At 40.9% G+C, this 111209-nt stretch overlaps 1 protein-coding gene across 1 annotated transcript; it reads right to left on the reverse strand.

Annotated features, from left to right (window-relative positions):
• Positions 1-4656: 4656 nt before the first annotated feature.
• tmem163a (transmembrane protein 163a) lies at positions 4657-102408 on the reverse strand. The gene is made up of 8 exons (XM_075478960.1): positions 101848-102408; positions 93469-93588; positions 23898-23941; positions 17961-18052; positions 16719-16815; positions 8475-8586; positions 6715-6856; positions 4657-6318 (listed from the first exon to the last, which is right to left on the reverse strand). Exons 1-8 carry the CDS (start codon positions 102047-102049, stop codon positions 6258-6260), a joined length of 870 nt encoding a protein of 289 aa, XP_075335075.1. The 5' UTR covers positions 102050-102408; the 3' UTR covers positions 4657-6257.
• Between the last annotated feature and the right edge of the window lie 8801 nt (positions 102409-111209).

The following is a 111209-nucleotide window of genomic DNA, read 5'->3' on the forward strand; positions in this document are numbered from 1 at the left end:
ATATTAACTCTGACCTGTTTGAATTATAATGAAGAAAACATAAAATAAAAACATGTTGTGCGGGTCAGTTTCATTTATTCGCTGCTCAGGGGTTTCACCCCAATATGTACACCCTGAGTTTCAATTCAAAGCAAAATTCTCACTGTGAAAATAATTAATTAGCACATGTATGTAAAGTTCCTCACATAATGATGGAGACGGTCAACTGACTCCTGGGATAAGTGTTATGAAAATGGGAGCTTGTGGGTGGATTTGTTACTAGGCTGCAGCTTCCCTTTGCTTCTGGTCTTTGTGCTAAGCTAAGCTATGGTTAGCTGATTTGCCCTGCCCTTTATACACCCTGAGCATCTGAGAATGCAGTCAATTTAGTAGTTTAAAAGTAGTTTCTAGGATTTTAAGTTACATTAAAGCTGCAGTCGGCAGGTTTTCAAAATTGCGAGTCTAAAGTCGGAAAATTCGAACTGATACAACTTTCAGGTCCCTCCCCCAACCTCTAACAAGCTCCGAATCGCCCCCCAAACCCCTCCCCCTTTGTGGACGAGGTTGTGCACTTGAGTTCACACCAGTGTGAGCGCACACAAGCTGGGGCAGACTCACGCTCAGCAGCGTGTGCACAAGCTGTGATTGACAGGTAGGATTCCTCCACCCTAACTTGATTGGTTAAAAACAGCCGGGAGCGCTCGGTTTTTGCAAGCATGATTAGGGAGGGAGCTACAGATTTCGTTATTTTTTCTAAACAGCCTATTTAATATTCTACTTCCAGAATCCCATGACAGTTCAAGCTAATATGACTAAAAAAAAGTTGCCGACCGCAGCTTTAAATCATACCTCCGATGAGGAAACCAACATGAAAATAAGAGAAAAGACCAAATTGAAATGTGTTAAGAAGAGTGCATGTAGGTATAACAATATTAACTCTTGTTCTTTGTTTCTTCATCCTCAAGTTGACAGAAAGTATGTGATTGGACACATTTGAAACCCTTCTTGTTTTGATAAACTGTCTCCATGACTTGCCAATAGAGCTGGATCTGGTGCTGACACCGATATGGAGTGTTTTTACGATCGTTAAATTACATTTCCTACCCAGTTAGTATTTGTTTCCACAAGGGTTGTAAAGTCTGTTAAAAGAAGAATCTATGCCTCTCAATATTCTGATGATTAAGCAGGAAAAACCTTTATTCACTGAATCAATAAAACTCTTTTGTATTGTTCTTTTACATAAATAAATAGTGTTTACAACATTTGTAACACCACTGATGCTATCGTCATACAAACACATAATCGATTACAGAGTCATTCTTTAGAAAATTTAATTACATATTTCTGATGTGAGTGTGTGCTGCTACAATGTATTTGCAACCACTGACACTGTTAGGGTTTTTACCAGCCCATGCAAAGCCTGCAGCAAAAGAGAAGTGGTTAGTATTGCTATAATTTTTTTTTTTAAATGGGCTGAATGAATGAACTGATGCCTTTTCTGGTTCATTCATCATTACAAGCACACGTGAATGACACGTATGCAATCACTTCAGAATAGCTTGAACCTGTCTCAGTGATTTGACACGGTATATAAAGCTCCAGAATTTTACATATTTCTGAGCTGTTTCAATGAAATCATGAAAGGAGTTCAGATATCATATCACATCAAATGCTGAGATGTTTTGTGTATTTGAACCTTAACAAATGAAGAAATAGACTCCTTTTCCAAACTATTTCTTAAGCGATGGGACCAAAAGGAAGTGGCAAAGTAGCTTTTCAGATTAATTAAATGCAACTGTGCATGATGGCAGCCACATTTTCCATTTTTTGGCATTCATTTGTTGCAATGTACCTGTGATCTGCAGCAGTGAATGAAACACCCTTATTGTTGGCTGTAATTGTTTGCAACATGAATGTGTGAAAAAGAAGTGGCATGAAAGTAACAAAAAGCATAAAGAAGAGAAGTAGAAAGGATTTAGTTGTTAGGATGATAATAGTTTTCAGTTTATCCACCACAATCATTTGCCATATGAGCAGCTTAGCTACAGTAAGTTGGTTCTGTGCCTTATGTAGTGGTTTAAGCATGAGCAAACACTGTGCTTTGCTCCAAAAAGTCACTGCAAAGATTGTCTTCTATGCAGTAAAGAGGGGCGGGGGGAGGGGCCTTACAAATCATTGTGCTGTTGGTGAGTTGAAATGGTGTGAGCTCATTCACACCTTCACTTTACAGCTAACTCATATTCATCACACAACAGGGCTAAAGATAATACCAATATTTTTGCACTTTGTCCATTATATCAGCTCAGAGCTGATACGGTGTGAAGTGGATGCAGGCCTCTTCTTTGCCACTGCCCAAGGCTTTGTTACTTGTCTTCAGCTGGGAATACCTATAGACTCTGCTTGGGATCCACAATATTAATCAACACTGTTGTAGTAATGCTATCAACCACAAGGGGCTCACATGTTTTATGGGCTGACATTCACAGGAGAAACCAAGCCTTATACATTAGTTTTCTTTACTTGAAATAGTCTACATTTTTAGTCATACCCAGTAATATCATTATCAATTCATGCATAGCACAGCATCTATGCATTATTTACATGGATTATTTATAATTCTCCACAAACTGAATTTCTAAGTTGCTCATTTTGATGCTTCTGGAAAGCAAATGTATTCTCCGAAACTATGACAATGCTACTCCTCTCAGTCCTCAGTGTCTCCAGACACTTAATAATCTCGTGGTTAAGTCCCTGAATTTAATTGAATCACATGAAGGAGGGATTTTCTGCAAGAGTTATATAGGGGCGATTGGAAAACACAGCCAAGCCTTGAACAGTGCTGTCAGATCACACCTACATCCCAATCAGAAATGTTCACCTACAGTGCATAAAACTTACAGTAAGACTTGTCATTTTATTTAACCAATAATCTACAGTAAAACACTTACAGTATATGCACACTACAGAAAAATCATGTTTAACAATATGCACCACTAATCAATATGTACTTTAACTACATGTTTCTATTCCCAAACAGTGTAATAAATATATTTACAGAGCATGTGCTTTGTAATTACATTCTGTTCATTGCACATAGGAAGAATGATAAGAATGGGGGAACATGCAGAGGAGTGGGGTCATCAGCAGCGATGTCAGGAGGTGACACCTCAGAAAACACTGCGTCCATAAAAGATATTATATTTCTTATTGTGCCTAAATTCATTTCAAGTTTCTTCTTTAACATCAAAATGACTAAATGACTCAACTCTGACTAAAATAACAGGACTTCAAGCAATAAAAAAACCCTGCTGGATTCAGTGCAATATTCAAACAAGAGAAAAACCAGTATGAACAGAGCAAATGTTATAAGAATTTGTCCTTTTATGATTCTTGATTAATTTCTTATTGCCTGTTGATATTTCACCTTGTCATCATACGCTTCACGTTGAAAAAAAGTAAAAAAACATGTGCAACAAATGACAATTAAACAGAGTCCCTACATAACAGTTTATAACAGCTGTTTAGAATGGTTTTAAAAACATTACTCAGTTATTTTGAATGGCTTTTTCATGTTTAAATGACCTTAATGATTAGTTGTAAGCAACAAAGGCCAGTGTATGAGGAAAGATATGTTAATCTGTGCACAGACATGTCACATAAAAGACTATGGCAGAGTGTGCTGTGCAATACAAACAGGCCAAATCATTTCAGGCTTGTGCACAGGTTTTATCACCATTATATAACAAATGTTTGTCCTTGTGTATCATGTGCTCTTTTTTTCCTGATGATCTTTTAATGTAAAATTTCAACATCACAAAAGGCCATCAAAGGATGCAGTGTTTGCTGACTCAGCACTGCTTATATACATCCTGTGTCAGTCTTTCTCCACTATCTTCTTTTCCTCTCTCTTATATAAACACAAGATATACTGCACTGATGTTAAGAAGCAGGTAAAGTTCTCTTTTTATAGTTTTATTTTTCCATAAGGACCATCTGTGCTTACTTATGTAAATATTTAGCAGACAAGTTAATAAATAAGTGAATAAATTAGTGGTGTAGCCAACAGCTAAATGCTGGGACAAAGTAAAGTGTTAAAAAAATGGTTTAATATCTATCCATCCATCCATTTTCTATACCCGCTGAATCCGTAGGTCGGGTCGCGGGCGGGCTGGAGCCTATCCCAGTAGTTTGTTTAAAGCAATACAATGTAACTTCTCAAAAAGCCCACTATGGAGCTCCCCCTACAGGCTTGGAGGTAATTTACGGTTACACTGTTGTAAATACAACACCCTTTCGCTTTCACGTTTCACGTTTGTTGACGAACTGGCGAGGAGTCAGAAGGTGCAAGCTATGTCGACCGAGAAGGTAAGAGTAATCAAATGTACCTGGGAGCATGAGAGGGGTCTATTTGTTTTTGCGGTAGGTGTGCCAGAAAGCAAGTCGAAGTACTTCCGCTCAGCTCCCGGGCCGCTACCGGGCCGGTCCAGCAAAGTTACATAGCGCAGTTTTTCCAACTCAGACCCCCGAAGGGCATAGGAGACAGGCCAATCGTAATATTAAAACTCATTCTTGCCGCACAATTTTTTTCAAGCTGTTATTTTAAAGCGGAACTCACCCTTTAAACAACATCCTGCCCAATCACTATATTTGACCATAATATAATAGTGAATTGTGCTGCCACTGGGTATTATGGCTTCATATTAAATATAAAACCTTTGCATTTTTTAGAATGCATTTTTTTAGGTGATTTGACGCGTCATGAAATCACCGGAAGAAAAAATAACAAACTACAACAATTCTAATTAGTTATAGTTCTACTTCATGCACGTAGTTCTAGCTGCTATAACAACCAAGTAATATCCTGGAACTTGGCGTCGCTAGCCTAATGCAAAAGGCAGAGAGAGAGAGCGATTCTGTTGTCAAGAACTTGGGAGCTAATGTGCCCTGTTAGCACTTAAGCACTTCGTGGATACTACAGAAACGTGAAGATTGTGACGACGTGACAAATTTGTTTTGTTTAGATCAACCACTCTCAGAGATCGCATGAAACACAGATGGCGGTGTGTTAGCTCTGTGTTTTGGTAACCCAGCTTGACCGTCGGAGCCCAGTTCACTGACTCAGTAGCTAACAACGCGCTGGGGCAGCCTTCAAAACAAAGCCCAAACGTAGCCCGTATTACATTACTGTTGATTGGCATTTAGCAACATAATACTTTACTGCACTACTACAAAACAGTTAGATTTCGCGCATACCTTTGACGAAGTGGTCACCGCAGACACGAGCATTTGCAGATTGAGCTCCTCCAGTCTGTAAACGTAGGTTAACTATCCACTTTTTGCGCCGTTGTTCTGTGAGTTTTTTCCATTTCTCACCTCTATGGGCGATTACCTTCGGTACTCGATAGTAACCCTTTCCCTTCTCTCGGTTAGACCGATTGCTACATCCAAAAATGGCACAAAACTGAGGTATTTTGGGCAAAAAGTGGCAGACAAAACACAGTGTTTTCAATGGGATCCAGCTCCAGTTGCCCACCACCTGGGTTAGCGCGCTTAGAAAAATACGGAAGTGACGTCAAGTGAAACCCTCCTATTAGAATTGTTGTAGTTTGTTATTTTTTCTTCCGGTGATTTCATGACGCGTCAAATCACCATTTCTAAAAAATGCAAAGGTTTTATATTTAATATGAAGACATAATACCCAGTGGCAGCACAATTCACTATTATATTATGGTCAAATATAGTGATTGGGCACGATGTTGTTTAAAGGGTGAGTTCCGCTTTAAGGTAGAAATGTTACATAGTATTGCTTTAATATCTATTTTAGTAAATTACAAAAATTTGATTTTATTTTGTCCTATCAGCAGCATTATGTCTGTCCCCCTGCACAGTTCCAAAACAGTTCTTGAGCATTTCTAATTGGTTTTGTCTTCATACTCATCCAGGGTGTTGTATTTATTTTTTTAAAGAGAAGAATAAAAGCAAGAGAATGTTTTGAACTTGGGTGTTTTCTTTCCAGGAGATGGCCTCAAATCATGTTTTTCTCTTTCAAGGTATCTTAGACATATGTGTGTGTGTGTGTGTGTGTGTGTGTGTGTGTGAATGTATGAATGAATTATGGACAGTATGTAAAGCATATGTGCATGTATAAGAACATGAGTGTGAATGTGCCAATGAAATCTCTACGAGTGCATGAAAGACTTGAGAGAATAGGGCATAAAGTGCCCAGGTATGTAGATTGGTGTGTCTCAAACTGCTAATTTGGTCAGCATTCAGTTCTCTCATTCAAATCGTTCGTAATTCCTTGTCTGTCTGACACGGGGTACCATGTCCTTCAGGAGCCTGTGGGAACAGAAACAACCTATCATTAGAAAATTTGAAAATGTCCAGAAATCACAGGCCAGTTTTCATTCACTGGCGATGCAAATCTTAAGTGGTCTCTTAAAAGTAGGAAAAAAGAAGATTACAGTGAAGATACCAGTTAGAATATATAAATATTTTTCAGCACTGGTGAAAGTTCTCTGGATTTTTGCCATTTCCATTCACCTTTTCTTAGGCACAGCTTCTCAATACAAACCAAAAACAAGAATAGAAACCTGGCTTAAGCCTGTCCCGCACTTGTCATCCCTGCCTGTACTGGCCTGTCACTTCTACATGTGAAGCTAGCGATAGTAGAATCAGATATAGTCTACTGGAAAAGATGTATTTTCTTGACTTTGCTGTTGGGTTATCTCTTACTTGACCCCGTATCCCAAAATGATGAGTCCAATTAGGACTCCGATAGTGCCATCCAGATACCAGACGTCGGTGTGCTGCTTGAAGACTTCAGCACTGACAAGAATTGAAAATCCCATAACTGCACCAACCAGAGAGTTAAACCCTGAAAAATAAAAGGAGTTCAACACAAGTCAGTACAAAAAGATTTTTTTTCAGTTAGCTTTCTAAAACTGTGCTTCAATACCATTTCTTTTTAATCCTGAAAGAAATCTTTAAGAAAACCTTCACTGATACTATGAAACATAGCAAATGGATTTGAACATAAATGGTAGGTGATTATTTGAGTATGCAAACTTGATGAAATAATTTTGTGATGAGAATTTTTTCTTTTCTTTTCTGAAGCTCACAAATCAAGAGACGGAAGGAAACATCCCAACTCGTTCTCACTCCTAACTTTTGTTTTGTGGTTGTTTTGGGGTTCACTACGTCACTTTTGAATGCACAGGGTGCCCCAAAAACTGGCTCTTATGAATGTACATGCTTTCCAGAGCTGGTAATGTAAGAGTCGCTTTTCTCATTAGCATGTGCTATGTATTTTAATGCTTAATCAACATGTTTACCCAACCTTAACCAAGTACTTGGTATTGCCTAACTTTAATCACAAATTCCAATGCCTAAGAAAGATGTAGGCTACAGCAGCAGAGTGGAGGAATTTAAATTAAGTTAAAAAATAAGAAAAAAGTTAAAAGAAATTAGAAATAAAACCAAAACATTTTTAAAAGTTGCATGTTTCCTCCATTTTCCAGCGGTCCTTGTTGCTTACTACTGTGACAGCTTACTGGTGAAAAAAGATAACTTTCAAAATGAAACTGCAGAGCAGTTCTCAGAAAGTGATACTAAAGAGATACCCCATGCACTGAAAACTGATGCGAGGGGCTCTTGATGATGTCACAAATGTTAGAAAGTGGGAAGATGGTCATTAGAATGTTTTGGGCTTTCAACTTTGGAGGTGCTTGAAAATTAATACTGATATATTTGCAAAGAGACAGGTGGGCTGTCTTGGGTGGGAGTCTTCACATGAAGCTAAGCTAAAGTAAATGCAGACGTGATTGTAATATTTCATATATTCATAAAATATTCATTTAAGAAACAAAGAAAAACTTTTTGAAACACAAACTAAAAAAATTAAATGCTAAACTACGTACAATTCTGCTACATGGGGATGTTGAAGAATTGTACCTACATAGTCAAACATTTTTTTTTTAAAGAATCAGCTCCTAAACAGCTCACACTTGACCCAAGAGTAGCTGATTCCTTTTTTTTTTTCAATAGAATTTCTCCTGGTGTAAAAGTTGCTCACTGGGTTATTGTCTTGCCTGCAGTAAGTGTATAGTCTTGTGGGAAATAAATCCAGGCTCAGAGAACAGCAACCTCAGGTTTATTGGAGTGATGCCCTGTGTGTTGGAGAGCGAGACCTGAGGCCAGCCATGTAGTGTAGGTTTGTGCAGTGCTTTTGTTTGACTGTGCACGTTTCTATGAGCAGTAGATCGTCTGAATACCTTCTGCCTCTTCAGTTGTGAAACAGACACAGATTCATACATTATTATTTTATTATTTTGCTCTTTCCTGTTGGTTTACCCCTTTGTTCTGTTTGAAGTTAGCATTTTCTTAACCAAAAAAATGTTCTAGATCATCATGTTTGTCAAGTTCTTTGACTTAAGGTGAGGTATTCATTAGTTTCTATTTATGTGTTAATGTCCATGTGTCCGTATGTATCTTACCATCAGTGATAAGTGCCCGACTTGTCAGCTTTCTTCCCAGCATGAATTTGGCCACAGCCAGCACAGCGCATGAAAGCCCACTCACAACAGCCACACTGTAGAGGAAGTCATCCTGGGGGCAGCCACAGAAGAGAAAATATGTGGGAAGGAAACAGTATTTGTACAATGCAAGTGGGATGAAATGAACGATTGGCAGAAGGTTAAAGGAAAGCAAAAGAGAAATCATGATAAAGACATAGAGGAAGTCTCTATCTTTACAGATGTACTATGGGCAGCAATATTACCAGTCAGACAGACTGACCCACACAGGTAAGCTCAAGCATTATTAATACAAGTGGCACCACTTTACTTGGTCCTTCAGCTCAAGGTCATATAGATGATGCCTGAGTGATGTAAAGCTCTAGTGGTTTCAACACAAGTCTCCAACAAACTCAGCAAAAAAAACAGCTCACACTTTAATTGGCCCCCATTGGGGAACCACAGACAGAGGCCTGAAGGAGGGAGGGATAAACAGAGAAAGTGGGACAGTGAACTACACATTGAGTTGTCTTTGTCCATCTGTGACTTTGGGTCGAGCCTATTCATAACAAATTTGTATGAGACGAAATGTGCAGCCAGTGTCATGAAATCTGACAACAGTTGTATTTCTCTGTAGGATTTACATATATCAAAATAAAACCAGGAAGTAGCTAAATCACAGCCTTAGCACACAGCAAAACAAAAATTGTGTCCTGTGTCATGTCACACCATGTGTTTGTGAGTGTTTATCTGCAACATTGCCCTTGAAAAGGTCTGTTTTTTCTTTATCTGACCCACTCCTCTGATGTCCTCCTTGCAAAGATGAAAGTGCAAGAGTCTTTTCTGCTGCCATCTGCATAATAAACTGTTGGTTTATTTCTGTATTCTTTTCTGTTTTTTACTTCTTAAAGATGAACTTCAAGGACCACAATGGAAACAAGCTCCCCAAGCTTTTTTGTGTTATCCTTTTGACATGTTGTACAAGGTTTTCAAGACATATTTATTGACTTATTTATTTGTATACCTTTTTAATGCTTTGTACAATGTCAATAAACAAAATCAATCAATCAATCAATCAATCAACTCTATTTATCAACATCAGTGATTCAATTTCTAAAACTTAAATTTCAATCAGAATTTGGATGCCATAACAAAATGATTCAATGTAGATATAGTTACTATATGGTTTTGGGGGTGGGAGCTTTGGACACAGACATTTTTCTCTCCGACATACAAGTTTATGCTTTATATATATTATACACACTTAAGGAGATCATAACAAGTGTGAGCTCCCAGCCACTGGGGAGCACGAGCCAAAGTGTTTCTAGTGTCGGCGTAAAACGTGCCAAATCAATGATGCATCGATGATTTGAAGTAATGTCGTAAAGAAGACTGGGACAAAATTCCTTGACAAAGAACAGAAAAACTGATAACATCAAACAGAAAATAATCACATCAAGTTCTTGCTGTTAAAAGTGCTACTTGAATAATGAGGTGTACTTAGTTTTTCATACACTACCTGTGCATTTTGTCTTTGTTTTTGGTCAATAAATGAAGACACAGTCTGTCATGTGTTCTTTATCATTTGAGGTTAAATTAACCTAGTGGGAGTTCAGGTCCTGGTAATGACCAGATTATATTTTGTTATGTATCGATATGTAAATCCTTAGAACTGAACGAGGGTGTCCTTTCTTTTTTTCTATCTGTGAGAGCAATTCAATGCCTTGTTTGCTGATGAGCTAATCTCATGTTAACCAATCTTATCCCTGCTTTTTGAAGATAGAAGAAGGGAAGACTTTCCTAAAGTTGACAATGTTGAAGTTTGTAATTCTGCATTCTTTTACAGCTTCAAAATATACTTTATTGACATGTTGTCCAGCCTATTTTCAGAAAGATCACCAGCACACTGTTCAGAAAGAGTGAATCTAGCTAATTTAGATCAGATTAGATTTGATTAGATAGAACTTTATTGATCACTTTGGGAGGTTCCCACAGAGAAATTAAGATTCCAGCCGCACCATTTAAAAAAGAATAGTATAAAAATTATACATGCATATATATACATATAAGGATACGTTACGATAAAGATAGATAATAGAAAAATAACCCTAACCCCCCAAAGAGGAGTACAGTCTGATGGCATGAGGGACAAAGGAGTTTTCGAGTCTATTGGTCCTGCACTTGGGAAGGAGTAGTCTGTCACTGAACAGGCTCCTCTGTTCACTGAAGACGGTGTGCAGAGGGGGACTGGCATTGTCTATAATGTCCAATAGTTTGTCCATAGTCCTCTTCTCTGCCACCGTCACCAGAGAGTCTAACTTCAGGCCGACCACAGCGCCAGCCTCCCTGATCTGTTTGTCCAGCCTGGATGTGTCCTTCTTGGATATGCTGCCCCCCAGCACACCACAGTGTAAAACAGGACACTGGCGACCACTGACTGATAAAACATTCACAAGAGTGTCTTGCAGATGTTAAAGGACTGCAGCCTCCTCAGAAAGTACAGCCTTCTCTGTCCCTTCCTCTACAGGTGGTCAGTGTTACAGGTCCAGTCCAGCTTGCTATCCAGCCACAGTCCGAGGTACTTGCACGAGTCAACAGCCTCTACCTTGACTCGACTCGACTAATTTAATGCAAACCATGATGTTTTCCTAAGCCCAACCTATTTTCCAATGTCTAAACCATCCATCCATCCATTTTCTATATCACTTAATCCAATCCAATCCTATATCACTTAATCCAAAACAAATGGGCTAAAGCCTATTTCAGCTACCATCCTTTGAAAGGCTGGGTACACCTTGAACAAGTCGCCAGTCCAACACAGGGACTAAAGCTTAAACCTAGCTCTACAGGCCAATTTTTGACAGCTGAAACTAGGGATGCACTGATGTGATATTTGGATCGGATATCGATACCAATATCGAAGAAAATTTGAGATCGGGTATAGGTGACAATGGGCCGATCCATATCGGCTCATTTATTCTTTTTATTTTTTCCCTTGTGCTGTCCAGCATTGGCATTCATCCAAGGGCCTTCTGCCACCTCTAATGGTGAAAAAACTTGTTAAGTTGGGACTACCTCTGATTTTTTTAGTTTTTACCAAGCTAGAGAAGCTATTGTTTTGTTCAGATGCTTTTGTAATGGATGTTTAATTCCCATTTGCACTTAACTATATAAAGAGCTGATTGCTATATTTATTTTGAAAGTCTACCAACCAAGCGAGTGAAGCTTTTGTTTTGTTTCTCAATTTCAGCTCCTTTATTATTTAAAGGCACAATGTGCGATTTTTATGTCATTTTGAATTGTATTGCATACAAAAAACACCTATACATACCATAAGAGTGTGCAGAAATAATCCTACTGGCATGTCCTAACCAAAGTTTATACGCAGCATAGCTGAGTTTTACTGCAGAATTAGCAGGCTAAACTGATAGCGCCGGACCAGCAGTTTTTCTGGCCAGGAGGTGGCGATATAGAGTAAAATCAACCTCCGTTCAACCCCAGGCAGTAGAAGAAATCGCTGGTCTGGCGCTGGCCCCGCCCCCGCCGGCCCACCCCGCCCCCACCCCACTCACTCCTCCTCAGAGCAGGTGCTAGTGGCTTCAGAGAGGCTAACGGCAGATGCTAGCGGAAAATCCGAAAGAAGTTTGTCTAAAAGAATATCAGACAAAAAAAGGGGGCAAACCCGCGTTAATATAGGGAATGCTTTCATCAGATGGAGGCAACTAATGGAGACCATGGAAATGCGCGACATTTCTGCTCGACTGGTAAGTAAACATACATTATATTTTATTATATTTATTCGAAGTAAATTATGCATTAGAGACGTTCGACTACCATCAGAGGGGAAAAAGGTTCTGTCCTCCCTACTGGGCCTACTGTGCATCTTATTCAGAGGCCGCAGTAGGCCTTTGTGTTGACATCTGAATCTCCTAATTGTCTGAAATAGTTTGTCACTCTTTTCCCCTTTCACTTTTTAGAGGCTGGTCCAGAGCATGGACACACAAGATCTCCAGGACCTGGTCTTGACTGTTTTGGAGCGACAACCAGGGGTCATGTTTGACAGTTTAGCAGCTATTCAAAACAGGCAAGGACCCCCGCCATCAGCTGCCGTGCCAGACCTTCCCTGGTGCACCTGTGGGAATTGCAAACAAATGCCTACAGTGGCAGAAAAAAAATGTTGTGGGCAGACTCCCGAAAACTGTATCAGTAAAACCCCACATTTTAGGCATTACTGCTTGGATGAGGGATACCTGAGGATTCACAGGCTGTACAGGCAGGATGTAACGGCTCTTGGGCGGGCCCGTGACGCAGGGGAAGATAATCGGGAGTTCCGATATGCTGCTTACAGGCATTATATATTTTGGCAATTTGGGTCCCTAGGAGCAAGCAACAGGCGGGTGATTCCCAGTTGTTGTGTGTGGCGCATTCGGGACAAATTCCCGGATCCAAATGGACAGTACCGTGGCTTCCAGCCAGGGTTTTAGAGGCATCTTGATTTTAATAATTGTTGTAAATAGTTCTGAATATTTGTAGTATTTGTACAAAAGAATTTAAAGAAATTAAGCAATTTGTCCTCATGAGACTGTTTGGAATTTGTTAGTAGTGATTGTGTGCATTTGTATTAAAAGCAAAATGTAAATACATTACACCTACAGTTTATTCATTTTTTCTTTGGCCTTTGCCATCTGCAACTTCTGTAGAAAGACACATTCAGCGTTACCAAAATGAGAAGTCCAAGAATCTGTTTATTTACAAATAACATATGTACAAATAGAACATTAATATTAACAAATATGCTGTTGCGTAATTGTTGGGAAGTTGACCTTGTGCTCGTGTCACAAAGCATCCCATCTTCAGTCCTTTAGACGGAAGGACTGGGCTGGTATTCTGATTTTCCGCTAGCATCTGCCATCTCGTTAGCCTCTCTGAAGCCACTAGCACATGCTCTGAGGAGGAGGAGTGAGTGGGGTGGGGGCGGGGTGGGCCGGCGGGGGCGGGGCCAGCGCCAGACCAGTGATTTCTTCTACTGCCTGGTGTTGAACGGAGGTTGATTTTACTCTATATCGCCACCTCCTGGCCAGAAAAACTGCCGGTCCGGCGCTATCAGTTTAGCCTGCTAATTCTGCAGTAAAACTCAGCTATGCTGCGTATAAACTTTGGTTAGGACATGCCAGTAGGATTATTTCTGCACACTCTTATGGTATGTATAGGTGTTTTTTGTATGCAACACACTTCAAAATTACATAAAAATCGCACATTGTGCCTTTAATATTTTGTGTTGCATTGGATTTTGAATCCCTAATTGCACTGACTGAACCAGTTACACTTGTTATATTTTTATGGTTAAGATTGTTTTACTGGTGCACAATATTAAATAAATAAGTAATTCAGTACATTTATATTTGTTTATTTGATTTTAAAAAAATAGGAAAGAAATGTTCAAGTCAGACCTGATGTTGCCTTGCACAAAAGTCTTTTCCACACAATGAAACTTAACGTTTGTTACCATAATTCCGCGCTCTTTTTCAGTATCAGTATCGGATCGGTATCGGTCGATACTAAACCTCAGATATCGGTATCGTTATCGGAGATGAAAAAAAGCGGATCGGTGCATCCCTAGCTGAAACTGATCACTTTTTTGTGATGGTTTCATGTTATGACACAAGACTGCATTCCCAATGCAGTTGTTTCTATCTGCATGTTCAGGGGAGAAAAAAAAGAAAGGAGACACAAAGTGAAAGAAATCCCTGTCCCATTACACAAATCGGTGGAATGAATTTTAGGCGTTTCACAAACTTTCTTGACACTGTGTTGTGTAGTGACTATCTCCTCTGTCGACTATATATTTCTGTTTTACAGTAGTTTCTGTTACTCTCAACAGTGGATAATCAGTTTGCACCACTGTAATGTATGTGCAAATTGTGCCCATTGTGTGGCTCTGTGTTGTTCCCCTTTTCTTCCCAACAAAGAGGAAGCAGGAGTCACTTTTAGCTTTTAGCCTCAGCTCATCAGAGCTGCACCCCAGGATGTTATGTGAATCAGGATTTCTGATTTTCCCCACCTTCTGTCCACTCGATGTAATTTCACAGGCCAATATGTCAAGGCAGCAGCATTTTACAGCATTCCCACTGTACTGCTGTTTTCTAAGGCTGTTCAGTTTTCATGTGCACAATAAGATCGCTCAAAAAAGAAACCACAGCAGAGTTTTGACAATGACACCATTAACTGAGACACATCATAGTTCACATTCATTACTTGTCATTTCGGATGTCTTGCTCAGTCACAAACACAGGGCCCCGGAGATGCGACAGCAAAAACACACTCAAAAATACAAACATATGCAGGCAGAACACGTAAACATATCAATTCTTGTATGATAAATCACCTGTGACTGCGCTTTGATGAAGACTTTCATGAGCAAGTGCCTTTTCACCAAAGCCCAAAGGTGGAGACAGGAAGAAAACTATGCATGATTAAAAAACTGATTCTAGGAGACGGATAAGGTGAGCTTGAATTGGAAAAATAGAGAAAATGTGAGTATAATGTTCTACAGGGGAACAAAGAAATAGAGAAAGACTGACATGAGTTGAGGAATTAGGTAGTGAGAGACAGAAGTTTGAAAAAAGAGAAAAGATGGAACCGTTCTATCCCTCAAACACCTGCATCTACAAATTCAGCCAAAGCAAGGTGATTGTGACAATGCTTTACACAAAAAAGAGCAGGGATGACTAAACTCAATCTTAACCAGTCTGATAAGACCTAAGTTACATTCTGAGAATCATTCACCTCATTCTTTGAAGAGGCTGTAGTTGCCTGTGGCTCTCTCAATACACCACCACTGAGTATACCAAGGGCCATCAATTACCACAGCATATGCATACCTTGGTGTGCAAAATATCAAGACAAAAAATGCTGAAGAAGTCTTTTGTATTGTGTCTTGAAACAATACTCAGTATAAAAAAAAATAACAATTTGGGGATTTGACCCTAGAACTAAATCACTGGCAGTAGCCTAAAACTTTAAAGCTGCATTACAAGAATCTTAACCTAACTGTTCTCTATGTGTCTTGGCTTCATTTGTTAAAGGACAGACGGCATATTAAATGATTCACAATCCAAACAAGGTTCAAAGAAGAGAACTGGAAAGGATGCAATGAACACTTCCCAAATAGTTTGACAATAGATACCATTTGAAAGTGGACACATTATGAAAAAAATGCTTTTTCTGTTGGCGGATATATTTTGTGGATATATCTTTGTGGGAAGACATATTTGGATTTATGAAGTCACCCCTCCTCAACAAGTTAAGGAGCCCATTTGGTGCAGCATTTTAACAAGTTCACTGGTCAAGTTCAACACATGACTTGCAACAACATTGTATTCACTTTACATAGGTGTTCATGGTCAGACTTCAGAAGAGAAAATTGCCAGTCAAGTATTTTTTCAGTTTGGTGTGTGGTAGTCTGAGCTAGGCTTAATATGTGTGCTAGTGTGAGCTTATAAACAAAAAACTGTGATTGTGTACTGCAGACTTGTGTATTGTAGCCTTCATGTAAATAACCAAAGTCTTCATCTTAAATTAGGTTTACTTGTCCAAACGAGTATTATTCATTCCAGGAAAAGTTTAACAGAGTGTACATACACTATAATAGAGCGTAATACCCTTTATGGCTTTAGCTTTCCAAATTTCGCCAAAGTAACCCCAATGTCAACATTCTTGATCATCAGAGACAGTTGATGTGTCTTTCCATTACTTGAGCAGTTCATATCAACTGTTTCAGAGAGATAAGACCAGTGAAATAACTGGCTGAGAGGGGACCTATTAATCATTCAACCCAGTGGGACTCACCCAGTTTGTCGCAACCCTTTTGAACTGCATTGGTGCACCTGCATGAACCCACACAGCAGGTATGGTGAGAAACACCAACACAGACCATGCATCCATACCTAGCTTTTTTTTCTTAAATGTTACACTTTAGTTATTATTAAAATAGAGTCTTTTTTATCAGGCAGCTGTCTTCAATAGCATTAGAATAACCCTAAATCAGTCTACAATGTCATGCCCATTGACCTTATGGTTCCAATTTGGTAACACAAAATATCTGTTTATGGGAAGACTCAAATTACTGTAGATACAAATACATTCTGTAAATGCACAACCCTAAAGTGTAATGTCAAATCAAGTCCAGTGGGTGGATTATGTGTGTGTAGTTGTGTGTTGTCTTACCACTTCTGGAGGCACCTTGGTAGCAAGGTCGTGGATGGCCTTTCCGAGGATACACAATGAGGAGAGAACAAACACAACCCCCAGGATGACACATGCTCTGCACACACAAAGAGAAACAGAGAAAAGTATTTCTGGTTAGCTTCAAACAAGAGCATATACATATACAGTATATACATAGTATATGTATAGTTTATTTATAAGGAAGAAATCCAAGATGTATTTAAGTGGATGGTGTGACTCATGTGAGCCTTTTGAAACCAGGCGTCCATTTTAGGTGAGTTGGCCTGTATGGCTTTGTTTTTGCTGGCATTCTTAATGACTGTAGGACTGTTTAGGTGAGTTTGTCTGCTGAATCTGCTAGTGTGTCCTCCACCTCTGGCACCCTCTATACTTTCATTACCCCCTACCCGAACCCGGGTTTGTATCCCCACCCCGCTGTGACTGGTGTGCAGTTGGTGAGAGGCTGGGGTAGCTTGTGGTTGTGGAAAAGAAAGATGGTTGTTGTGGTGTGAGGAGCAGTGATGGTTGGCATTAAGGGAGTGACTCTGAGACGCCAGTGATCACTGTCTAGCCTCCTGGAGTTGTTGTGGGCCCAACTAGACAAAACACTGATGAAAGGAGGTTCCCACCTGATGACCCCAATGACATGTTGGTCAGCACTGCTCACTGGTCTATATAGGGATTATAGGAAATTATTCACTAAGTCTGGTCCATTTTTTTTTCTTTAGCACAAGTTTCTTGTGTTTAACTTAAATTTGTATGATATTTTATTTCACACTGTTTAAGATTATTTAATTTCTTTATTTAACACCTCAGCCAAGAGGAAATAATTTTTGTTCCTTGTTGAGTGATGGACTTTTGATGTAGCACTTATGGACATGGATCATGACAGTGTGAACACAATGCACATTGTTCACTGCTTCTCAGTTTGATCGTGGCCAACAAAAGCCCCCAAAGCTAAATTCAAATTAGTCATGTTAAAACTTTTACAACATTTATTTTTCAGTTAAAATATCAACCAGGTGACACGTAAAACAGGTGGAGTGTTTCCTAGAATAAATCTTTTATAGAGAGGAACTTAATAGACAAATTAATAAACTAATATACAATAAATAAATAAAATACAAACGATGAATATATAGTCAAATGCAGATGATCTTGCTTTCATGCATAGGTAGAAGAACGGTCCAGTTCATCCTAAAAAATAATTATTTAATGGGTATCACTGTGGTTTCTACTCACATATACTCCCTGTGTGCAGAGTGCACAGCTGCTGCATTGCTGTAGCGCCAGAGGACAATGGCTGATGACATGACGTCCAGCGTGGCATCAAACTAGCCAATCAGAGAAAGGCAGACAGAAAAGCAAAGTCAAAATATCAGAAAATTTGAGACACGACAAAATTATAAATCTTTCAACTAGCCAGCAAGAACAATAATTGAATTATCTAGAAGAAAGTAGAATAACTGATGTTACATTTTCTGGTTTCAGTGAACATGTCTCATTGTTTGCAATGCTGTAAAGATCTAATTGAGACAAACAAAGAAAACTCCTTTCGAATTACATTTTAATAAATGATAAACATTATCAACAAAATGGGACTATGTTTTTTATTTCGGAGTAAATCTTTAGCATAAAAAAGCAGAATCATAAAATATGGTAGGTATGGTATTCAAGAATACAAATTGCTATCACTTTAAGTAAATTACTGACTTTCAATATCATGGTAACATAAGCAACATATTAGCCACATTCGGACAGAGCAGTTCTAAGAACGGTCCACCTCAAATTTCGTTCTAATTCAAATTCAAATTCAAATTCAAAAATACTTTATTTATCCCAGAGGGAAATTAAATGTTGATGTAGCTCAATTAAATCAAGGAGTTATTATAGATGCTGATGGCTGTGGGCAGGAAAGATTTCCTGTAGCGGTCCGTTTTGCATCCAACTGAAGAAGCCTTTGACTGAAGAGACTCTGTTTTCCGATAACAGTCTCATGGAGAGGATGTTCAGGGTTGTCCATAATTCTCTTGATTTTATGCAAAATCCTTCTTTGCATTATTGTCTCCAGAGGTTCCACAGTCGTCCCCAGAACAGAACCAGCCTTCTTTATCAGGTTGTTGAGTCTTTTTAGGTCCCTGGTTCTGATGCTGCTGCCCCAACAGATGACGCAAGAGGAAATGACGCTCTCAACAACAGACTTGTAGAAGATCTGCAACATCTTGTTGCAAACCTTGAAGGACCTTAGCTTCCTCAAGAAGTACAGTCTGCTCTGTCCTTTCTTGTCTCCAGTCCAGTCTGTTGTCCACATGAACACCAAGGTATTTATATTCCTCAACCACCTCCACTTCTTCTTCCATGATGGAAACAGGGTTTGATCTGACCCTGTTTCTCCTGAAATCTACAATCATCTCCTTTGTTTTGTTAACATTCAAGATGAGATGATTGTTCCCACACCATGCCACAAAGCGGTCCACCAGCTCTCTGTACTCAGCTTCTTGTCCATCTCTGATACACCCGACAACTGCAGAGTCATCTGAATATTTCTGTAGATGACAGGAGTCTGACTTGTACTGGAAGTCTGAAGTGTACAGAGTGAAAAGGAATGGTGAGAGTACAGTCCCCTGTGGTGCTCCTGTGCTGCTGATCACCTGGTTAGACACACAATTCTTCAGTCTGACAAACTGTGGTCTGTTTGTCAGGTAGTCATTAATCCAGGTGATTGTGGAGGCCTCCACCTGAGTCTTCTGGAGTTTCAGACGAAGCAGATCAGGCTGGATTGTGTTAAATGCACTGGAGAAATCAAAGAACATGATCCTCACAGTGCTGCCTGCTTTGTCCAGATGACAGTGGGTTTGTTGAAGCAGGTGTATGATAGCGTCTTCAACTCCAACTCCATGGCGATAAGCAAACTGCAGGGGGTCCTGATATGTGCTGGTTTGCTTACACAGGTGGGTCAACAGGAGTCTCTCCAGGACCTTCATGATGTGGGATGTCAGGGCAACAGGTCTGTAGTCATTGATGTCTGAAGGGTGAGTTTTCTTTGGTACCGGAACCAGACAGGATGTCTTCCACAACAGTGGTACCTTCTCTTGGGTCAACCTAAGGTTGAAAAGGTGTTGCAGAATCCCACAGAGCTGCTCTGCACAGGCCTTCAGGACTCGGGGGCTGACACCATCTGGACCTGCAGCCTTGTTCCGGTTCAGTCTCTCCAACCTCTTCACCTGACTTCTAGAAACAGAAAAGTGGGAGGGGGAGGCAAAGGGGACAGCAGCATCTCCTGATTGGGTTGAAGACAAACTAGTGGAAGCAGAAGAATCCATGACTGAGGTGGAGGTGGAGATGTTACAGGAAATCTGTGAGTCAGAGGAGGGTGGGATGTCTCTTTGGCTGGGAACAGGAGGGGAGGATGGTGAGCTTGTTCCTGAACTGAACCTGTTGAAGAATGTGTTCAGCTCATTTGCTCTGTCCAGACTTCCATCCATCCGATCCTCCCTCTGCTTGAGGCCTGTGATCTTCTTCATTCCTGACCACACATCTCTGATATTGTTCCTCTGCAGTTTACTCTCAAGCTTCTTTCTATACACCTCCTTGCTCTCTCTGATCTTGACTTTGAGCTGCTTCTGTATACTCCTCAGTAACTCCCTGTCTCGCTCCCTAAAGGCTCTTTTTTTCTTGTTCAATAGTTCCTTTAGCTCACTGGTGATCCAGGGTTTGTTATTAGGGAAGCATCTCACTGTTCTGGTGGGGATGGTGTTGTCCACACAGAAGTTTATATAGTCAGTCACACACTCAGTCATGGCATTAATGTCCTCTCCATGTGGCTTACAAAGAGAAATCCAATCGGTTGCATCAAAACAACCCTGTAAGGCTTCTTCAGCTTCATGTGACCACTTTCTAACAGTCTTTTTTGTGACAGGTAGTCTCTGGACAAGGGGTTTATATGCTGAACAGAGAAAAACAAGGTTGTGATCTGATTTACCCAGGGGAGGTCTTGATTTCGAAATGTATGAATCCTTGACATTTGTGTAAAACAAATCCAATGTCTTGTTTTCTCTGGTAGAGCAGCTGACAAACTGTTGAAAAGTTGGCAGTGTAGCAGAGAGTGAGGCATGATTAAAATCACCAGATATTGCCACAAAAGAATTGGGGTGTTGTGTCTGTATCTTAGCAACAACGGAACTGATGACATCACATGCAGTGTCGGCAACAGCTGAGGGTGGAATGTAAACAGCCACCAAAACAACACTGGTGAACTCTCTTGGCAAATAATATGGACGAAAACTTACTGCCAATAGTTCAATGTCAGGACTGCAGAGACGACTCTTCACAGTAACATGTCCTGGGTGACACCATCTGTTGTTGACAAGCACTGCCAATCCACCCCCTTTCCTTTTCCTGCTACTCTTTAAATCTCGATCTGCTCGTACAGTCAGGAAGCCCGGCAGAGAGATGCTGGAGTCGGGGATATGATCCTGTAGCCATGTCTCAGTAAAACACATAATGCTACATTCCCGATATTCTTGCTGAGTCCTTGTCAAGGCTAGAAGTTCATCCAACTTGTTAGCTAATGATCTTACATTGCCCATGATGACGGATGGCAGAGATGGTTTGAACTTCTTCTTTCTCTCCTCTTTGCTCCTGCTCTGCATCCACGACGCCTCCTTTTCAATTCCAGTGGGATTTCTGGCTTCAGTTGTCGAATTATTTCTGCTTTTTCAATGTTAATCAGCTGCTCCCTGTTGTAAACCACCTTGTTGCTATGGTTATGCATCATAACAAAAGAGTAAAATATACAAAAGAAAAATTAATCCAGCTGCACAGCATCCAAGGCAGGAAGGAACAGTTGTCCAAAAAATGCAATTTCTTCCAAGAAATAACAGGAATGAAATTTAGAAAAAAGAAAAATCTCAATGTGAGGTACAGAGCTACTCCAACGTGCTGCCACCCTCAGCACCACATTCTAGAACAATAATAACTTCCCTTCCCCAGGGGAACTGATTAATTTTGCATTCGCACATGAGTCAGGACCTTGATAGGGACTGATGCGACGCAACCGTCTGCGGCAGTGACGTAAGCTGGATTTATAGTTGACATGTCGCTCACGGCGCAGCCGACCCATGACGTCAAAATGACGTTTCAGGCCTGGCGCTTGCCTTGAAAAGACGGCACAGTGCGTTGTCGTGCACCAGTCGATTTTTGTAACTTGGCTGCTCTGAGAACGACAAACCAGATGGACCAATTTGAGACCAGGCTCAGTCAGGAGCTGCATTTGTACAGCACCTGTACAACACTGCAGTGAAACAGCACAGGGACCATGTAAACTCCCAAAACTCGAGGACAGAGATTGGCAGAACTTTGGGGAAAGAGGGAGAGTTCTGTGAGAGAGTGTGAAAGAAGCTATGGGACAGATACGTGAAAGCAAAGAAGAGGGCAGAGACTCGAAGTGGTGATGCCGGGGGCTTCAAACCTTCACCTCTATTAAGGGAATTTTCTTGGTTCACGAACTTAGTGAAACATAGAGAAGACACATCCAATCTTCTCTTTAGTCTTCTTTTCGCCAGCAAGGTTCTAAGCGTTTCATCTTCCAGATACTGCAGCAGTATCATTGATGACAGTGTTCCTGCTCTTGACAGGGGCATTGTTTTCTTCTCGACTTTCGTCGTAGAGTAGTTCGCGGTAACCTTCACGTAGCAGCGACACCTCTGTGACGGAGAATATTGCAACTACTGGCGCATCGACTCGCACCACTATGAATAGCCGGCATGAAATCGTGACGTCATCAACGCCGCTCGCGCCACACTCAACAACAAAACAAAACAAAATGATAAAATCCATCCTGTTGTCGGCAGAGTTCCGGTGTGAAAAGTAAGAGAGAAGAAAGAAACACCACCAAGAAGCTATCGTGTTCATGGTCTGCATGACGGTAATATTAATCATGGATGTACACATCGGGCGTCTAACATCGAGGCTGGAAGAGCACACAGAGAGAGTCAGGAGATGAAGGATGGAGCGCAGGCCATACTTCTTTGTTTCATGAAGGAAGGAGAGCAGAGCGCCGCAGACAAAGGAGACGACGTGTAAGTTTAACTTATTAAACACGAGCCGGTTGTGTCCGTGTCGTATGAATAAACATTTCAGACGTTATTCTACTGTTTGCGTTGAGCATATTAGGAACATGAAGAAGCGGAAAACTGACAAGGGGCGTAGCTACCAACCACCAAACACCTACGTCAGATGTGTTCCTGTTACGCCCATGGACTCTCGTTTTTAGATTTATGTTTTAGGTTACGTTTTTGTGTTCATGTCTTGGTTTTTGGTTCTTAGTCCATGTTTAGTTTAGTCATGTCTTAGTTTCCCTACGTTTTTTAAATCCGGCTCAGCCGCGCCTTTTGTTCTTAATTTTTACTTTAATAAACCAAGCTTTCTTTTTTGAATTCCGCATCCGTGTCTTCCATCCTCACAAACCTGACAGTTCCTATGGAACCCAGAAAAGACCCAGCCTCAGAGAAGGAGCTGAAATGGTTATAGGAACTGAGGGTCATGGTCCCTAGTTCCTGTTTGTCCGAATGCGGGAAAAAACGGCCCTATTCCTGAAAAGGTTATAGGAACTGCAAAAGGTTCCCACAGTGGGAGTGCGCCTGTTATCAGATGCCATGATCTAACATCTTTGCGGGGGTTATCCACTTTTTTTTCCATTTTTTCTTGAGTTCACTAAAATCATCATAGACAGCAAAGCACTTTTTAATTAAAGTTGAATCTTTAATAAAGAGATAACTAGCATTGCAGATTATGAGTGAGACTATTTCAATCAGATTGTGATTATCAGACTTTTTACTATAGGTCCATGGTTTGGGTACATTATTTTCCATTTTACTGTTATTAAGTCTTACCTTTTTCAACCAATTACAGTTTCAATCAAAATTTCGTTTGACTAATTCGTCCTAATAAGAATTTATATTTCCTGTGATAAGATCTTCCAGATCTGTTTAGTAACCACAATAAGCATTTGACATTGGACCTCAGCTCTGTCCCTGAGCCCTCTTCTCTGGCCTGTTTCCTTGGCGACAAAGGGACCAATAACACTTAAAGGCTAGGATTCATTAATAAATTACTAAGAACTCACTTATGACTAATTGATCACAACAAAAGGAGGAAAGAAAGGGAGTTGGAACTCACAGCAAATCCAAAGGCTGATGCGCTGTGTCTCATGAAGGAAACAGCTGTGGAGACAAAGAACAGTGACATCAGCGATTTCTGCCATTTAGAGGAAAACAAGGATCAATTCCCTTTTACACTGTCCCCCTTTTAATGGCAGCACATACTCATGTGCACATTTGATACATCATGTAAAATAAATGTGCAAAAAAATCTATGCAAAATATACAAGCTCCATAATGAAGCATATGATGATCATGAGGAAAAGGTCACTAAAATAAACAAGGCATCATGTTTGTTTTTTTCTTGTTTTTTTGTTGATAATAATACAGCGTGTTTAATGAAAAAAAAACATGATAATTCCACCACTTTTCCAGAAAAAAATTGTAAAACATGTTTCTTAAAAAAAAGTAAGCTTTTATTGTTCTCGCATGGTATGAGTGATAAAAAGCCAGTTACTTAAACCCAGTTAAAACTGACTCATGCATAGAAGTGAGGGACAAAAATGAGATTATACACCATAGGATGAAATCCAAGCATGCGTTTGTTTCTCACAAATTCACCAGAAAATTAGGGCAATAACCCTGGTGAAGAGGTTTGTCTGAGTTCATCTAGACGAGAGAGTTGTTATTTGGGTGAGCACAACAACTTTTCTGAAAGTCTGTCACATTTGCATGATGTTCAGAAAGAAAAACATTTAATGACAAACTTTACTAACAGCCAACTGAAAGCAATGCTTATCTCAACTAATAACATGAAAGTTTGGATAATGGGAAAAGGAACATCATTGTATCCACAAAGGCAAAACTGTGCATATGCACTCTTTTCACTGTGTGTACAAACGGTTCTCTTTTATAAATTCAATCAATATAAAATCATAAAAGTACACAAACCTAATTTTCACTCCATTTTTACCCATGAATAGATGTAGATACCCCTTTATATGTCACTTACATATGAAAATACGTTTTACACTTTTACTGTCAAAAGATCTGACAGAGAACCAAGAAGCAACCATAAAGAATAACTGAGACCCTCATCGGTATAGTAGGGTAAGCAAAGTCTTTTTTATTTAGAGTTGTCAGTTCTGGAATTATGAACAGAGCAAAAACTACTTGATGGAAAAACAGAAACAAGAGCGGTCAACTTCTGGAAGTTCAGAGCAAAAAAGGGAGAAAAAAAGGAAAATTGTTGAACAGCCAGATTTACGTCTTTTCATTGACGTAAATCTGGTCACTCATAGATGGCATCTGAACTACATGTGGCAACATATTTGCAACAAATGAACTCATAGGCTCTACAGTATAGAGTCTTACATGGAAATGATCGGGAAGAAGACCCAGATGCACAGATCAGTCACAGTATGTTGGCAGCCGTTGGAAGCATAAAGTAGCACATGAGCTAATTTTAAGCCAAAAAAGTGTGATCTCTAAATACTCATTAAAAATAAATAAATAAATCATTAGCAAAATCTTCCACAGCCATTACACATGACCGTGTTGCACGGTCACAGTTATTTGTATGATCCTCAGCTCTACTTATCTATGAAGCCTCCAGCTGATCCAAAATGCTGCAGCCAGAGCTCCGATGAGATCTAACAGCAGAGATCATATTTCTCCAGTTTTAGCTTCTCTTAATTGGCTCCCTGTTAAATTCAGAACAGAATTGAACATTCTTCACATATAAAGCTCTTAATGACCGAGCTCCATCATATCTTAAAGATCTCATTGTACGATATTTTCCTAACAGAGCACTTTGCTCCCAAACTGCAGGTTTACTTGTGGTTCCCAGAGTTTCTAAAAGTAGAATGGGATGCAGAGCCTTCAGTTATCAGACCCCTCTCTGTGGAACCAGTTCCCACTTTATATCCGGGAAGCAGACATCCTCTCTACCTTTAAGATTACGGTAGGCTTAAAACTTTCCTCTTTGATAAAGTTAATAGTTAGGTTTGGCTCAGGTGATCCTGAAACATCCCATAGTTAAATTGCTAAAGGCTGACTGCTGGGGGGCCTCATCTGTGACAGATGAGGCCTCTGTTTAATTTCTCATATGACACTATGTACATTTGGCATTATTGTGGTCATTAACTTGTGTTTCCCTGTCTCAACAGGTATCCTTTGAATAGTGTTACAGTGTTTTTTCCCCCTCTTTTCTGTCTTCTCAAACCCCAGCTGGTTGAGGCGGATGGCCACCCTTCCTGACTCTGGTTCTGCCAGAGGTTTCTTAAGGGAGTCGTTTCTCTCCACAGTCGCCTCATGCTTGCTCAGGATGGGAGATTGGACTGAAGGTTTCCTTAGCTAGGATATTGTTTTTGAATTGGCTTTGTACAAATGAATTGGATTCATTTTGAATTTAATCAATTGGATATGATAACAATGAAATAGACTAATTACTTGAATTGGATTTTATTATTGAAGTGTCTTGAGATGACATTTGTTGTGATTTGGCGCTATATAAATAAAACTGAATTGAATTGAATTTATCTGTACTGTAGCACCCACACTTATATGAGAGTATACGGCAAAAATAAAAGAAAGGAAACAAAAGGAGAAAAAAATTCATAATTTTACACTATTCTCATGAATCTTTTTAATGTTACTTTTTCCCATTTCTATTTCATCCCATGAAAATCAAATTGCTGCAAGGCTATGTGTGCACATTGTTTAATGAATGCGTAAGATGTGGACATTCTAACATACACCAGTTTGTGTGTCGGAAAAGGCACATGCACATTTTTTTTGCATGTCATCATTTATGCGTCTGACCCCATGTCTGGAGCACCTGTGTTACTTGGTCCTCCTGTTTGTCCTTGTATGTTTAGCCGTTTATCTTCATGCTTTCAGGACATTCTCATGGGGCACCAAATCGGAAGTTAAATCACCATGGCAACAAGAGCAGTAAGGCCAAGCCAGGAGATGGTTTGAGCTCAAGCAAAAAACATTTCATCTCCCTCCTGTCTTTATTCTTCCTCCTAGCCTTTCCCCTGCCCTCCGTTTTCTCTCAGACCTTCACTGTCAGATTTTCCTTTGACAAGAACACTTCCCTTCTTTCTCTTCCATCATATCTCTTACGATAGCCCTTAAGCCCTTTTTTTTAACCTGCCTCAACGTCTTTGCTCCACAGTGCCAGATACAGTTTGACCTGCTTCAATGAATACTTCAATGCTATTTCCCCTCTGGTTTACAATATGACTGACATCATGAGGGGGGAAAGCAGCTTCAGGTGAGGTAGCAACATCAAATGGAAAATAGTGAGGATAATAAAAGGAAACAGAGTAAAAAAATGAACTGAATTAAGAAATGGAAGAAAAGGAGGAACTAAAGAAAGTGAAGAAGGAGTGGTAGTCCTATACAGATCCGTAGTATCAGTCAAGTTGGGTGCTAAAACATGACTGCCCATTATATGCTCACTTTGTGTCCAGAGACCATCACCTAAGTCTCCCTTTGTCTCTTAGTCTCACATCCATTTCTGAATCTCTCTTCTTTCCTTTTTTCACATCTCATGAGCCCAAAAACAGAGCCAAACTGATTGTGAATGCTTTTATTATAGATGCAGAAGACCAATTTTGTCAGGATCTGGATGTTTAGTGGTGTTTTTTGGACTTTGTAGTTATTGGTTCTGTTGTTTTTGTTCAGTGCTCTCGGTTCTTTCTTTATTAGATCAGTTTTTGTTTCACCTTAGCTTTGTTTTTTCCTCATAGTCAGTTACGTTTAATTACTCCTTGTGAGTTCTTTGTGTTGGTTAGATTATTTCTCCGTTATTATTCTGGTATGTTTTCCTTTGCTTTAGATTAATTTTCCTAAGTTAGTGTGCTCTCCCTCGTCCCCTGTGCCATCTCTTTCTCTCTCTCCTCAGTCTGTCTCCTTGCCATCGGCCCTCTTCATGCTCACCTGCGTCCTGTTCAGTAATCAACCTCCCCGGTATATATGTCATGCCAGTTCCACCACTCCTTGCCGGATCCTTGTCTCACTTGTCTTACTTCTCGTTATCACCACTATCCAGTTCTTTACAATCCCTAGTCTGCTTTTGGTTTTGTTCCTGTGCTCCCTGTGTCCTTGGATTTTTGTATCACCATTTACTGTTTCATTAAATCGTCATAATCTACTCCCTGCCTCTGATGTTGTCTGCATCTGGGTCCAACTCCACAACTCCCCATCATGACAAATACAGGAGAACAACAGACTGACTTATATACACTGATTAGCCATAACATTAAAACCACTGATAGGTAAATTGAGCAACACTTCTTATCTTGATCCAATGCAATACTCTGCTGGGACCAACAGTGGGGAGGATTCCTCCACTGTGCCCTCCACCCATTTTAATTACACATTAGCTTCTCATACACTCAACATAGATGAGCCAGGGGGGTGGGGGGGTACTTGGTTTGGCCGTGGGGTGGGGTGGGGTGGGGCTGGGATATACTGTCCTCTGGTCTACTTGTGCTGCTCCTGGCGAGGGGGGGCACTGCTCCACCTGCTCCACACAAGTCATGTAAAAAAAACAACTTTGGACAAGGTGGCTCCATTAAAAACCAGGCATCCCAAACCTACACCTCAGCCCTGGCTGAATGATGTCACACGTGCCATCTGACGTGAGTGCAAGAGAGGAGCGCAGGTGGAAGCCCGCAAAAGCCCGATGCCCCCTGAGCTTCAGCCTCGTTCCGAGAATGACCAAGAGCAGCTGATCAGCTGATCTCAGAGTGTGTGAAGGAATGCATGGGTGGTCGGGAACGAGGCTGAAGCTCGGGGGGGTCGGGTTTTTGCGATTGCGGCCCCAAAACAGTAGAACACGTTGCCAATAGCTACATATTAGGCAGGCCTCATCACTACCTCTTTTTAAATCTCATTTAAAGACACATCTGTTTACCCTGGCATTCAACACAGCAGGAGCTGTACGCGTGGTGTTGTGTTTGCTCCAGGGGTTTTATGTCTATTGTGTCTTTTATTTATTTATTCATTGTATTCATTTTTTCAATTATCTTAGTGTACAGCACTTTGGTGGACTATTGTTGTTTTTAAATGTGCTTTATAAATAAATTAGATGGATTGGACATAAAGACTGTATAAAGTGTATAAACCAAGCAGAATTTCCAGTGAGATCAAATTAATAGTTTAGTCCACATGCATATATAATAACTAAGACAAGATAACATATTGTTATAATCTACTCATCACTGAGAAAATAAAAAAAAATAAAAAAGATTTTGGTTTGCATGTGATTGCTTTCTCCTTGTGAGTAGGATGGGAGAAAGAAGAGGAGACCATGAGGAGAGGATGAGGAGGGTGAGAGAAAAGAGCTGGTCAGGTGAAGACGTAGCATCAGATAAGTCAGTGTTAACTGTTCTGTTCACTGTTTAAAGTAATTGCAACATACAGTGAATTATTCATCAGTGGAAAAGATAGAAGCCTCTGCTTTAGGCTTGCAAACCAATAAACTGATTATTTTCTCTGATAACTTACATATTGAGACTAATGCAGGTTGTACGGTCTGAAATCATGAGGTTTTTTTGGTTAAACATTTTTTTTCCAATTTAGAGAACAGCGAACACATTTATTTTGATTGTGATGATTAATGTATGATTTAGGTCTTATTAGTCAGGCATAGGAATTGATGTTGGACGGTAGTAACTACATTAACTGTACTTAAACAATTAAGATGATGTAAAATGGTAAGACTTCAATTCAGTGAAGCACCCACCAGCACTTTTCTAGAATTCCGTTTTGTGCCCCAAGAGAAAAAGTTGACCACTCTCATCATCGGTCTAATTCACACTCTGTGTAAAACTAACAACTCTTCTAATATGTAGCTATAGTATAAGTCCTATGTCATATCACTACAAATCTTAAGATTTGATATTATAAGAGGTCATTAAAAAAAGCTGAACACATAAACATTATTCCTTGGTGTCTAACTTGTTTCCTTTTCCCAGCAGAACAGAAATCCCTCCCCAGGGGCTTAATTTCCAATGCTCATTGATTTGTTCAAATACTTTCTTGTTCAGGGTAATCCCCTTGTAAAGAAGTTAGATACAAACAGCAGCACTTGATAAAAACTAAAAACAAATTTATCTCTTTTCCCCTTTTCCTCAAGCCTTGGGTGATTTAAGATTGGATATGCATCACACATTGGTCGGTGAGGGGTTGAACACCAGGATAATTGGCCCTTGCATGTAAAAGCCTCCATGGTGACTGACCACATTCCAAGAAAACTTCTGATACTGAGAGGTGCTCACACATAACTTGTCATGTGTTTAACCTACTTTTGTGTTTTCATACATTATTCCTGTGTGGCCATCTTAAGAGCAAATCATGCATAAGAGCTAAGCAGCTCGCCTTTAGCTCTTAATGTTTAGTTTGAAAAATAATTAATTTCCAACAAGGAGGAAGCAGCTTGTGCAGACACACACGTACACAAGAGCACATGCAAGCTGTCTTTTCCATGTTTAAAATGTTTTAATTTCTTGAAAAATTAGAGGTCATCTGACTTGAATCTCATTTGAGAAGCACATCTGCATCAGTACCATCTTGTGATTATTTCCTCTAACATTTATTTTGTAGTTGCCCAAAATTAAAGAGGCACTGACAGTCATCTGAAAGAGAAAGTCTACTCTGTCAATTCTAAGGTTTAGTTTTCAGGACAAAATAAAATATCATCTGGTTCTTTCCAGGTCTTACAATTAGGTAAATACAACTTCAGATGAACAATGACATATTGTACAGTTTAATCATTTATTAAACAAAGACTAAGCCAAAATGCAGAAGCAGTGTGAGACAAAGTCCACCCTTACTGCTTCCATAGGACATAAGAGGGTAAGTATGTATATATAATCAAATGTACTGATTAATTGATTGATTGATTGATTGATTGATTGATTGCAGACGCTTGGTCGGTTTGCTGGTCTGGTCTCGTGGAGGGCTGATCATTTGCTGCACCTCAAAGTCACTGAGTCCACCATGAACTGCTGTATATACCGAAGTATTCTGGAGTCAAATGTGAGGCCATCTGTCCGACAGCTGAAACTTGGGAGAGAATGGATCTTGATATAGGACAATAACGCCAAGCAGAGCAGCAACAAAAAGAATTGAGGTGTGCAAAGGTCCAGTCAAAGTCCAGACCTCAACCTGACTGAAATGCTGTGCCTTAGAGAGAGCTGCGCATATTTGCATGAGCACAAACACCAATGAGCTAAAGCAATGTTGTAAATAAGAGTGGGTCAACATTTTGTCATTTTGAAAACCATTACTTTAAGTTATTGTTGCAGAAGGTGGTTTTACTCGCTGTTGAATTATGGGGTGTACTTAATTTTCCTCATACTTCTTCTGCATTTTATTTATTTATGCATTTTTATTTATTTATGCATTTTTCTTTATTGTAATGTTATGGATTGTTATTCATCTGAGGTTTTATTTACCAAAGTTTAGGAACTGGTGAGATTAGATGATTTTTATGTTTATATCAAAAGATGGTGTATTTTCTTTTGCACATGACTATAAAAAATGTGTTGGCATTTTTTTCTTATACATTTTTTTATACAATGCTTTCAGACCACAAAAGACTGGATTCTACACTTTGTAAGGACGCTAATATAAAATGGTATGTTTTCCTCTTCCTGTAGTCATTCTTTTTTTCCAGTTTCTGCTCTCAAGCTCATTTGGATGTGTCAGCCGTCTGTGTGGTTACCGCTTGCCAGCAAATCGATGCCTCTCTGAAGGCGAGCAGACACTATTCCGTGTTACGTCCTTTGGGTTGTTTGTTAATCAGGATGGCAAGCAGGCATGACTGGCTGCTAACAAGAGTGGGGAAACAAGGATGAAAAGTAGAGAATGAGGTGTTGGAAATGGAGAAAAGGAAAAATAGGAGCCAGCAGGAGATAAAGGAGGAGGATTAAGGAAAGGGGAAATGGTAAAAAGAGAGTGCTGAGGAGAGGCAGATGCTAACCGAAGACAAATGAGGAAAGGTGTGAAAGTGGAGATCATGGAGAGATCTGAGAAGTATATGACAAAAGGTGACAAAGGGTGGAGTGTAAAAAAAGAGCTGTCAAATGAAGAGGAGTACAAGCAAATATAAACTGAGCTTTCTGTGCAATACACAAGATATATGTTCTATTCTATTCTATTCTGACTTGGCAAAAGATTTATCTTGTACAAGAACTGGAACCAGTGCCATTGCTTTACACATTTTCTTGGCTGTGATTGTAAGCAGAGCAGAGATGAAGCAGCATCAGATTGCATGTAAGCTCCAGATGAGATTTTGAACCGTTGGGAGAGTTAAGGATCGTCAACACATCATAGAGGCACTGATGATACTTGATACTGATGATATACCTAAAACTAATTGTTTGTTATCCTCAAAGAGCTGTGCACAGATGAAATTATACACTGGACACCCCATAATGTACATCCAAAACAGGCTTTTGTTTTGCGTTTTCCTCAGATTGGGCTCCTATGGCAAAGTTTCAACATAGTGAAGACAGAAGAGGACCTGAAGTAGTTTGGGCACCTGGCATGGTTCTGCAGGGTCAGCTACCCATCTGTCATTCTGATCCTGCTCGGGAGGCAACTAATTATGGGGTTTATGTTGTTGCTGTACACTGCATGCAGGCTTTTGTTTTCTGTATATGTAATTCAAGCAGCGGATCTTTACACTACCTAGCAATTTTGTGCTATATTAGCAAAAAAATCTTAGGTTGTACAGTTGAAAAATTGAAGAATAGCCATCTGATACAAAAGTGACTTGGCATAAAAATGCACATTGTAACTGCTCATTAGTACCTCACACAATCCCACTTAAAAAATAGACCATAGAATATGCTAACCTTTACAGGTATATTCTCATTTTGTTGAAGTGGAGTTGTGTGTAGAGTGGTCTGTGTCTTACTCACAGTGGACAGCGGTCAGAACACTTTTAGTTTGGAGTTAGAAACTAATCTTTCTAACCAAATCAGCTCAATTTCGTAATGCTTTGTGAGAGCTAAATTGTGGATTTTTACACTAAATCAATCCTATATTAGAAAATTATACTTTGTCTCTGCATTTTCACAACTGCAGAACATCCATGTTGGAACAAGGACCAGTTTTCCCCGACAAGGTCAAGGCTTTAAAACCATAGGGTGAACATGCTGAATGGAGTCTGTGTAACTGTCAAATGCAGGGGTGACTTTTGAGGTTCAAGTTGTTTAGATGTGGAAAATTTGCTTGTTATGTGTAGGATATTTGAGTAGTTCTTACCTTATCTTAGTATCTCATCTTTGTCAGAGCTCTCTCAGTTAGGAGAGTTAGAAAGTAATCGTTTGCATAAATAATCTGGGATAAATACATGGTCAATGGCCATGGAATGGTTTCATCTTTACTAGTTATATGCTCCTCTAGAGACCAATAACTTAATGCATAAGTTAGCAGTATAAAACTTATGCTGGAATAATTGCAATGTTAAATCTATGTAATAAATCTTTGTTGAACTGTCTTCTGACTGGTGCAGTGGGTCTAGAGAGGCTGACTGCTTAACATCCGTTATCCATCAAACCAGTGCTGCTATAGACCATATGAAAAAAGACCATATCAAATCAGAAAAAGGATTTGCAACTAAATCGAAATGTAATTATGTCCCCCTCTCTGTTCCTAAAGGGCAGGAGATCAATTTGAGGATGCAGAACTCAATTACATCACATGAAGCAAAGGAATAATGTGGGAGACCGGGAAGAGGCGATGAGATGGTTGGACAATCAGAGTGACAAACCAGACAGAGAGACGGCGTGGGTGAGACTGCAGCAGAAACAGAAGGTGAGAGATTAAAGTGAAGGAAAGACAGACAGAGAAAAACAAGCGGAGATTAAATGATCAACTGCCAATCTATAAAACTCAGCTTCCAGTCTGATCGAGGTGAGTCATCTGCACTCTGAAAAGAAAAAAGAAAGACACATTCTGTTCTGAAGCTAAGTATTTGAAGAATAGCTTTGTGGTTCCCTAGCAGATCACAGCAACACATTTTCACAGTGTAATGATGAGAAGGATCGGTAAGTAAAAGGGAAGAGGGGATTCAAAAGCTCAACAGGAAGAGGACAAAGAGAGCTGACAAGGAGAAGAAATAAACAAAGATTTTATGCTTATCCATCTCTATGAGCAGAAACTGTCCATTTACAATTGATTGTAGATTCATTAGATCAAAAGTCCCAATTCTGACAGAACTTTAAGATGCTCAAAAAGTTAGATGTACTCATTTAAAGCTTGGTTTGCTTGGCAAACTAGTTATTAAATTTCCAAGATAAATTGCTTGTCAGCAGCTTGTTGGAAATAGCAATTTACAGGATACAGGGTTCCCTGTTGATTTTACTCTGGACATAAACTTAGATGAACTCTCTTCCATTTACCTTGTCCGTTACAAATTACTGGAGAAAAAGGAAGAAAAAACAGCAACAGACATAATCCAACTCAGTTCCACAGCATGTAATAGACTAGTCCACAAAGGAAAAACATGTAGCGTCACATTTTGAGTTGCCAAGACATGAAAAGTTATATAGATGATGTCAAATGTAAAGGCCTGTACAATTATGAAGAAAATTGGGTTCAGAATAAGAGTGTTTATTTACCTAAAGCCAAATCTATCACCACTAACTAAAGCGATATCTTTGTCACTGTCCACACCCAGGATCACCTTATGACTGCTGTACTACATGAATAATGCATGCACCTATTGGCATTTCAATCACTAATTTACCTGAAAAGGAAAAACAATTTAAAAAAAAGAGCCTCTAGGAAAACTGTTTTGTTTCATGTAAACATTATTTCTGAAAGACAAGAATGCATGATGGGGAGTATTTGTGTGTACAAACCCAAATTCCTGAGTAGGTGTTTGTGCATCTTTTAAAATGCTGGTTGCAGGGAGTTGAAACAAAAGCCCTCAGGACGTTGCTTTCATATTAATAGGTGACTTTAAATAGAAACACTCAAGACTTCTTACACACATACGTAATGTGACAGAAACAAAAAGCTAAAGATTAATTAGCTGAAATAATGATATATTGCAAACAGACCACACCAACACAATGCTTGCTTCCTCGGTACACTCTGACAAGACTGAAGCTGCCTGCTCAGCTGCAAAATATCATGTTTAATAATTCAGGACGTACAGCTCAGCTCTGCACTGTGGCCCGCACTGGCTAAGTTCACCCTGCAGAAAATCCAGCTGGGATTCTTCCTGTTCCTTGGCACAGCCCCGCATTCCTCCCTTTTTGTAACCTGCCCTCTTTTCTGTCCTGCACTTGCTCTTTGACCACAACGGGTGGCACATCTGCACCTTCCCAGTCCCTGACTATCCAATAAAATCATTGTTTTGGTTTTGGTTTTTATCTTTTAGGACATCCTTGTCCTATTTGCTGCTGTGGTCCTCATCTTTACAATTCCCACCCACTCAATAAATTCATTGTCATTTTACCATTTGTCCACACTTCTACTCTTCCTCTCCGCCTCTTAATTTTTCTCCTCTCTCTCCTCCCTTCACTCCTCTCTTCTACATTAATATACCTGTTCTAAGCTTGCATCGCTTTGTCCCATATGGGCGACCCTACTCTTTTGCTTAACCATCAGCTGCCATCCAATCTGCAGCCCAGTAGTATTGATTTGTAGCAGGGCACAGCGAGGGAGGGACCATCTGTGCGCAGCTTGGCATGGGGGAATCACCAGGGTTTGAGTGCAGATTAAGCTATAGTTAATTAGGCTAATGCTTCCTACGCACAATTTTTCCTGCGCACAAGAGTTTCATCTTGGAAATGTTTCAAAGGTTTAAGAAACTTTTTCTTTCATGCTGTCTTCTGCATTCTGAAGTCTTTCGTCAATATCAGCAGACACGTGTCTCTGGTAGACACCAGCACGTTTATTCAATTATAATTTCAATACAAAACAATGAAATAGGAGCAAATAGTCAGCAAAACCTAAAAAAGTCATAAGTGGGTTATATTTCAGTGAAAGACATTTGTACAATTCATTTTTACTTGGTGCCCTCACAGCAGGGATAATTACTGTGATGCTGTTCAAAAAAAGGACAATTTATCTTTACTATGAGGCGATTAGCAGCAGACAAATATCCTCTCAAGTCAAAAAGTAGGCTGTAGAATTTGCAGTGTTTATCACAGCGTGCGGCTGGGGCTTCAAACTTTTCCATAATTAATGTTTTTGTGTTGACACCAGTACTGCATGTAATTACAGTAGACACATCTGTAATATCAATGAAATATCAGGGGACAGCTATTTACTGACCAGGAGGAAAGAGTATGTGACAGCAAGTCTTAGCAGCTCACAGAAAATGACCTCACTCCGTCAGTTTTCTGACTTCCTCCTTCTCACATGCAGCCCCTCTGGAACATGTTGAGAAAAAGTTCAGAGTTGTTGTGTGTTTATTTCACAACTCATTTGTGCTTGACACTGGTTGCATCATTAGTTACAATGATTTGATTTAATGTTAATTCTCTTCTGTATTATTAAGATTGCTTAATGATAAGAACTGAACTTTTAAAGTTAGATCAGTTGTTTGTGTTTTATGTGAATCCTTGCACCCATGAGCCATTACACTTTCCCTTCGAATTATGACAAAAAAAAACTGACTTAATTATATTGTTAGAAGTAATTCCACTGGGTCTATCAGCACTGTAGGCAGGAGAATAAAATATTCTCTATTTATTGTTTACCTAACTAATTGACTCTCTTTGAAATGTTTAAAAACTTCCACTGCTTAGGGGCAGGGATACAGTGAGCATTAATTAGCAAAAAACATAAGGCTGCTGTGGTTAAAGGGACACTATGTAATAAATTAAGTCATTTATTAGCTCAAATCAACATATTCATACATAAGTTAGTCCTCATTGGTGTAAAATGATCTCTGTCAAAAATCTCACTTATCCTCCTGAGTGAAGAATAACTTGTCTGTATCTACATAGAGCAGGTAAGCTCTATGGAGGCTGCCATGTCCTTCCGGTCTATGAAAAATGACGAAGTGCCGAGAGGGACATAAAGCACTTCGAATCGCGATTTCCCCACCAGGCCTACAAGCAGAAATGACGTCATTGTGACGTCATTTCCGCCAAATGGCTTATTACAGCCGCTAATGCTAAATAGATTTTATTCCTTGGCACATATGTCTTTGTGTTCATTAGCTTTCTTTTTGTAAGTGCATCATCTTCTTCTTTTTATTATTATTCCTATGCTCCCCCTGGATATCTTCTTTTTGGCGTTATGCTCACATTTGTAAACTGTTATTTTGTTGATTTACTAATAAAGTTTAAAAAAAAAAAAAAAAAAAGGCTAAATAGATTTTATCTCGTAAATGATCCCACTAATAATGCATTGATTGTTACCAAACTTCTGCCGTAGTACACATAGGCTCTTAACTCACAAAACGAGGCATTAGAAAGTTTGTAAGTTTACCGGGAGTTTATTTACCGCTGCTAATGCTCCTATTGCTAACGCAGGCTAATGCTAACGCTGCGTCGACGTCACTTCCGGTAACTCCCGGAATATGACTAATTGCATTGCTTGCACACCAAAGGAGATGTTATGTTATCTGACATGTTATCTGTCATCTGTATTCATAGTGTTGTTGTATGTGTGTTATATAATCCTTTGTACTGTGTGTCTTGATTTCTTTTTGTTTGTATGGACCTTGAGTCTGAAGCTATAGCTTCTTGAATCTTGACACATTCCGCTTGCCGTAGTTCAAGAAGTTGCAGCGAACATTTGAAAACGTGAGGCGCTAGAGAGCAAATTCATTCAACTTTGCAAAATAAAATTGCACCACTAGATGGGGGAAGAAATTACATAGTGTCCCTTTAAGTTTGACAGAGAAAGTTTCACTGTGGAGTGTGTAAAAGCAACAACTTCTGATGTAATTGGTAAAGCTGACCTTTCTAGACAAGGGCAGACACGCAGCTATGGCACAAGATAAAGGGTCAAGACCACAGTATGTCCAAAGTAAGACAAGACCAGCCCACAAACTAATAGGCCGCACACACATAGACATACAGAAACTCCTATAAATTAAATACAGTTTCAAAGAGAAGTTTGGATGTTGTGTTAAATGTTGTTCTTTATTTGCCTGACATAAGATTCTAGCTACTTAACAGTCGTGTTTTTTATTCTATAATGAAAGCCATGCTGTTGAAATAGATGCAGTATCATTTGATGATATAATGTACAGTACGATATTAAGTCTTCAAAATGTCATGTTGAGGAACATTATCCTAAAAGTGCGCCACATTTTGTGTTTTTTGCAGATTGTTAAACCTCTGCCCAGCTTTACTTATGAGAGGCTCTGCCTCTCTAAGATGCTCTTTTTATACCCAGTCATGTTTCGAACCTGTTGCCAATTAACATAATTAGTTGCAAAATGTTCCATCAGGTGTTTCTTTTTAGTGTCTCTTAATTTTTCAGCCTTTTTTTGCCACATCCCAACCTTTTGAAGACATGTTGCTACCATCAAATTCAAGATTAGCTCATATTTTTTACGAATCAATAAAATACTGTGAGTAAAATACTGGTTTATGAAATTTGCACATTTCTCCAATTTGTCTTTTACACAGCATCCCAACCTTTTTAGAATTAGGTTGTAATTAAGAATAGAATGACAATGTGATGATTTGCAAATCATTGCTAACAGTGTGTATATGGATTTACACAGCATCCAAACTTTTTGGGGATATTGTGCAACTTTTTTGCATGCAGCGAAGCTCTCCTCTCTATTGTATCTGTGTAAGAATAGGCTCACAAGTTTGACTGTTCTCTGTTTGAGTGCTGCGACGGGAGTTCCACAGAAAATTTGAACCATTCTATCTACATGTCCGCTCTCCCTCTCTCCAATAATTGTACAAGGTCTTCCTCTCTGTATCACAACAGTACATTTCCCCTGACACTTCTGCTCAAGAACATTCTTTTAATGCTGCAACAGCAAAGCCAACTGCAATGAGTTACATAAACATCTTATTGTAAAATGGCTAAATCTGAACTACAAGACTGTCTCCAACGAAACAAGAAAGATTTCAAGTACACATCATGGTAAGTATTACAGGCAGACATCAAATTAGCTCTCATTTCCTAACATTTTCTATGTAATATGAGAACACTCTAGAAACTTGGTATTGATCTATGACAAAATTCTCGAACATTAACTTTGTTTTCTGAAAACATTCAAAATATTGACAGGGACAATGTTAACCCTGGAATTTCCTCTTTGATTTAAGACTTTCTTGTCTCAAGTTTTCATCTATAGCAGCATTCTTGAAAATGAACTTTGCTATATTAAAAAATTGTTTTGGCTATTGTAGTATTGGATTTTTCTATGGCAACATTCTTGAGTCTTGTCTGTGTTCTATTACAGTGCTCTAAAATCTTGGCATTGTTATTTAAAAAAAAAATTTAAAAAAATTTGTCTATGTTCTATGACAACTCTAGCATCTTTATTACAAAATTGTTCTAAAATAACACCATAGAACGTTGGCTTTCATGTCTGAAAAAAATGAAGAATTTTGTCTCTCATAAGTGAAAACCATTTAGAAACTTGGCTTTGGCTTATGAAACCATTCTCAAATGGTCAATTCGATTGATAAAGATTTTCTTGAATATCGTCTTTTATTTTCAATAGTCTTTTATTTTTCAAATTTACCAGTTGAGTGTTGAAGAGAGCATCTAATTCGTTCCAATTTCAAACAGGACATGAGGTCACATAACCACTGCTTGTGAGTTGGAGGAACAGCACCCTTCCACCTGGTCAGAACTGTACGCCTCGCTAACAATGAGCAGAATGCCAGTGCCTGTCTTTTAGAGGCTGGTAAAGGCGACCCCTCATCACTGAGGCCAAAAAGAGCCAAAAGAGGGCCAGGTGTTACGACAACTCCGGCCAACCCGGACATCGTACGGAAAACATCTGTCCAGAACTGACCAAGAGCGGGGCAGGACCAGTACATATGAACCAATGTGGCTATGGCAGTTTTGCATTTGTCACAGTATGGGGTGATTTCTGGATAGAAACAAGATAGTTTGCTTTTGGAGAGATGGGCTCTATGTACTATTTTAAACTGAATGAGACAATGGCGCGCACACAGAGATGATGTATTCACTAGTTTAAGTATAGAGGCCCATGTCTCATCCAGTATAGTCATATGCAGGTCTTCTTCCCATGAAGTTTTGAGTTTACGTGAGGAGGTCTCCTTCATGGTCAGCATTTTATTATAAAGCCATGAAACCATCCCTTTACGAGTCGGGTTCAATAATAGGATGGTTTCCAACAATGTACACTCTGATAGGGAAACTGAGCCTGAAAAGTGAGACCGAATAAAGTTTCTGGCTTGCAAATATCTAAAAAAATGTGATTTAGGTAAACCATATTTGTTGCTAAGTTCCTCAAAGGATGCCAAATTCTTCTCTATGAAAAGGTCCTTAAAATGAATAAGCCCCCTCCGGTGCCACTCTAGGAACACCCCATCCTGAACAGATGGTTTAAAAAAATGGTTAAGTGCGATTGGACTTAAGAGGGAAAAATCATGGAGTTCAAAGTGTTTCCTAAACTGGCCCCATATTTTCAGCGAGTGTTTCACCACAGGGTGTGAAATAAGGTTAAGTGTAGTAAGTGAAAGTGGGGAACAGAGCACTGCTGGGATGGATATATTGTTGCCGCTGCGCAGCTCCATATCCACCCAGTCGGGGCAGCCGTCCAGGTTATGGTAGAAATACCAATACACTACACATCTAAGGTTGGCGGCCCAGTAATAAGACCGGAAGTTGGGGAATGCAAACCCCCCCTGATGTTTAGGTTTTTGAAGTTGTAATTTATTAAGCCTTGGGCGTTTACCCTGCCAAATGAAGGATGAAAAAATGGAGTCCAGCTCATTAAAAAAGTGTTAGGAATAAAAATAGGCAATCCCTGAAAGAGGTATAAAAATTTGGGTAGTATATTCATTGAATTGATACGTCCCACAAGGGACATGGAAAGGGGCGTCCACTTTTTGAGGGATCCCTTCACTTGGTTCAACAGTTGAATCAGATTCTCTTTGAAGAGGTTTTTATGTTTTTTTGTCACTGTGATACCCAGGTATGTGAATTTTTGTCTTTCAGTGGGCACACAATTTTACACACACCGCATATACTCGTACAATGTTGGCAGCCACATGTATCATCTCACCTGTCAAGCACCCCTTTCTATGATGTTTTCATAAAAGATATTGTGAAAAATGTTAGAGCTGAAGTAAATATTTGACATTTAAATCAATTCTGTTTAGAGCAGCAAAGTCTTATCTTGTTTTGTCTCTGTTGTGCCTCACAGTCATAAGCAACTAGCCTGGGCGAAAGCCGACTGTTGACTCCGTCAAACAGTCTGGAAAAACCCAAGAGGAATCCATTCCCATGGAGGGTGGGACCTTACTCAGCAACTTAAATTCATTGGAGTTCCCCTAACCAATCAGTAATGTTTAGAAATGACGTAGGTTATGCGCCGAGGTTCATGCTTACTCTCGTGAGGCTCTAGCTCGCGATTCACGCCAGTTGGAAGGAGAGCTACGACATCCTTGCTAACAAAATTGACGAGGCATTCCTCTTGCTCTTGTTTTAATTGTGTAATGCTCTCCAGAGTTGAGACAACTTCATGGATAGCTTCTAGCGTCTCTTCTTCCGTCGCCATGTTTATTTCCGCTGCGGTTGAACTACAATTACATGGACTACAATGGACTCCGCGGGTGAGTTCTGCGTCACCACTCTCAACTGTTTGCTGATTGGCGAAACACTGAGCGAACCGAGGTAGGGGGGTTGGGCCAGACTATGTGCGGAGCCAAAATCTTTGGGCGGAAGTACGTAGGATGGCGTCGCCAGGCTAATAAGCAACACCACTGAGAAAACAAGTTTTTCATTCAGTCAAAAACAATGTAAATGTGAAAATCCTTAAAATAAGGTTTTCCACAGTTACTCCCACTAACCCAAAGCATTTCAAAAACACGATTCTCCTGTAAATATCTGTTCACACTTTTGACTTTGCTACAGTTTAACAGCCAGTATTTCATAATTTCATCCACATTTTATCAACATTAAAACCAGTGTCATTTTCAACTTCTCCCCACTGCAATGCCTCTCTTTCTAATGCCATGTTGCACACAAACCCGAAAGCCAAACTCATGAGTTGCAAGATTGAAGAGTAAAATTTATTCATATATGACAGGAATGATCTTGTTTGCCACTCAAACACATTTTTCTAGCCTTCAAAACAACAATCATTATGTCCTTCTGAGAGTAGCGAAATGTTGAAGTACCAAGAAAACACCTCAAAAGCACAGGCTTTTCATAAGAAATTCTTCCATTTCAGGTATATTTTTATTACGATAAGAAACAAGTTGCAACTGTTAAGATTATTTTTATTATTTGCAATGTTGATTGTAAATATTCATATCTTTGATCAAACTAACAGTGCTATCCACTGATCTTCAAAGAAACTCAAACCCATTATAACATAACTAGTACACTGTAAACCCGGAATTTGTTTTCAATTAAACGTTTTAGTGTTCATTACATTACATACTCCCCCTTGAGCTGTCACCTTATCGTGGTGGGGGGGTTTGCGTGCCCCAATGAGTCTGGGAGCTATGTTGTCTGGGGCTTTAAGCCCCTGGTAGGGTCACCCATGGCAAACAGATCCTAGATGAGGGACCAGACAAAGAACAGCTCACAAGACCCCTATGATGAATAATATTTATGGACACCGTGTTCCCTTGCCCGGACGCGGGTCACCGGGGCCTCCCCCTGGAGCCAGGCCCAGGGGTGGGGCCCGCCGGCGAGCGCCTGGTGGCCGGGTCTGTGCCCGTGGGGCTCGGTCGGGCACAGCCCGAAGAAACGACACGGGTCCCCCTTCCTACGGGCTCACCACCCGTGGGAGGGGCCATGGGGGTCGGGTGCAATGTGAGCTGGGCGGCAGCCGAAGGCGGGGACCTTGGCGGTCTGATCCTCGGCTACTGAAGCTGGCTCTTGGGACGTGGAACGTCACCTCTCTGCTGGGGAAGGAGCCTGAGCTGGTGCGCGAGGCTGAGCGGTTCCGGCTAGATATAGTCGGACTCACCTCGACGCATGGCTTGGGCTCCGGAACCAGCCTCCTCGAGAGGGGTTGGACTCTCTTCCACTCTGGAGTTGCCCGCGGTGAGAGGCGTAAAGCAGGTGTGGGCATACTTATCGCCCCCCAGCTGTGCGCCTGTACATTGGGGTTTACCCCGGTAGACGAGAGGGTAGCCTCCCTCCGCCTTAGGGTGGGGGGACGGGTCCTGACTGTTGTTTGTGCTTATGCACCGAACGGCAGTTCAGAGTACCCACCCTTTTTGGAGTCCCTGGAGGAGGCACTAGAGAGTGCTCCTCCGGGAGACTCCCTCGTCCTGCTGGGGGACTTCAATGCTCACGTGGGCAATGACAGTGAGACCTGGAGGGGCGTGATTGGGAGGAACGGCCCCCCCGATCTGAATCAGAGTGGTGTTTTGTTGTTGGACTTCTGTGCTCGTCACGGATTGTCCATAACGAACACCATGTTCAGGCATAAGGGTGTCCATATGTGCACTTGGCACCAGGACGCCCTAGGCCGCAGCTCGATGATCGACTTTGTAGTCGTATCATCGGACTTGCGGCCGTATGTCCTGGACACTCGGGTGAAGAGAGGGGCGGAGCTGTCAACTGATCACCACCTGGTGGTGAGTTGGCTCCGCTGGTGGGGGAGGAAGCCGGTCAGACCTGGCAGGCCCAAACGTATTGTGAGGGTCTGCTGGGAACGGCTGGCGGAATCCCCTGTAAGGAGGAGTTTCAACTCCCACCTCCGGCAGAGCTTCAACCATGTCCCGGGGGAGGTGGGGGACATTGAGCCCGAATGGGCCATGTTCCGTGCCTCCATTGTTGAGGCGGCCGACCGGAGCTGTGGCCACAAGGTGGTCGGTGCCTGTCGTGGCGGCAATCCCCGAACCCGCTGGTGGACCCCAGTGGTGAGGGAGGCCGTCAAGCTGAAGAAGGAGTCCTATCGGGCCTTTTTGGCCAGTGGGACTCTGGAAGCAGCTGATGGGTACCGACAGGCCAAGCGGAACGCAGCCTCGGCGGTTGCTGAGGCAAAAACTCGGGCTTGGGAGGAGTTCGGGGAGGCCATGGAGAACGATTTCCGGACGGCCTCGAGGAGATTCTGGTCCACCATCCGGCGGCTCAGGGGGGGGAAGCGGTGCATCGTCAACACCGTGTATGGTGAGGGCGGGGCTCTGCTGACTTCAACTAGGGACGTCGTGAGTCGGTGGGGGGAGTACTTCGAGGGCCTCCTCAATCCTACCGACACGCCTTCCGATGAGGAAGCAGAGTTGGGGAGCTCGGACGTGGGACCTCCCATTTCTGGGGCTGAGGTTGCCGAGGTGGTCAAAAAACTCCTCGGTGGCAAGGCCCCGGGGGTGGATGAGGTCCGTCCTGAGTTCCTCAAGGCTCTGGATGTTGTGGGGCTGTCTTGGTTGACACGCCTCTGCAGCATCGCGTGGACATCGGGGGCAGTGCCTCTGGACTGGCAGACCGGGGTGGTGGTCCCCCTCTTTAAAAAGGGGGACCGGAGGGTGTGTTCCAACTATAGGGGGATCACACTCCTCAGCCTCCCTGGTAAGGTCTTTTCGGGGGTACTGGAGAGGAGGATCCGCCGGATAGTCGAATCTCGGATTCAGGAGGTGCAGTGTGGTTTTCGTCCTGGCCGTGGAACAGTGGACCAGCTCTATACCCTCCGCAGGATCCTGGAGGGTGCATGGGAGTTCGCCCAACCGGTCTACATGTGTTTTGTGGACTTGGAGAAGGCGTTCGACCGTGTCCCTCGGGGACTCTTGTGGGGGGTGCTCCGGGAGTATGGAGTGCCGGACTCCTTGATATGGGCTGTTCGGTCTCTGTATGACCGGTGTCAGAGTTTGGTCCGCATTGCCGGCAGTAAGTCGGACATGTTTCCTGTGAGGGTTGGACTCCGTCAGGGCTGCCCTTTGTCACCGATTCTGTTCATAATTTTTATGGACAGAATTTCTAGGCGCAGCCAGGGCGTTGAGGGGGTCCGGTTTGGCGACCTCAGAATCGGGTCTCTGCTTTTTGCGGACGATTTGGTTCTGTTGGCGTCGTCAGGCCGTGACCTTCAGCTCTCACTGGAGCGGTTCGCAGCCGAGTGTGAAGCGGCTGGGATGACCATCAGCACCTCCAAATCTGAGACCATGGTCTTCAGCCGGAAAAGGGTGGAATGCTCTCTTCGGGTCGGGAATGAGATCCTTCCCCAAGTGGAGGAGTTCAAGTATCTCGGGGTCTTGTTCACGAGTGAGGGACGAATGGAACAGGAGATTGACAGACGGATTGGTGCGGCGTCTGCAGTGATGCGGGCTCTGCACCGGCCCGTCGTGGTGAAGAAGGAGCTGAGCCAGAAGGCGAAGCTCTCGATTTACCGGTCAATCTATGTTCCTACCCTCACCTATGGTCACGAGCTGTGGGTAGTGACCGAAAGAACGAGATCGCGAATACAAGCGGCCGAAATGAGTTTCCTCCGCAGGGTGTCTGGGCTCTCCCTTAGAGATAGGGTGAGAAGCTCGGTCATCCGGGAGGGGCTCGGAGTAGAACCGCTGCTCCTCCGCATCGAGAGGAGTCAGATGAGGTGGCTCGGGCATCTGGTGAGAATGCCTCCTGGACGCCTCCCCGGTGAGGTGTTCCGGGCCCGTCCCACTGGGAGGAGGCCCCGGGGAAGACCCAGGACACGTTGGAGAGACTATGTCTCTCGGCTGGCCTGGGAACGCCTCGGGGTCCCCCCAGAAGAGCTGGAGGAAGTGGCCGGGGACAGGGACGTCTGGGTCTCTTTGCTCAAGCTGCTGCCCCCGCGACCCGATCCCCGGACCAGCGGAAGATAATGGATGGATGGATGGATACTTATTCTATTATGTTTTGTAAAAATCTATGTAATTACTAAATCAAATTAGTTCTTTGGATTAGAAATGTGAAAATATACACTGCAATGATCATGTTAAGCAGAGATTACATATAAAGTTACGTTCTGTGAGGGAGGGGCGGAGCCTATTTGAAGTTCAACTGAGAGTCAAGACCTGTCCTGTGTGAGAGCGTGACCTGCTCGATTTTTGGAGAAAACTGAATTGTGTATTTAAAAATAAACTGTGGATGTTTTAAAGTAGTTTTAACGGCACTAAGTAGACGGAAGAGTGTGTAAAGCAATTATTAAGATCGGTCTGGTTGCTAAACGTTTGCTAAAGGTTAGCTTAAGACTGCACCAGTCTTAATTCATTATTGCTGCAGTGAATTATTTGTGTTAATTTTTATTTGTTAATTTCAGTGTTTTCTGAAATAAAATAACTTGAACAATTTAAAAGTATTTTTTAATTTCTTCCTTCCCATACAAATTTCTTTTTAAACAATATATTGTGGCGTGCTTTGGGTGTGTTGCCGCATTGCATTATGGGTGCTCTCTGTTCCCCGTTTATGTGCTGTATTTAGTGCTGTGGTAGAGTTTGTATGTGTTTATGTTTATGTTCTGTACGCAGTGACGGTGTAGTACAAGGTTTTTGTTCGTGTTGCATTTTAACTAAATCTGCACCATAACTGAAAGTGGTGAGATAGAAAGTTACCCCCACTTGTTCGAATACATGTGGGTTGGTTGAAATTCACTATTGTTCCTGTGAATTGTCTGTCAAGATAAAAGTGCTTACTGCAGGAGGTAGTCTGGACTAAGCCTTTTCTTGCCTCCACCTCTACCATTGCTACAATGGTATATACAAACTCTAAATCAAAACAGTATAAGTCATTAATTAAAATTTGAAGACAATACATTACTTATATCAACAAATGATGTTAAATAATGCTTTTATATATATTTATGTGCATTTGACCTAAAATGGTTGGCTAGACCTCAGAAAAGAGATAAGTTATGTGAACTAATGGTTTTGAGTAAAGGTTACTAATGTAAACTTGAATATGTCTAAGTTATCTATGCCAATACAACTTAAAAGGTTTAGTTTCATGTTTTGTAAAAACTTAAACGGGATAAGGCAACGGGTTTCCACGCGATTTTCTAGTAAACTCAACTAGTTCGGGTTAAGAGTGTAGATTGTATGTAATGGTAATTATTACATATTGATAATATAAGGGGTTTTTGTGTCTTTAAACATATAATTTTGGTTATATGTTTCATAAAAGAAGGGGAATTATTTGTTTCTAGAGGCAAAATGTGACGAACAGCCCTGCCATGGCAACAGGCATCTTGTTTCATCATAATTCACTGTCACACACGCACAGAAGGCGCTGATAGGCTTCTCAGATGAAAACACTGAGTTATGGATTGAGGTATTTGGTAACTGAGAAAAGCCACTGAAGCAGCTAAAGCTAAAACTTCAGTGAAAAACAGAAAAGGACTGGATATGTAACAATGCATCAAGAAATAGATTGTATTACTCGATGCTTTGATCGGAGATTTTGAACTTTTTGAGATTATAATACAGTGACAAAATTCCTCCACAATAGTACACTTCTCAATTTCCATGTGTGGTTCAAACAAAAAGACAAAAAAAATAAATGAATACCCCATAAACCTCTTGACTAAGCATCTCTTTTGTATCTCAAAGATTTTAAAACATGCTCTCCATTACCTTATCTGAAAACACTCTTCCTTTGAGGTTTTCAGTATTACTGAACTGTTTTCCCTTTGAGCTGACCCACATTCAGCTGCCACAGCTGAGTTTTACCCATTCTGCACTTAATACACTGTTTCATCGTGTTTAAAAGTGAACAAGTTATGTGTTAGAAACAACTATTTTCAGTTATCTGATTCTGTGCCGTCAGTTGCCCCTAGCCTTCATCAATAGATAAAATTGATGGGTTTAACTATAAAATACACTTCTAATAGCACTGTGAAAAAACAACAACATATGAATTGTGGCACTTTTAACCATTAAAGATTATACCATTTGGCAAAATCTTTTAAATTTTTTACATTTATTACTTTATTTTATTATTATTATATTTTTTGTTTTTATGTCACCGAACAGACCAGGCCAAATTCCTTGTGATGTCAAAATTACTTGGCAATAAAAGCTTTTCTGATTCTGATTAACTCAGTCGCAGCAGTGCATGGATACTGTTTTGAGTTTTCTGTTCATATAGTCATCACTTCATTAACTACTATCACACATCAATGTAAAAGAGACAAGTAGAGTTACTTTCTATCCATAAAACCATATATGTTTTGTTCACAAGTTGGTTTAAGGTAGATTTTATCAAGCTATTCTTCAACATGTTCACACACCCAAATACATACAGACTTGAACCACTAAGTACTATAACAATTGGACCAATAACACACTGGGCTAACCTTACAGAGGAAGATTTGAATGAATTTTCAGTCCAAATGATGCTTTATACAAACTACAATTGTGACTTACTTTTAAAACATAAATTGGTTATATCGAAGCTATATGATTTGCTTCCATAGCATTTAATGTCACCCAGGATCATGGCATGGAATGCCTCCACTTCTGAACATTAAAATGACTGATGGTTTACTTCACAGAAAGACTTGACCAGTGTAGCCCAGGCTTCATAAGCTGTCAAAAAGCTGAAAGAAAAAAAGAGTAAAAGTCCGTTTTTAAGTTTATGAATGTGGGAAAGAGAGCTGGCATTTACAGGGTTAACTGCAGCGCACAGAGGGAGACGTGCGTCATGACGTCAGGGCGCAGTTTCGGCGCAGTTGCGCACAGCACTTGGGAGATAGTTAGAGCGGGAGGAGAAGTTACACCATCCAGCTACATGAGGGACGCTCACGCTGACTGAAAGATACCCAGAAATGTGTAAAACCGAGTGAAAACGTCGGAATTCACCGCGAGCTGACTCCACTAAGTGCTCGGTTGAAGTTTCCTGCTTGGCGGTGAGTTAAATGTGCAGTTTGAGGACGAGAGCGTCGAGTAAACGTTGTTAGCGTCAGTGCTAATTCAGCCGCTAAATGCAAATTTGTTACCTCGTGCATTAGCCGCTAGTGTAGCAGCTCGTGTGAATTACATTGCAAACTGCTAATTGACGAGCTAATTGCTAAAACTGCAGGGTAATTCGGTTAAATGCTAAGCTATATTGTGTGTGTGTGTGTGTGTGTGTGTGTGTGTGTGTGTGAATGTCGGGTATCGGGAGTATTGGGGATGTGTGCCACGTGTGTGTGTCAGCCGTGCCGCACGTGTGCACTGTGTGTGGGGACGATGTGTACTGCGAGTACTGTGTTTGTGTCGCACATGTATGTGTGATGTAATTTAATTAAAATGAATGAATGTGGCCTGTTCTGCAGGTCAGGTTTTTTGACTGGATGAGGTTAAATTACAATCAAACCAGGAGTCTACGCACGAGAGGAGACACCAGCACTGGATAGCCACCAGGCAGCTTCCAGATATCCACTGGTGAGACTGATCCAGGGAATCAGATGGCGAGCCAGAACAGAAGGATCAAGGACCACTGAACTTACCTCCCAAATCTGTGGTGGGGTAGGACAAGTGAGACACAGAAAGATCAAAGGGCCCCAACGAAATAAAAAACATTGAGCTCATACTAAAGAAAGAAAAACACAAACAGACCATACACAACAAAGGACATTTTTTCCTATTTTTTATTTTCTTTTATTTAAGCTCGCAGTTTGTTATTTTTCATATTGAGCATTATAATTGTTTTCATATTGTTCTGTTGTTGTTTGACAATACAAATTTTTTCAAAAGCTAAATCTTGTGTGAGTGTGGGTAGTGTTGATGTTCCCTCTGGGCTCCATGAGCGGTATCTTAGTCTTCTGATAACCGGTCCAAATTGTGAAACTGAAACCTAAAAAATTAAACCAGTAGCTTCATCAGGCTAAGAGGGGTTACACCATTATCATCTTGATTTGGTCAATGTGTGGTTGCAGCTAACGGAGGAAACATCCTTAAAATAATCAAGATACAGCATGTCTGAAGAACTGTAACAGTGACTTAACCAATGATTAAAAAGCTACAAATCAGCACAAAAAAGCAATTACTAACACAAATCACCGTAAGACGTATCACAAATACTTGAATGCAACTCTTATATTAAGAAACACATAACACATGGCTAACTTTAATTAAATCTCAGGGGACACAGTGATGAGTTTATCTGAACAATTTGATTAAGGAAAAGGTCTTGTATGCAATTATCTGGCATTTAAATCGTACAAGACGGTAAATGCTCAAAAGGATTAAAAAAGTTTTAACAACATTTACCTGCTCAAAAGTTACCCCCTGTGTAGGTTGCTTGATGTGTGCATATTCTATTGAATTAGCACTCAGTCATCAAACCTCTGAGCACTCAAAGGATGAGCTTCTTCCTTAGTCATTTGGAAGCCCAAAACTTAGAAAGTAGAAATAAAGGTAGATGTATGAATAAATGGGTTTGGAGGAGTGGAAGTCTTAGGTGGATTGTGACATCTATTATTACCAACCCAGCCACTGGGTTGCACAAAAAATTGCCCCAACCACATGGAAGTGACCCAGAAAAAGTATTCAGCACGCCCAACCCAACATATGGGTGTATAAAATAACCAGTATTTTTTTCTGTGTTAAAGGGGAACTGCGGTATTTTCAACATTAAGCCTTGTGATGTCACGAGAGGCTGCATTGTGGATGGGTGCTACATCCCAGCGAGATGGCTCCAACCACAACTCGCCATGGCCCCATCTGGTGGGGGAGTCAAGAACTGCACCCCTCTCCACAAGGCATCCGATCACAGCTGAGGCCACTAAAGCTGGGCATACACTGTGCGATTTTTTTCAATCGCGGTATTCAGCTGCTGCTCATACTGTACGAGTGAATCGCAAGGGATAAAACGTCACAGCTCACGATTCCTGTTCTCACACTGTACGACCCGATGGTCTGATGCGATCTGGCTGCTCACACTGCACGACACGTCGGACTCGGTCGCCGGTCGCTGCCATGCTGTTCTGTTGTCTTTTTCTTCTTCTGTTGACAATTTTCTCTTCCGTGCCTATGTTTGCGCATGCGTAGTGTGACAGGATGAGGTCAATCGGCTCGTCCAGCTGCTTCAACTGTGCGAGAGCCTCACGAGGAGCGACCAGGATTTCAAACAAGTTTGATTTTCATCCGAACGATCGGGAGGTGGTCGGGAGGGCTTAATCGTTTGTCGTTACCCCATGTATACTACACGATGCGAGATGCACGATTGAGCCAAAACTCGGCCCGATCTCCAAAATAGTCGCACGAGTGAAAATCTTGTCGAAATCGGGCCAGAAATCGCACAGTGTATGCCCAGCTTAAGGGCTGATGATTGCTTGAGCTTAAGAACTCAGTGTTGCAGTCTCTCAGATGGGGAGCTGCTGTCGGGAGAGGTTGGCTCACGGACGGATCTTTTCACTGTGGAAACTCGTATGGACTGTCTCTTCCACGGTGGAATGCCTGGGAACTACTTACCTGGACCCTCAGCTGAAGGATGTGTGAGTGGCTTGGATGAACACTGCCAGAGACTGAGCAAGTGAAGATTTCTGTTACAAAGACTTTGGTTTGAAGAAGATTTATTTAAGTTCCCCTTTAAAGAGCCACGGGCCAAGATTTGTGTTGAACATTTGCAAAGAAGACCTTTTGTTTTAAGTTATGAACTTTGATACCCTTTGTTAAACTTTCCCAAGTGTGCAATTAAAACTTGGAAACTATTTCAAAACTGGTGTCCTCGCACTATTTGAACTGCCCTGCTGTTGATGTGCCTCTCGTGATATCACAGCCTCTTTTCTGAGTCGTCTGCAATGTTTTAGAATGTTTCAGAATGTTTTACAATGTTTCACCGCTTTTTTGATGTTTACTGCTGTCTCCGGTATTTGATTAATTTTTATTCTTCTCAACCTGCTTCAGAATGGCAAGTCATGCGCATGTCCAAAAAGGTCCGTAAAAGCACAATAAACGTCAGTTTTCAAAATAATCAACTCACCAGAGTGGTTACTGGTGTGCACTGGTAATCCATATCAAATTTCGTTGCGAAAAGTTGCTTCTGTCGTGTTTTATTTTGGAAAAAGTGTGTAAACGACCTGCGTAAATGATGAATGCCACCCATGCGTATTTAAGTGCATGTGCACAAGGATAGTAAATTTGCATACTCCACGCCCAAAATAATACCATATAAGGCTACGCTTCCTCTCTCCTGTGCCAGGAAGTGTTGAGTTCAGTCATGAGAATGGCATCAAGGCACAAAAAGATTGAAGTTCTGCTTTCAGATATCCAAAAAAAAAAAATCTGTCATTTTTAGCAGTGGAATTACGGGACCTGCTAAAGCCAAGAAATGGGAAGCAATTACGAGTGTTGTTAATTCCGTGTCACCTATAGTTCGTAATGTCACCGAAATAAAGAAGAAATGGTTTGATATGAAAATGGCTTAAAAAAAATAACGTCTCGCCATATGGCCAGGCACTCGATGACTGCAACAAAAGCCGTGGAATCAGTTGTTACATCATCATGATAACACTTTGATGGGACGGTCCATGAGGGGGGGGTCTTCTGTTATGTTGTCTGCCTGGGCTGGTTCAGGTCGTGGGAAACCCTCGTTCATGGCAATATTGTGCAAAACACTAGCCTGGGAATTCCCATGCTGCTTTGCGCTCGATTTCATTCTCACTGCAAAGTCAGCCTGGAAACCACCGCCCTTATTTTTGCCAGAGTTTGGGAACCAATCACAGAACGGGGGGGGGGGGGGGGGCAGCAAGACGATGACGACGTCTATGCGCTACACCGAAGCTTGTAGAGTGTTAATCCAACATGACAGCGGACACAACGTTACCGTTCAATGCAGCCTTAGAAAGTGTTTCGGAGTAGATTCACCCTAGGGTCATTTGAACCGTGACATCCAGCCAAGTAGCCCACCCGAAGTTTTTCCGATATTGGCTGAACATCAGCTGAGTTACTGAGTTATCCCGAATAGCTTAGTGCAAGCGCTAACGGACCCTGCCAAAATTACCACACTAAAATCACGTCATGACACCAAACTTCTACAGTAGTACAAATATGGTCTGTACTCACAAAACGATGCATTTGGAAGTTTGTACATAGTCCAGGAGTTTATTATTATCATCACAAGCCTGATAGCTTTTCTGCTGCTAAAGCTGAGTCGACGTCACTTCTGGGAGCTTGGAGCTTCAAAGTAAGATGAGGGTTGATCTACTACTGTAGACAACAAAGCAAGGCTGCTCAATTTCTCCATTATTAAAATAAATTCACAACTCTACAACATAAAAATTCATGTAGAATATAGCATATAGGCCTACTTTGTTGTCAATTTAAGTAGCTTAGAGCGCAAGTTTACTTTTATTTTCCATTTTTTTTCTTCTTCCTCGTCGAATTTCTGTCGTCATCTGGTATAAGTGATACAATTGGCTATGAATCGCGCGCAAAGCAGCATGGGAAGAACCTGACGTCATTTGATAGACATTCGTAGCGCCCAATAAACGGCTCTAGGCATTCGTAAACCACGCCTCAAATACGAGAAAATGCACACCTAGTTCCCAGACCACCATCTCATCGAGATTGTGGACGCGTCAGCCAGGCTAGCAAAACACAGCATGCCAGAATAATCTGGCATGCCTTCTCTGGGCTATGGCGCAGTTTGCCCCCTGCTGTATCGAGACACACCCACCTGGCCTTCAGCTCACCAATAGTGCGCACGGATGCTTTGATGCATATATGTGTCTATTGCTCCGATTATTTTTGGCAGTCCAGCCACGGCATGAAAGTTACTCTTAATTTGAACTTGTTCGACAGCGGTTTATGTAAATTTGATGTACTATGGGTGATAACCTGATGAGAGTTTTGATGACCATGCGGAGCGCACGACTCACAGAGGACTGGGACACACCCGATCTGTCTCCAATATCCCTCTGAAGGGTTCCAGTGGCCAAAAATCCAAGGGTGGTGAGGACCTGGACGCGTGGTGGAATTGGGTTTGATCGGCCTGTTTCTCTCTGGAGTTGTGGCTCTAGCAAGCTGCATATTTGCAGCAGCACAGTCGTTTGCAATCTAAATCGCAATGTCAACCATTCATCTGTCCCACGCGGATATCTACAAGGTCTCGGAACACACGCTCTCTCCCAAGAGCCTAGCACGCTAAGTAGCAAGTCAGCCGCTGGTTACACTTCCCATTGACCTTGTTATACACAGAGTCAAATTAAGCTTCAATTAGTGCATTATTTTTTTTTTTCCAATGTGTTTATTTGGTTTTTCTTTAAAGAACAATGCAAATGTAAAACGTAAAAACGAGACATTTGCACACACAAACACACACCCACACACAAAAAAATTAATAAAAAAATAATAAAAATAAATAAATAAACAAAAAATAATTAAATGAAAGGTACAAACAATGGTACAGGTAGTAGATAGTATGGGAGTTTCTTACACCAGTTTCAGTTCAAATAGCAGTATTCCGTTCAGATTCAGTTCAAAGTAGAGGCAGTGGATGTCAGTCCAGCGCCAAAAGAAATTGAGGACCTTCAACAAATTCTAGAAAGGATGACCACATATCTTCAAACAAGGAGTATTTTCCTTTCATTGAGTAAGTCATTTTTTCCATTGGCAAAACTTGTACAATATTCTCAAGCCAACCTTTCACACTCGGACTCAATATAGACTTCCAGCCTTGTGCTATTGTCCGTCTGGCCTGTAGTAAACAGAGGGTGACCATCTTCCTGTTGGCTGAGTTGAGCTTAATGTCCTTAGGGAATAGTCCTAATATACACAGTTTAGGACAGATAGGGAGGTCCGTCTCAGTTATAGAGGCAAGTACTTGAATAACCTCTTTCCAGAAGGTTTGTAACTTTGCGCACGACCAAAGACAAGGGATGAGTGTGCCTTTACATGTTCCACACTTAACACATACATCAGGAGTGTTAACGCTAAACTTGTGTAGCACCTCAGGTGTTATATAAAGCCTCATGACCCACTTATATTGTATAAGTTTGAGACCAGCATTACATGTTTGTGTTTGTGATTTCTTGCATACAGTTTGCCATTCAGTCTCGGTTATCTCCTGTTTCAGGTCAATACACCATGCAAGTCTCTTTTCCTCAGAGGATTCTGGGGTCCCAAGTTACAGTGCCTTATAAAACATGGAAATAACCCCTCTTTGTTGCATACACACAGCAATATTTTTTACTGTGGATAGTTTGGGTAAAGAGATATTCTTTTGTGCCTTACGAATAAAATCTCTGATTTGTAGGTATTTGAAAAAATGTTTAGCAGGCAAATCAAACTTTTGCTTGATTTTTTTCAAACGACATGAACACTCCATCATGAAAGAGGTCTGCTATTTTGGCAATACCTTTTTCCGCCCAAAGTTTAAACCACTCATCCATTGTTGCAGGTGGGAAGTTCTCATTTCCCCAAATTGGAGTAAACTGTGATAACTTAGAAATGTCACTCAAGTATTTATGGACCTCATGCCACACATATATTGTATTTCTTACAAAGGGATTGTCTGTGGATTTCTTAAGTTTCCCTGGTCTTGCAGAATATATGTACAGCTGAAGAGGTAAGTCGGTAGATGTAAATCTCTCTATATCCACCCATCCTGAAGATGGCGGCGCCCTGCTCGGCTCCGGCTACTTCAGCTCCCGACAACATCGCTAACTCTACGCTAGATTCGCTGGTTAAAAGAATGTCTCCTGCATCTACAGCTCAGCGGTACAGTGTAGGAACAGTGTATACCCGTAAATTTATACTCAGTCTTAGGAAATTAGGGCATTTTGACTCCATTTGCACGGAAACGCGGACCACACTACTCAGCTTCGGATTGCTACGCCAGGCAGACCCAGCGGACGCGGCGGAGTCCCCCACAAACAAAGGCCGCCCATGGAGACGTCGGAGGCGGCGTGATAGGAAGCAGAGGCGTGGCTGCCGGGGAGGACTTACGGCCAAGCTAAAAGCTACCCCTACAGATCGCCGCTTCCTTCAATATTGCTCGCCAACGTACGCTCCATGGAAAATAAAATGGACTATCTCAAGCTGGATTTACACTCCAAACTGGAGACAAGAAACTGCTGTGCCATTGTTCTCACTGAAACGTGGCTCAGTGAATCGGTCCCTGAGAGCGCAGTTAGCCTGGACGGGCTAACAACATTCCGAGCCGACAGGAGCTGCGCGCTCACAGGTAAAACCCGAGGGGGGGGTGTCTGCATCTACACCAAAAATAACTGGTGTAACAACGCGACCCAGGTCTCCAGTCATTGCTCTGAGGAAATTAAACTTTTGACTGTAAAATGCCAACCCTTTTACCTGCCACGGGAATTCACCTGCGTCACCATTGTTGCGGTCTACATTCCACCCAGCGCAAACATGAAGCAAGCTCTGAGTGTTCTCTACAACAACATCACGGACATGCAAACCACACACCCGGAAGGCGTTTTTATTGTTGCTGGGGATTTCAACCAAGCCAACATGAAGACTGTGCTTCCCAACTTTCACCAACATGTGGACTATGCTACCAGAGGGGAGAAGACTTTGGACCTTGTTTACACCAACATAAAGAAGGCCTACAGAGCAGCCCCCCGCCCAAACCTGGGTTCCTCAGACCATCACTCTGTAGCCCCTTTCGCACTGCGACCCGCTACCTTAGCGGGTCCAAATTGCACCTTTGACCCGCGTCGAGCAATGTGAACGCTTGGCGTGTTGGTGACCCGTGTCGCCTGAAGCCGAGTTCAGGGGGCGTTGCCTAGTGGCAGAGCGTCACACGAAACACAGAAAATGCTGGGCGTGTACAATGACGTAGGCACAAGCCATGCGTCGGAGGTAGGGTTAAATACACCTTGAGGACTCGTTTTTGCAATTGTATATGCAGTTCATGGAGATGTTATTTTACGGGGTGTGGATGGCTACAACGTGGGATGCCGCCGAAGAACATAAGCGGAGAATACAAGAGCACTATAGTCCCCGAAATGTGGCGGTAAATAACGTCCTCTGCTCGGAGGCTGAGGAGCTCGCGGACCTCCTTGTCTCCCCAGTTGGCCATATTAAAAAATGTCTCGAACTTGATGTAGGCTAAAACAGAATGAAACTTGTCCTCACCTGTCGCTGTTGTTCTGAATCAGCTGTCCATTCTGTCTTTTAAACTCCTCACGTCACGCCACGCCCACGTCCGACCCGCGTCGATTGCGTTCACACCAAACTCGGCTCGGCAAAAAGACTAGGGTCCGACGCGGGTCGAAAGGCGAGTCGAGTTGACGCGGCAGCCCGGGTCGGCAGTGTGAACGCAACAGCGGACACACTAAATTCGCGGATTAAACGCGGGTTATTCGGCAGTGTGAAAGGGCCTTGTGATGCTAATTCCTGCATACCAGCCCAGGCTCACCAGAGAAAAACCTGCAGTGAAGAAGGTGAGAGTATGGCCTGAGGGAGCGATGTCTGCATTGCAGGACTGTTTTGAGTGCACTGAATGGAGCATATTCAAAGAGGCTGCAAGAGACAACCAGCACACCAACGTGGAGGAGTATGCTGCATCTGTGTCGGACTATATCAGCTGGTGTATGGAGAAAGAGACTGTAACTAAAACTATAGTCACACGGGCCAACCAGAAACCCTGGATGACCAAAGTGGTGCTATCGAAGCTGAAAGAACGCAATGCTGCGTACAAATCTGGTGATGCGGTGGCTCTCAGATCGGCGAGGGCCAATCTGAACCGTGCCATCAGAGACGCCAAGCGAGCCCACAGTCAGAGTCGGCTGTCGTCCCCCGGGGCTTCAAGTCCGCCACCATCGTCCCGGTCCCGAAAACGTCTACAGTCACGTGCCTTAACGACTACCATCCCGTCGCACTCACATCTTCCATCATGAAGTGCTTCGAAAGGCTAGTTAAGGACCACATCATTTCCACACTCCCCCCATCACTCGACCCGTTCCAGTTTGCTTACCAGCCCAAGCGCTGCCCTGAGGATGCAGTCTCCACTGCTCTACACCTGAGCCTGGAGCACCTGGAGGAAAAGAACACCCACGTGCAGATGCTGTTTCTGGACTTCAGCTCAGCATTCAACACGATAATCCCCCAGGACCTGGTATGCAAATTGGGCCCCTTGGGACTGAACACCCCCCTTTGCAACTGGCTGCTGGACTTCCTCACCGACAGAACCCAGTCTGTCAGAGTGGGGAACAACACTACCAGTGTCATCACCCTGAACATTGGAACCCCCCAGGGCTGCGTCCTGACCCCCCTGCTGTTCACCCTGATGACCCACGACTGTCGTCCATGCTTCAGATCCAATCAAATCCTGAAGTACGCGGACGACAATACAGTAGTGGGCCTCACCCGGGACAACAACGAGGTGGCCTACATGGAGGAGGTGCATCATCTGGTGGACTGGTGCAGAGGGAACAACCTGATCCTGAACGTCAACAAGACCAAGGAGATCATTGTTGACTTCAGGAGATCCAGACCCAGCCACACACCACTCCTCATCAACGACTCAGCTTTGGAGGTCGTCAGCAGCACCAAGTTTCTGGGGGTGCACATCACAAACAACCTCAGCTGGTCACCCCACATCACATCACTGGTGAAGAAAGGACAACAGCGCCTGCACTTCCTGCGTAGGATGAGGAGAGCTACCTTCCCTCCCCCCATCCTCCAGACCTTCTACAAAGGGACAATTGAGAGCCTGCTGACCAGCTGCATCTCCCTCTGGTCTGGGAGCTGTAAGGCCTCCGACTGGAAGTCTCTGCAGAGGGTGGTGAGGACAGGGGAGAAGATCATCGGGACTCAGCTCACACCTATCAGAGACATAGCAGACAGGCGCTGCCCGTCTAGAGCCCACCAGATCCTCACAGACCCCACCCACCCCAACCATGGACTATTCCCCCTGCTGGCGTCCGGCAGAAGGTTCAGAACCCCCCCCCCCCCCCCATTGACATGGACAATTACTCGCACATCTGTACTTTACAGACTTCGGTTTGTGCAATTTCCCTCAGGCTGTGCAATATTCTAGCAACACTTTTGCACTAAGTGCATTTTATTTATTTTTTTACATTTTTTATATTCTTTATTCCGAGTGCTGGCACATAGCAGTTCCATACCGTTTTTATATTGTACAGTCTGTATAGCTTTATATCTGTATAGTTTGAATATCTAGCAATCTAGCAATGTTGACCGGAAGTCGAGGAACGACATTTCGTTGTCAAAACTCACGTGTGATTTTTGTGCAATGACAATAAAAGAAAGTCTAAGTCTAAGTTTAAGGAAAGGCTTATGACATGCCCAGTAATATAGTTTGAGATTAGGAAGTTTCAGTCCTCCTCTATCAAAGGGCAAATAGAGGAGGGTAAGACGGAGTCTTGCTCTGCAGTTATTCCATATGAAGTCTCTGAAAATTTTATTCATGTTCGTAAAAAAGTTTGGTTGTGGAAGTGGTATACATTGAAATAGGTATAAAAATTTAGGTAGGATGGACATCTTCAGGCTATTGATTCGGCCAACCATAGAAATTGGCATTGCAGACCATCTTTCTATCATATTGGTCACAGCAGCAATTACTGGCTTATGATTGCAAGTTACTAAATCCTCTGGTGTGGGTGTAATTTTGATTCCCAAGTATGTAAAACTGTTAGTGTTGGTGAACGGGGTTTGTATCGGTGGGGAGATTCTTTCAGAATGATTAAGAAACAGGATATTTGATTTTGATTCATTCACTTTATATCCTGAAAATGAGCCATATGTGTTTATTAATTTGAGGAGGTTAGGAATTGAATCACGTAGCTGTGTCAGGAACAAAACTATATCATCAGCAAAAAGACCTATTTTGTTCTCAGCCTCTCCTAGTCTAATGCCTGTTATATTAGTGCTTTGTCTGACTGCGATGGCGAGTGGTTCAATTGCTAATGCAAACAAAAGGGGCGACAGAAGGCACCCTTGTCTTGTTCCTCACTGAAGTTGAAAGGGTTCGGATGTGGCGAAGTTAGTTGTAACTGCTGCGCTTGGAGATCGGTACAGCATTTTCACAAAGCTACAAAAGTAATCACCAAACCCAAATCGCCTAAGAATATCAAACAAATATCCGTGTTCGACCATGTCGAAAGCATTTTTTGCGTCGAGGGAAACTATTGCCATATTGGTGCATTCCTTCTTCGCGTGGATAATATTTAATACTCTATAGATGTTGTGAAAGGCTTGACGGTCTTTAATGAAGCCGTTTTGATCAGGCTCTATTAAGGAGGGGAGGTGTTTTTCCAGGCGCCTTGCAAACACCTTTGCAATAATTTTAGCATCTGAATTTATTAATGATATTCGACGATATGATCTGCACTTGGTGGGCGGCTTGTGCATAATTTAAGTCAAACAGAATAATGTCAGCATCATTATGGGGTATAATGTATATATTTATTCATGTTTGCTTCAAAGTAATTAAATATACAATCCATTAGTCAAGCAAACTTTATTCTAATAACAGCGGATTATTCTACGTGACACTAGGTCTGGATCACTCGTAAATTCTGTTCGTACCTGAAAGAAAACTTAAAATACGAAAAGATTGGTGAATGTGCAAATTCTCTTAAATCACTCGTACGCACGACTTAAAGGGATAGTTCGCCTCTTTTGACATGAAGCTGTATGACATCCCATATAGCAATATCATTTATGAACATTGACTTACCCCCCGCTGCGTCCTGTGAGCCGAATCCCAGCTGAGTTTTGCGTTCCACGAAGGTAGTCCGGCTAGTTGGCTAGGGTCAAAAAAATAAAGCGTTTTGCTTCTCAAAAAAATATCCGTTCAAAAGAGTAATACATTTGCATCACAAAATGTTGTCCAGGAAAAAGTCAGACCTCACTTCGCTTGGCGCTATTTTTGCCTCCCTTGATATCAATGCGTCCAATGTAAAACAGTGCAGACCGAAGAGCAAACCGAGCACTCCCTAGCCACCTAGCGATAGCCGCACCTGTTACGGTGTTTACTGCTCGGAAGCAGGGGACTGCTGGGTCTGCTCTTCGGTCTGCACAGTTTTACATTGGACGCATTGATATCAAGGGAGGCAAAAATAGCGCCAAGCGAAGCGAGGTCTGACTTTTTCCTGGACAACATTTTGTGATGCAAATGTATTACTCTTTTGAACGGATATTTTTTTGAGAAGCAAAACGCTTTATTTTTTTGACCCCAGCCAACTAGCCGGACTACCTTCGTGGAACGCAAAACTCAGCTGGGATTCGGCTCACAGGACGCAGCGGGGGGTAAGTCAATGTTCATAAATGATATTGCTATATGGGATGTCATACAGCTTCATGTCAAAAGAGGCGAACTATCCCTTTAAGAACAAATCTGTTCGTACGAATGGTTGTCGCATGAGGCCCATTGTTTTGACTGTTCCGAGCACTAAAGGAATGGGAACGGGCAAAAAACCCCAAAAGTCTTAAATTCCTCAAAAAATGTATATGTTCTCTTTTTTTAAGAAAAGTTTGAGTAGTTTTACTGCAAAGGTTGAGGGGTGGATGGTGGGGACACGTGTTCTGACACATAAAACATAAAATACTTCTTACATGATTGGTCACAAGCGCAAACAAAGAAACACAAGGTATCCAGTTGAAGAGAATTCCTAAAGACCTCTTATTTTTTCTCTCATATATGTAACAGAATACTGGTTTTCTTTGTTTTCTTCCCCCTAGCTTTGTTTTTGGTTAGTTATTACTTCTTAGCGACTACCTACTACACCTCATCTCCACTTTCTGAGGACACTACGCAGCCTTGTTTAGCCCAGCATGCATTCAAAACTGTTTTTAATTTAAAGTTGAATGTGCTGTTTCGCCAAAATTGACTTCACGACTTAAGGCTGATTTATGGTCGCCTACGGAGACCCTCCCGGAGACGCTCTCCATCGCTTGCGTGCGTCGGCCAAAATTCCTATCTATCCGTCGAGGCGACAGAGACCGCAAGGGTTGTGATTGGTCGGCTAACAACATCATTTCCAGAATCACTTTTCCAGTTTAGCGCCTTCCTCTCAGAACAACAACACCGCCATTTTTGAAAGAGTTTACTGTCATTTGGTAAAAATTATTTGCATTTCAAAATCAATAACCTCTTTCTATAGTGCAGAGGTGAGTGCACGTTCAGAAAAGCAGATGAAGCTCCTTGCTGTGTTGATGTCAAAACTACATATATTTGCAGGTGTCCACAATAATAAGGAGCCAGTTGAATGCAGAATACAGGTCAGCAGAAAGGTAGAAAATGTTCTGAAATATTGCTGCTTCATTTGCATGTATATACCCCCCGCTGAAGTTATGGAGATCTAACTTGGGGACTGGGTGGAAAATCACAGCAAGAAGTCTGAAGCGAATGATGCAGACATTTGCATTCACACATGCCTTCGCTCTGGAACATTTCTAGAACGTTTCAGGTCTCCTGTGAATGTTCAAAAAGAGATAAATACTTTAAGACAATGGTCTTTCTTTCCCCACCCTCCTGCTGGTTTCCCCTCCCTAGTTACTAACTCGCATACCTAATAGGTCTAACACTGTTTGTAACTTGGCCTACACCAAGAGATAAAGACTGAGATACTGACAATGGTTTCTCCGTCATACCTCCTATGATATCATAAATCATTTAAAAAACAGGAGATGGAAATTATCCCCTGGAACAAAGATAATTGACATTCCCATTCTCTCTTGCATGCACTTCCCCACCCTCTTGTAGGCTTCCCTGATGCTATTTACAAGTTCAATCATCTCAGCAGTATAGGGCTTCAATAAAACATTCATGAACTAAGGGGAGAATTAGGCTCTCCAAGTCCTTTCCCTGAGGCTACCTTGGCAAGCACATACAGAAGTGTGTTCACAGGTAATAAATTGCAGTAAAAGGAAACCCAGACCGCTGGGTAATGGATCCATTGCAAGCATCACTTAACCGTCTATCACAGTGAAACAAGCTGTGGGGTACTTATGGAGTTTTCCTGACTGTTCTGTTCTGATCCCCCATTTCATGAATCAAAAAAGCAGCTACTACAACAAGGTGCTACTATAAAGATTTCCTCCTTGAACCTTTCGTAAATTAAAGATGTTTTCATACATGAATGCAACAAGAGAAGAGAAGAATGGATGTGAAGTGTTATATAAAAATAAACGCTGTTGCAAGGTGAGAGGCCGGAAAGAGAAAGGCAGAAAAGGTTGACAGCAGATTTAACAAGTAGTTTCATTTTCATGAACTTTAATAGTTAAGTCCCAGCAAATAATTTCCTCTGATGATGATGACATAAGTTTCAGCTTGGAGACATATTAATACCAACACTAGAGGCATGACTTTCAGACCGATGGTAGTATTTGGTCTCCCCACCATTTTGTTGGAGACTATTTGATTAACATTCAGTTTTAGCTATATTAATGCCTGTTTGATAATCCCAGCTTTTAATTCACCACAGGCTGAACTGCTTTGAACTGTTTCCACAACAATTACAACATCATAAAAATGTGTGAATGTCCAGTGTGCCCAGAAGATGGATACGAATAACTTAAAGAAAGCCCTTGCTTTTTATCTAACACAATCAGTGGGTTAAAGTTTTGGTTTACTATTTCAATATTTACATCAATGTATTGCCACACATTTTGATTAGAAGCATAGATTTTTTTCCTCAGAAAACAAGTTGATCTCCTAAATTCCTTTACGTCTGAAAATGATATTTCATTGATGACAATTCTCTTTGTTTGACTATTGAAAAAACATTATACAAAATAAATGGTTTCACTTTTGTTTGCTTTTTCTAATTCAGTTGATTACTTACACACCAGTGATGTGGGAAGCTTCTGCTTCGGAATATATGGATGCCATTTTAAGATTTTTTTCTTTGATTTAACTTTTTTTCCCCAATGAAAAAATCCTATCAGAATATTTTAGTTTTGTTGTTTTCATTTTGTATCATCAAGTAAAAACTTAAATGTGTCAGCCATTTTGGTTTATGATCAAATGCTTGCAAAACTAATGGTATTTTCAACAGTCCGGAAAAACTCACTTAGTCATGCAACACACAAAGTTAAAGGGATGGTTCGCCTCTTTTGACATGAAGCTGTATGACATCCAATACTAGCAATATTATTTATGAACATTTTCTTACCCCCTGCTGCGTCCTGTGAGCCGAGTTCCAGCCTCTGCTTGAAGTAGAGACTCATCACTGACCCAGGGGGAGAATATAGAATTTTTATACAACACAACATAGTATAGTATAAAAAGTGGTCTAAAAAGTCAAAATATTAGGTTTCCCCTAGGATACCTCTGCTTACAGAATCTGTTTTTGTGGTAATTTGGTAAGAACAGGCCTGCTTACACCATTTGTAAAACACTAAACCTTGACATAGCATAGGTATACAGTCAGACTGTGTGATGACACAAACATCCTGAACTCAGATCACAGTCAGACACAGACATATTTTTTCAAAGCATTCATCAGATCACATTGTACCATCTCTCTTATCAGTGAGGAGTATAAATAGTCAAATGGTGCGCACTGACAAAAGATGGTGTGAGGCTGCCTAGAGAAGCTGTTCAATAATTATGCTGCAGATGGAGAGTTTTTGACAGCCAAGCAAATACACAGATAAAACACTTGATAACTTCTGATAAAAATGCCTATCCAGATTCCTACTAACACATCAACAGCAGGAGAAGTATCAGTAAGGTACTTTTTGATGCGTACTCTTACTCTATACTCAAGTAGAAATACTGAAAGACTGAAATGATAAGTAATAAAGATTCAGAACTCAATTCAGATTTTGTATTGCTGAATGGATCTAAAATACTTTTAGTAGCTTCTCATTTAAGGCTGCTGCATGTGACACTGTTGACTGGCAGTATCGACAAGTCATTAAGTAATTCAAAAGCAATAGCCACATATATAATCTAGACTGTCCCACAAAATCTCAAATGAGGCATCAGTGAGCTCTTATTCTTCAGTTGGAATAAATAAATGTCACTTGGAAGCTATGATATTTAGATTTTATAGCATTGTGTGGAGAAGATTCCAAGATGTTGGTTACAAAAGAAAAGGATGCACACAGGCTGAATTTGTAACTATAAAAAGAGAAGGGTTAGGCTCGTCTCTGTAAACTTAATTTAATCTAAGCCAATAACATATCTTTAATAGTCAGTGCTGACACTGACATTCAAAGAAAACCAAAGGCAGACCACAAAGGGAGACCCGAGTTATTGGAATGGCTGCCATAGCCACTCATTAACAATGTCTAAACTGTACCACATTTAGTGTTTTACAAAAAACAAGTTCAAGTTAACACATTAGCTCTGCTAGATCTATTTTGTTATCTATTAGCAATATAGCAATAGCAAAATATTTACTCTAGATGGCATTCCGTTGGCTTCTTGTACTACAGTGAGGAACCTTGCAGTTATTTTTGACCATAATTTATCATTTGACTCACATATAAAACAGGTTTTGCCTTCTTTCCCTTCTTTCACAGCTGTAATATTGCCAAAATTAGGAAAAACCTCACTCTTCTCAGAGTGATGCAAAAACTTGTCCATGCATTTGTTACTTCAAGATTGGACTACTGTAATTCTTTATTATTGGGCTGTCCCACATATTCTCTGAAAAGCCTTCAGCTGATCCAAAATGCTGCAGCCAGAGTTCTGATGAGAACTAACAGCAGAGATCGTATTCCTCCAGTTTTAGCTTCTCTTCATTGGCCAACTGTTAAATTCAGAATATAATTTAAGATTCTTCTCCTCACATATAAAGCTCTTAATGACCAAGCTCCATCATATATTAAAGATCTGATTTTTATACATTTTCCCAACAGAGGACTTCAAACTGCAGGTTTACTTGGGGTTTCCAGAGTTTCTAAAAGTAGAATGGGAGGCAAAGCCTTCAGTTATCAGGCCCCTCTCTTGTGTAACCAGCTGCCAGTATATGTCTGGGAAGCAGAGTCCTCCTCTAACTTTAAGATTAGGCTTGAAGCTTTTATAGTTCCAAATGAGGATATAACATTATAGCTAACATCAAAGCTAACAATAAGCTACATAGAAAGAAACCACCAGTCAGACTCTGTCAGAGGTGACAGGGGTGACAGTGTAGAGATAGAGTGCAGGCATAGAGGGAAGTACAGAAAGAGAAAGTGCAGAGGGGGTAGGGAAGTACAGGGGAAGTGCTAGGAGGAGATGCTCTCTAATGCCCCTTTTCCACCGCCGAGCTAGTCCTACTCTACTCGGTTCGATATAGCGCGACACTACACTACACGACACGGCACCAGTACCATTTCCTTTTCCACACAAACCGTGACCTGGAAGTGGGCGGAGTCGGCCCGTTCACCACTAACGTGACGTCGGCTTCAGGTGACTACAAAGTGTCCCGCCGCGGTTAGTCAAAAGTAAACACAACGATGGAGTGTAATGTGTAATGCAGTTGACAATTCATATTGTTTAGTTAAACCAAGCTCTTTATTAAAAAAGACAGTACAAAAGTAAACAGCAGGAGTTGTCTCAGATACAGGGCTCTCAAGTTTTCAAGTTTGCTTGGAGTGAGATTCGGGCGGGGCAGGGGCCGGGGCGTGTGCCATAAACTAGCTACTTAAAGAACGAAGAAATTGTTTTATTTATACCAAAATCACAAATCTTCACTTTAACACTAAATTCTGCTATATTTTAAAATAAATTGTTTTAGGTATGCAAAGTCTTAACAAACAAAATTTTTTTACGAGTGTTGTTGTAAGTGTTTGTGGCAGATTTTGATGCTGGATGACTGATATTGGGGGCTCCCATTTAAAGCACTGTGGCTCAATGTCAGCCATTTTCAGTCATGATGGATGACAGAGTTCCATTCAGAGCCAACGTGTTCCTGGTCATGGTTTTATTGAGCCCCACCATGGAAAAAACCCTCTCTGCATCAGCATTTCAGTGTGGCAGAACTAATACCAGTTTGGCAATTGTAGATAGCCTTGGGAATCTGCTCATACCAGTGACCTTTGAAAAAAATTAACCACGGAAGCCTAATTACACTCCTAAATATTTTTCATTTTTCATTAAGTTGCTCATGTCAAAGGGTGTGTGCTGAATATTTAGGTCTACTACTCCAAAAAACACTTTAATCGGCAGGTATTGGTCTTTTACAAGGAGTAGGAAAACTATAGTAACTAATAAAAGATTAAAATAAATGAAGATATGACCTGCTGATGATCCTGACGGTTCTCTTCCACCTCCAGCTCGTCTAAAACTTCTGCACGCATTCAGAGCATAATAGGTTATGTCCGCTGTGCATTCATGGAACGCGTTTGCAGCTGAAAGCTATTTCAGACCTCACCCGGCAACAATTCTGTTTTCTGATTGGCTGAGAAACTCTATTTTGTGATTTGCCGATGGGTTGCTAAATCAAGACAGCTGTACCAGAGCTATAGTTCTGAGCTGTACGAGCGCACAGTAACCTGCCATTGACTCGTTTATAGTATAGGCCATTAGAATTTCTGTGCGACGAAGTTGATCATTTCTCAGCGTGAGAAATGGCATGTGTGGTGTGTGAGCGTGTGAACTTGTTGAAATGCGTGTGTCTCACGCTCATTGCGTGAGACTTGAGAGCCCTGCAGATACAGGCGTCGACGCCAGTGTTGGTGCCGGTGGAATGCAGATAGCAGCTGTTGCCTCAGCTGCAGATTGCGATGCCAGTGTCGGTTCTGAAGCCTGCGGGATTGGAGGATCTTCGCTGACCTCAGTAACCGAACACTCATCGGTTGCACAAACCGAGTCTTGAGGGAAAAAAAATAAATAGTGTGAACATACGAAACGCATACACGTAACCGCATAGGGGAGACACTGTGCTAGCCTTCCAAAACAGCGTTGTTTGCTAGCTCACTCAGAACAACTTACATGAGACACCTGTGTAACTTTTTACACAAGTTAAAGACTGAACATGTATTTGTTACGATATAAAACATGCATTTGTTAAGATATAAGCGTTGCACCAAGGGGATAAGAACAACACTTACCATTTTCCATCGCCTCCAACAAAGACGTTGCCGTATCCATGGCACTCTCCTTGCCTCGGTTCGCCGGGCGGTGCCCGTAAATGCCGTCCATTTGGTCGAACCACTTCCATGTCTTTCGGTTTGACCCACTCCGGCTGTTGTGGTCCTTTACCTGCCGGTAATCACCCTTCAGCTTCTTCAGCTTGTCTCGGCACTTCTGAGAATTCCGGTGATAGCCATGGTTAGCCATCAGCTTGGCTATATCCTGGAACACCTTCTCATTTCGTGTCGCTCCGTCCAGTTCCTTCTGTATGCGGTCCTCAGCTTACCTGACTCCCGCCCTCTGGTATTCGCATACCATCTGGGACGAGCCCACAACTGACATGATTTCAAATGGGGCTATTTTTTCTAAAACTCGTGCATGTGATTGGATGAAGAATCTGTCCGTCATCTTGACTGACACACCACTTCAGCCACTCCCAATGACTCAACCCGTGACGTAGCTCAGAGCGACACCAGGACCACTATGCAACCAGCTAGCCTTTCATAACAAACACCATGGCGGCAGATAGTATGAAACGGAGCGAGGAGCGATCAGTGAACGATTATTGTCATATGTGCAAAGAAAATCTCAGGATTAAAGGCATTCATCCAAAGTCCCACCCAGCGATTAATGATTGGCTCTGATTATTTTCTAATCGGACGAAACACCAATGACTCCCAGGCTCCTCAGATGGCTGTGTGAGGAAAGGGAACGCCCCCGCGTGTAGTTGGTGAACGCAGCCAGATGACGTGAGTCAGGTTAGTCCTCAGCCACTACACACAGAAAGGTCTGCACCTCGCTCATCATCCATGGGTTGGCTTTCCTTCTCTGGCCTTCCATCTTCGCAATTCTGTTTATTCTCTGTTGCTCTCGCAGGTGTGTTTTCATACATGGCGGGTGATTATTTAAAGCTCCCCGAGCTTCGTCGCGTGTATAACGTAATTTCACCTGACCAATCAGTGGACAGCACTGATCACGTGACGTTTTAGTATCGGCTAGTACTGACTAGACCCACCTCTGAAGCAGCAGGGTTGCCAACTTTCACGCATCTGCCGTGACACTCACTCTTTCAGACTTAGTGTCACGCTCTCACACTTAACAAAGAAATCTCACGCTAGATAATTTTTTCTTTCTGTGTTGATTTTTTTTCACTCTCGTTCCATAATTTCAGAATGCTTAAACTCATGATTGGACCACAGCATATCTAATCCCTCTGATTGTTGATTCGCTGGAAACGGCTTGTCATTACGTCAGTCGGTACGTCAGTCGGTACGTCAGTCGGTACGTCAGTGACGTCGGTCTGCCAAGGCGAAATCTGATTATATGCCACATTCCAACGCCGACGCTGAAAGCGTCTTCTCTGTTGTTGGTCTTAACAAGACCGACACAAGAAATAGGCTTTCACTCGATGGTACCCTCTCTTCCATTATGTGCATAAAAATGAACGACCTAGAGCCGTGCTACAAGTATGAGCCCCCGGCTCAGATAGTGAAAGACGCAAAGTCTGCCACAACCCGCTATAACAGTTCTTTACGATGTGATGATTAGATATGCACACACTGATATCTTCTGGGTTTTTTTGTGCCTGGTGGTGTGTGTGTGTGTGTGTGTGTGTGTGTGTGTGTGTGCGTCTGTGTGTCTGGTGGTGTGTGTGTGCCTGGTAGCCTTTTGGAGGGGACTGTACTGTATGAGTTGGAAATTGAAGAGAGACACTTTGGATATGGACATTAAAGGCAAAAAAAGAGACAAAAAAGGCAAAAAGAAAAAAAAAAAGAGACCAAGAAAAGGCAAACAAAAAAATGGATCAGCAACCCTGATGAATGGTTATTTTTTTGATGGTCACAATTGTTACAGAATGTTAATGTTTATATTAATATTATTAATATTTTGATTTCTGATTTGAGTTTATATATTGATATTTGTAATATATTATATTGTATATATTAAGTTATTTTTAAGAGGGGCCGTGTACATTGTCATTTTGTACATTTTCTGTTAAATTCTGAATTGATCTAAGACTATGGTATGAAACTCCATTAAAAATCTACATATACCATCTCACCTTTGCCTTGAAATTTGTTGAACCAGCCTAGACTAGTTTCTCTCTGTTAAACAACATTGTCTTTTGAAGGACAGCTGAGGATGTAGGCTATGAATGAGATGTGGATTTAGGATTTGCCATGTCTAACTAGTCACCCTAAAATCGACTAGAATGGAAGAAATTGTATTTAAGAAATGAAAAATTTTCCAGAAGAAGGCCCCACACTGCACTATTACATATTCATAAAATTTATACATGTATCTACATCATATCTACACAGATATATATATATATCTGTACTGTGGAACAACTTCTGAGATGCGTGTCGCGAACCGACCCGCTGAAATCTCACTCCAAGGTTTTTGGAAAAGTTGGCAACCCTGGAAGCAGGTACTAGCCGGTGCTAAAAATCGTAACGGGTCCCACCTTCAACCCGCGATGGAAAAGCTCCCAATCAGGGTAGAGTCGTACCGTGTAGAGCTGTACCGGTACAAAAATGTTTGATGGAAAAGGGGCATTAAGAGCTGGGTCTTCAAGAGTTTCTTGAAAATAGACAGGGACGCCCCTGTTCTGGTAGCACTCGGTAGCACTTGTTGTCATTAACTTGTGTTTCTCTTTTTCAGCAGGTATCCCTGGCCTGATGTTACGGTGCTTGTTGTCCCCTTTCCTGCCCTCTCAAACCCCAGCTGGTCGAGGCAGATGACCACCTTTACTTTTAGTTTTTTTCTTTCCACAGTACATGTTCAGGATTGGATCGAAGGGAAGTTTAGATTAAATCGATTTCCTTGATTTCCTTAGCTTGACAACTTTTTTTTAAACTTTGCATGAATTTGACTGATTTGGAATTTAATTAAATTGATTGGATTGGAATATAATTGTGGGTCTGCATGGTAGTGTGATGGTCAGCACTGTCGCCTCACAACAAGAGGTTTCCAGGTTTGAATTCTAGCTGGGACCTTTTCTGTATGGAGTTTGCATGTTCTACCTTTGTATGCGTGGGTTCTCTCCGGATACTCGTCTTCCTCCAACCATCCAAAAACATGCATGTTAGGTTAAATTGTCCCTTGGTGTGAGTGTGATGGTTATTTGTCTCTGTGTGGCCCTGTGATGGACTGGTGACCTGTCTTTACCTTGATGACGTGTGGGACCCTAAATTTGATTAAGCAGGTATAGAAAATCGATGAATGGAACTAATTGCATTACAATGAATTGGACTTTAATTAGCTTGAATTGGACTGCATCTTTAAAGCATTTATTGTGATTTGGCGCCATGTAAATTAAACTGAAAAGAATTTAATTTATGGTGTAAGCAATGGGCCAAAAAGATTTGTCCATCTGTGCAAGTAATCCGTTGACGTATATGTGTCCCCTTTCCTTGCACTTGAGAAATTCGTATTCGTAACTTTTGAATGTGTAACTTTTGCATTCGTAACTTTCCAACTCGTAACTTTTCAATTTGTATTCTGACAAATATTACAACACAACCCAGTAAAAACACAGATGGACTCATTTTTAGAGATCACAAATATTTTGTTTTATGCTCAACTACAACCAAAGACGCACACATTTCCCAAATATGCACGGATTACTTGCACAGATGGACAAATCTTTTTGGCCCATTGCTTACACCATATTAATTATGTATCACTACACAAACACACAAAATGGGAAAAGTTCTGCTTTAAAAAGCCAGTCTTGAATCAATGATAAGTAAATAGTTGCAATCCCAGCAATATTCCAGCAATCCCAGTGAGAGGGGACATATGCAAAGCATGTGGGGCCAATGAATACTTAGACATCTTTCTTTCAAAGAAGTAACTTCTGACCAAGTGTTAAAATGAAACGGAATCTGCAATCACAACTAGAGATCGATGAGGCCCAACAAAGATGCTACAACAAGGGGGAGTCGCAACGACAGGTCAGGGGGGATACATCATCATCTCAGGTCAGCTGGATGATGATGATGAGGACATAGTGCACAGTCTCAGGTCAGCTGGATGAGGACATAGTGCTACATAGTGCAGCATCTCAGGTCAGTGTGTTTTGATATTTCAATGTTTTGTTTTGTCATTTTCTCGTCATGGTCTTACAATCAACAAAATGCTAACCTGTTCACCCCATGTTTACCATTAACATTTTAGTACTTCTGCTTACATCCTGTATATCCGGCAGCAGCTTCCGGTCACAAGCATACTATACAGCCAAGTATGTGAGCAGTTACGCTGAGAACAGAGATGGTTGCTTACGTGAGCGCGAAGTGAAACAGCAAGTGTATTTTGAGCCTAAGAGTTGGGGCTATGCAGCGCAGCTGACATGTCCGTAACCCCACGCTGTTCCTGAGAAGTCAAAGTACCCTTGTCCCCATTCTGTCAGTAGGAAGATACTACAAAGTGCTGCATTGCGATGCCATTGAGACTCACACAGACCCCTCACCATTCATTGTATATAGCAGCTAAATGGTAAATGCAGTTTCAGCACATGCTGTCAAATCAAGGGCTGTAAAAGAGCATTATCCAGCTCATTACTCAATATATGGACAAGGAATGAGTTGATTTATACCTAACAAGATTAGTACTAAGCTAAAACAGCTATTCTGTTCCCACAACCTGCTCCACTGGCTTATAATTTGCATCTTCGTTGCTTGCCATTGTTTGAGTTCAAATTCTTGAAGAATTAGGACCAACCAAAGAATGGAAAGAGTAATAACTAAACACTGAACGGGTATGAAGGAACAACAGCAGTTGTGTGCAGAAATGACTAGCCTATTTATGGTTTGACCAGCCCATCTTGTAATTTGTATGCGTTCAATTCATGTTTAGAAAGTATTTATTCATGGTAAATTACACACCACAGGAACCTAGGTCATCTGATAACAGTTATTTAGTCTGAGTAGACATCTTTTAACATAATGATGGGCTTCACTTTGAGCAGCTGGTGGCTGAAAATGGACCGGAGGAAAATTTTACTTCTCAGCTTAATAGCAGTAATTGAACTGCTGTCTTGAAATTGTACTGAGAGAATAAAAAATGCAGTGCAAAATTAAATCAAGAGGTCAGAATACGACCTGTTTGATGATAGTTAAGATATGTACTGTGCTAAATAAATCACAAAGTTTTATTCAAAACACATTATCTGCATATTAAGTAATCATATCTCATTCCATCTCATTTATGTTTACATCTCCACACTTAACAAAGATGAGCAAAGCAAATGCTGCATTTTTGATCAAGTCAACATGAAGATCCTTAAGCAATCATCATGGTAAATAAGAAAGCAGCTCCAGGAGAAACTAAATATATATGGGTTGCACCAAAGGACTCATGAGAAGAGCCACAAATAGCAGAAATTAACCAACAGCACTGATGTGAACAAAGACATCATTTTAGGAAGGATGTTACTCAGTCAAGGGATTCATTTTTTTGTCTTTTCTTAGATGGCTTGTTTTTTTTAACCTTACGCTCATGCATGCAACTGGTGCCACTCTCAGTGTCACGTACATAGAATAGAATAGAATAGAATAGAAAAATACTTTATTTATCCCCCAAGTAGCTCAACATTTTTTTAAAAAATATTTACAATGATTGAATTAACAACAATAAAGCAACAATAATAATACTACTACTAACTAAATAATAATAAATGACTAAATGGCAAAATAAACAAATAAATAAAAATCAATCAATCAATTTGAGAAGAACTCAGCAGTCACTGTTATAAAGCCTTATGGCTGTGGGAACAAAGGACCTTCTGAACCTCTCAGTCCTGCAGCGCAGAGAGATGAGCCTCTCACTGCAGCTGCTCCTCTGTCCTATCAGGATGCTGTGGAGAGGATGTTTATTATTCTCCATCACAGAACCTAACTTCCTCCTCATCCGTTTCTCCACCACAGCACCGAGAGGGTCCAGCCTTCTGCCTACAACAGAACCAGCCTTTTTCACCAGTTTGTCCAGGCGCCTACAGTTTCTGTCTGTAGTGCAACTCCCCCAGCAGACAGCAGCATAGAACAGTGCACTCTCAATGATAGTGTGATAAAACATACTCATCATATCACTGCAGACATTGAAGGACCTGAGCCGTCTCAGGAAAAAGAGACGGCTCTGGCCCCTCCTGTACACTGCGTCTATGTTGGCAGACCACTCCAGTTTATCATCCAGCACCACTCCCAGGTATTTGCAGGTCTGAACAGTCTCTATCTCCCCTCCATCAATGAAGACTGACTGGTATGGGGTTTTAGATCTCCTGAAGTCCACCACCAGCTCTTTGGTTTTGGTGGTGTTCAGGAGCAAACAGTTCTTTTTGCTCCAGTCAGTAAAGGCCTGCACAAGGTCCCTGTACTCCCTCTCCTGTCCACCATGCACACATACCACAACAGCCGTATCATCAGAATACTTCTGAATGTGGCATGACTCTGAGTTGTACCTGAAGTCTGATGTGTACAGGGTGAAAAGAAAAGGAGCCAAAACAGTACCCTACGGAGCCCCAGTACTGCATTCCAGTGTTCCAGAAACACATTTCCCCATCCTGACATACTGGATGGGAGACAAATAGTCTATAATCCATGATGTCAGGGAGGGGGCCACACCCATACCGAGCAGCTTGTCTTTCTGTATGGGCGGCCGTATGGTGTCAAAGAACATGATTCTCACATATGAACCAGGCACATCCAGATAAGCATATGCCCGATGCAACATGTACAGAATCGCGTGTTCCACTCCTATGTGTTTCTGGTAGGCAAACTGGAGGGGGTCAAGAGCCTCAGCAACCTGCAATCTCATGCGACCAAATCAAATCAAATCAAATTTATTTGTATAGCACATTTCATGTACAAACAGTTCAAAGTGCTTTACATCAAATAAAAGCATTGCAGCAGGGAGTGCAAGAAGCATTAAAAATACATAAAAGAATATAAAGAGAAACAAATAAAATCATTTAAATGAATTTAAAAACAAGCAACAGTCTAGATAAGTTAAAAGATAGCGTGCAGATTTCATGCATAGACACATGAGAAAAGAAATGTCTTTAACCTGGATTTAAAAATGTCTACATTTGGTGAAAGTTTAATCTCCACTGGCAGTTTGTTCCACTTATTTGCAGCATAACAGCTAAATGCTGCTTCTCCATGTTTAGTCTGGACTCTGGACTGGACCAGCTGACCTGAGTCCTTGGATTTAAGAGCTCTGCTGGGTTTATATTCTCTGAACATATCACAGATGTATTTTGGGCCTAAACCGTTCTGGGATTTGTAAACCATCAGCAGGCTTTTAAAATCTATTCTGTGACTGACTGGAAGCCAGTGTAAAGATTTTAAAACTGGTGTGATGTGTTCAGATCTCTTAGTCCGGGTTAAAACTCTAGCAGCAGCGTTCTGGATGAGCTGCAGACGAACAAGGAGTCTCTCCAAGGTCTTCAGGATATGAGATGTCAAAGCCACCGGTCTGTAGTCATTCAGCTCCACCGGTTGCCCTTATTTGGGCACTGGTATGAGACAAGAAGTTTTCCACAGCACTGGGACTTTTTCCATCTGAATGCTCATATTGAAGAGCCTCTGAAGAGGGACTGCTAGTTGACCAGCACAGTCCCTCAGAAGCCTTGGACAGACTCCATCTGGGCCTGAAGCCCTCCCTGACTTAAGTCTCCTGAGCTCAGCTCCAACCTCCTCTATAGTTAGACACAGAGGTTGTAGCGGAGGGATGGCGACAGGAGTGATGTTGCTATCAACCATAGAGATGGGGGTGGGGGTGCAGCTGGACAGAGGAGGGCTAGTGGTGGGAGTTGCTGCAGAGGTGGAGGAGCAGCTGGACTGAGGAGGCCAGGCGGTGGGAGCAGCCACAGATGTGGAGATGCAGCTGTGCTCAGGATGCCTGGCAGTGGAAGCTGCCGCAGAGGTGGAGGGGCAGCTGGGCTGATGAGGCCAGGCGGTGGGAGCTGCCGCACAGGTGGAGGTGTGGCTGGGTTCAGAAGGCCTGGCAGTGGAAGCTGCCGTAGAGGTGGAGGTGCAGCTGGGCTCAGGATGCCTGGTGGTGGAAGCTGCCACACAGGTGGAGGTGTAGCTTGGCTCAGGAGACCAGGCGGTTAAGTTGCTGCAGAGGTGGAGGGACAGCTGGACAGAAGAAGCTTGTCAGTGACAGCAGACGTAGAGGTGCAGTCAGGCGTAGGAGGAGGCTTGGCGATGCAGGTTGCCATTGAGATGGAAGTACAGCAGGGCAGTGGAAGTAGTATAGAGGAAGCAGCTGTAGTGGTGGGGGGTGGAGGGAGCAGCAGCAGAGGAGGGAAAAGCCACACTGCCAAACCTGTTGTAATAATGGATGAAAGTATTGGCTCTGTCCACATCACCTTCTACAGACTGAGAGTTCTTCAGTCTGTATCCAGTGATGGTCCTCGTGCCCCTCCACACCTCCTTGGTGTTATTGTTCTCCAGCTGTCTCTCTACCTTTTTCTTATACTCCACCTTAGCTCGACGTAATGTCTTTTTAAGCTCCTGTTGTACACTCCTCCGCCTTTCTCTATCCCCATTCTGGAACGCCCTCTTTTTCTGGTTCAGGAGGTCTTTGATGTCACTGGTGATCCATGGTTTATTATTTGGATAGCACCTTACAGTCCTGACTGGAATCACAGTGTCCCTACAGAAGTTAATGTAGTCTGTGATGGTGCTGACCCTCCTGTCCATGTCAATGTCCATTTCATCTTCCTCCAGCAGTACAGCCCAGTCTGTGACATCAAAGCAGTCTCTCAATGCATCACTCGCCTCTGGTGACCACTTCCTGAAGCATCTGGTAGTAACAGGAAGTCTTTGTACACAAGGTCTGTATGTGGGTTGTAGATAGACCATGCTGTGTACATGATGATGTACTACACGTGTTACCTGAGGATTACACTACGGGGCTTCTGGATTCACAGGATGTAAAAGCTGAACATGAAGTCAATCAAGGAGTTTAGCATTTTGTTGACATTAAGATCACGGAAGCTGCAGCCTTGTAGATTTTGCAAGGATGTTGCATATCTGGTAAGATTTGCTCTCATGCTTCCCCTTGCGCTCACCTCCATATTGCATCTTGCATATATTTACTGTTCATTTCCAAAGATGTGCGCAACCACAAAAACAGGAGGAGTGAGACAGCCTTCATAAATATACCAACATGGTTTTTTTTTAAGTAATCATATTCTCTACTCAAGCGTTACATACATCAATGTCAGGCCCAGAGAATGGAGGACGCAGGAGCATGAGATGATATATCCAAAAAAGCTTTTAATGAGGAGCAGGAGTTCACCAGGCTCTCCAAGAGAGAAACAAAGCAGGCTATGGAAGTTGTCTATCAATATATATACTTCTCCCAAAGAGAGGGAATTATATCTATGAAAAATTATCAAAATAAGAATCACTCCACTATAAGGAGGAAAAACAAAAAGGATTATCAAAATTTAGTTTTAACCTAAAATCAGTCCTGCTACAGAAGAAAATAAAAAACCTCTCCTGAAAAAGCCTGAGGCACTATACTATGAAATATTTATCAAACAAAAAAAATCACTCCACTGGGAGGAAAAAACAAGAAGGCTATTAAACTTAAACTTGACTTTAGCAACTATATTATTAAAGTTAATCAGAACAAAAAACTCTCTTAGCGAGGATACAACCAAAATGGTAACTGGGAACTTTGACTATGGCTTGGAAAGGCGAGAGTGAAGCATGTTTGACCAACAAATACAACACACTGGCACAAGACAAGGGGGGACGCAGACTCTTATGCACACAGGGTTAATAGGGAACAGGTGGAATCATTCACACAACAATTAGACTGGAACACGAGAGGAAGGGCAAGTGACCTGAAACGAGAGGAAGAGTTAGTATTTCAAAATAAAACACGGGGCAGTCTGTGGCGTAGTGGGTTAAGCAGCCGCCCCATGTACAGAGGCTATAGTCCTTGCTGCAGCTGGCCCCGGTTCGAGTCCCGCACCGAGCAGCCCTAAGCTGCATGTCTCCCCTCTTATCTCTGCCCCCTGCTTCCTGTCTCTCTCCAACTGTCCAATCATTAAAGGCATAAAAAGCCCCCCCAAATTTTTTTTTTTTAAAAATAAAATAAAATAAAACAGGAAATGACAAGACATGACCTTGACAAAAAACCCACTTGACCTCACTGCGGTGTGACAATCAAGACATTAACACAGACCTTGCTTGCTTGTGTGCTGGTGTTCAGTGTAAGCATGTTCTTTGCACTGCCTCTGCTCTATACAAGTAATTATGATCCTTACAAGTCCAAAGATTGCCACCAGTTTCACACTTTGATTTTCTTTTTCTGTATTTCATGCATATATTGTTCAATATTTGTTTGAAAATTCCTGCCATGAACCCTGTACAAGCAAAATATGAAGCCAAGATCACTGATAGGGCATGCTTTGGCAGTTTAGCTGACAACAAAGTAGGATGTTATGGTGCATTTAGACCAAACACAAAGCAAAAATTCACCTTACTTGCACAAATTTAGCTACTGATGTGTTTGCTCAGTATTTCGCAATGCGAAGATTCCCCCGTGACGATGGTTACCTCCGCAGATGCCATGCATCTGTCACATTTATTTCCACTTCTGTTTATGTAGATAACTTCCTTGACAGGTATCATAGTGACTGACTGTCAGCAATAATGTACCCAACTGAGATTAAACTTCGCTCTGCGTCTTGTCTTAAAATTTCCTGCCAGTTGTTTTGTGCTTATAGTGGTTAATCATGAGATAAAAAGCATTTTCTTATATGTCACAGGTAAAGTAGGTAGTAAAATGTAGAAATGTTTTGTTCCCGAGCAAAATGATGAGTGCAAAGTTAAATTACTTACTGCATATTCTCATTTCACTTTAAGGTTTTATTAGATTGCTGTCTCAGATGTGCTGAATAAATAATTTGTTTGTGTTAATTCTATGCTATATAGATTTTGGCATCAAAACTAATTTGCCAAACAGAAATAAACGCAAAAGAAAAAGAAAAAAAAAACATTATGCAGTTAGCCGACATACAGTACATATCATGGAATAGCCATATATATGGACATTTAAAATGGTTACATTTGTCCTTCCTGTAACTAAACCAATGCCAATTCGATTCAATTAAATTTTATTTATATAGTACCAAATTACAACAAATGTCATCTCAAGGCATGTCAAAGATACTTTGTGTTAGCCCGCAAAGTGCTTAATGGAGCGGCTCCCATCTACTTGAATGTTCTTACAAAGGCTTATGTCACAACTCGGTCACAGTGCCTACACCACGCTCAAGACAATCCAGACTCTTTTCATGTGTCGTTCCACGATGGTGGAGCGCTACCAGAACATCTTCAATAAACTCTTGAAGACCCAGCTATTTAGAGAGCATCTCCTCTCCTAGCACTGACTCTGTACTTCCCTCTATGCCTGCACTCTATCTCTACACTGTCACCACAGTCACCTCTGACAGAGCCTGAAAAGTGGTTTTCTTTCTGTGTAGTTTATTGTTAGCTTTGATGTTAGCTGCATTTTTATATTCTCATTTGTAAGTCGCTTTGGACAAAAGCGTCTGCTACATGCATAAACATAAACATTAAAAAAATCCCTTTTAACAGAAAGAAACCTCTGGCAGAACAAGACTCATGAAGGATGGCCATCTGCCTCAACCAGCTGGGGTTTGGGAGCCAGCTACCTGACTGAAGCAACATTAGTGCTAAGTTTAAAATACAGCCAATAGCTGAAATCCAGATACACATTTACATAACTTATCTGGAAGTGCTGCAGCTCCACTCCCTTTTCTCCATGACTGCTCTTTTTTAGTTCACATGACAGCTATAATCGTAGAGCTCTGAGGTCCCAGAGACAGCTTAACATTTGTCCTTCATTACTTACTAGATCCATGTCATTCATTCATAAATAAATTTACTGATTTTTGCTTACTTCAGAGGGGTCAAAACACCGATAGGCTAAATAAATACAATTATTTTGAATTATTTGCAACAAGATGCAGTAAATTATTTGGACTTTTAAAGCTGCTACTATGTAGCATAGCACTTTGTCCCTGTTGGAAACATGGTATTTATCATGAATAGCATCCAGCAATATTGAATAAAGTGAAAACCAAGGTATAATGAATAAATGCTTGTGTTTTCTACTCTGACAGACAGATGGTAGGGTTGAGTTTGAGGGATGGAGGGAGAAAGGACAGGAGGTAGAACATGCCGCACGGAAGACAGAGAAGGTCTGGGTGAAAAGGAAGCAGGGAGGGAAAGTAGGTGGGCATGAGGGACTTGGGGAGTAAACACAGAGAGAAGCAGAACTGGAGCATGGGAAGGAGGAGATTGAAGATCTATCGGTACGACTGTGTTTCTGCAGCGACTGCCCAGATATGATTAACGACCTGCAGATATAAAAAGAAAAAAAAAACAGAAAGTAGCTGCGCAATTGAATGCAAACATCTATGTTATGTATACTCTGCCTTCTGTGAGTCACCACTTGTTTTTGCACTGCTATGTAACTCTATTAGATCTAGGGAAAGAGATAATGAAAACTGAAAATGAGAAGAAAGGCAATTCTAATGACCGCAACTAAATGCTAATGATGGATAATGCTGCAGCATCTAAATACAGCACTAAAAGTTGTAACACAAGGAATGATTGTTCTGGCACCTGTCAGTTACAGACATCTGACAAAGGAAAATATGTTCCTTCTTCATTATAATGTAGCTGTTGGGTTCAATAAATCCCATCAAAGGACTAAACCTTGGATCATTGGGCCCCTCAGTGTACATGACTTCAAATCTCGCTTGTTTCTCCTGAAAATATAAGGTTCAATAAGCTTCAAAATTGTTTATTTAAAAAAAGCGTGAAGTATTTGCACATGTTCACAAACCAGTGTAAATATTGTAAGGCTATTGTTATAAACTATTTTCAGCTACACATTTATAACAAGTATTGCAAGTATATGGCACCAGTATAGGTAAGATGAAATCAAAAGTGCTGCTTACTGATGTTTTTTGAATACTTTTCGGATAACACTGGAGCTCATTCAAGCTTCAGTGCTGGTGCTGGTCTTGTAAAAGAAACTGCTGATAAGTGTTCCTTAAAGGGATGTTTGCTTGTTTTTTTTTTTTCATCATCTCTTCAGTTTTTGTGTTTTTTTTCTAAGTGGGGTTGTATGAAGTACTTACAAGTTGTCAGTTTGTTTTATTGGCCCTCAGTTTGGAAAATCAGAAGCTTTCCTGACCAATAACCTAAAGCTAGAGAGAAATATTTTCACCATCTAAAACAACTCAAACCTAAAAAATAGCTAGATATTTACACCACGTAACCTCTGCATCAAACTGGGTTGCAACACCCTTTAGCAATATGGACTGCTATACTTGGACCAAGATTTTTGTTGTCAATATCTATAAAATAGCATTCGCTCAAAATGCTATGAAAATTATTTAGGTTTTAAATTTTTTTAGACTGGAAAAATTAGCTTTTCTGGTGGCCCCACTCCGAGTAGCTTTTATCTTTAGCTCGGCTACCTACTGCAAATATTAATGACCAGATATAAAGCAATGATTAAAACAGCAATTAAACTTAAGCAAAGAGCAAATTAGGCTAATAGGAGCTAAATTCTTCCTTCACACCACAAGTTCAACTAGCTTGAAGATTCCCGGTGGAGTTTCCATGAAAACAAAGTTGATATTTATATTCAGATTTATTGGCCAAGCTGGAGTGTGTGTGAGCTATAACATGCATGTGAAATTCATGGCATGCCTGCAGAGCTTATCATCTAAAAATCTTTGAAGCTTGCACTGTTTACATGCTAACAGGGACCTCCATTGCCTCTCTTGGTGTATTGCTGCACCTCTTGGTGTAAATATTATGACATGGAGATGCATATAAAAGTGCAAAACCATCAATCATGTGGGTCGGGATCTTTGCAAGAGGACAAACAAAGCAGGAACCCAAATGAAAAAAGACATCAGCTGGGCAAAGACAGTAAAACAAAGTATTCTTTTAAACAAATCTTAAATACTCAAATATCAGTCAAAATCTAGTACTTCTCTTGATTTAGCATGTATGTACATGGAGTTTCACTCACTGAACAAGGACTGAATGACAACTAGAGTCTAACCTGTGACGGCAGGGACCAAGCGTCAAACAAGCCTTTGATTGTGCCGTCTCACTGCGTGTCAAAAATAGAATTTTTGTGTGAAAGCTGTATCACGCAGCTACTTGTTATACACACTGCTTGTCAACTCCTGTCTACAGCTAAAAAACTGTGGCATACATAGATATCTACAAAAATATATCATGGTTTATTTTTAACTGTGTTTGGGATTTTATTTTATGTATCTGGGTTAAATTAGTTTTTACAGCTCCACTGCAATGGTGGAAAGAGCAAAGGGATAAACATGATGCAGAAACAGAGGAGGAGAGGATAAATATAAAACTGAGAGACAAGCTAAAAAGCAGAATTTCTGTCTCTGTTGTCTCACTTACTTTCTCAAGCTTTATCTTTTACACATTCATTAGTTTTCACTTTTTCTTCTTCTTTTGTACTCCCTTAGCTTCAGTGCTATACTTCTTTTTACTCAATTTGTGATCTCTTTGACACTACTTTCAATTTTCTATCATTTCTATCTTTTTGTTCCTTCTTGTCTATCTTGGTCTCAGCTTTATTCATCAAACTATTCCTACGTCTCCTGTCCCTCCTCGCACAATCTTCTACTTGTACAAACAACAACCGTTTCTGGCAACGACACTGATGGATCATGTGGCAGCATATTAGAGAGCAGGCCTACAGCCTGCTCCAAGAAGTCCTGTAAGGTAATCTGAAAATCATTGCTGCTGGTGTGCAGTCTCTTCCCATCTTTGAATATGGAACAGTTATTTGTGTGGCTGCTTAGCCAAGAAAAACATAAATGCATCCCATAAACCCAATGCAGATATAATTTACATGAAGTAAAAAAATGTCTCACAAACCTTGAATGATGACTTATACAAAAATAAACACTAAAAAGATTTTTTGGAATGATGAGGAATTCTTTATATAGATAATTGCAGACCCACAGTGTACACCAATGCAAAGAAACAAAACTAAAATATAACATGGTCTGTATTTTTTTCCACTGTATCTGCTTTTCACAGAAAAAGTCAAAATTGTGATTCAAAAAGAATAAATCAAATCAATCCTCTTTGTGTTTCAATTAGAATCAACTATTCATTATCTGCTTACTGTTATACAGTAGCTCTTCTTTAAATCTTGTATGAACATTTACTTTATACATTAGTCAATCTACACATGCATTTTGACTAACCTCTTATGTTTGAATGTTACTTTCCCAACTTAAATGCAACTGTACAACTGTGGTTCTTTATGGTAGGATCAACCAACATGAATGGTAACAGAGTGAACATAAGATAAGATAAGATAAGATAGTCCTTTATTAGTCCCACAGTGGGGAAATTCAAAATGTTACAGCAGCAAGGAGAGTAAAATAGAAAAAATTGGCATCTACATAATTTTGTGAATGTGCAGAGATCATAGAGTGATCATCAACATGATAATAGAGTGAACATGATCAGAATTTTGGTCACCAATTAAACAATTGTTATGAATCAATGTGCATAGTTAGTTCAGACAACACCACAGATATTTCACACCTGTTGGACCAAGTATTTCAGTCCTGGAGGACTGTTTTCAATGCGTTGCCTCTCCACCTTGTTTCTTGCCAAAGGTTTCACAATGTTCAGTTTCTGATGTAGGGATTAAATAACTAGTTGTGTCTGTATGCTTTGTTTTATTTTAAACACTGCTTCAGTGATTTAGGGCTGTAAGTTATCCTGTGGAAACAATTTGAAATAAACATTAAATTCTTCTAATGTATTAAGATTTTAAGATTAAGATCAGATTTATTGGTCATGCATACACACAAAATTTGTCCTCCATTTTTTAACCCATCCAGGTTGGCACCTGTTGACACACTCATGCACAGGGTCACACACTCAGACAGATGACATACACTGGAGCGGTGGGCAGCCATTCACAGCGCCGGGGAGCATGGGGGTACGATGCCTTGCTCAAGGGCACCTCGGACTCGACAAGGTGCTGACCAGTGTTGGTCAAGTTACTTTTAAAAAGTAATAAGTTAGTGTTACTAGTTACTGCTCCCAAAAAGTAGTTTAGTAGTAGTTAGTAACTCAGTTACCACATTGTAAAAGTAATTAGTGTCACACCCATGGACTCACGGTTTTCGGTTTTCATGTTTAGGTTATGTTTTGTTTTCAGTCCATGTTTAGTTTTGCCTTAGTTTTCCCTTCACTTCCCTCACCCAGGTAATTAGTTTATTCCCCTCACCTGTCCATTGTCCTCAGCTGCACTCACTCCCCAATCACTCTCACTCCCTATTTAGTTTCCGGTCTCCCCTGTCTGTTTGTTGGTTCCTTATCTGATGTCAGTTTGTAACCCATGCCACGATTCCCATGATTGCCACGTTTTTGTCAAAGTTAAGTATTTATTCCATGCCATGTTCTTTTGTTTTGTTTTGTTTATAGCAACGTTTTTAGAATCCGGCTTTGCCGCGCCTTTTGTTCGTACTTTGTTTTTTGTCCAATAAATCACCCTTTTCTTTGTAAGTCCGCATCCGTGTCCTCCCTACACCACACCCTGACAATTAGTTACTCAGCAAAGTAACTGCGGCGTTATTTTTTATGTTCTATAACGCTGTTACGTTCTATAACATCTTTAACATCAAATGTGTTTATATTAAAGGGGCCATATTATGCAAAACTCACTTTTTGCAGGTCTTTGTGTTCATATTTGGGTCTCTACTGTTCCTTTAAACACTTTAAAAAAAACCCATCCATCCATTTTCTGTAGGTCAGTAGAAAGACTTTGGTGTCAAGAAAAAAATGCTGCTGTAAGCCATTTGGATGGCTCCCCTATTGTGACGTTTGCATATACCTGTCGAGTCCCCACCCACTCCCCATCCTCTACATTAGTTGAAGATCCGCCATCGTGTATCGAGCATCGAGCATACATGGCTACGAAAGGAAAATCACACATGAAGTGTTGTTGGCTGCACCTGTGGTGCGTTTCTGGAGACTGCAGGTGTCCAGCAGCAGCAGCAGCTCCAGTCTCTGCCGGTGATATCCCCTCGGTGGTTTTCACAGCCACGAACAGGTCAGCCTGTGTGAGCTGTTCCACCGGGGCCAAGGGGGGAGCGCTCCTCCGCGCTCACGGCTCGAGCCTCTCCCGGCTCGAGCCTCTCCCGGCCACCAGCAGACAGGTGACTGCGGCGGCAGCAGCGCGAGGTCCCGCTGAGCTGAAGGCGAGCCTTGGTCCCCCGGCAGGCTTCCACATGTTTTCTCAACAGCGGGACCTCGCGCTGCTGCCGCCGCGGTCACCTGTCTGCTGGTGGCCGGGAGAGGCTCGTCCTCACTGAAGGAGCTGCCGGCTGCAGGGAGCGCGGATGTTTTCTCAACTTATTTCAGGTGGCTGGCCCGGGAGAGGAGCAGCCCTGTTCGTGGCTGTGAAAAGCACCGGGAGATATCACCGGCAGAGACTTCTGCTGCTGGACACCTGCAGTCTCCAGAAACGCACCACAGGTGAGTCAGGCTGGAGACTGCAGAAGCTCTGCACTGAAAACAAATGAACCCATAATTCATAGGGAATAGATAGATAGATAGATAGATAGATAGATACTTTATTGATCCCGAAGGAAATTCAAGCATCCAGTAGCAAGACATAATAAAGCAATAAAAATGTTTATACAATTATAAACACTTTAAAAACAATCTAAGAATTAAAAAAAAATAGTTTAAATATACACTCTCAGAAAATAAAGTACAGAATTGTACATTTAGGGGTATGATGGCTTGTCACTGGGGCAGTACCCTCTGAAGGATAGTTTTGTACCCTTATACTGAAGTAGCCTAACACAGACTGTCTATTGTACCCCAGCATGTAGAAAAAAAGGTACATATATGTACCTTTTACCACTTGAGTACATATATGTACCTTTTGGACCCTCAAAACAAAAGGGTAAACAGTACATGCAGCCAGAGGCTTCTCATGAGCGGGGCGGGGCGTGGCCAGCAACAGCTTATTTGCATAAAAGTGACAGAGCCCTTTAAACGGCTCAATTTGGGAGAGACTGAAACTGGCAAGAATAGAGCTGGTGAAATCTCTTTATGTGAGAGTGATTTTGTGCAAAGAACTTCATGAACATGTTTTGTATAGCACATAGACCAATTCTAAATGGTTTAAATAGGTAAAATATGTCTCCTTTAACTGATTGAAGAATAAAAACACTATATACAGTAATTTAGAACATTCGGTATTTATTTGAACTCAATAGATTGCAGCCTGCCATATGATGCATAGAAATAAAAACATAAATATTGAATATAAAATGGTGATGGTGGTCACCTGTTTCTGACTCGAAAAATCGAGTGTTGTTTGTTTTCGAGTGGCTCCGTCTCCTTCGCTGGGGCTCACGCTAGCTGCATTTGGGCTTGGGGTTGGGTTAGCAGCTGCAGAAGCAACAAGTGTCATATTCGCATGGGTTGATGTGAGGTGCTTCATTAGATTTGAGTTACTTGAGGCAGACGTGGATAAAGTTTTTTTCCCTGGGCATAGCGTGCATGTTACATACACATTCTTGCCTTTTATCTCCACGAGTGAGAAGTAGCGCCAGTACTTCCAGTTAGAGAACGCTACCTTTGAACTTTCCTGGCTCGTCGCCATTGTCGCTGTCTAATGTGTGTTTAGTAGTAGTAGTCAGCGCGTGCAGTGAGATAGCGTGAGCAGGGCATCCGCCCACACAGCCAATCATCATCGCATTTGCAATGGTGTCATCATCCCCACCCCTGCTCTCTCCAGGCAGCATACAGCTGATGTGTAGCCTAAAGCCTACAACCAAATTGTAGTAACACGCCACTTTATATTCTCAGTAACGATAACGGCGTTGTAACGATGGGAAAAGTAATTAATTAGATTACTCCGTTACTGGAAAAATAACGCCGTTAGTAACTCCGTTATACTTAAACGCCATTACTCCCAACACTGGTACTGACACCCCTCCAGCTGTCAGTTTCACCAATCTTTTTGAGTGGCGAGAGTGGGAATCGAACCGCCGACCTTCCGATTATTGGACGACCGACTCTAACCACTGATACTGTCTATTCAAATGTCATCCCACCGGCTGTCAACAGCAAGAAAAAAAAACTGATGTGGGTCTTCAAAGCTGTGTGTAGCACCAACAGCAGATGCACAAATGAACAATCTATTGATGTCTGTTTTTACAGTACATATTTGTCTTTTCTCTGCTTACTTCCTGAGCCTCATGTGACTGATAAGCCTTACATTTTTTTCACCACTTTCACAGGTGAAATAGCAGCCACAAAAGACAGCTCATTGAGAAAGGTTGCAAGCAAACATAGAGCAGCCATTTATGACTAAAGCATCTAAGAGTCAATACAAGTGAAAGTGGAGGAGAGGAGAATAAAGCCCTCATCCCCTCGATGATGTTAAAATACTGCTAAAGGTCACAGAACAGCAGAGACAGAAAAAAGGAAGATGGAGGAGATGAAACAGGAAAAGAAAGAGATTAACCTAAAAAGGGTTTTTAGACATAGAACATAAGGTCCAACTAGACTAACTTTTTTTAAAGGCTTGAATCGAATAAAATTATATGAACCCCTTTCAGGGTGATAATGTTGGTTCATTTGAAATAAATATTTGAAATTGAAAAAAAATGTTTTGAAACTTAAAGTTCGGTTTTGAACTCGAAATTTGAAAATACATTTTTTTTTATCAAAATAAAAAGAAGTGAAGCAAATATTATTTCAGATTAAAGTTTTATCAATTTTTTCAAATACATTTTTTATTTTAAATTTTCACTTTTAAATAATTTATTTGAGAATTTTTCAAATACAAAAATACATACAACCTCACACATTTTGAATTAACAGGCATTCATTCATACAAAGGTAACCATATGAAAAAAATAATCTCTTCTCACCCCTTCAAGGACAAAAAATAAATAAAAATACATAATAATTAACAAAAGAAAAGGTAGAAAAAAGGCAGATAGGTATCGAAGTGTACAAAGAGGAAAGAAAGTGAAGATTGATAAGAAATGCGGTTATGTGGTGTGCTGCTACAAGTTGGGGGAAGTAAAATGTGGCCAGGAGTGTGTGAGGCTTAGGTTGCTAAAAAATAGAAATACCACATTTTTTGCTTTTATACATATTTTCAATTTTAAAAAGAATTCAGATTTTACATTTTCAGATTTGGATGCTTTTAACAATTTCAGATTTGGATGCTTTTTACAATTTCACATTCCTTTTTTTTTCAGTTTCAAACTTTTGGCACTGTTCTAGCGTGAGGGGCGAGGCCTCAGATGACAGGGATGCAGGATCACGAGTGACAGCTACAGTGGCTTGCGAAAGTATTCGGCCCCCTTGAACTTTTAAACCTTTTGCCACATTTCAGGCTTCAAACATAAAGATATAAAATTTTAATCTTTTTAGAAGAATCAACAACAAGTGGGATACAATCGTGAAGTGGAATGAAATTTATTGGATGTGTCAAACTTTTTTAACAAATAAAAAACTGAAAAGTGGGGCGTGCAATATTATTCGGCCCCTTTACTTTCAGTGCAGCAAACTCACTCCAGAAGTTCAGTGAGGATCCAAATGACTGATGATGATAAATAGAATCCACCTGTGTGTAATCAGGTCTCCGTATAAATGCACCTGTTCTGTGATAGTCTCAGGGTTCTGTTCAAAGCGCAGAGAGCATCATGAAGACCAAGGAACACACCAGGCAGGTCCGAGATACTGTTGTGGAGAAGTTTAAAGCCATATTTGGATACAAAAAGATTTCCCAAGCTTTAAACATCCCAAGGAGCACTGTGCAAGCAATCATATTGAAATGGAAGGAGTATCAGACCACTGCAAATCTACCAAGACCCGGCTGTCCCTCTAAACTATCATCTCGAACAAGGAGCAGACTGATCAGAGATGCAGCCAAGAGGCCCATGATCACTCTGGATGAACTGCAGAGATCTACAGCTGAGGTGGGAGAGTCTGTCCATAGGACAACAATCAGTCGTACACAAATCAAAGTCCAGAACTGAATCCAATCGAGAATCTGTGGAAAGAGCTGAAGACTGCTGTTCACAAACGCTCTCCATCCAACTGAACTTCTGGAGTGAGTTTGCTGCACTGAAAGTAAAGGGGCCAAATAATATTGCACGCCCCACTTTTCAGTTTTTTATTTGTTAAAAAAGTTTGACACATGCAATAAATTTCATTCCACTTCACGATTATGTCCCACTTGTTGTTGATTCTTCACAAAAAATCAAAATTTTATATCTTTATGTTTGAAGCCTGAAATGTGGCAAAAGGTTGAAAAGTTCAAGAGGCCGAATACTATCTGAAGGGATCCCTCTGTCACATTTCCTTCAGAAAATGTGGGAACAGCAACAACTCTGGTTACGACAGAGCTTTGTTATGATTGGCCAGCATGGCGACCAGCATGCAGCATTCACGTGAGAATTAACGATATTGTTGCCACATCAGTTCCTTCTGAGAGAATATTCTCCAAAACAGGGCAGATACTCACGGAGAGGTGAAATCGTGTTTGAAATTTTTTTGTTCATTTGTCCAAAGTTTAATTGAGGACATTATTAATGTTAGCTTGAGATTGGTTCTGTTCTGTGGATTTGTTTGAAGTTTATTGTTAATTTGTGCAATAAAAAAGTTTAATTGAAATAAACAAATGTAAGAGTGGTTTTGTCACAGAATAAATGCAAAGAATTAGGCAATTATAAGGTCTCTCATAAAAACACTGAAAGCAAAAGGGTTTTCAACACATAAACCATGATTTTTTTTTGCAAAGTTAAGGTAAAATATAGGCTACAAAAGATCCTAAATAAAGAGCCGTTCGGGAGTCGAAAGAGCCGACTCTTCTTTGGGAGCCGAGTCAAAGCCGAGCCGAACTTCCCATCACTGGTCTCGGCGAGTAGTGCTATAATTTGCCGCTGCCTGTTATGCGTTTGTTGTGTGTAAACATGAGAAATAAGGTGTTTTGAGCATATAACTGAGAACTTCAATTTCAAACATTTGTTTTCAAATTAACAAACATTATGACCCCAAAACGGCTCCATGAAATCCTCTTTTAGCTTTGCCAACAAGGCATATATTAGAACAGAGTAATAACTAAAGGAGGTAAAGAAGGAGAGATGTGGTGGTAAAACAATAAATAAAACATGTAAAGACAGTAGAGAATAGGGAAATAAGCAGACAAGATGTAAAAGATAAAATATAAAGGATGGAAAGACTCAAAGGCAGAGAGAAACTAGGGCACAAGCAGGAGGAAACAGAATGTCTTTAAAGTTGAGCTATCGCAGCCACTAAAGCCCTGCCACTGCCTGCCAGGACTCATCCTGCCCTGTCCTGGTACGTCCCCTGGTGCAATGGTACCTTTTAAAGCTTCTCTCCTTCTTATCCCTCTCTCTCTCCTCCTGCTTCAAATGCACAGCCCTTCTGTCTGTGCAGCAAAACAAGATGAAGCGCTGCATTCATTTTTTAATTTTAATTTCCTAACCCAGTGCCCCGTCTCATCCTGTTGGAGCTGCTTTAAGACAGGTTGAGCTGGGCTCGTCTACACTCAATATGTCTGCCTCAGTGTGAATGATTCCTTTTTTGAGGAGGGGTCACTGTGTTATTCTGTCTACTGTATTCACAAACACACAAGAAAACACACAATTCCCTGGTTTCATATTGCAAGACCAAAAAGCAAAGTCAACAGCTGAAATTCAGGTTGAAACTGAAAGCTAAAAGCTAACTAAAAGCTATTCATTGAGACTCGCATTAATTCATACTAACATTCATGTCAAATTGATCAACTTAGAGGCTGTGATACCTTTTTCCCATTTTTTAAATTATTATAGCCCATCAATAGTAGTTTGCATATTAAGAGAAGGACTTCTCATACAGATATCTCCATTTCTGTTGTACTTACAAACATGAAACTTCCCCTGTTTTCTGTCTACATTCTGACAGGTTTCACTGTGGGGTTTGTTAAATATCATTCATAACCCTAAAAAGATGCCAAAAATAATCTCTCTCAGGCTGCTGACATTTACTGACATAGGGAGCGAAGAAAAGTTATCCTGAATATACCCTTTTATGTGTCAAAATTTTTTTACAAAAAAGTCTTCACCCAGTGTTCAGATTTCTTTTCAGGAAATGTTTGCAAATTAAGAAATATAACCATAAATATATTTATTGTAGATTTTTTTTACTAAATTATCTTGAATGATTATTTGGTTTATGTGTGACATTCATTAGTTTAATTTCCTCCTGTTTGGGAGGTAGTTTATCAATTCTACACAAACTCTTATCAGCTCTTTGTTTCAGTACTACAAGTAAACCTGCATTGTTAAAAAAAAAAACAGGCTTGTGCTTCATCAGCACATCACAGCTAAAACAAAAGGTTTTTAAAGATGTTGCTGCATTAAGCTTAGCCAGCATGACAAAGCAACATCCTTTTCTACACTATGACTGTCCAACATCCTGTATCATAAGACAACTAAATGTGTAGTAACTGTTCTGTCACAATATCCATATGATCACTGAGGTACACTGAAGTATATTTGGCCTGAAAACCCCTTAAAGCAAAAAGGAATTCTGTTCTGAGAAAACTGAGAAATTGAGATGCAGTTAGTAAACACAATGAAGGCATGAATATTAAGCAGTCGTAGACATTTCTCTGATCAGACGATATCGCTGACAGAAGTTCTAAAAATGGTACTGACAAAAAGAAATAGATCATTTATTATTTTTAAACCGAATAACACACTTTACTTTCAAGAAATAAAGTGTACACATAATAATCTAATACATGCTGAAATATGAGATAGTCTGGAGGTTTGTGAATTAGCTGAAACTACTGGAACACAGCTGACAGGAATAGTCTCAGCCAGCGCATGTGAAGTTCAGTGTGAGAGTTTGTCTTTGCACATGAGTCACATGTGATTAAAGCTTCAACAGGAAAGGGAAAACATGTGGTTTATTGCTGATTTCTGACACATTCTGGACAAGAAGTTTGAGCAATTCTTTCTAATGTTTTATTTTCTGATGTAGTTCAACATATTGCTAAACTAGTTTTCAGTCATTTTAACACACAGCTGACAGAACACTGATTATTGGATAAATAAATAATGATTTTGTTTTACTACATGTCAGGAGCCAAACCACAGCTTCTGAACAAATTAATTAAACTGCAGGCGCACTCCATGAGTGACCTCCAGCACAGCTCAGCCTACCAGATGAATTGCTGTGATTCATTCATCCAGTTTTCCCAGCAGCTGACCTTCATCTTGTCAATGTGGGAGCAAAGCACATGCTCTGTCATCACACACTCGTGAACAAAACCACAATTCCAAAAAAGTGAAATTTTCTTGGAATATTTCTAGATTTACAAATAATTCATTCATTGGCAAACCACTGAAACCTACTATTTAAATTAATGATTTTTACATGGTATTCTAGGTCGATGGTACAAACAGATTTGAGAGAAGCTGGGAAACAAAGGACAGGAAAAGTTGCGCAATAAGGAAATTAAACTTTTTTTACTGAGGTGTGACAAATTATAACTTGAAATTCTATTTGAAAATGAGATAGTGTATTCTCTGAGGGAGCACGTGTGTTGTTATCATCACAGTTCAAAAGCCACCAGCTTGGATTACATGTGCTAGAATTTGCACACATGTCATAGGTAAACTGCACATCTGTGAAGGCAATGAACACAAAATAATATTCACAAGTTTTGGAAACACATATGCCACCATCCAGACATCTTTTAAATGTTTTTCCTTATTTTTTAAGCAAATCAAAAAGCACACTTTGCACATATTCCAACAGCATGAGTAAGTGGTAAAAGAGTAGCTGCAAAACGGATGTGTGTGCAGTCCACACCCGCCAAAAACAAATAGTTCATCATGAAATGAAAAATACGAGAAAGGAGGCCCTGAACTGTTAAATTTCAAACTGTCTATGAAGCAAGAACTACAAAACATTATGCTTTCAAAACTATATTAACTGGTGCTGCCACTTTCTAAACACTTGTTTAGAGAACAGGAGATGCAACACAACAAAGGCAATAGCATTTCTCCTTTTCAACATGTATACTTGTATACTACAAACACAATCTGTTTAAAAAATCTTTTGTGCAAAAAAATGTTTTTTCAAGAGCATATCTGGCCCAAACACCTTGACTCTAACACCAAATTTAAACCTGCTGATATACAACTTGACAGTTTTCCTGGAATGTTTAGTAAGTGTTTGGTTTGTCAAATCCATAGTTGTAACAGTGACCTCAAATAATTCCTATCATATGAGAAAGGTTTGAAAAAACTTCTTGAATGGTTGCACCATTACCACTACAGAAGCTTAGATGACAATATTTCCTTTTTGTCAACTGGAAGATGATGCATCATCTGGTGCACAATTATCCACCAAAGTCACTTTATGGCACCAAACACACATGTCGTAATCTTAGAAATATGTGTTTCAAATGCTTACTGAAAGCTGCCACAGCCAATATTAACGTGACCACGATGGAGATCCAGGAGACCCAGAGAGCCTTCTTCCTGTAGCTCTGTGCCTCGTGGGGCTTCAGGCGCATGCTGCTCTCAAGGAGACCTGCAGTGAAACACAAAAGTAAACTCTGTTACAAAAACAATTCTGGATTATTTTTTTGGGTCTGTGAAGCTCTACATCTATGACCCTAATATTACTATTATAAGTAATATTTGCTTTAACTCTTTAATGTCCTGCTCTACCAGTTGGTACAGTTTTTTGTACTTAATATACTCTACCTTGTAATAAATTTGTGAAAGTTAAGCCTACCAGAGCTATCTCGACCATTTGCTTTAGGTACAATGAGTGAAACCATCTGTGAGGTTCACAGTTGGAAAACAGACGGCACCGGATTAAAGCGGGCTTGTTCTTCGCATCCAGCTGTATCTGCGATGAAAAACTTGTGATCAGCGTTACAGTGCCTTGATCTGAAGAGGGAAGATCCTTCCTATCACAGCAGAGAATTGTTCCTGATGGCAGATTAACAATAATCTGCTGTCAGTTTGATTGTACCTTCAGTTTTCAGTGCCAGATAGAGCTGTCACCAACCCTAATACTGATGTTTTCACCTAGTTATAAGTAATGCTTAAAATAAGTATGTGCTACAATTTAAGTGACATCCAGAGCTTAATCCAAAGGGGTTAATATGACGTCGGTCGGCCCACCCTTTGCAGCTATAACAGCTTCAACTCTTCTGGGCAAGCTTTCCACATTTTCAAGCTTTCCCTTTTCCAAGGTTTAGGAGTGTGTTTATGGGAATTTTTAACCATTCTTCCAGAAGCACATTTGTGAGGTCAGACACTGATGTTGGACAGAAGGCCTGGCTCACAGTCTCTGCTCTAATTCATCCCAAAAGTGTTCTATCGGGTTGAAGGTCAGGACTCTGAGCAGGCCAGTCCGGTTCTTCCACACCAAACTGGCTCATCCATGTCTTTATGGACCTTGCTTTGTGCACTGGTGCACAGTCATGTTGGAACAGGAAGGGGCCATCCCCAAACTGTTTCCCCAAAGTTGGGAGCATGAAATTGTCCAAAATCTCTTGGTATGCTGAAGCATTCAGAGTTCCTTTCACTGGAACTAAGGGGGCAAGTCCAGCTCCTGAACAACAACCCCACACCACAAACCCCCCAAACTTTACTCTTGGCACAATGCAGTCAGACAAGTACTGTTGTCCTGGCAACCGCCAAACCCAGATTCCTCCATCAGATTGCCAGATGGAGAAGCGTGATTCATCACTCCAGAGAACGCTCCCCCACTGCTCTAGAGTCCAGTGGCGGCATGCTTTACACCACTGCATCCGACGCTTTGCATTGCACTTGGTGACGTATAGCTTGGATGCAGCTGCTCGGCTAATCTAATTGAGCTAATCTGAAGGCCACATGAAGTTTGGAGGTCTGTAGCGATTAACTTCATGCGCCTCAGCATCATTTTACGTGGCCGACCACTTTGTGGCTGAGTTGTCATTCCAAATCACTTCCACTGTGCTATAATACCACTGACAGCTGACTGTGGAATATTTAGCAGTGAGGAAATTTCACGACCGGACTTGTTGCACAGGTGGCATCCTATCACGGTACCACGCTGGAATTCACTGAGCTCTGAGAGCAAGCCATTCTTTCACAAATGTTTGTAGGTGCTTGAATCACAGTCATAAATCTGATGCAAGAGGCTCAGTAGACATTTATCAATGTGTATTACTGTTTTGAAATTCGCTTAAGGGCTCATTTATGCTCAACGTTAAATACGCAGACGCATACAGATGGAGCCTTCTGTTTGTCCTCTGCGTTCATTTTGTGCGTATTTTGGTACATTTTCAGAGACCTTGCGGATGCGTACGCAGCAAACGGAGCAGTACCACCGGAAATCGTGGGTGCGGTGTTGAGAAGTATAGTTCACGTGCAACTAGCAAAATGCACAAACAAGAAGAAGACAAAAAAAGAAATGGCGGAACTTTTTGAGGAGAGGCTGACCACCGCCGTCTACTGTGCTGCCTCTTTTTATGTCTTTTTCTGTGAAGGTGCATTATCATGATCTCTTCCACCATCGCCATGTTTGCTTTCGTCTTAAACTGACATCGGAACTCGAAAGTGAACTCTGAACTCTACAGTGCCCTCTGGTGGATGTATTGCCTAAACAACCATGCCAACGTAAAGCATGCATGGGAGAAGGTGTGCAGTGAAGATTGACGACGTTTGAAATACTCATTAACCTACATAAAATGAGCATAAATGAGCCTTAAGATGTACTACCCTCTTCTTGTTATTGTCTTCCAAGAGAACACAGACAGAGTAGATCATTTACACTGAGGACAAAACATTGTGTAATGCCTTGAAAACCTTGTTAAACAGAGTATTACAGATCATGGGCGAAGTAGAATCAAAGGACAGCTTCTAAAGGCTCTTTCTTACCGGCCTTGATCGACTCAAATGGAGCTCCATGAGCAGCCGCAGTACACCTCTATCACCAGACCATGAACACTCACAAATACTAAATGCACACAATTATGTAGTCCATTAAAATGAAACCAACAGATTAAAAAAAAAGTTTAAATTTACTCTGTTTCAAAAAAAGTAAACGTAATATGAGTCAAGCATTCCCATTAAAAAAATTACATAATTTTAAAAATGCTTCATGTGAGAGTAACTGTTGAGATGCAAAAAACCTTTGTATGGTGCTAAAGCAGAATAACTCTTAAGTGTAACAATTCAGACAAGACACTTTTCTAAATGGCTTTCAGCCCTTCTGGTGTGTGTGAGAAGTCCTTGCTTAAAGTCGCAGACTACACAGCCCAGATTTCTAGCTGCCTGCGGCTCTTTCATTCTTGTGAAATGTGAGGATGGCTCTGCAGATTCATGTATTATTTATGAACCTGAACTCTTACATCCAATAGAGAGTTTAGCACTGTTGGCTGTCACTGTATCCAGTAATTTGTCATGGCGACTGTCGTAGTGGCCACAAAAAACAAGTGGATAATGGGAGCCATAATAAAGGGGAGAACAAGACTCTTTTAACCTCTGAACCTATATTTTTAAGTGTTTTGAATGCAGTGGTCATTGTTTGAAATTTACCCCAGTATCATTCTGTGCAATTCCAAAATAGCATCTGAAAGGGTCTTTATCCTTTAAATGGATTTGAACCTTAATCAATATAACGTTTGGCAAAAAGTGTTCCTCCATCCCTTTGACTTGATATGCCCACTTTACCCTTTGCAGATATAAAGGGTCTGGAACTGACATTGGGTTATAAATGGAGTTTACCCTAAACAGGTCTGGTTTAATAAAACTTCTTTCCTATGCATTCTCAAATTTTCAATATAAAATACCTAAGTCTGTCTCTTTTATGAAGTTCCCAGAATGGAATAAATAAATAATCAATACTAAATGTGTTCTTCCTTAAGGTCATACATTATGACCTGCAGGATTTCTTGAATCTCTGACTGTGAATCTATTCAAAGTGACATCCGTTAGTCTTGAACCTTGAATCTTCAAACTTGAAACCTGCATTATTAGCCTGAGTTACAGTAGCACCAAGTCCGACATTGTTGAACATTCGACGTGAGTTCACTAAACTTTCCTTTTTCGAAAAAAGATGACATAACTTACCAACTCAAAACTTTTACTGTAAATGGAACACAATTGTGAATGTGTTTGTGTGCGTCAGAGAGCTGACGATTCCCATTTATAAGTTAAAAGGCTTTTATTATATCACTGAGAAAACACAGCTGATGAATGAACCATTTTTTAGTAGAATTACAGCATACACTTTAACCAGAGTTAAGGTACAACTACAATGTGTTTGTATTACATTTCACATTTTCATAAATTTAGGACTAAAGACTAAAACTGATTTTAGAGGAATCAAAGCAGCAAAGTCTGAGAAATACAGACTTTTAATACTTAATATGGGCCGGTGTCTCTTTGCACCAGTGGTACAATAACACTTTACAAAAACACTTTTATCATTTCCTTTAGGTTTAGGCAATTACATTCCTTTGACAGGGTTAGAAATCATGGTTAGGGCTAAAATACGTTCTTTTTACAAAGCAAACATCACTGTTATGGACACCATTTTACTGGATATCTTAGTTACATTTAAACAGCATCTTTTGACAAATGTTTGTAATTTCTCTCACTACCATATAAGGTTGTATATTATTTGAATCTAAATCTAGGTTGCATCTGACAGCATGAACAAACACCAAATGGTCATAGATTCGAGAGGAAAACAGTGTCTCTTTAGGTCTCAAAATTTAACCAAGACATAAGTGAAATCATTTATTCCACTGCAGGCCAGTCTCCCCAGAAATCATGGAACATATACATTTGTCCACTTGTCCAAATTGTAATAGTATCACAATCCATTGTAAATTGGAAGACGATATATCTCTAACCTGTTGTTTTCTGTAGGACAGCATTCATGTGACGTGAAAGGAACTGCGAGTTATGAACAGAAAAATGTGTAGATCTTTGCCACATAGGATGTTGTAACTGTCTAACCATATATTTTGTAACATGTAGACCTAACCATGCACATTAATTCTCATCGGAACCATGTATTTTTAATGCCTAATTCTAAGTATTTATGGGGGAGAGCACACCAGAAAAGTAAGGAATGAGCCTTCTCTTTAAAAAAGGGCTGACGGTTCAAAAAGGTCTACAGATTAGCGCTGTCTCTCTGACCACCTTACAGTTGAAGAGTTTTTGAGCAATAGAATGCTAGTAACACACAGCACGTCAACAGTGTAGGAACACGTAGAGAAGTAGGATGTTGACGTGATGAAAAGATATTTAATCTATATCTGAGTAGGGAAGAGTTATGAGTCTTTTGAGCCTTTAATGTTAAACAGCAATCTTTTCTGCCATGCTCCATTGTAGCTATTTCATGATCAGTCATGAGATCATGTTGCCCTTTCCTACCCCTCCTACCTTAGAGTGAGCTCCAAGTGCCAAATATTACTGCAGCCTGTCAGTCACCCTGAAGCAAAAGGACACCTTTGTGTTGCTGTTGGAAACTGTATGGTTAGTATGGTTTAGGTGCAAACCATAGACAGATAGTCCAGACAAGAGCCCCCAGGGGAAGTTGCACCACCCACTCGGATCCGTCACTAGCTTCCTTTCAATGATGTACTGCTTGGCCCAACTTTGTTGTTAAAATTCATGCAGTTTTTAGTGAAAAAAAAAGGTCAACTTCAAATTTGTTGGATATGAAGCTCAAAGTTTTTTAAAAAGTACATTATTTCAACTTAACAATATGTTATGTTACTGGTATTAATAACAACCCAACAAACAGAAAGGGGTTTTTTTGTTTTTTTTTCAATTATTTTCTGACCAAGAAATAAAAACACTCCACCCTTTAATTACCATTATATAATTCTGATAAACAGCTGAATACAAATGAAATACTGATCATATTATCAATGATTATAGCTGGATCTGTCATAACACAGAACCTCAATGATCAAAATTGCACATATGGCATTTAATAAAGGCTACTCTAAAATATTAAAGAACAAATAATATTGTGATGCCCCCACAGAGAAGTTGATGGACTTTGAGAAGACATAAACTTTGTTAAATGCTAAACTAGCTTATCAGCACGCGTGTGTGTGTGTGTGTGTGTGTGTGTGGCAGAGGGGGGAAGTGAGACAGTGTGGTAAATCACACTGCTCACATGATCCCCGTCTAGGAGAACAGACAGAAGGCATGTGTTCAACATCTCCTTGCTGCCTACATCTCTCTGTGACTCAAGCACAGGTTTGTGTGTGTGCATGTATGTTTGACACTTGTCTTTGTCACAGCTTTCTTTTAATGAATATCCGGCATGTAGCTCAAATTCTTTATAACACAATACAAGCATAAGAAGACATTTATGAGTGAATGCTAATAACTCTGGGAGTAGTGTGTGGGATTATTTTTATTCCTGAACAATCTGAAGCCCTGATTAAAAAAAAGGAAGACTTTACAAAGAGTTTCACTTTACCATATATTATGTCTATGCCTGAGCAAGAGACATTTCTTTGTGAGTATATTTACTAACATTATCATGAGGGGGATTTTGTACAAGACTAATAAAAAGTTTGAATATGTCCACCTATTCAAAATGAATGGTTAGATGTCACTAAATTGCTGTTAGTGCAAATTGAAAAGAGATGAACATTTTGCGGATATGATAAAAATACTATGTGGAACTGTATATGTATCATTAGGCTTGTATTTGTTTAAATACTGCTTTCAATGTTGTTTCAGTTTCATGGCCAATACTTTTCCACCAGTTATTTGCACCACAGTAATATAACAGGTATAACATATATTTCAAGGAGCACACCACAAATTTATTGAATTCATTTGTGAAATGTTTTTTTGTACAGACATGTTGTGCAAGGTTATTATTCCTTGCAAAAGTGCACCCGACTGGGCATCACTGAAGCACAGGTTTTGTTATTGTATTGGAATCTGCTTGGACGGCGCATTCCATGAAAGCTCAATAGACTGGGCCCACAGAATGAGGTATTCCACACAATCCCATTACAACAAAGTTAAATTAAATACACAAGGCTGCTAATTGGAGGGTATGTTCAAGTCCACACAAAGCCTCATGTGCACCATCAGGGGACCATTACTGACTCTTGTGTGCTTCGGACACTCAAAGTACAATATCCTCCCATAGATTGGCATCTTGTGACAGTACCCTCTATTGGCTGCAGTAATTATGACAGTCATAGTGAAAGTAAGAAATAAAGGGGAAAATAAAGGCAAAAATTCTGCATCAGGAGAGAGGTTGGAATGGATGGATGGGCTGACAAACTATTACATTGCTGTTTATTTACCATGTTAAGCAAAAAGACAATATTAATTTTAACCAGATCTGTTCAGCAAGCATAATCCTTTGTCTTTGGAATAGAAATCCCATTCTACAATTACTAAACTTTCCACACTCTGTTCTCTGCAAAGATGCAGCTTCAGTTTCATTATCACATCAATGAGCTGTTTCTATGTGTTCATATGTGATGACGTCCACTTTCAAAGTCTTGCTAGTGTTTACGTCATCACAGCAGAGTCCTAAAAGTTGGAAGCAAGGGATGGTGGTAGGCCCTAATCCACAGACCTTTATGCAACAGATTCTAACACAAACCATTCACACTTTGTGTTAAAAGTTAATCTACATGGTACATGGTTAGGTTAAAATGTTTAAAAATATGATCAGAAGTCACCGTTCCCCTCATGTTCTGTGAATGCTGCCCAACATGAAGTAACAGCTTAGGGATGCCATATCATCATATACAGCCACTGATTGTGACACTTTTTAGACATGTGGACTAATGTACCTTTTACACGCTACTGAAATCAGGGTAGATTGGTTTCAGCACACACTACACTTTTCTCAACAAAAGGTCTGCAACTAACATAAATGTAGGGGTTTACTGTTGTTTTTAGCCTTGTGCTGTTGTTTTGGCAGCCTGTCTGAGGGGCACTCTAACTCTCATTTAGTGTCAGGTAGAATAAGCTGCAACTCCATCGACACTGAACTGGATGAAAAGGGTAGAGGAAATGGATGGATGGATAGATTGACTAATAGATGGATGAGGCTACTCTTCTTTCAAAGAATTTAGAAATCTGCCAATTGAAAGTAAAAAGAAAAATATTTTTTTACAAAATGGCTTATGAGCAACTCTAAAAATATTCCAAAACAATCTAAATTAACGGTCACAACACATTCATGCTCATCACTTAAAAAGTAAGTGAAGTGAGGAGGCATTATTCAATTGATTTAGCAATTGACCTTTAAATCCAGATATACTGAATATGAAATATACTTAACAAACTTTAACAAAATATTTAACCATATTTGTGTCCACTGGAATGTTTAGTTTCACAGATAATGAATGCCTCGAAAATGTACTTCAGCAAATGCAAATGCACACTTGAGGGTTTGTTAGACTTGCATGTGACTGGTACCAGAATCCAGTCTTAATGCAGACTGAGTTTGTGGGCCTCTGGTTGCATGATTAAAGACTAGAAATTCCCACCGGGAACTCATATGCATCTGGAAGAAATGATCATGAACGGATGAGTCTGAGGTTCTGAGGTTGATTTTTAAGCCTTGAACTAAACTTTTGAACAGCTTTAAATATGAATCCTGCTGATGTATGACTATCATGCATTATTCAAAGGAGCAGGCCAAAAATATCCGTCGAGGGTAAAAATAACCACCCAATCTCCCCTCACCCGTCTCTCTCACGCTCACACACGCACGCTTTCCACCCCAACGCACAAGAACATTCCTAAGTTTTAAAATAGATTTCTTATCCAAATATTAAGTTACCTTCTCCATCCACATTATCTGTGATCTTCATCTCCTGGTTCACGGTGAACGAGTCGGGCTCGGTGGGGCTCTTGGCTGGCTGCTGGTGGTGGTTGGTGAAGCCATCCGCGGCGCATTGGCCGTTCCGCACTGTGGTGGGGCAGGGATCCACAACAGTCGGGACCGGGACAGGGTAGGACTCTTGGGTAACCTGGTCTGTCATTGTTGCTTCTGTTGTTTCGTTTTCAGCTTCAGATGAATTTGAGGAAGATGGGGTGGGGAGTACGGGGATTCACACCGGTTCGTTAAGTGCAGCAGCCATCTAGCGCGTCCTATAAGCCACCGGTGTCGACTCAGTTGCGCAGAAGGCGGGGGGAAGAAGGTGGGGGGCGGCAGGAAAGATAGCTGGCGATAACAGCAGATAGGAGACAAAGGATTTATCTTCGCAGTATTGATAATGACGCAACTCCCTCCATGAGATGTCAAAACTACAAGTTCACTTTAGATACGATGTCCGACAGAACCAGATAGAGACAATTTAGGGTTAGATCCGACGATGCAATAAATCTGATCTGCTGTGACTGTGGCGGGCGGTGCCAGCAAGTTTTTTTTTTACCCTCCTCCCCTTTCTTCTTTTCTCCTCCTCTCATAACTCGGCATCTAATTCCCATACAGAAACACTTCATGTAGGATTTATAACCCTGAGTAGCCCAATGCCTGTTTCCCTTGAAGTTTTTAACGATATAAAACATCATCCATGTCGATCTCTAGCAGCTATTAAGCAGCACAATGCGTTATGTTACAACAGCAAAGTTTTTGGATGACACACGCAAAAGGTATACTTGGACACATGAGGTCACATTATATTAATTAACCAGCAAGAAAGACCAATCCGCAGGTGTGCGAAGGTGAGGATGTAAATTAAAGCCTGAAAAATCAGATTAGTAGAATATAATCGGGATATTTGTTTCCGCTGGCACTCGGTCAGCGACTTTCAGCTGTGCAGCCTAGTTACACTTACGGCTAATTGAAAGCCAGGTGGGACTGTATCATCTGTCAGCATATACGTGAGTATGAGAGTAGACCAAACATTGACTCAGCACGAGGCGGGCGAACAACCAAGATGCGGTTCTGGGAGCGCCAACAGGGTCGTCACTTACAGGGGCGATCACAGGGTGCATGTCCCATGCACATTTTGAGGAGTCGGTATTTGAGCCCTCATTTGGAGGGTATAATATCGAAATAATTCAAACTTTAAACTAAAAAGACATTCAAAGAAAAGATATGCGTTGAATTTTGAAGATGTTCTACATTACTGTTAAAGTTATACTGAATGGCAGCAATAAATAAATAAATACAGATTTCACCTTTTTCAGCACAAATACATCATTTTCTGCCATATAACTATTTGAACTTTTTTTCAGTACACTCCAAAATAGCCCCAGAAGTTCTGACTGGGGTGCATGAGGACCTACTGCCACCGTCTCTGGCTCTGGTCTCTGCCTCTCTGGTCAGTGCCTGAGTGTGTTCATTCCCTGCCATTTCTCTCCCCTGCTCTCTCTAAGCAGCCTGCAATCAACTCAACTACACTCACCTGTTCTCCTCCTTTCCAGCATATTGGATTTTTGGATTGTGGATTTCAGATCTGGCTTTTAATATCTGTCTCTTGGATTTCTGGATTTTCTGATCTGTTCTGTGTCCCTGCTCTACTCAGACATGTGTATGACCCAGCTTTTCATTAGGCCCGAGCAGCTAAGCGCTGCGGCCTATTGTATCTGAAGGATTTCACTATTGTTCTTCTTCGCTATGATTTTTTTTCTTCTCCACGTGGAATCGCAAATGGGGAGGCCTAAACATATTCGAAAACTCACCAAACTTTACCCAAAATTGTCCCCCGTGTGAAATCACATGATTTTAATGGAGTCGAAAGTGGGCATCGCCAAACTGCTCTACAGTGCCACCTAACGTGAGATAGCCCGAACCGTACATCGTAGAGATCTGAAACTCGGTATGTATGTAGATCGCCTCAAATCAAGAACAAAAGTCTCTTGGAGACTCTTGGTAGTTAAGGGATGGGGGAGCAAAAGTTATCAGAAATCTTGAGTTTTTGAGCATGTTTAGGGGGCTTGGCCAAGCGGCGAACTTGGCGTACTCGCCAGTGTAAACGAAACGCTAAAAAGTTCAATTTGCACCAAACTTGGTATGACTCATCCATGTTGGATGCCCGACGATCCTACGTGGTCATATGCTGACATCATATAAGCTCCGCCCCCTAAGAACAGGAAGTCACTTTTTTTCCTTGGAAAGCTCCATCTCTTCACCTAATCAACATGATCTTGTGTCAGAATACAGATAACAAGTTGGTCTCACTTGCTTTAAAGGGATAATCCGGCGTAAAATGCACTTTAGATCAATTTACGGGATGTTGGGAGTACATATGTTGAGTTGACATCAAAATCATGTCATTCGGATGTGTTTTGAGAATTTCGATTTGACCGTTTTTAGCCAAAAGTCGTTAGCCTGGAAGTGATGAGGGCATCGAGTATTGCCGCTACAAAACGCTATTTTTATACCTCTTCTACAGCTCTAAACAACATAACACTTACGTGGTAGTGAGTAGAGGGTCCCTAAAGCCAAACCGAAGTGTCCCAAGGTCTTCATGTGGTCGGATATAGAGTCCAGAATGAATTTAATCAAGCCAGTACCTTTCCGGAAATGTTGCTGCTGCAGCTGCCGCTTAAGACCGTGGTGAAGTTGGTTTGATATTGGTTTGAAAAAAAAGACACCTTATTTCCTTATTGTGAATATCTGTCGAATATCCAATATCAAACCAACTTCACCCCTAGATCATTTAAACAGCTATTTCTCCTTGAGACATCATCCGATCTGCACCATATTTTTTGTGCATCATTACGGAGCAGCGCTTGACACATTGGTGTGGTACATGTTTGACGTCACTAAACCCCGCCCCCACAAAACAGGAAGTGACGGTAACTCCTGTCTGGAAGGTGAGATATCGCTCCAACTTTGAACATGTGCCACTGGTGTCGTACTGTCGTTAACTGAAGGTGATTTGGGAAATTCGTCGCACGCTCCGCCCGGTGGACGGGTGCAAGAGACGCGTGACAGCGTTGATGACCACGTCGGGGCGGCGGTGCCGGTACTCAGGCGGTCGCAAGGCCGGAGCGGTGCTTGGCTGCGAGGGCTGATATCACTGCTCGCAGTTTTAATTTTGGACTTATTATGAAGGATTTCGGATTGGATTATTTTTATCTTCCTCCTCCCATGTCTGTCCTCTGCATTAAATTACCTCATCTCCAAGTCTATCCCCAGGCCATGTTTCCTCCTGGAAATCATTTACACAGCATTCCCCAATGAATCTACTCACCTGCAGATTCCCTCATCTACACTCCTGTGAGTACCAAGGTTTCTCACATCCAAATATCCATCATTATACTGGTCAGATTCAGACTTCATGGATGGAGATATTGCTAAAAGTCTCAATCTCCAGTTTCAGCCGCTGCTTCAACCAGTTCAGGTTAAGGTGCTGGATAATCACATCATTAATTTCTGTTCACTCTGTTCTAAACCCATTCATCTCTTTATAGATGATCAACAGGAAGATATGATGCTCCTCCTCATCGTCCGCTGGTTCTGGGTGCCACTTGGTTATGCAAACACAGCCCTCACATTGATTGGACTTCTTGCAAAATAATCAGTTGGGGCCTCTCTTGTGTCAGTTGCATTGTATGAAACAAATAGTTAGGAGGATCTATATCCTGTATGACTGATGAGACAGATAGTTAACGTCTGATTTTCTTTTTCGTGAGATGTTAATGTTGTATTGGGTAACTAATTTTGCAGACGATCTGTTTCTATAGATTAATTTTGTCCTGAGGGAAGGCCAGGTAAAATGAGATTTTCTTCTTCCTGCTCCTTTCTGGTCATGGAATATGTTTTCGTTAATAGTTAATAGTTTTTTTTTGTTGTTGTTTTTTTTGTTTTACTTGATTATTGCTCTGATCAGAAATAATAAAGAAAGAGATATTCTTGTCTTCATGTTGTTTCTTCTGTCTTGGCTCCACCAACCTCAGTTAAGACTGAGTTTCGAGATCTTTCTCAGGTACCTGAAGTCTATCTGGTTCTCAAAGAAGTCTTCAACGAGACCAAAGCCACATCTCTTCCTCCACACCATCCCTATGATTGTGCAATTGACCTGTTACTTGGAGCCACTTCCCTTGTGGGCGTTTGTATTCTCTCTCACAACAAGCAATGAAAAAATATGTGAAAGAAGCTGTGGCTGCAGGTCTCATCTGTGCCTTCTCTTACCCTACTGGGGTAGGGTTTTTCTTTGTGGGGAAGAGGGATGGTGGGTCAAGATCTTGTGTTGATTTTTAAAAAATTGAACTGAACAAAAACATAAAACTATTAAGTGCGGTTTACTGAATATTAGATCTCTACTTTTGAAGTCTCTGTTAGTGAATGACTTGATCTGTGATCATCATATTGATATATTTTGTCTCACAGAAACCTGGCTGCAGCAGGAGGATCATGTTGCCATTAATGAACCAACTCCCTCTGACTATTTAAATGTTCACGTTCCTCGAACCACAGGCAGAGGAGGAGGAGTGGCAGCTATCTTCAGATCAGGGTTATTAATCAGTCCTAGAGCCAAGATTAGTTTGAGCTCTTTTGAATTTCTGATTCTCAGTTTTTCCCAAAGTAGAAATCACAGAAACCTCTTGTGTTGTTGTTGTGTATCGTCCACCTGGCCCTTATTCTAAGTTTCAGTCTGAAAGTTTTTATCCCAGTTAGTGCTGAGTACAGATAAAGTCATTGTAGTGGGTGACTTTAATATTCAGGCAGATTTTTTGAAAATAACAGCCTGAATATTAATTTTTATTCTATATTAGATAATATTAGATTTTTCTCAAAGTGTTCACAGACCTACTCACTCTTACTCACATCCTTGATCTTGTGCTGACTTATAGAATTGAGAGTGAACAGTTTCCTCATAACCCTGTCTGATCTGACCATATTTTGATAACTTTTGAGTTTACATTACTTAACTACAAAGCATTAAGGAAGATATTTACATAGAGAAGGTGTCTATCAGAGAATGCTGTAACCACATTTAAAGAATCAATGCCATCATTTTCTTCACTGAAATTTGAAGCAACAGCTACCTAAACTTTAGTCTAGTACAATTTCAATGTATACAACATTGAAAAATGTTGGTCCTCTGAAAATGAAGGCAATTAGGCAGAAGAAGCTGGCTCCTTGGTATAATTCACAGCTGCATGCTTTAAAGCAGACTGTAAGAAAGTTGGAAAGAAAATGGCATTCCTCTAATTTACAAGAGTCTCAGTTAGTCTGGAAAGATGTCTAATAACATATAAAAAACATATAAAAAACTGCTCACTATGCATCATTGATATAAGAGAATAAGAACAGTAACAGTAATCTAATTACTGTTTTTGCCATTGTAATCCCTTACTTTACTCGTTACTTGAAAAAGTAATCGGATTACAGTAATGTGTTACTTCTAACGCATTACTGCCGCATCACTGGCCAGTATATGTCCAGGAAGCTGACACCCTCTCTACCTTTAAGATTAGGCTTAAAGCTTTCCTTTTGAGAAAGCTTAGAGTTAGGGGTGGCTCAGGTGACCCTGAAACATCCCAGTTAGTTAGTTATGCTGTTATAGGTGTAACGTAGTTACACTAATTCTTAGTTAATTTATTTTTATTTGTCACTTCACTAACTCTCCTGTCATTTCAGATCCTGCCATGCAATTTACTAATTTCCCTCACCTAGGTTTCCTGTCCATCTCCTCACCTGCAGTCTATTTGCTCATTAGTTCCTCAGTGTATATATACTCTACACTTTCACTTGTTCCCTGCCAGATTGTCTTGTGTTATTCTTTGCCAAGCTCTCCAGCGTTTTCCAGTCCTGCCTACCTGTTCTGACCTAGTTCTGCCTTTCCTGGATCCTGATACCTGCCTGCCCCTTGTCGGATTTGTTTGCCTCACTCAGATCGTTTGGTTATGACCCGGACTGTTTTTTGGACTGAATAAACGGACTTTCCCTTGTTAATCGCCTGCCTCGTTGTCGTGCTTTTGGGTTCTCCTTTGCTCGCTACAATAACCGTGACAATAGGCCTAGATTGCTGGGGGACCTCCCATGATACACCTTTTCTCACTTTGTTCACTTTTTTTCCTCCATGAACATGTGACATTATTGTTGTCATTAACTTATAGTGTTTGTTGTCCCCTCTTTTTTATTTTCTCAAACCCCAGCTGCTCGAGGCGGATGGCCACCCTTCCTGAGTCTGGTTCTGCCAGAGGTTTCTTCCTGTTAAAAGGGAGTCTTTCTCCCTTAAAAAGAAAAAAAAAAAGAACATTAAATTAAATGAAACCTTTTTGCTTTACCACCGAGCACAAGCCTCAGCTTCCTTTTGTTCTCTGCTAGCGTCTTCCTCAGCTAACAAGCCTACTGATTTCTATTAAAATGCTAACATGAAATGTTCTGTTGTGTTTGTTCCGCCCAGTGGATTTGATATGTGAACTGTCTGCTTTCTGCCACTTTCTGTTGCATTGATGGTGAACACACTGAACACTATTTTCCCTTTCTTTGTTTGAAAGGGTCCCAAACTTGAGACATTTTGGTCTTCTTCTCTGATTTTGTTCCTCGTTTTCTCCAGTTTCCTCCACGATGCCATCAAATCAAACTTGCTAAATATGCAGCATGTATGCACTTTGTGTGAAAGGGTGACCACTGAGCAGAACATACTTTTGTAAATTACATAACGCGTCGAAGCAAATGATAAGCAACTAGGACTTTTTGTAATAGGGTTTTTGAGTTACTTGAGGAATTGTTTCAGCTCTAATGGGAACCACAATGAATATTAAACTCTGTTGTCCAGATAAGAGAAAGGATTGTGGAAAAGACTGTGAAGGACAGGATTTGAAACCACGGTTTAATACCATTCACAAAAAACTGGAAGACTGGAATGAAAATGTCATGGGGAGCCCAACTGGAGATAGCACAGTAGAGAATTGAGCAAGGAAAATGTAGCTGTTGTACAGTTTCTTGACTCTTTCTTATGAAATTGCAACAGATTTTCCTAAGGTCCATTTTACATATTTTACAATCTGTCATGACACCACATTGCTTTAACAAGTCATGTTCACAAATACGGCAGATAAACTTTTTTGAATTTCCAAATTAAACTTTTATTGTTTGTTTGTTTTGATGAGGTGGAGTGTCAGATATGTAGTTGCCCATTGCTTTTTTTTTGTTTGATTTACTAATGTTTTGCAGCTGAATGTTGCGATATGGAAGATTTGGGAGAAAGAAAAGACTATATTGAGAAGAGAAGGGGAAGCTATATGCTGAGTTTATGCTAATGATGGTTTGATTACCAGGATGCATCAGAAAGTCATGTTAACTTTGGTTATGATTTGGATACAATTTGTCATTTCTTGTTGGAACCTGTAAGGCTATAACTGCCTTTTAACTGTTAAAAAAAAAAAAAAAAATCCCAATCCGTTTCTCATTGAATTATACATGACTAACAGGTCCAGTACAATTCAATTAGAAAAAAAAATTCAGTTCACAGCTCCAGAACATTCTGGTAACAGCATTAATAGAATCAAAAAGAAAGAAAAAAATACAATCCTACTAATCAATGAAAATAAAGTAAATAAAAGATATTTGATTGTAGGTGAAGTGAGAAGAGTGTGAGAATAAAAATGAAACTGTTAAAAAGCTGCTGGGTAAATTGAATAGCCGAGTGGATCCAAACTGTACCTGAAAGAAAGTAATGGTTAAAAGAGCCGCAGAATTGTCCATTCAGGCTAGAACACGTTGGCTTTCTTAAAAAAATGTGAGTATAACAAACACTACAGAGCAATTTACTCCATTCCCTTTGCCAAAAGCAGCATTGGAGTTATGTTAAGTAACTTTAGGTCATCCCAGGGGAAATTCTTTGATTTAAAACAATGAATGAATGGATGAAGTAATTTATAGTCCTGCCAGGACTACATTCAATATTTTTTATTAAATAACCAGGATTTCAGTAGTCAGTTTTACATAGCTGGATTGAAGATGAGCAGCCAGCCACAAGGTAGACCTGTAAAAGGGATCTGTTGGGCACATCTCAGGAAAGATCAGTAAACTGTTTAAAGGCTGAGGACACTCAGCAAGCAGGTCCATCAAGATGTCTTTATACACTACTGATGACCAGAACTGGAGATGAAAAACACCTGCGACTTGTGTAAAATCATTTGATGTGGGACTGAATTTGAATTGTTTCCTTCCCCAATGCAGATGGAAGTCTGTGTTTTCATTATTATTTCTTTTTCTTTTTTTCTTCCAATGTGAAACTTAAGATATAGCATTGTCAGTCTCACAGCACTGCGGAATAATCTGTATTCTCAGGAAAGGAGGCAAGCAGTATTAGGATGCAGGACTTTTTCTTGCACTTGCTGTTGTAAATGTCACTGTGCTGAGAAAGTGCTGCCAAATAGCCCCTGTGCAGGCTTTCCCACCAGTTGCAGTATCTGTCTGCAGCAGAGCTGTCATGGTACAACATGGCAAAGCAGTAAATGCAAAAGCCATCACATTACACTGCATAAGGAGAGGCCTTTCTCGGCCATTTCTAATGTGTAAGCTTTGTTGGTACTCTAGTTGAGGTTATGAGAGATGGGCGCCCCAGGAAATCCACATGACATCCAAAGAGGAGAGAAGGAATGATGCAGCTCTTAAAGTCTACAGTTATCTTCTTTATTTTCTTTAGAGCATGTGATGATCATGAAACTGAGGCTGCCCTCCCAAATGACCACACACAGAACTTAGTTTAGTCACAATTTTCAGGTACTACATTGATTCATTCATTCATGTGAAAGCCAAGTTTGAGGTCATTGGATGTCACTTTCAGCAAGATCAGAAAAAAACATCAAGCCACATGTTATCACCCTTGGTTTGGAGGTGATCAACATCACTTTTCTTTCTTTTCTTCTTTTTTGTAACTGCAGATCGGGGCATTGGACTGGTGCAGGTTAAAATTAGTGAGACGCTAACACAATTTGATTGAATATTTTAAAACTAGCATTTTGGACTGCCATTAGTCACAGTGTAGTTAGTTAACAGTGGTTGAGTAACCTCATAGCCACAACTTTGCTGTTTATCAGTGAGTTCAAGCTCATGAGTTCCTGTGTGACAGTCGAAAGGATTAACGTCCTTTTCCTCACAATATGAATAATTTAGTTGAATATTGTTTTCATCATCAATCTACTAATTTGGTGAAATGGTGTCATCAAACAACTAGATGAACAGCATGTGAGTTGCTGGATTAATAAAGTAAGACTTCCAACTACTAC

Source organism: Odontesthes bonariensis, chromosome 12 (assembly GCF_027942865.1).
Source record: "Odontesthes bonariensis isolate fOdoBon6 chromosome 12, fOdoBon6.hap1, whole genome shotgun sequence".
In the NCBI taxonomy this organism is placed as follows: domain Eukaryota; kingdom Metazoa; phylum Chordata; class Actinopteri; order Atheriniformes; family Atherinopsidae; genus Odontesthes; species Odontesthes bonariensis.

Coding starts and splice junctions, on each gene's coding strand:
- tmem163a (XM_075478960.1), bottom strand. CDS start 102,049: ATGACAGACCAGGTTACCCAAGAGTCCTACCCTGTCCCGGTCCCGACT. Junction 23,942..93,468: donor ATTGGCTGTGGCAGCTTTCA/GTAAGCATTTGA, acceptor TTGTCTCCACAG/CTGTTTCCTTCATGAGACAC. Junction 6,857..8,474: donor TCGGGCACTTATCACTGATG/GTAAGATACATA, acceptor TTTATTTTTCAG/GGTTTAACTCTCTGGTTGGT.